Consider the following 121,896-nt stretch of genomic DNA (forward strand, 5'->3'; position numbering starts at 1 on the left):
AGTCTGTTGTAGCGTGTGGTGAGTTCATTGATCCAATTCTACACATGGAGAAAATGTCTCCACTGTTTGTCATCTGCATTGTCTCTGCAATGTAAGACAGAAGTTCTGCACGTGATAAAATGGTTCTAAGGAGAATGTTTGAAGCTCTACAGCGGGATTTCAACGTTTGCATGAAATGTTGAGCATGAATATTTTTGCATTTTTATCACTGATACATCTGGTATGCGTTTTGGCAATGATATGCCAAAATCACAGGTGCAGGGTGCCGCCATCTGCAGACTAGACACTTTTATTCATATGAGGGAACTTTAGCCATTAAGGGACACCAGGGACCTGACTGTCATTCCCCATCATCCACATTCAAGTTCCAGAGTCCATGTACTTTAATGTTTACAGCTAGACAGCGGCACAATTTTTTGTAATTATACCTTTGCAGATAGACGCAGAGCCTTTAAATCAGATGTACAAGATGTGACTGGTGACTTATCAAGAGTTTAAACGATAAGGGTCATAGATGGTAAGGCCTGTCCTTTTATTATACCATGACAAATTAAGCAGAAAGCGCTGTACAAGATACCAAAGGGAAAGTGTCGAACTGTTAACACAAGTGAATCAGCCCATTATTGGGCTTAAAAAGCCAAATAAACTTTAGACATGCTAGGTGTGGCCTAATCTACAATCTTTCACATCCTCAAAGCTAATTCACTGGCCAGCTCAGCAACATCAAAAGGTGGGGAAAACCACAGAAAACAGCTACAGTAGACGACTGCAAAATTGTTTCCTTGGTTAAGAAAAACAACATCACAACTCAAGGATACTGTTAAGTAGATAGATGTGCAATGCCAAAGTCCATAACCAAGAGATGTTTTAATTTCTATATTAAAGGTTTGCATCAAGGTGCACTCAACTGGTTACACTGAAGAAGAGGAAGGCGACATTTCTGAAAAAAATGCAATATTAACTTGCACTAGAGTGATGGGAAGATAAAAGTATTGCAAAAGCATACCTCATCGTCTGTTAAACATGGTGGCATGTATCACCGCCATTTCGCTGGTGTCTACTGATGATGTCACAGCTAATAGAAGTATCAGAAGGAATTGTGAAGTGTACACATCTGTAGTCTCTGCTCAAATTCAGTCAAATGCTGCAAACCCGATCAGACAGTTCTTCGTCTTTGACTGCAAAAGATCTTCGTTCGAGTATTAAAAGTAACCCTTATATTTAAAAGGATGTCAGTTTGTCGCCTTACTTTTGAAACTTTGAAAATGTGTGAGCTGTGTATAAAAATGGCTGTAATTCCTAAACAGTTAATGAGATAATTTTGCGATACCATTTTCAATTAAAGCTGAAAGTCTGCGCTTCGATCACATCTTGACTGTCTTATTTAAAATCCTCTGTGATGGCTTACAGAGGCTTACAAAAATGTGCCAGAAAAAATGAACTGACTTCACTCTGTCACGAAACAAAAAAGACAAATTGAGATTTTATTGCAGAAAATAAGAAATATTCTGTGAAGAATAGAGATACATATTTAACGCTCTTATTTTAAAAATCTCACGCCTAAGGCTGGCAGTAAAGAATTGGATTTTCTATTTTTATCTCTCTCTGGTGTCCCGTGTTTGGGTCCTCTTCCGCTGAACCATCACACATCAAGGCAGTTAGGTTTACACATTTATTCAGTGCAAGCACCGAGAGGGAATTCACAAACCAGCTTCTCTGATTTCAGCCTGTCCAACTGAGCCGATTAAAAATGAGATCCGAGAGGACTGCGCCACTCAGCAATATGGAGGTCAAAACAAAGCACAGCAAGAACTATACTGTAAAAGAAACAGACACAAGAGAGACAACGTGGCAGCTAAATAAGCTTGGTACATGAGCAAAGTATCACCAGGATTTAAGAAAAGCATATCTGCAGAGTAAACATCATCACTACCTGTCGTTTAGGTCACCTGAAGACTGAGAATTTTGCCTTAAATACAAAACAGCTCGGTCTCTTCTCAGTGAAACTGTCAGCATAAACTGGAGAAGGCATGCAAAAAGTCAGTAAAAGTGATGCTGTGAAAATATTTGACCAGGGTAACATATATGCTTCCACTGTTTTAATGCAGTATTTTTTGTTTGCTTATTTCTTTATTTTTCTTTAACCTGTGGGTGTTAAATACTATATTAAATCTTGAGTGCACATTGCCCTCCTGTATCTCTTCAAGAAAAGACTCCTTTTTTCAATGTATTTGTTTTCTTTCCATTTTTAACAGTTTTTGAAAGGACGTCCCAAGTTGCCCTGCTTTTGTTGAACACTCTGTTAGGAAATATATTTCCATCCCTTTTGCGGTCTCTGCTCTTGCGTGCCTCTCTCAAACGCTCCTCTCACAGTCATCCCATTCTTGGAGCTTCTTCATGGATGGCAGAGCACTGTGTCAGCTACTGTCACACGTCTAAATGATCAAATGAAAGCTTCAGATGTGCATTTACTGTATACTGATGGGGAAAAAAGAAATACGTTTCTAAAATAAGAAAACAATAGTTGCAGGTTTTCAAAGTCCACACTGCTGTGCAGGAATAAACATGTGACTTGGATTTGAATTTGGCATTGGCGAAGCTGCTGTTATTTGACTTTACAGGAGACTTATATGTAAATTTCATGGTAATCCATCCCATACTTCTCAAGAGATTTCACTATGAAGACACAAATCCTTCTAATAATATATGAGAGTTTTCAGTCCAAATCAAAGAGAGGAGGTGTGCTAATTGGGACCCATTATAATCCATAGAACAACCCCAAAAATGAGGAAACTAAGCAATCACAGTCATTTTCACTCTGCTAATGAGTTAACTTACAAGCCTTACTTTTATTTAGCCTTTCATCTGCATTTTTATTTTTGGCGTCTTAGAGCTCGCGTCACCACTGAACTCTCTAAATATCAAGACTGAAGAGGTTAGGAAAAGAAACGGAGGGACTTTAAAAATTCTGAGTAGTTCAACAACTTTTCAGTGTTGCTAAAGAGATGCAAAGCCTTGAGGAGATCTGCTATATACCTCTTTTAGATGTAAAGTCTAGCTTTAATGAGATCTGCCAAAAGCACTTTATCACAAGAAAGAGAGAGATGAAGTCAATAAGGTCAATTTAAAAAGAGCAAGAAAGGCAGCCTGTTCAGCGTCTCCCTGCAGACCTAGGAACCCGAACTCAGAACTAACACCAGGGAGTGCAATTATCTGTCGCGCGACCGGTTATCAACATCTTTGGATTTTACATAAAACTCTGCTTGTGTTTAAAATAGCTCTTCAGAAAAATCAACATAATTCAAAAATGTAAGATTTTCAATCTTGAGGATATGAGAAAATACTAATACACTCATCTGTGTGTCAAGCTTTTAAAATGTACTGCATACTGCTAGAATTTTGTTTTCTTTTTGCAGCATGCTGCGGCATATGTTTTGCAGATCTGATTTTAGCACGTTCAAAACAATTAGGGAAAGCAAGACTTCATTCACAACTGCTGTAAATCCACTGCATATCCACCGCTCTCAACACAAGAAAAAAAGAAAGAAAGAAAGACTGAGCTTTATGAAGAATCTGCCAGATACCCAAAGAGCATATCAGTGATATTTGTACAGGCGAGGACCTAACGAAGGTGTTTGGTCAGCGTGTCTGAAGCGGAAGCAGAACATAACAGTGTTTTCTTGTGTAATGTGTGTGTCCTGCCAGCAGGCAGCCTCTGGGGCGCCTAAGTGTACCATCTGTGACCAGGTCTGCCATGCCATCATATGCTGTACCACTGCCATTGACGATGGCGACGTACTGGAGCACATGACTTGTGCTTTCACAGCAGGAGAGCTGCAGATAAGAGCCAACAGGAAATAGCGTCATTTGTTTTTCTTTCTTTAAACACCCTGGTGGCCATGAGAAATGCTGTTTTCACACATATTGCTCTGCACACTTAAAATGTTTTTTGTTTTTGTTTTGTTTTTTTACCAAAATTCAGTGGCCCAAATTTAGTAAAGTGACATTTATTTTAGGAGCATTCTAGTTTTAGACCAGTGCCTATTAAGTCATTTGTTTCCTTTTTCTTATTACCCAGCTCTGACAAAGGTAAGATAACAAATAAATAAATAAAGTCCTCTGTAAAACTGCAAGATATGCCGCAAAAACCCGATGTTGTACCTGCTGTTTAAAATGAACATTTACAACTGCTTGCACACCGTTATCAGATGGATTGAAGTGTTGCAAACTGGAAGCATTTCCTTAATGCATTTATAGAGCAGCAGTGCTCCATGCAGTTCTATACTGTTAAACCATTACTAATAGAAACTTTTTGACTTGTCAAAAAAGGAGTAACTAATCCTAGATAATGGCTCATTTAAAAATAATCATTATCATCACCATCCTCATTATTATCATATCTTTACTGTTGCTGCTTTGAATGTAAACACCTTAAAATGCTTAAAAATATGCCCATAAAAATATCAAAGTCTGTAAATATTACCATAAAAATTTCTAAAAAAAAATTATACATCATACTACACATACAAAAGTTCCTGCCAACACATGTAACAGTGTTATTGTTACGAGGTTAAATTTTGTAAACACAATAGCTTGAAAATGTTTTGATAAAACTTTGTAGGGGTGTAGAGTGTGCTCATGTTAACAGTCCGCAGCCAAGGTCAACGTAATCACTTATTGGTCAAAAATTGATAAAAAGCCTTACACCTTTGAAATTGTGGTGTAAGTACTGTATAAAGATTTAAAATATCATGTCATATTTGACATCAAGTTCAAGGTCAGGAGACTGAGATGTAGGTCAAAGCAGTAATAATAATACATAGATCTATATACACACACATTATATATATATATATTTACAAGAGTCAGACTGAAGCATAACAGAGCAACATTTATCTTACTAGCACTCTATTTCTGTTTTTTTAGGCTTTGCTGCGATTCTCCTTTAATCCCTCCTTCCAATAACTACCTTGTATTGAGCCTTGCGCTTGACCTCAAACTAGGGAATCGATAAATGTGTTGATTCAAATGACGATTTGATGTACAAAGGCAAATCCTCGAGGATAAACTGCTGCTCTGATTTTCACGGTGGAAAATTATTAATTGCTGGCCTGCTGCTGTTAAAAATAAATAAACAAATAACTAGAGCTTGCCTAAAAGCTGCACACCCTGTGGTGTTTGAAAATTTAACGAGATTCAGGAAACATTCAGAAACGTTGCAGTGGTGAAGGGTGTCGATACGGGCAAATATTCATGATGCTGTCAGAAAGCTCAAGAAATCAGAAAAGCATGTGAACTAAGCTCCCCGCAGCTCTCAGATGGATCTCTGCTGTCCATCACTGCACACTTTGTGACACGTACCATCAGTTAAACACAAAGCATGACAAGGAGCTTCTCAGGAATAACTTACTGTTTAACTCAGTGCAGTATTCAGAAGTACTGCAGTGAAAAACAACAAAACCGAGCCACCAAATCACACGCGCAGAAAATTCATGTCACTGTTTTAGTAAATTCATACGCCAATGCATGAAAAATACTATGGATGATGAGAACGTAAGAAATATGGACGTCAATAGAGTTCAGCTTCTTTTCCACAACTGGATATCCGGACATGCAACGGCCAGCCCCAGTCGTGCAGGTGACAGGGATCCCAGGACCTGCCCAACCGGGCTACAGCACTGCTTGGCTGCAACGAGACATTTTTTTGGAGAGGCAACAGTCAGTGCTACACTTCACAAATCTGGACTGTGTGGGAGAGTGGCCAGATGGCAGAAGACAGGAGTTTACAAAAAGGCACTGAAAGATTCTAAGTGCATGATGCAAAAGACTGTGGTCTGATAAAATGAGTGCCGGAGACTTGTAAACTGAGATTTTGGGGTATTTTTAGGGTATTGGCGGCATTGCCCTTAAAGTTGAGTAATCACACAGGCAGCATTCTGTTCAGGTTAACCTGCAAAGATCATGGCAAAAACCAAAAATGAGAACATTAGATTGCACAAAACTTTAACTTGAACCAAAGATTTGTCATATTTTAGATGTGAGACTGAAATCATCATAATAATTTTACATCTAGTAAAGTCCAGTGCTCACTATCTTGAAGCCTTCATCAGTTTGATTGGGCTGTTGAGTCGTTTAACATTACAAAGCCTATCTGAGTGATTCCTGTAAACAGTGGAAAACATAGGAGATGGATATAGGCAAAAAGTCTTGTTATATTTGAGTTATAAAGGACAAATCTGCCATGAGAGAGAAGAGAAAAACAAATCTGATGCATTCATTTATGGTTATTATATTACAATTTCCATTAATTTTTCTTTCTTGTGTATTACTGGATAGTGATTCACCTGCTGCTCCACATACAAATTACACAAATATAGCAGTTCAAATTTTTCCTGAATTGGATTACGCCAATTCTTGTCTTTGATTGGTTTTCACTCAAACTCCCTCGAAGACAACTTTTGTATCAGAGTGCTGTAGCAGCCCATCTACGGTACAGGATGATAATAAGAAGCTATAATGGGAAGCGTCAACATCCCTGTTAAGACACAACAGAAGTATGAACAGGTGACAACACACATAACCACAAGAAGGCTCAAAAGCTATTCTTTCAGACTGTGAGGATTATGAAGATGCGGGAGGAATGCAGACAGATCCTGGCTGTAATCCTGAGCCTGATGTCTGCCTGATAACCTAATAGGAAAGGTGCTTAGAGTTTAAGAATTCACAAGGAGTACACACATCCAATGAGCACAAAAAAAGCTTAGTTTTACTTTAAATATAAATGTATATATTTCAAAAGTCAACATAGGATTAGCGACATGTAAAGAAGAAGGAAAGGTGTTTGGTCCATATGCCATATTTGTCAAGAACCGAAGTTCAACACACAAGCTGGACCCAGGAGCAGAACACACACACAGCGGTACGAGAGAAAAACAGACAGGAGCGACAGATGGGTTCAAAGTAGGGGTGGGACTACATCAAGGATCAGCTCTGACAGAGGTCAGGCAGGTGTCTCCATCGATGAGATGTTCATAGATGACAGTGTGATCTGTAGTGAGCAGTGTTGGTCAAGTTACTTGAAAAAAGTAATCAGTAACTAATTACCGATTACTTCCCCAAAAAAAGTAATCCTGTTACTTTACTGATTACTTATTTTCAAAAGTAATTAATTACTTAGTTACTAAGTTACTTACTTTTTAAAAACACGATTTACAACCTGAATAGGTGATAAAGCGATAGATCTTTCAGCCCAATTCAACTTTTTCTACATAATCCATCATACAAAATGTAATCAAATGGAAAAGTCTCTTTTTAAAACTTGTTTTATTAGTTTTAATCTTTTAACTTTATGCATCAAGCAAAAATTTAATTAAATGCAACATTCTCTGACTGGAAGAAATTTGTTTAACATTTAAACCTATTTTCTACACATTCCAGCACATAAAATATTTTTTTTGTGTGTGTGTTTACACTCACTCTTTCCAATAGATGCAAGTAAAACACAGAAGAAAATAAATAACATCAAAGACTAGCGGTCCTGTTGCTCTATTTTCACCTGTAAAGCAGGAGTGTGGTAGGCGGAGGTTTACCCTGGTGCAGGTGTGCCGCAGCGGTCAGTGGAAGAATCCGCGAGTTTCTCTGTGAGTTTCCCATTACGTGGTAGTGCACTCGTTTTTTTCGCTGTGAAAAGAAGTTTTCTTCCCACATACAACGGACACTAATGTTTTTGTCACTTTTTATGGAATCAAACTCAAAATGAGGTCAGTACTTCCACGCTTTAAACGCTGCACGCTCATACTCTCTCCCGCACTCGATATATGATCCATTGTTGATCTGCACACAGCTGTTGTCACGAAGGTCGCACTCGCTTACGTCACTGTCATGAGACATTCTCGCAAAAAAAATCACGGTTTTAGTAACGCAGCGTTCCTACGGGAAAGTAACGGTAATCTAATTACCGTTTTTGCAGTAGTAATCCCTTACTTTACTCGTTACCTGAAAAAAGTAATCAGATTACAGTAACGCGTTTCAAGTAACGCGTTACTGCCCATCTCTGGTAGTGAGCGTAGGGAACAAGCAAGCCTGAAGAGGTGGAGGTATGCTCTAGAGAGAAGAGGACTGACCGGCTAAAATGTGTGGTTTGCTGAGCTGGAGGTGGCAGAGCTGACAATTTTAACATTTTTATTGGGATTAGAAAAGATTAGAAATGGGTACAGTTAGGGAAGCGAGGCTGATATGGTTTAATTTCAACAACAGCCTTATAATTGTAGAAAGATATGTCTGTCTGTCTCCTCCTTAACAGGTGAGCCGATCTTGGTGAAACTGTGAATTAAGATTGGCCATACACAGTAATTATTAACATTTATATGTTTGTTTGTTTTTTAAAAACAAACATTTATTATATATTTAATATTTTTTCCAAGGACAGTCTGTAGCCAACGAAGGACCACAAACCTACTTATTTGTGGGCAAACTTCTCTACCTCCTGAGCCAAGAATGGCTGTAACCTATTTATGTAGAGTAACCACGTCCTTGCTGTGTCTGTATGAGTTTCCTTGGGTAACTTCAGCTTCCTCCCAAAGTCCAAGCACATGCGTGTTTACTTAGCTTAGACCTTCCCAAGGTGTGGGGCCTGCCCCCTAGGGGAGGCGCAGAGCCATTGCAGGGGGGGCGCGGTATGAAAAGGGAAAAAAAAAAAAAAACAATGCTTGTACACTGCAACCACGGGGCGCCCACACAAACGCAAAGCAGGAGATGAAGCATTGCTGAACATGTTACCAAACCAACTTCATTCTAAGCCAAAGACTAGAAAATATGGTGAAGCATATCTTCCCTTTGGTTTCACCTGCACAAGTGCAAAGGTAGGTCTCCCCTGCAGAATTACAGGGAGTGCAGAATTATTAGGCAAATGAGATTTTGTCCACATCATTCTCTTCATGCATGCTGTCTTACTCCAAGCTGTATAGGCTCGAAAGCCTACTACCAATTAAGCATATTAGGTGATGTGCATCTCTGTAATGAGAAGGGGTGTGGTCTAATGACATCAACACCCTATATCAGGTGTGCATAATTATTAGGCAACGTCCTTTCCTTTGGCAAAATGGGTCAAAAGAAGGACTTGACAGGCTCAGAAAAGTCAAAAACAGTGAGATATCTTGCAGAGGGATGCAGCAGTCTCAAAATTGCAAAGCTTCTGAAGCGTGATCATCGAACAATCAAGCGTTTCATTCAAAATAGTCAACAATAAATCACGGACAAACAGTATCCCACAGCTGTTTATGTTTTTAAACCCATTTTGCACAGAGAGGCTTTTTTTTTTTGAAAAATGTATTGATAGCAATGTTGAATATTATTACACAGGAAAAATCCAACTACATGTAAAATAATTACACTGTGACGCCTCTGCCTTTCTAAATAGTGGGACAGTAACTGCGTGTGTATATGTAAGCCTGTAAAACCTGAAGATAGAGACAAAATACTGTTAATCTGACTATCTGCCATTCATCTCATGTAAACAATAACGTGGCGCACAGCGTGACGTGAAAAAAGGCACATACCTTTGACCTCTGTGTCCACAAGTAAACAAAAAAAAAGGAGTTTTAAAAAAATCTCCGTTTTCAGTGATTCGAAACGCCGTTTACGTGTGGATGAAACAACTGCGTTTTCAAAAATACCTGTGTAGGTGCGGACGTTGCTTAAAAGAGTTAGTAGTCTATTTCCTTACTACCTGTAATTTATTGCAGATTACTTGTATTTGCTTAATTGTTTACTAAATGTTTGAGATGTGAAATAAACCGCAATGGAGCAACATATGGGTGTGTGTGGTTGGAGGATGTGTTTGTGCATGTGCGTGCGTGCGTGCATGTGCGCGGAACCACTGACTTAGCTGGTGATTTGGCATTGGCTGTGAGCCAAATGTGGGATAGAAGTGTAAAGATTAAAAGCACTTTATGAATACATGCTTAAATGTCGCTTTCAGTCTAAAGCTTTCAGCGATCAGTAGGACTAGAAAAGTGCCATATAAATTCTGGTCTACAAAAACTGACCTTTAAAAAAGGGTGCAAAACAGTGTAGGGGAACCCATTTATTTATATTATATTTTTGTTATTATTCATAAAATCTAGAGGAGACAGTGAAAGTGTGTAGATTTTACTATTTGGGAACATATATGTGCCAGTTTTGGCGCTCTAAAAAGTACACACAGTTACCTTTATGTTATTTAATAGCCCCAGGGGATACATTCATCTTCCTGTAAGGACAGAAAGGAGCTTTTACTGTACCCTTATTTCTTATTTCTGAAAGTGTGTGAATATAATACAAAGAAGCAAAAGCTCAAGAAAAGCACAAACACAACGAGGTCAATACTGGCACAGTTTTACTCGCAGATTCAACTTAACTGAGTTCAGTCTCATGTATAAACCATTTAATAATGCACAGGTCATGGTCTTGCAATCTGTTATTTATCATGTTAGTTTACTTTAAAGCGATGTGAATTAGCAAAGACATTTTGTTGTTTGGTTCCTTTAACATCTTCTTTGTGCCCTGAAGTCAAAAGTAAGGGGAATTTTGAAAGAAATCGGCCTTCACCTGAATCAGTTCGTGGCTGCTGTGTTAACCGTACAAGCAACTGCAGCACAAGGAAGAAGGCAGTACAAAAAAAGGTCCGGCTGTGAAATGGAAAAGGTATCAATAGGAAGTGAAGACTGAAAAGACATAAAAGGCTAGGTAGTAAGGCAAAGTGATGATCTGGAGTCGTGAAGAGGTTAAGTGTTGCTGTAAAAGAAAACAGGTGAAAAGATGTAGAAAGGAAGATGGGAGGGGGGCACAGAGAGAAAGGACAAAGGAGGCGAAAGTGTGATGGCGAACGTAAGATGGAGAGGGGGTCAGGAATAAAGAGTGGGCAGACCAGTGAGCTAAATGACCAGGATCAAATTTCGTAGTGCAAAGCAAATTACGAGTCACAGTTATATTATGGCAAGTAAGCGATAAGCTGTTGTACTTCTCGCTGCGCTCTCTTTGTAAAGACCAACAGCATGTTTTTGGGGGTTTTTTGGAAGTCAAAGCCCAGTTTGCGCTTTAGTAAACACATTAGTAAATCTGGACCATAGTGTATATCACTGAGGTGCGGGCAGCTTTGATAAAGCAGCACTGTAAGGGCTTTACATAAACACCATATGCTATCAGCCTCTTGCAGATATCAGATGTTAGTTCTAACATGTGGTTTTGAAAACCAGTGTAAAAGGCTGTATATTAACCCAAACTACACTGTATTTGCTCATTTGTCTGTATAAGAACGTCAGTAACATCCAATTCCTAATCCACAGGGTTTAATCTAATGGCAGCTATAACACCTTCAACTCTTCTGGGAAGGCTTTCTACAAGGTTTAGGCGCGTTTATGGGAATTCTTGACCATTCTTCCAGAAGCATATTTGTAAAGTCAGTTTGGGGATGTCCTGGTATGCTGAAGTATTAAGAACTAAGGGGGCCCAGCTCCTGTAAAGCAACCCCACACCATAATCCCCCTACTCCAAACTTTACGCTTGGCACAATACAGACTACGTCCACACTAGCCCGGATAGATTTGAAAACGGCGTTTTCGTCTGAAAACGCTCCGCGTCCACACTAGCGTTTTCAGTCGTTTTTACAGAGTTGCACATCCACATTGAAACGGCCGAAAACACTCACGTTCCAGTACTGCAGTAAACGCAAGAAGATTCGACCTGCCTCATTTCTGTCTGCCGCTTATTCACTTTCTGGCTCTTTCTAAATGGACTAACAATGAGGTGGAGTTGTTGCTGCGAGTAACACAAAAGTACTAAGTTGCAAAAGCAATTGAGAATTTGAAGAAAAGCTATCTGGAGCATGTACAAACTGATATTAAGCTTCAATGGGGCTGTCAAAATTGAGAGCAAACAAAACAACTGCTGTATAATCCCCTCTGCTATCTTAGTTTAATTGTTCACATGACTGCATCATATGACTAACGTGCGTCATCGTTTTCAAAAGTCTGCATTTTCGCTGTGGACGGGAGGCCAAGACAGAGAGATCAGTGTGGACGTGGCCACAGTCACAACTGCTTCCCCATATTGCCAGACGGGGAGGCGTGATTCGTTACTGAAGAAAACACATTTCTAGTGCTCTAGAGCAGTGGTCCCCAACCCCTGGGCCGGTCCGTGAGTCGTTTTGGTACCGGGTTGAGGCTCGGTTGTGAAATTTATGGTTTTCAGGATTTTTATGAGTTTTGAGCGTTATTTCTTTTCCCTTGTGTTGTGAATAATTTTTTTTTGTACCGGTACTGGTTTTATTTTGTTGTATTTATCTACAACACCTTAAAGGCTGGTCCGTGAAATTATTGTCGGACATAAACCGACAATAAACCGGCGTAACAATGGTCCAGTAGCGATGTGCTTATACCACTGCATTCAACACTTTGCATTGAGTATGGCAAGTTAAGTCTTGGATGCAGCTGCTTGGCCATGGAAAACTGCTCCATGAAGCTCTACGCTGTGTTCTTGAGCTAATGTGAAGATGACATGAAGTTTGTAGGTCTGGAGAGATTGACTTGGCAGAAAGTTGGCAACCTCTGCTAACTATGAATCTCAGCTTCCACAGACCCCATTCTGTGATTTTACATGGTCTACCACTTTGTGCCCGAGTTGCTGTTGTTCCCAATCACTTCCACTTTGTTAAAATAGCACTAGCAGTTGACTATGGAATATTTAATAGCAAGTAATTCCCTGAGCTCTTGAGAACGACTCATTCTTAAACAAATGCTTGTAGAAGAAGTCTGCATGCCTCTGTGTTTTTTTGTTTTGTTTACACCTGTGACCATGTAAGTGATTGAAACATATCAATTTCAATGATTTGGATGTTTGAGTGAATACTTGTGGCAATATAATGCATTTTTTTATCAGTAATCTAAACAAGCAGAATAGGTACTCAGAGCTAATTGATAAAAAAGCAAAACAGTCAAAAACAGCTGCTTACAATGCGACATAATGCTACCTTTATGCTACAGGGTTTCCCAGTGCTTTAAAATTTGACACCCAAGGTTTCCGAACAAGCATCACTATGTGATGCCTTGGGAATAAGAATGTGTTGGGGTTTCACAAAAGCAGCTGTAGGCTACATAAACAGATGTTTCACGCACACCAATATCTGGTATAAATAGTGCCAGACCACAGCTTGAGAACTGTACCACTGCTCTGTTTGTTCCATCCTCGAGAATATTAAAATTGCAACATGAGCTTGATATTGTGTAAAAATAGAAGTACACGTTTAGAAACTGGCCCAGGAGCGGGACCTGTCGGAGACTCTTGTCTCTTTCCCTCAGTGTTCTCTCTCTGTGTCTAAATAAAGAATAAAACTGCTGGAGGTGAGAGGACAGGTCTAAAAAAGAAATCTCAGCAATCAAAGCTTTTACAAAGTCTTTCACTTCTTAAGTCTACCAGCCATTTGTTAGATGTGTAGTGAAACTAATAGTAGACTTCAGTAACATTTAATGACGATATCAATTACCTTAGTTTTTTGTCCTTTAAATAGCGGTTTTGTCCTTGAACCAAACAACCCGTGCAGGTGAGTGTTTGTTGCCCCCAAGTGGAAAGCCTATGTAAAGACAGGGAGAGAGGTCTGGCCATTAAAAGTATTTACACGAAAATTATGTTTACTTACATAAATGATATTTACTGAAGCGCATCAGACTTTTTAATATTTGTACTTCCATTTTATGGTAATTCATCCTATTACTACACTACATTTAAGATGGGAATGTATTTTTATTCCAGTTACTCTTCTTCCATTTACCACGAAAGCTTCCATCAGTTACTTCAGTTTCTATTCAAACAAAACAAAATGAGATGCATTTAATTACTTTATCAATTCATTTATATCTTGATTTAAATCCCTATTGTATTGCATGTAAAAAAAATGCATTAGAGCTGTAAAACATTCTCTCCGGTATTTAATTGCAAATCAGTTATCATAATTTTAGTGCAGCAACATGCCATAGTCTATCTTCTTAGAAATAACTCCCCAGCCTGCTTAAATCACATTTAATTAAAGCAGGCTGAATAGCCAGCGATGCATATGACAGATGATTTTGACTGCACGAAATGAAGTTTTTACAGCTCTATTTAACAGGTAGAGCTAACAGCTAGAGAAATTTCTTTAATAAATACACTCGTGTGAAAATGAAATTTCTCCCTGGACCCTGTGTGGTCCTGTGGAAAAAACAGAGTACATCCTTACTGCCTCCATAGGAATTAAGTATTTACATTTTGTATGTAATTTTAAGATTCTCTTAGATTAAGGTCCCCCATTCACCACACAGGGACCTCTGCCCACTTAAATGGGGAACAAATGAATATATGAATAAAGTCATTCATGTGATATTTTCTGAATGTATTTTTTACAAATAAATAAATAAGCCAAGTTCATTTACATCAGATTGAGTTGAGCTCAATTACTTTGTTACACTTTTGAGATGATGTGACTTACAGCAATCTGATACCAGTGTTATCCTTGATATAAAACTAATTATATCCCGACTGCTTCCATACAAAATAAGAAGGTTAGTAGCAGCCAGGTACTGCTAATCTAATTATTTGATTAATTCATCATCAATAAGTACGAGCAGCTCTGTAAAAGCAAAGGTTTTTGCAGTTTGCTGGCTTGATGCATTCAGATGTGTGTTAACCCAAATACCACAATCTTCCCAGGAGTGGACATTCCCAGAAACTCATTCCAAGATCAGACTGTCTGCAACAGAATTGCTGAAAAAGACAAGAATCAAGATCTTACAATCCCCCAGACTCCAATCTGATTGAAATGCTGTGGTGGAACCTTAGGACGGCTGTATTTAAATGAATGCCTTCACCTCCGTGAACTGAAATTTCTACACAATAATGAAAAATACTCATAAAGTCATACAGAAAACAAATACTGCATGCTATTGCTGCTAAAGATGGTTCAAGATGCTGTTGAATCTTCATTTTTCGCTTTCTTTTTACCAACTAACTTTTTTAACACTAACTTTCTTTTTCATTCAGCTATAGAAGAATTTGCACCACTAGACACTAAAATGCCCAGTAAGTCAAAATTAGCTCCAGTTTGATCAGTTAGACTGGTCAAATAGTTCTCCAACAACATTAAAGCTGCTGAAAGTGGAAAGAATAACATTGTTTATCTGCTCATATCCTACCTATCAAGGACTTGGACCAAACAGGCAGGAAGTGAACAGTTCAATGTGCCGGAAGCAGAAAAATAGGCAAAATGTGAAAATCATATTGTGAGGGCTGGACACCAGGATGCTCAAAACAGCAGGTTGTTGGGAGTTTCCTGTATCCAGTGATGCACAGTGGTTTTGGTTGTATTATGTGTTCCAGTGCTCCACAAGTGTTGTGTCTGCCCATAGCTTCTCGGTGTGCAGTACAGCAAGAATTTATACACCTGCAAGATCTTCTGTTTGAAAAATAAAACAGAGAGTTGTGTTGTTGTCATCCACAAACTGGAAACAAAATCAGGATAATCAAATCAAACCAACGTGAGGGTGAACTTTCGCCATATTTTCTCATACTGTATTTCTCATGCACTGGCTGTATATCAACTGACTTATGACTTAATCAATGAACCCAGTGAGCTAGGATTAAGACAGTCGCTCCCAACATATTAAACACTATTGAACAAGAAAAGGAGAAAAAGAAATCCGTGTGAGGAAACGAGCAAGTATACTGCCAAAGTATTTTGTGAAACACTTAGATTTTTTAAGGTGATATCAGTCTTGTTGTGGTATCTGGACTATATATCAAAGATGGACAGAGCCATCACCCAGTGATTTTGGAATTCCATTTTTCTTTAGCATTTTGGAGGATGCTGTGTTAGTATTTGGGAGCTACAAGTTACCATATTTAGATGAGAGGCTGGAGTTCTTATCAGCTATTGTTAGCAAATATAGTTTACAAGCAAATTTCAGAACTGTGCAAGTGCAATGCACAGAGACAGAGTATTAAATGGGATTTCACTCAACAAATCTGAAGCATAAAATACAGTGGCCCTGAAAGGTCATATCCACTGCATTTTTTTTTTTCAAAAAACATCAGCAAATGAAAAATGCGTCAAAAGCACACAAAAAACAACAACTTGGAAAACACAGTGGGAGTGGTTTTTGGAAGACAATAACGTGACAAGCTAATAGTAAATGGCTAATGTCAAACGTACATACAGTATTATATGAATCACATGATTAAAACACACATTAACTTGCAGCTTTTTCTCTGTCACAACACCAATGAATCCTTTGCTTCTTTTAAGTGTGTAAGTGCAATTCTTCACAGCTGTTCTGTCACATCAACCTCTCCCAAAAACACTTCCACTGTCCTTTTTGTTGTATTTTGTTTTGGGGGGTTTTCTTTTTCCATTGTGTTTTATTTAATTTAACTGTGCCACACAGCAGGTGCAAATTGGTGCAGTGTTTGTGTTTTGATTGGTGGTGAGTTCCAATAAACCTGTACTATCTTTGTGTGTGTGACGGCAACCTGCTCACTGCCAATGTGCGCTGGGTGCCATCTAGTGGTACTCATTCAACAGTAAAGTCAAATATAAAGCATACAGAATACATAGGTTTGTTCCATCATAGCATGTAGACTGAATTATAGTTGTAGTTAGAGCATATGTTATCTAAATGCTGAAAATTACCTTCATTAGGTATGCAAATAGAGGAAAACATACAAAATATACTAAAAATCATTATTTCCATTTTTCCTAGAGACTGAATCCTGTTTTTAATATCCTTAAACCCGAGCTCCTGTTTGCAATCCATTTTTAATTTCTCCTAGCCATTTGTGATTTGCTGAACCTAATAAGTATATATACTAAGCTTCTTCTATGAGCAGGAAGTTATTACTTTGTTCCATAGCAGTCACACATCTCTAAGTAATGGGGGTCCACATATGCAGTCATCGGGTTCTTTCACAGCATAACACAATAAAGTCAACATTTCCCAATATGAGGATACAAAGTTTCAATACAATGAGACACACTAACTTCAATAACTGAATTTAATTTATTTGGCAATCAGACATCTAAGCAAATGATTTTACTTTTTTTAAAGGAAGATACCACACTGTTCTAAACCAAAAATATCCAGCAACAAGATGTATTTGGGATTGATGTTCAAGATGAAGATAAAGTATTTGGCTTCAATAAATATTGCAGTTTGAGTGTCTAATAATTATAATATATATATATATATATAAAATTTTGCTGCTAATTCATTCTTCCTATAACTATAATATGAATATAGGGTTAAAGTGTTGCTATGATTCTTTGCATGAACATCATTATTTATTCCTTGTTGATCATAAAACTGTGAGTACATTAGGTTTTAGTAGGACATTTTGTTCATCTCCAAAGCGGTCTTTCATGCTTCACTCAGATTGTGCTCCAATCTGCTGTTGGTATTTCTGGGTATGCCTGTTTTCAGTCCTTGACAATATTCCCATCTGTGGAGGATAGAAAAAGTTTTTTCTTTTTGTTTTTTTGCTGACAAAGAGAGTAGCCTTCTCTGTGTTTGACCTTTTCTCTGAGCATACTTCACTTGTCTTTGCCATTTTTTGCAGTTTCATTCTACTATCCAGTTCCAAGATCGTCCAATTCTCAGTAGATATGTTCTTCTAAATTTATGCTGTTGCCTTTCAGAAAGTTGTCTTTCTGTGACAAATTCACTTACCTTTATTTATTATTTAAAAATGTAAACTCACTGCATGCCTCGAGAGAGAAAAAATAACATTAACTTAAACATAATATCTACATTTTGTATATAATGTAAAGATTTTCTTGTATTTGGGTGCCCCACACCACACAGGGACAGGAACACTGATTTAACTACCATTTAATAAACTCATTTTGACGTTCATTTAACTTGTAATTAAGTAGAGCTTCTTTGCCTCGTTACACTCTTGGGTTCATACCAGTGATACCAGTGCTACAGCTGATACAAAACTAATTACATCCTGATTGCTTTCATCAGAACTAAGAGGGTAAGTAGCAACTAGGCGCTGCTAATCAAATGCACCTGATCAGGAAGTGTAAGCTCTGCTATAAAAGCAGAATCCAGGTCTGGAGCATTCAAGTGTGTGTTCACACAATGCCATAATCTTACCAGGAGTGGATGTCCCAGCAAATTCACCCCATGTTCAGACTGTGCAATGTCGAGAAGCTGGCAAAAAGCCTAAAAGCTTACATCTCAGGCTCTATAATGCTGAGTCGGCATGTTAAAGTTCACTGACAGTGCAGCATACAAATGAGACCAAAGTGAAGATGTTTGGGGATGATGCTCAGCACTACATTTGGAGACAACCGAACATCTCAACTTAGCACCAGCACTTCAAACCAACTATCGAGCACAGTGGTACAAAGCAAATCTACAACAGAACTGCTGAAAAAGAAAAGAATCGAGGTGCTGCAATGGCAGAGTCAAAGTCCAGACATAGACCTGACTGAAATGCCGTAGAAGGACCCTAAGAGAGCTGTGCATCAACAAGCCAACGCAATATTTTAAGGAAGAGTGGTCCAAAATCCCTCCATAACAATGTAAGTGACTGATAAATTCATACAGAAAACAAACACTGCACGTTTATTGCTGTTTATGGTGATTTTACAAGCTTTTTTAAGCCCTGTGAAAACTTTTTTTCAAATGACTGCATCAACCTTAAGTAATTCTTACTAAAAACAAATAAGTTAATCTAACTTGCCTCACTTTCTGGGGCAGCTGTGGCTCAGTAGGTACAGCAGGTCTTCTACTAATTGGAAAGCTGACTGCTCCAGCCAAAGTATCCTTGGGAAGGATACTAAACCCTGAGTTGCTCTCAGTGTGTTCATTGCAGTGTGAATGTTAGCTAGAAAGCACTTAGTTTAGGGTATTGACATCACCCCACCAGATGGGCGGCGTTGGACATACTTTTTTTTTTTTTAAGTGTTACGTGCTTAAATTGACAGAAGAAAGTCAGAAATCTACTCTGTCATGAACAAAATTGTGTATTTTTCACCAAAAATGTAAACCTCATTTTGATTTATTGGGTTAATAACACTTATCCTTGTGCCATTTTGAAGTTTCGAGTAAACCATTTTTCAAAGAAGGGGAGTTACAATATGTATATATTCAGTTTTAGAAATCATATTCAGTGTTAATTGTAGCGTTAAGTGTTAACGCTAGCTTATATTCATAAACAACACTGCCATATGCAAAATTAGGGTGGCACTAGGGGTGGCCACCTCATGCCACCACAGTAAATCCGCCCTGATGGGATCTACAGTGACCTTGACCTCAAGTTCAAGGTCGGAGGTCAAGAGGATTTTGAAATTGATTCCATAGGCACGTTTACGAGGAGGCTGAGGGGTAGCACTGGTGGTCGCCGGTATTTTAAAGGGGCGATTTATTTCAGTAGGACATCACTTATGTAGACTGGTTGTAAATGCTTGTTTTACACAGTTTATGTAGCAAATTAAGGATAATAATAAGCCTTGTGGACTTCACTGAAATTTGCTGATAATTTAACTGTCTGAAGACTCTTTGGAATCACTGTGTCAAATCATGGTACGACTCTTACCATGTAAATACTGCAGAAAGGGAAAGGAGCCTTTATAAGCTTCTTGATTTCTTTAAATCTGAACAGAGATGTTGAACAGCTTCCATTGCCAAGACAGAACACACTCAAAGTTGCTGCCAACCTCCAGTGAGATTACACACTGTAATTCTTGCCAGTGTCTGCTGGCACAAATGTAACTTGTCTGAAAGTAAAAATCTTACAGAAATGTCAACTTAGAAAGATAGCCATTGTGTTTGTTGTAATAAATGTTGAGGCAGCCCTTTATTCACAGAAGCCTGGTTAGCTTTTAAAGGAGAAAGAAACCAAATCAGGGGACAAATACAAATAAGCTTGTAAAATACAACCAGTAAACTTGATTTATTCTCTGTCCCCCCTTTTTTTTTTATCATGTTCAGATTGTGCATACAAATAATATTTATGCTTCCGAGCACGCCACCATGTGATTACGTCATTTGTACAGGAATGAGGAGCTTGACATTTTGTTTGTCTCGGTTTCGCACAGCCACAGGTTGGCACAACTCACATGTGTCATTAGCTGCCATTACAAAAGCAAAATGCCAGGCTAACACGACACAATACAAAGCCTCGCTGAAATCGGTACGTACCATTTATACATATCAGCCAGCCGTTAAGCGATTAACATGGCACACAAGATCCCAACAAATCATTCCACTGTGGAGGAGCTGAATTACACAGCTGCTTACTAATCTAACTGGGGCTGCTGTTTGATTAGCAATTTAATTTGTTCTCCGGGGAACTAATTAAAGCGCACATCAGTAGGTGCGCAGAATCCACCCCCCGCACCCCCAAAAAACAAACAAACAAAAAGGCTGGAAATGCATTAGTCTGAAGCCATTTGTTCTCCATGAATATGCTGGGCATTGTAGTTTTTAGCAGGACTAAATAATGCATTTGTTTGGGACTATTTTCATCTGTGGACTGATACATTTTTGGCGATGCAAGTATTCACAGCGGCAGGATGCTGTATGTAGGATTTACAACAATGTTCATGTTTAGGCTGATGAACACGTCAACCGATGTGACAGTGGTGCATAATGGTTTTGCAACGTCAGAGGGAACAACAGAGGATATTTACAGAGTGGTCTATAGAAGAAATTTCATGTTGATTATTGTCTGCACAAAGAGCAGAAGCCTTCTTAAGAGCTCTTAAAACATGTTTTAATATAAAAACAAATGTCAAATTTAAGAAGTATCAAAACAAGCTGTCGCAAATGGTTGATACACGGAGTATCCTATTACTTCGGGGTCAACTTTAAGATTCTGGTTTTGACTTTTAGAGCTCTGGATGGACAAGCACTGACATACATCAGTGAACTTTTTCATCAATGCATCCCCAACAGGTCCCTGAGGTGATGTAATCAGGGCCTGCTGGCTGTACGTCATACAAGGATGAGAACGAAAGCCTTTGCATAACCCCCCAAACTCTGGAACTCCCTCCCACTGAGTTTGAGATCCGTGGACTTGGAAACATCTCATCTCTTTTAGCTTTTTTTGTTTTTTGGCAAGGTTGTTTTGTGGGGAAATCCCAGCAGATCAGCACTTTCTGAAAAACTCACACCAGCTGGTCGGGTTTGAACAACCACTTAAATCACCTTTCTTGTCCATTTTGATGTTCTGTTTGAACTTCAGCAGGTTGGCTGGACAAATATGAACTCAATAGAAGGGTTTAGTAGGATGAAAAAAGTTTAAAACTCAATCATTACTTTCAATGTGGTTTAATAAACAGTTTGATGATCCTGTCAGTACAAAGGCAGGGCATCTGACAAGAAGTAGTTGTGGTAAAAAAGTGAACATGTAGACTAAATACGCAAAGGTGGGAGTGCTGGAAAAGTACACAAGGGCAGGAATTGGAGATGGTGAGTTTTTAAAAGCAAAACAGGAAACAAACTTAAACTTAAGATGAATAATTATTTTGCATCATCTCATTTCCCCTTTAATAAATAGGCCCAACCAGCTTTTTCTTCCTAAAAGAAACTATTTTATCTTTCTCCTGTTTGAGATAGCTGGTCACACGTTTAACATTATTAACCGCTTAAAAAACAGAAGTCTGGCTGAGTTGATAACAATAGTGCCGAGAGGTTTCTGTTTTGATTTACATTTCTTTAAGTTCAAGATACCTCTGTGACTCTTAATTCAAGAGTTTGATGCCTTCATTTTTTGATGAACTATGAAGAACCAGAATTAAACATCTGACATATTTGGAGTGGAGACTGACCAAACAGCTCTGAGCCATTCCTCTGAATCACATCCAAAGAGTTTTTCTTCAGGAGTGCTTGCTGCTTAACTGAACAGTGCAACACAGAAGTAATAGCTTGAAGGAACAGAAATAGACTGCAGTCTTCATAATTTAGGCTATTCTTGTTCCCGATGGGTGTTTGGGGATAGCCTGAGGTAGGACCTGAAAAGTGAATCAAAAATGGAATGGGTCGTTTAAATAGGGCAGACGTTTCTTTTGAGCCGTGCAAGTCGTGAGGATATGCCTGAAGTATTTTCTCAGCAGTGTTCAGCAGTCACTTTGGGGAATAGAGGAAGAGAAGTGCATGAAGTTCCCTTAACAAGACAGAGAGCTTGTTCGTTGTTTCAACTAAACAGACGGATGCATGGATTTGTCACCAACACTGGGTCATATCGTGTTAACATACGGTGCATGTTTAAATTCCCCAGTCTCTGGCAAATGAAGCAAAAAACTGAATTTTAACATATTTTCCACAACAACGTTTCACTGTCATTTTACAGCAGAGTAAGGGGGACTGGGGAAACAAGTGATTCGTTTGAACATGTTAGAGTGATGACACTGATGATAGTGTCAAGGATGCTTTCAAAACTGATCGACTCATAAATAAATATATCAGTACTGTCAGATTTTAATCTATCCAGCAATAAAATCTGAGAAGCATGTCATCAGGACTGGCTTCATTTTACAGCATGACAATGATCCCAAGCACACTGCTAAAACAGTAACAGAATAGCTGGATAGAAGCGACACAATGGACCACCACTGGTCACAGATTGGCCTCCCCAGAGCATGGACCCCAACATTATTAAAGCAATGCAGGACCATCTTAACAGAGAAAAGAACAAAAGGTAGACAAAATCAAAAGAAAAGCTTTGAATGTCCAACAAGAAACCTGGAAAACTATTCCTTAAGACGAAACAAAGCTGAAAAAAAGTTGCCCAAGAGAGCTCAGGCTATGTTGGAGAATAAAGACGGTCGTACCAAATATTGACTTTCAGACTTGCTGGAAATGTGCAAACTGTTTTTGCCTTGTTTGCTGCATTTCCATGTATGTTTGCAAATTTCAATAAATCACTGCACATTTAACATTTTCCTAGCAAAATTTGCAATGACACGTACTGTGTGTGTCATTGCTTGTAATAGCTTCAGCCAAGGTTATGCCTTTGGCATCATTTGCATGTGTGTCATTATGTCTGCAAACACAATAGCTTGAAAAGTTTTGAGTAAATTCTGGTAAAACTTTGTAGGCTACAGAAGAGGTTCAGGGCCACTGGAAAAAGTGAGGATGTTTTTTTTTTTGTTTTTTTTCTGAGAATGCTGGAAAAGATGTAGCAGTCCAAATTGTAAATTATAACCAAGCTGAACTTTTTTTTTTTTAATGCATTTTTTTTTCTTTTAAACAGAGTAGTGTTTGTCTTATTGTTTAAGTGCCGTATTGGCTCAATAAATATGCTACAAAGTAAAATTTTATATGTAAGCAATGAAACCATTTTCCACTGATCCATGGTCACAGTGGGGTCACTACAGCAGGTAGCTGTTCATGTTTGATTTGGCAACTTCACACTGGCCTTGCCCTTCCTAACTCAACCCCAAAGGGCTGGAATCAAACCAGCAACCTTTTGCTAGTCAAGTGAATGTGTTAGCCATTACAAGGTGTCACTATATTTCAAAGTAAGACATTTGACCATCACTTGTACATAAACACATTTTTATTCAGCCTGATATAGGTTACACATGGAAAAAAAACCAAGATACGAGAAAAAAAACAAAAAAAAAAAAACCCAAAACAAACTATAGATCTACTTCCCTTTGTGGAGCTAATGGTGACACTTAAAAATCAGCTTCGGCGCTCACTTGACAGCTTCCAACATCAGCTGCCGCAGGCTTTGAGGAATAAGCATAATCACATGCTGCTACTGACCTGAGGATTTTTTCCTGTCTTGAGAGAAGAAAAAAAAAAAAAAAAAAGTCCACCCTCAGCACTCATTTTCTCACTATCTGATATGGAATGTTGTGTTGGGAAAAGTGGGGAGAAGGAAAATTTTAAAAAGGGTCTCCGCAACTGCAGAAAAGACCTGAAACTTGCTGAAAAAAAAAAAAAAAGAAAAAAAAATTACAAATCCCAGAATTCTGTTCCCAGGCTGCTACTATGCAAGAGGCATTAACAAAACACCTCGGTCCAAAGTGTGTTCAACAACAAAAGAATAACTCAAACCCACTGCTGTGCCACTTAAAGGTTGATATGAACAGAAACCATAACTTATAGCTTGTTAGTTCAGAAGGTTCATTAAATTTACACTGCTTACAGATCAGCTTTGGAGTCTAATATCATTATTATGAGGACTGGCAGAGACACAAAGCAAAACCCAATGAGGGAAAAAGACAGGGAAGGTCATTCATGATACTTAACTAGTGTTAGTCCTATTTTAACTTGTAAATTTAACAAAGTGCAATTTCATATTTATACTACATCATAACCAATTTTAGAAACTGTTCATTCTCTAGTCTATAACAATGAAAAATGGTCGACTCCACATCACCCCTAACAAAGCCATAATCAACCCACCCACCCCACCAGCTATAGTATCCATCAGAATATTTCTTTTAAAGGGAAGAAAAAAAAAAAAAAAAAAAAAAAAAAAAAGGAATCACTAAGTACATGCTGCAATGACGCCCATCAATCTGTTTGAAACTTGAGCAAAGGCTCCTGTAATTGGCCCCTTGAAGCTCTTGCAACACACCGTTACTGTCAGCGCGAGTTTATAGTTAAAATATATATATTAATCTATCATTAAATAGTATGCCTCTTACACAGTCTTGCATGCACTGAAGAGCATTTTTAGGCAAGCTGTACAAGGAGGAGAGGCGTGGGGACGGACTTGCTCAGGCTGTAGGCTCCGGGCCAGGTCCAGGCACTCCTGCCACCTGTAAATATTTTTTTTGTGTTTGTTTGTTTTTTTGCCCTTTACTCCTTTGCAACCACGTCAGTCCAGATGATGGTTCTCCAGTGTCGTTTTTGTGTTTACTTTTTATGCCATTTTTTGGTGGGGGGGGGGGGGGGGGGGTGAACATTTGTTTGCGTCTGTAAATGGGAATGTATCTGTGTGCACGTGTGGTCCTAAACTCAGTTTCACAAATGAACTTTGTAGATCACTGAACTTTTGTTCCAAGCTTTCGTTGTCTGTTCCTGGAAGGAAAAAAGAAAAAAAAAAGAAAAAGAAAATTAGCAAACTCAAAATATTAGGAGACCCAGTCATATTTAAAGCACCAAACATTTCAATGGATCAACGGTCTTGCTAAGCAGGGAGCTACGTGACATGAATATTTTTGTCTCAAGCTCTCAGCGCTACTGAAGCTGAACTTAGCTTTGAAAGTGCTGAACAACACTCCTGTCAAATTTTCATTCAGTTAACGGCACAGTAGAAAGAAAACAGGAAGACGTCTAAATGTGTCACGTCTAATTAGCAACGAATTATTCCTGGCTTGCCAACATGTTAGCTGCTACCATCACCAAGTGTTTTAGTCAGGCCTCGATAATCACAGATGTAGAAAAGCGAGTGAAATGCCATTACCACCACCACAGTATCTTACCGTGCCTCTGATCTGGTCACTGTGTACTCAAACCACAAGATGTTTGGGATCAGGCTTGTGTCTCGTACCAGGAAGTACTCTGATATTGGCCTGTGAATTGTTTAAAAGAAAGAAAAATATGAACATTAGACAATAGATACTAGACCATTTTCATGCAACTCAGGCAGAGGATGAGTTGCCCTCCCCTGTGACACATGAAGGAAGCAGAAAATGAGAGAACTACTTACCATGCAGCTATTTTGGGGAATATTGGTGTCAGCACCTCTTGTGTAATAAAGAACCAGATTATGCCAATCGTACTACCGGCCACTCCACCGTAGAAAACCTGGCTCCAGGTGTGATACAACAAATAGACTCTGAAGAATGAGTAAGTAAGTAAGAGAAAAGAAGAAAAAAAAAATCAAAATGCATTTTAAACCATTTCAAAGTGTTATCGGCTCAGCAAAAGTGATGCTGTTACAAAGGAAATCAAGTTCTTTGCAAAGTGTGAGCAGCCTGGTCAAATGTCATCTCTGAGTTTTACACCCACTACTGACATTCATGCTTCACAAGTTGAGACAGTTAACTTAAGTCCTTCATTTCATCAAATAATTGCCACCATCTAATTAAAAAAATAATAATAATAAAAAAAAAAAAAAAGGTCAATATCTCAATTATTTATAGAAAAGAGAACATAAAAAGCACTATAAGAATATACAAGTATATCGAGTGTTGCTTATGCAATTTCTGGCAGAAATGCCAATACAGAACCACTGAGCTCTGCGTCCCCATCACATCAGTAATGGTTGCCAATTCAGGTCAAAACTTCCTTGACTTTAAATCGACTTCTGTTGAAATAACGCGTTTCTCCCTCCCCCCCAAAGATCACCTGCGAGGGAAGCAGCTTCACTCTGTAACACTACTGAACAGTCATGAATGGACTAAAGTCCTAAACATACTCAACAAATAAAGATGGCTCATGAAAGTGCAGACTTGAATGGGCATCTGTAAACAGAGTACAGGCATGTAGTCTAGTGTCACAAATGATCACATAACATGCTGGGAACCTCCTGAACCAGCAAAAATAAATAAATAAATAAAACAACCTTCCTGTTTATCATAACAAGGGCCAAGAAAACAGTTAATAAGAAAAAGGGCAAGGATGTGGTGTACAGTGCATGCATAAGACCTATATAATGAGGGTCAACTTTAGTAAAACAAGTACTAATATTACTGTTTGTTAGAGTACTCTTCTATGAACTTCAGATTTTAGCAATGATCTGGGATATGTGCAGAGGATAGGGATTGGATTTTACCTGCTGTATGACACTGATAAGGCTATGCCCAAGAGGATAATGGACAGTATGTGTCTCCACAGAAGGTCCACACATCGAGCATTGTTCGTTTGATGCATTCTGACGGGGAAAAAGAATAAATAATAATATACAGCAGTTTGGCACATTTTAAAGTTAAGGTGGAATAATTACTGATAGCCCAAACCATTCTTGTAATGACCTCAAATAACCAAACTGAGCACCAGATGAAAACTAGAAATGAAATGCTTGTTTGAGATGCACACAATACACATTGCATGTTTGCATTAGTCCTACTGCTAGACTAAATTCACTTTGTCAAGTAGCTGCTGCAATTTGAATTATTTCACAACTATGTTTCTATCATTAAACTTCCCCACACAACAACAAAATAACTCACCTTAAATAAAGGAAAAGAAAGAAGTAAACAACAAAGAACCAGATAAGCTGGGAATGACTGGAGGGCATCCCATACTCTGTGTGCACGGTTGTGTGAGCCCCTGCAGAGAGACAACAGAATCTTATAAACATTAATTTACAATATTGGTTTTATTTACAACAGTTCGGCTATGACAAACAAAACCCAAAAATTATTCAGTTTTTTTTTAATCATGCATAAAGAAAACAATTAAATGCTCTTGTCCAAAAACCTGGAAGAAGAGGGAAAAAAAACAAAAGAAAACAAAAGCCATTATTATCAGCCAATAAAACGTTTCTCCCCTTCAATGAAGTATTCATCAACCAAAAGTATAATACCATGTGTCTAACAATGTGTACGTCCCACTCTTAAACAGATGGAGCATTGGCACAGGATTTCTGGGTCAATGGCAGATGATCCCCTGGGTGCTGTGGGGTGGGGTCTTTTAGTGAGCTTTTTCCAGTTATTCCAGCAAATGATGATGATAGAATCCTGGGACATTTGGAGGCTGGATATGGCCTATTATTATGTTCCTGAGGAGTTTTTGTCAAGTAGTGAGGTTAGGACAAAATAAAAGATGGGTGTAGCCACTGGGCCACATCTATTATGTAGCCTCAAACTGAGTACTTTCACCAAGAGGATAAGGCAGGAGTGGCATGTTAGGTGGACTGCAACTACAAACTAAAGAGAAACGCCATCAGCCCAATATTCTCCATTTAATGAGGTGACCAGTGGTTTTTGTGTTGTGGCTGATCAGCGTATCCAGTGCAGGCACTGTTTTGGGTTTAGTAAAAGAATAAAACTACTCATAAAGCTGAAGTGGATATCGGCATTTTCTACAGGTACTTCTATTTAGCTCTAATTCAATATTTGACAAAACAAAAAAAATTTTGGACGAAAAAAAAAATAGATGCTATAAGCCAATTTTTATATTAAATTGGGGCTCTCGAATCATCTTGATGCCATCATCACACAGTTCGGAGATAAAGAGATAATAGCAAGATAAATTTGTAGTCTCAGGTTTCAGTGCTGTGCGCCTGAATAGATTTTGTGGTTGATAGCAGAAGATGAACTCTAGCTACCGTTACATTTTTGTAATGCTTGCCCAACCCAACCTGCTATACATAAAAAAGAAAAAAGAAAAAACTTGTTCCTTCACCCACCTGCGCATGGGCGCGGCTCTCTGAGAATGTGCTTCAGCAGCCAGTTCACTCCTTCATTCAGGAGAAGCCCTCCAAAGAAGGAAATCTAGTTTTATGAGAAAAAAAAAGGCAATGCATGAGTGTTTGCATACTTCTGCCCTGTCTGACAATGCTGATCAAGTTCCTGTGAGACAATTGACAGTTTCACAGGCGGACTTTTAAATATTGTGCCCTTTCTAAAACCACAACTTTGTCAAGTACATGTGCAGGACTCACCGTGTGCAGTTCCCGTTTAAACACTATGAGTGTAACAAAGCCCACAAGAATTGCTATAGGGATGAGGCTGATGTAGGCCAGCAAGTGTCCCGTCAGATCATCTAAAACACATTAACAGATTACAGATATTAAATGGCACATAAACAGTAGAAGTCACTGGTGGGAGTGACAAGTTGTGTCTCTCAGTGAACCCGGATGACCAAGACACTGTGGCTACAAGAAGGAAGCTGGTGTGGTTAAGTAGCTAAGCCATATTTAAACTAACAGAGCACATTATTGGGTGCAACTCAAACATATACGTGCAATGAGATTCAGTCACACTGATCAGTATCAGGCCATGGGACTAGCTAGTATGTTAGCTACAATGCTGGCTACAATGCTTTCCGAGGAGTACCAATTTATTTCTACTGTAGTCATACCTTTTTTTTCCTATTTTTTAAATACTTGAGTTTGGCCAAATAACCGTTACAGTACACGGCGTATTAGCAGAGAGCGGAAAGAAAATACCGAAGACGATATAAAGACAGCTAGCAGGCTAACTAGCCTTCATTGTGGACATTGTGACAAACTGCGCATGCGACGCTGTCTCACAATTTTGCAGTCCGGGTTACATTTCCCGCTGTGTTGCTGGTTCTACAGCAGCTCACAATTTGGCAGCAACACCGACGGCCGTGTTCATTCAGCAGCAACAAAACACGCACTGCCCGAAAAATTACACAACAGCCAGTGTCGACAGAGCTTCAGCAGACACATAAAGACGCTAAGTGTACGTACCCTCGGGGAACTCTACGTGTGTCAAAGATATGGACCGCCATCGAGGTGGTGCCGAGCACTGCTCTTCCAACGCCATCTTACCCGGACACAACCGGGCAGTCCCACAGTGAAACGCCCAGACACGTGTCCAGCCAATGGAGAGCGGAGCTCAGCACTTAAACGTCCCCTGACAGTGGAAGCGACGACCAATCCCAGCTGCAATCTGCAGACGAGCTATTTTGTCCATAGAGAAGAATTATTGAATGAACAAAAAAAAAACAAAAAAAAAAACGGGCCGCCTACATTAAAATACCAAAAATGCACTCATTCAAAAACATGTATGATCTACAATTGTCTTAATTAATTTAAGGCATGAAATTAATAATAATAATTAATTTAAGGCATGAACCCAGACTATTGCTTACCCCTTGAATAACTGACCTAATTTGCATCTGAGATTTCTTTGTGTGTTAAAATATGAATTAATTTGAGCCAAATTGTCAAATGTCAAAACATAATTTAGTACTCTTAAGCTAACCTTTACAAAGGCTAAGGTATAAATTATCCTTACAGGAGACTTGATAAACTGTGACTAATACTGTATAGATCCATTATAAGCCACTTAAAAAGTGGAACTGTCATTCAAAACTAATTATAGGGATACACTGACTTTAAGATTTTAAGGTAAACACAAATGCAAGTGGTCTGTGGATTTGTTTGTTTTTTAATATTTACTTGTGTTATTTTACTTGTTTTATTTGGAATAGATGCCTACTCCACCTTGTGTCCAAGAAGCAGATTATTTAATTTTTTTTTAAAAAACTGAAGTGTTTTGAAATATTTGTACATTTAGCCTTCACACAACACATAAATGTCATCTTAATTGCTAATAGGTGAATGGCAGGGCCAATATGGGGGTATCAGTGCATTTTGAATTAATTTCATTACTGATTAAGATTAATTTGAGCCTTTTCACTATCCTACACTTTACTGGCCCGCCATCATTCCTGAACAATGTTCAAAGCCAGAAGGGTTTATTTGAGAATATTAAACAACTAAACATGGGCGTAGCTTTCTATTTCTTGACCACAAGGGGCAAATCGCTGTGGTTGCAAAAAGACTTTAGTCCTACAGAAGTCTGTGGGAAAACTGCCTTCAGCTCTAACCCCTGTAAACACTTTCCTGATGATTTTATGGGCTCAGTCATTCCTTTTGTGTCATATTTGTGTCCATTTTGCAAATTTTTATCATTCTAAATGTCAGGAAGCCAGAAGCTCAGTGACTTATGCCTTGGAATTAACCAGCTGTTAGCCAATGAAGAGTGCAGCGGTCTTTACAAACCAGTCAGTGGTGCCAAGGTGCTGGGTAATGCTACTCCAGCACATAGGTTCCCACATTAACTACAGATGACCAGTCTCTTTCAGGTTATACGTGTGCAATATACAATAATGCCACACTTGCAGGGGACGTGCTCATGCCAAGGTTATTATAGTTAAATAAAGCTGAACTGAAAATGAAAACTAGATGTGAAAAATATTTTCCTTAACTAAAATAAAAACTAGATTTTCAAGAAAAGCTAAAAGTCACTGAAACAATTTTGCAAACAAACTAAAATAAAAATACTAATACAGAGGGAAAATTTGTTATCATAATTGAGCTGATGAGGCTTTAATAGACATGTTTATTGAAATTTTGGATGTCTAAAAGACAGAGTCAACTGCTTTCAAAAAAGTTCAGTTTTTTATTGCAATGATACTTCTACTGAGAATTCTAAATCTTGCATCTGGCATATGCACTCTATACAAAAGGGACTAAACCTAACACTGACACTAATAAAAACAAAAGTAAAACTAAACATTGTCAAGCAATGAAAAGTAAAAACTAAACTAAACTGAATTAAAAACCAAAATACAAAACAAAATATAAACTAATTAGTAAATCCAAAACTATAAAACTCTGGCACAACCTGCTTTCTGTTTATTCTTTATAATATCTATGGTTAAATACTATAACTTGGAGCTATACAGTTTGGGGTTTTTTTGTTTGTTTTTTTAGGTATTTTGTACACCTTATTTATATCAAAGACATTATATAAAATAATCAGAACACCTGTATATTATACCACAATTTGCCAGTCAGTTTAACATAATTTAAATAAACTAAATTGCTTATAAAGTTCACACACAAACATCAATACTTCTCTAAAAGAGCTTTAACAATTAGTGATCATATAACCTTTGTCTGGCTGTTGTATTAGCCAAATGTATTTACAAACTCCGCTTGGTGTACCTCACCCATCCACAGGCGTAACTCTCATTTTATACAGGGGAGGGAAACAAATATTGCACAGAGGTTAATATCAAGATCATGGCTTATCTCTTAAAATTAGATGATTCAAATATTATAATTTTATTTTAAATTGGTTGCATGAGTTCATATTGGAAACAGCCTTAACTTTGAATACAAACTTTCAGGCTGTAAGACAAACCTGATCATAAATGCAGTGTAAGGAATTTTTGATTCCCATTTATGTCCTTTTTTTCAAAAATTAAAATGTCTTTCTTTTGGGATAAAAAGTAACAAGTTATCCAGACTTGTTATACAAAGTTATTGTAAGATTTGTGGCTTACTATTGAATCACTACAGAGCTTTTACCTCTTGTGTGCCGCCATCTCTTTCTTATTACTTTAAATAGTTTAAAAGGAGCAGCAAATGATGAAACAAAAACATTTTTGACTTTAAACTATGCCTGTATCCACCCGAGCAGTGCTATAATCGAGCTAAATGTTAGTAGATTTGTAATTTTGTGGTAGGTGCTAGTGTGTTAGCATGCTAGCTAATAATCGCTTGCACGTGAGGCCGATAAAAAAAAAAATAACATCAGTCTTGAAGGTTTTTAAAGGGTGGTAGCACCACGGACGCATATATCATCTTTTGACAAAATAAAGATAAAGTATGTAAGAACTGTACTTTTTAAATTCAGGACTTTTATAGGGGACAGTTACATGATGACAATAATCACCTGAACAATTGGGAATACTGATGATATTTGCCCTCTTTTGATGCTACTACTACTACTACTAATAATAATAATAATGATTTAAAATTCCTGACCAATATTTTAGTCACATTAGATTTTTTTCCTCTTATTATCTACTATGATCATGTACTTCCTTAAAAACCATCCATCCATCCATTCGCTGCCGCTTATCCTTTTCAGGGTCGCGGGGGGCACTGGAGCCTATCCCAGCTGTCATAGGGCGAGAGGCAGGGTACACCCTGGACAGGTCGCCAGTCTGTCGCAGGGCCAACACAAAGGGACAGACAACCATTCACACTCACATTCACTCGCACATTCACACCTAGTGACAATTTGGATTTTCCAATTAACCTATCCCCACAAGCTGCATGTCTTTGGACGGTGGGAGGAAGCCGGAGTACCCGGAGGGAACCCACGCAAAATTAAGCCAGTGTTTTTTGATATACCTATTCTAACAATATTCTTTTAAAACTCTCAATTAGAATGTTTGACTTTTGTGAAGTAAAATAAATAACTCAATATCATTTAACAAAAAAATAACATTTAATATGGAAAATTAAAATCAGATTAGTTTCTGCTGTTGATTAACAATAGAAAAGACAAAAGGCATGAGTAGGACACTTGAAACATAGCAGTGACTTTCAAAACAAAACCAATCTTTCTCTATAGTTTGGCCACCTGAAATTCTTGCATCAAATATATGTTAAGAAGACTCCATGCATAATTTTTTTTAAAATTAGAAATTCCTAAATATTGGTAATCTGGGATCTTTAAAACTTACAGCTAAAGGCTAAGCCTGGGTCTACAAGTAGCATTATACACTGATGTATTTCTGAGAAAAAGCAGACCAATCTATGGACACAAGACTAAACAGAAGCATTTTTCCATAACAGCATTTACCTGCATGACAAATAATGGTATAAAAATGACTAGAACAGTTAAAAGGGGAGAATTTGAACAAGATGGACACATAAACAAAACCTAGATAGCAGATTAACAATAATCATATGTATAGTGATCTGGGAAAGATAATTTCTCTACTGTACAACATTTATGTTCTTTATTATCAATAATATGTCAGTTTTTTGATGCAACAAATAAATCAACAGCTATTAAAAAAGGGTTATTGGACATTCTTGGATTTTTCTGCTAAAGTGCAAAATGCTCATCTGTCACAATGAGGAACCAAATGATTTTCTGTAAAAGCTCAATTTACAGTTTTGGTTCATGTTAGACAGAAACACCAAATAACCCTGCAAATACTGAATCAAAATAAAAGAAAATAAAAGCTCTTAATTTAAGAGACTTTGATTTGGATTATCACTGCCACAAGAAATACACTTGTATGGACTCATAAGATAAACTACTGACACTAAAATGGCCCAAAGTATTCAGAGAAATTTTTTTTCCTCCCCTCAGACAACTGTGCTTCTCTGTAAATAAATAATCTTTAAATTCAATTTCATGAAGACGATTTACTTTGTATATATCTGCGTATCAGAAATGCGCCTGTGCAGTAGTGGTGTAATCGATGCGATAATTGCGGAATAAATGCCATTCAATAACAAGTTCACAGTACTTTGGATAGCAAAGCAGACTCAGACGTTATCATCAGTGCACTTATGTGGATGACAGTCCAGCTGTACAATGCCCTGTTCTTCATTACAGATCTTTATAACATCAGAAATATCCTTCCTAAGAATACTAAATGGCAATGTTTCATTTAGAGGTTGTGTCACTGTTTACATATATTTTTTCTAAGCAAGATCTCCACAGGTGTCCACCTTCTTACACAAAAAAACCCCCAAAACAACCCCACAGCGAGCTTTTATCACTGAAAGTATAGATGTAAACAAAAACATAAATGATTCAGTAGGTGTGCTGTTAAGGTGTGATAGTGAGTGAGTGAGCAAACATGCACAGTGCTCGGGCCCCAACACTGGCTCACCTACTTTAAAGCCATTTTTAATGTTAACCAGTGAAACTGCCACGGAAAGACTCTACTGTTCATGTCGTGTGAACAACACAGCGCTACTGGTACCATTAGTAACACGTACTTTCCCTGCTAGGACAAGTGAGTAGTATCCACTTTGTTAAAGGCTTATTTGGTACAACTTGCGACTGGACACTTTTAGACCCAAATGTTTTTAAGCAATTAAACTGGGAGAATGTCTCAGATTCAGACTTTAGAATTAGCAAATACAAATCAAGAGAACTCAAGTCTTACATTGTTTATTGTCTTTAGCGTCTTCTAAACTGTTGTGTTTTATGTAATAGTTTTCAGACAGGTATTTCACATCTCACACTCTTTTGTGTTTGGAGTGTTGTTTTGTTTTGTTTTTTGTTGCCATTTAAATCTGAATATTTGCGTTGTAATTTATAGAAAGTAAACCTTCATAATCCCTTAGCACATGCTTCTTCAAACACTCATGTTTACTGCAACTGTGAACACTGGTGTCAAACATGAGTAACATGCCAGAACCCTACACTATTTCAAGTCTTTTTGCATTCAACAGACTTTCTTGGTTTCACCACATTTTAAGCTCGATTGACCAAAAGTGGAGAAAATAAATAAAGACATTAAAGAGGATTTAAGGACAAGTGTGGAGACAAACCCACCCCATTTTGCATTAACCAGCAGCACTAATAATCAGTTGGCCAAAGTGCTCAAGAACTCTCAGGAAATCTCATCATTTTAAACATTTAAGCTTACTTAATTTAAAATAAAACACAAAATGCTGTTTCCCACACCATGATTCCCCTTAATTCCAGAGGTGATGAAGAGTTCTCTGAAAGCCCTCAATCCATGTGGAGTAAAAGTGTAGCGGGCACAGTTACAGTTTTCATGGGTTGGTAATGCTTCCCGTCAGGCCTGTTTTCAAGAACTCACCCAACAAGGCAAAGACAAGTCCTTGCACGTCTGTCATTACATGACTGCAGTCTGTATTCTCGATGACTACACAGCAGCAACATAAAAGAAGTGGGATCGTTACACTCACTCCTTAGTACAAGGACCAATGACTTTGTAGAACTAGTGAAAGTATGTCCTACTTAAGCCGTCATGTTTAATGAAACACGGATGAATAAATGAATAATGCTGATTCTCAGTGTATCACAGGAGGATGATTCTTTCCAGTCTTAATATCGACACACTGTTCAGCTGTGACTTCTTGCTGTTCCCAACTCGTCAGCCTCTTTGCTGTTGGCTGGTACAAGGCCCAGTGAAGCTCTTTGTTACCCTACTCCTCCTAGTTGGTCCCTGAAGAGCCCTCTTGGTCACTGGGCAGGGCACCGTTGATCTCAAGAAGGCTATCGATTCCCAGATACCCAAGTAAAATATCACTTCGGCGGTGAGAAAGGTTCAGGATGTCCTCGGCCAAACACTGTGGAGAGGTGAAGCGGACCTTGTCGTGGTCAAACATATCCTTAAGGTACTGCACGATTTGTTGCTGCAGGTGAAAGGAGAGAAAACAAAATGAAAAGATGGTATGATAATGTGTGTGTTGTTAAGCCACGTGAAGACAACTTCATGTGGCTTAGTTAGCTCTGAGCCACATGAATGCAAGTTCCCCCATCATTGTTACTGCAGCTACTACTACTTTGACTGTAAAGGCTCTTGCATGTAATGATGTCTGTGGCTCAGGAGCTGCTACTTAAATCTAAAAAATATTGAAATTAGGTTTGGCACAAACTGTATATAAATGTGCTCTAACAAAGCAGCAGGCAAAGAACCTTTAGAGTTGCATTAAAGGAAATGTAGGTTTAAGAGTTTCACTCTGACTCTTTTCTTCCAACACTGCACTTCTATAAAGTTTTATAACCCGATTAAAGAAAGTATCTCGCAGCATCTTGCATCCTCTGCTGTACATCTCACTATACAATTGTATAAATTATACATTTAGTGTCATGTGCTGTAAGAATTGTAGAGTTGTACATTATGCTAGTGGTTTTCCTGCACAGAGGATAGTGTCTGCTTGCACTGAAATATTTTTCAACCATATACTCTGTATGGCCTCACCTTAAAAATTGTGCACACTTCACTCAGGTGCTGCCGGGGTCCTAAAAAGCCAAAAGCTAAAACTGGGCTTACATGCTCAGATATGGCATAGAAGTGGGAGATAAATCCATCAGGAACCTGGAGAGAGCAGAAGAACAAGCTATCAGAATAAACAAATTTTTTTAGGTTTAAATAAAGCTGTTAAAAAGTATTAATTTCTAAAACTAGTATAAACTCACCATAAGAAGACGCCTTTTGGCTTTTAGGACAGACCAGCAAGCAGTCGCCAAAGCCTGCCAGAAAATTAAAAACTATTATTAGAGAAACCGTTATAAGCATGTTGGTGGAATATGGAGTAAGTGTCTGTGCTGATGCATGTGCATCATATTAACCGTTTCTTTAAAGCTGTCAGAGAGCCAGCGATTCCTCAGCACAGCCACCACAGAGGCAGGAGGACTCTCCAGGTCTTCGAATGCATCCATCAGGATGAAGTCCAACACTATGTCGAAAAAGTTCATACAAACCACCTGCAATGTTCAGGAAATGTGGACCATGAGGAATGGTGAAGGCATTATTTATTTATTTTTAGCAGCAGTAATGTTTTGAACTGCTGTGGCATCAGGCATACCTGACTTGGAACACATAAAGGACTAGATAGTGTTGTGCAACTGTTGTACAAGAAAAAAAACTTCTGTATTTTTTTCTTATCTACTGTGGTGACATGGAGGTTTGTAAGAGTGGGCTCCTGGTCGGTCTGTTTCAGATATACACACACCCAAGCATGTGTGAACATGTCCTATGGATAGTTTGAAGCTATACTACTGATGAACAGCTGGTGGCAGCAATGTGCAACATATTAAAATTATGTACATCTGACTCAAAGAGCTCAAAGAGCTGAGCACACTGTCATGTGTGTTGGTCATGAGTGGGTTATATCTGTCACAGAGAAACTAAAAAAATTAAGCAATCGGTCCCTTTAAATATTTTCACTAAAAAACCAAAAAGCAACAAACAAACAAAAAAAAAAAATACAAATGTTAACTGATGTTTGCAATTAATAGCTACTGATTGTATTCACTTGTCACATTCATGCTTACCGTAAACACACATACACTATCACATTGATGTGATGACTTGAATAACAGCATGATTACTCACTCCTCGACCCTCCAGCTCCATCTTAGTGATGGGCCACGTTTCCTCTCTCTGAGTGTACAGCAGCATGTCTTCATAGCTTTCTAGAAAAGCTTTGGGGCTCTGAGATGAAGCAAAAGATCAAATGAGATCAATTAAAATAAATAATTACAGTTCTTTAAAATTGTCCAAAAGGACATTCATAACTGAGGATCCAGTGAGGAGTATTTTACCTTGTTCGCCTTTATCATTAAACCAACAATCATTTGCTTTCCGGTCTCCATGAAAAACGTACGATGGGTTTCATCTAACAATAGGATCTGGAAAAGAAAAGCATCACTGGTTTAATTTCTGTAGTAATTTGGTTTTAAACATGTACATACGTATGAAGTGTGGGTTTGCTGAAACCAACCTGGAATGCTTGCCTCACACAGTGAAGCTTGGCAAGGAACTCTTGGTCACTATAACATTCAAGTAGTTCAGTCCTGGTAAACACAGAAAGATTTATTTAAGTCAACAAAGGCTCATGCTTCTCTTGGCTGCTGTGTATTGGAGTATAAGATGTTTTGTTTTTTAGCACCACTATTACCTTTTGTTAAAATGTGCATTTTCACATCCAAAAAGTAACACCAGCATTAATTTGGAGTCTAAAAAAAAATTCACTTTTTGCTCAGTTTTGGTCTCCACCAGTTTAACTGCTAAAGGCTTTTTGATGTTTGACAATTAAACTGCGTTTCTCAGTAGTTTTAGTTGAAAGTCTATGAGGGACCACAGATACAACAGACAGTGACTCATATGGCATTATCTACAGTAATATATACTATTTTTATAAAAGTATTTGTCAGTGCATCTTTAAGTATACAAATAAAAATGCCTCACATAACAGTTACCTCAGGGTCCTATAGGCCACTTTGTCTTCATGGACCAGAGACAGGGCTTCTTCATAAAGGGCTGCTGGCTGATAGACCTCCCCTAGAGACATGGGATCTAACAGCTGCACATAAACACAAATACCTCAGTGCACAGCCTGTATGTGTGTGTACACAGATGAATACACGAGTGAGGGGGAGGTTTTTTGAAGGGTCTGGAGTGTACTGTGTTTTCTGACGGTCGGTCTTTAGAGGGCAGGGGAAAGAAGCTCACCTCCGCAGCCGAAAAGAAGGAGTCATCAGAAGTGACAGTAGTAGCATCGTCCTCTTGCAGTCTATGGAAACTTTCCACTTGAGGCAAGATTAGCGTTCCTTCACTTTCTGCCAAACGAACAACACAAGCTAACTGCCAGAGCCAGACCGGAAGCACACATATATAGCTCTAAGCAGTGACAGAGGCCAAGAGCCAACAGTCGAAATGTATGATCTTTGATTAATAATATTTATATTGTCTGATAGGGTCACACAGAAATTCTTACCAAAGTCTGCCAGCACATTGTCTGCTGGGATACTGCTCCCAAAATCCTCCTGTAGGTGATACGCTCTGTGCAGTAGTGTCTCTAACTTCTCAGCAAACACTTTATTTTGGGCTTCACCCTGTAAAATAAAAATAATAAAGATACCACTTTAATATTATATAATAAATAACCCAAGAATTAGTTTATTTAGTTAAATTAAACTGGCACTGGGCTCTAATCCAGGAGGCAGACTAAGCGAAATTGATCAGCTTTTCTGGAACCGCATCACATTTTATAGTTAAATTTAATCATTTTATTTTATTGTTAATAAATAAAAGTCTTGCAACAGTTTATGACCAGTTCTTTTTTTCTATAATTATTAGGCAGTTGTTTAATGCACTGATGTGTTGCAACAACATCAGGTAAAGTATTTGATTATTTCTGCCTTTTGAGGGATAAAAATGCTTTATAAGATTAACAGGAAATCTCAGCTTTAATGTTCCCCAGTGTAACCATTTATATTCTGACCTCAGCCTTCACTGAAAGATGACAGCTCTCCGGCAGCTATAGCAGAGATGATTTACTGAGTTACTTTTCATAGTGAGAGTTCAGTCACAGTCCCACTGTGCAAGTGGACTCCAATGCATATCTGGTTTGGGAAACGACAAAGCTTATGATAGTTGATAAACTGAAGCCAACGATAGCTTCAGGTGGTTTGGAGTCACTCCCATCTTAGACCCACAGAGTGATTTGAGTGATCTTCAGTGGAAAATATGTTGAGGTTCAGACTTTGAATTTCAGACATTGTATCTTTCAAAATGTTGCTTGACATCATTTAATGACTAGCAATCCCACCACACACTGGTAATAACAGTTTAATAGTTACCGTGGTAACGTCTCCACATGTTGCTCCCTGCAGAGCCAGGCTGTTGTTGCTGGATGTTGAGTGGGGTTGATGGCGAATATTCAGTGCCTGTTCCCACTTTCGCAGAGCCTCATCAAACAGCTCCATGCCTAACAGGAAGCGAAAAATTAGATTCAAATCCCAACGTTGTCTGCAGTTTTGCCCCGTCTTAAATGTAGCACACAACAGTTCAATTCACACATGGGCTCAATCAGATTTTACATAGACTAAAACCAGTTGTATGTCGGTCCAATTCATTGAAAGATTTTATTACTCACATAAAGTTCCCCAGTTAATTAAAAGAGAAATTAAAGGCTGCAGTGCATGTGCAAAAACAGTTTTAAGTACATTACTCTTGAGTTGAAAAATAATGGTACTGCACTACAAGTACCAGTGGCACAGAGCTACAGGAACTGGCATTTTTGCATTAAATTGATACGGATTAATATTGGTTGCAATGTAATTATAGATAGCTTGTGCTCTAATGTCAGCATGAAATAGTAAAAAGACCCAAAAAAAAGTGGCTTTACGCTGTTTTTATATTAAACAATAAAAACAACAACAACAAACAAAAAAAACAAAACATGAGTTTTAGTGAATACTTACCCATTAAATAGAGATTCTCTGCATTAGCGTCCTCTACCGCCCCTGACTCTTCCACCACAGGCTCTGCCTCCCAAGGTGTGGATGGATTGGCAGACTGATTTGGAGAGCTTGGGACTCGCATCTAAGCCAGAAATGAGCATCCAGACACATATACACCCAAAGATGGTGAAAAAAATAAATAAATAAATAAGTCAAAGATAAAGCAAACATGACAAAAAAAAAGTATGAAACTTACAGATGCCAGGCTGTGTGATGAACTTGAGTGTTTACTGGGAGCCAGGGAGGAAATTCCACTCATCGTATCATTGCTTCGAGTGCTGGGACTCATCATCTGTCGACCAGTAAATGGGGCTGTCCCAAAGGAAAAACATTTCCTCACTGAATGTTTCACAGCAACCACTGCTGAAAGACACTAAACAGCGTCCCCCTCCCCTAAAAAAGAAACATAATATTCTGTCTTCACACCTCTCTTTAATGATGAGGGCCGTCCTGTCTTCATGAGCGACTCTGGTATTCCCACTGTCTTCTGGCCATCCTTTTCTTGTGTTCCCTGCTTCCTCTTTCTTCCTCGCCTTTTTAAATGATGAGCAGTGAGAGCTAGAGCCACACTGCCCAGTGCTGTGGCAAACAGCACCTTCTTCAGGCTAGGTGTAAGCCTCAGCTGGGAAAATATGGACTGACAGCAGAAGAAGCAGTGAGGATACGACCAAACATAGTGTACACTCTGTGTGTGCATTTGTATAAAGGTGTTTACCTGCCCAAATGTGGAATAGAGAAAGACGGGTATCTCTGCTACAGTCATGGCCAAAGCCTGAGCGATGGACATCCCTTCTCCTCGTCTCATTGACATCTCAGGAATTATAATGCCTTCAGGCCACAGCAAAAATTAAGTTTCCCCTCTGGTCTGAGATCAGCCAGCTCAGGACCTGCTGATGAACCATCCGTAATCAACCACTCTCTCATCCAGTGGCTAACTGCAGTCTTGTTGTTCTACAACAGATAGGGCACAAGGTTTGTACCTAAGTGTAGGTGCTTCTAACTGCACAGCCATTATAATACCAGCTATTAGTAGAAACTATTTTCACTGTACCACTCTCCAGACAAAAACTTAACTTGTACAGGTTTATGGTTTGACCTGGAAGGAGAGCAGACTGACACTCTGCCAGCTACTACTTAACCAGTCTGGAGTGTCTGGTATACAAATAGGCAACAAGCACGCCATTCAACATACTGTACGAGACAAAGCCTAACAAAAGATAGTAGTTGTGGCTTCAACATGAGAAACTGGTTGACTTTCTACGTCTCTGAAGCAAACTAGTGTACATAAAGCACAACTATGTTCCATGCAGACTTAAGTTATTGAAAACAAGGCTGCTAGTTGAAAGAACTTTGACAATATGTTAAAGCGAAAGCTAGCTGTTAGCCAGTCCAGGAAGCAGAAGACAGTAATTTCAGCTGACACAAATTATTTTAGAGCTTTCCCCATAAATTCAGCAGCAGGGTTTATGTCTTTCTTTAAAGCTCAAGTCAAGGACAGCTAAATATTAGCACTAGCAAAGATGAAACTATCTTTTTAGATGAGCATATGCTAACGTCAGCTAGCTTATTCGGCTAGCCTTATCTGTCAGTCTGCATCATAGCATCACCAGGTCAAGCTGGCTTCAGAGCAAAGTCTGTGAGCTGACAGCTCACACACTTCAAGGCGGCTTTGTGTGCAGCTTCCCCAGAGGCACAACTAATAACATAATCCCTGCGTAGGTACATACCGTGATCATCCGAGGCTTCAAGGAAGGACATCCCCGTGTCACAGTCAGTGAAAGTCGCACGGTGGATTCTTTTTTTTCCCAAGGCCCTACGTAGTTAACGCAAGAATACCGACGCGGACACGGGCCAGTCGGGTGAGGTGTGAAGACAGTTACCTATTTCTTGACGAATCAGATAAAAGAGTAGGCGGGGCAAAGACTTTTCTAATCCAATCAGATATTAGTTCTTGAAATATCGTCACTCTATCCTGATCAAACAGAGGGGAAATACTGCTAGAAAGTTCAAGGCGGTGTATATACTTTATAATTAAAAACAATGCTAAAGGGACATAAATGGGTTACGTTTATTGAATAATTATCAAATCAAATCACTTTTTTTTTTATTGTCACATCACATGTGCAGGCACACTGGCACAGCACATGCGAGTGAAATTCTTGTGTGCGAGCCCCACAAGCAACAGAGATGTGCAAACACAATTATTCTTAATCATATGCTAAAGGCCATAACATTGGAGTCAGGCTACCAGAATAGTATAACGAGAAAAAGTATTGAGACGGCGTAGTTTAACCATCTGAAATAATGTTTATAAATTACTTTCCTTCTATTGTGGGAAAGAAAATTTACGAGGGGTACTGGAACGTCGCATGGACGGCTACTTTAAAGTAACCAAAAGTATTGAGAAGACTGCTTCCGGTTTTGGCATGTTTCTTTCAGAATAAAGGCGTGACTGCCCTCCGCATGTCTAATGTCATTATATGAATTTAAATACTAACAATAAAAACGTATACCATCATTGTTTATATAGTTAAATTCATAGTTATTATAGTTATTGTTATTAAAGTTACAGTTATTTCTGGTAAGTAATGTTTTTTTAATCAAGTTTGTTCCGGTGATAGTTTGTTGCGAAATAGTGGCCCCGGAAGCCGTATTCTGTAAAGACGGGCTACGTTATAATTTACAAGGCGGGTCCTAGGAATTGTTTGTAGGGTACTGTGTCAACAAAGCTGGGGAAGAAACGGGCAGCTTGCAGATTTCGGATGGTAGTTGATGTAAACATGGTGCAAATAAGACTAGAATAATGTGGTCGGCTACGTGATGAAAATGAAAGTAACCGCACAAAGAAACGGATGCTGGAATTTGACAGAGCTGGAAAGGCAATTAAAAATCTTTTGATATGGAACCTTTGTGATCATGAATCGACGGTGGCTGACTGGGCATGTCTCTCTCGAGTCGGCGTGAAAAATGAGTGTCGTCCGGGCCATTGGAAGCAGGGGTTTGCCGAAGGCCTTGATATGAACGTTCTGGTAAGAGTCACTTGCTTATTTAACCCATCCGATCGCTAATAATGTGTGCGGAGCTGCACTACCCTAACATTTCCTACATCTTATCCGCCTGTGCAGATGCTTCGCTGGCTTTGCCTGCTCACCCTGAGCCTCCCTCTGTTGTTTTGGGTTGGACATGTGATGATACGGGACGGCCCATCACCTGCTGCGGCCAGGAAGGGACTCGAGGGCTACAAGAGGATCAAGCCCGACAGAATGGACCAGGTGAGACACAAGGAGGGTAGGATTACACAAAAAAAGCTTACAGAGGTCTGGTTCCCTAAGTTCATGGTGACCGTGAAAACTGATAGCCACTCATATTAATTATACAGTGCATTTCTTAACCTAAATAACAAAGGCATGCAACTGTCAGTCTCTGTTGATTGTATTTGTGTGTGTTAGGGTGAAAACCATTACTACAGATCTGTAGTATTTCTGTCAGACTGTGAATACATTTGCATCTCAACAAGACAAAAAGCTAGAGCGTACCACAAAAGAACACAGGAGTGGCTTTGGAAAAAGTCTGTGAAAGTCCTGAGTTGCACATCCAGAGTCTACAGCTGAACCCAGTAAATAATATAATCAATTCCGATTGTTCCCAGCAAGACATACTTGACCTAAAATTCTGATTTCGTCTATTTTAATTAGCCCAACACAAAACATTATGAAAGCACATTCTGTAATTACAATGGAATAACAGCTGAGCTATAACCATCCAATTACTGATTTATGTGCACAAACCACAGCCTAAAAAATTCTCATCTTTCCCCTTTTCTCTCCACAGATACTGGACATCAACTGTAGTCAGTGTGCCTTGGTCTCCAGCTCAGGTCAGATGCTCGGAGTTGGCGCCGGAGAGGAGATAGACAAAATCGGGTGTGTGATCCGGATGAATAACGCGCCCACTAAGGGGTTTGAGAAAGACGTTGGGAGGCGCACCACCGTTCGTGTTGTGTCTCACACCAGCGTTCCCCTGCTGGTAAAAAATGAGCAGTATTATTTCCAGCAGTCAGCAGAGACCACATATGTGTTTTGGGGTCCTGAAAGGAACATGAGGCAAGATGGCAAAGGACACATCTTCAATGCCCTCCTGAAAATGGCAAAAAAATATCCAAATGTCCGAATGTATGCTGTGACGAAAGACAAGATTGAGTACTGTGACGGGGTGTTTCAGAACGAAACGGGAAAAAACAGGTACGGTAGGAGTTTAACTCGTAAGTTGTACAAATAGAAAGTGTAGCCATTTACACACTGTATAACTTTGTTCTCTAATTCAAAATATTAAAGGTGAAAATATAATTTACCCATTTCAGCCTTAAATCAACTCAGTTAAATCTTGATACCTTACTTTAAAGGAAGTTATTGTGAATTCTTGTGTTCAAAGTTTAAGTTTTTCTTAAATGGATTACAGTTAGAATGTGAGGAAATAACTGCTATAACCTGAAATCCAAAAATGTGAGCGTCAAAGAGATATCAATTGAAGCTGCGCTTGGGCTGGGCTCTATGTAATACCATGTTTTTACCACAAGGGGGTGAAGCTACTCAGTGTTCCCATTGTTTAATCAGGTCAGTCATTTACTGAGGACGTTCTTTACACAATGACAGCCTGGCTAATGGCAAAACCTCTTGAGGAAATGAGGGTCTCTAAAAAGAAATACAGTGGAGGAAATAAAAATAAGTAATCCAGTCTGGGATTTGTGTAAACATGGTGACCAACTACACAAAACATCTTACCGCTGTGTTTGCCAACAAGGGTTTCTCCACCAAGTACTAATTCATGTTTTGCTTAGTGATCAAATACAGTTCACTCCATAACATGCAAATCAATTTCTAACTTTAATGTTATGTGTTTTTCTTTCTGGATTTGTGGTTGATATTCTGTCTCTCTCCATCAAAATGAAACTACCATAAAAATAGAGGCTGTTCTCTTTCATTTGGAAAATGAGCAAACCTACAAATTCTACAGGAAATTAAATAATTACATACCCTCTTCTGTACAGTGTATGATACAGTTATGATCTAATGTGTAGATTATGACTGGTGGCAGTTGTAGGATTTATTTTTGAATTTGTAAGAATTTGCAAAACTTTTTTTGGAAGAACAAATATTCTGTGTTTCTCACTCAGAATGAAAACTGGGGCGTTTCTCAGCACTGGATTCTTCACAATGATTCTGGCCATAGAAATGTGCGACAGCATCCATGTTTATGGAATGATTGATGACGGGTACTGCAGGTGAGATTATGATCCATAATCAAGCTCCATCTTTTTTTTCTATGTGTGTATATATTCTATGTACATACAGTGGCTTATTACTATCTTTAGTGACCTACTGTTTCCCTCCTGTCAACAGCCGAGCCAATCACAGTGTTGTTCCCTACCATTATTATGAACAAAACAGAATCAATGAGTGCAAGATGTACAAGGTCCATGAGCACACCCAACGTGGAGGCCATCGCTTCATCACTGAGAAAGCCATCTATGCCAAATGGGCAGCACGCCACAGGATAGAGTTTAAACACCCCTCCTGGAGCCTCTGAAGAATGAGATTAAGCTTTACTGGTAACAAATGATAATGGCCCCTCGGTATTGCAGAGATCAGTAGGACTACAAGAAAAAAACATATTAAAACACAACACCATAAATTAAAACCTGTCAATACCAAAGCTGGTTTTAGATTCTTTATAACTGTGCCTTGACTTTTGCTCTTTTCTGCACAGTTTTTTTTACTTCATGCTTCAATCTGGCCTGTGTAATATAAAGCTGCAATTATATACATTTCATTTGAGACAGAAAGTGCATTATAATTATATACACAGACTGTATATAAAAGATATACCTAGCTAAAAAAAGCTAATGTTCTTTAAAGGTGCTTCATTTCAAATGGCCAGCAGGGGGCGACCCATCTGGTTTCATCTGGTTTAATAGAAGTCTACACGAAAACAGCCCTTCAACCCTTGTTATGAGTTTGTGGTCTCAGTTTCAGGTTTTACTGAATATAACATGTTGATTTTATAAATTATATCCCTCAGAGTCAAAACAGACAGTAATTAGATTAAGCTTTACTTTGTGGTGGACGCTGTCCCTCAATTTCTCATTAAGAACCTCACTAACCAATGGGTGTCATGATGACTATGCCATCATGGCCATCTTTTATATACAGCCTATAGTTATGTAGGGTCACAATTAGGTTAATGCTGCTTTTGAATCGATAACAAATTGTCAGAAAATAACTGGCACTTACTTTACCATCACAGAAATCTAAACACGCATAAGATAGTGGCATTTTAGCATTTTTGTATGAAAGATAACTTATTATAAGAAAGTCAACCACCAGAAAATCCAGCTGATTAGAACAAATAATGACTAATCCCTTCAGCACTTCTATTATTGTTTTACACGCTCTTGGTCCATGATCGTGATCAAAAGATGACAATGCCGATTCAGCATTAAAGCACAGTTGAGGTAATAGTGTATTTATGGCCCCGGGACATTTTAAAAGGAAAGCTGTTTTCAGACAAGCCTTTGTGTTGCATTTCATTTGAACTTTTTCAACAAATAAGCATATTTGAGCAACTTGAAGTTGGTGTTTATTTCTGTAAAAACCTCTTGCTGTTATGCTGTAAGCTCTCTACTGAAAGCTTTATGCTTGCATTTGTTGCTAACACAGTAACTGTAACAATATGGGCGAGTTACAGTGTTAAAATGCTCGAAGTGGCAACATTTCATTGAATGTGCATTAACGTGTTCAGGTCTTTCTGTGGTGCCGTTGAACCCGTGATTCTGCAGTTTGCTGTTTTCACATCTGCTTTGGTGGCCACATACTCGCTCACACTCACGGAAACTGAAAAAACCCTTTAGGGTGTGTGACAAAATGTTACATTTGAATGAACAATTGTGAGCAAAGGAAGACTCATTGTCTTGTTTTAATACTGAATTTCATCTTTAAAGTTTTTTTACCATTTATATTTTGCTGCCTGTTACTATTAAAAACATAGCACCGCCTTTTCAGTTGCATAATGCTTATTTGGTGGCTTATTACAGAGACTGCATCAGTATTTGCACTAGTGAGGAAGCGTTTTACTATGATGTGTACTTCAGACATGAAGTGTTTAAATTTACTTGTGTTTTAGCAGCCAAAGTCCATGTATATGGTAAAAGGAAAAAAAAATAATAAACCTTTGAAGGCACAAACTTGAATGTAAACACTCATCACTGTGAGATAAGTGTTATCATGAATAAACCTGCTAAAGAACACTTTCTGTTTGTATGTGCGAGTTTGGATTTCAGAGTCTTGTTTACTTGAATATGTGCATCTGAATTCAGTTCAGTGCTTTGGACATTCTTTGTCTACCCTTGGTGCTTTCACCAATATCCGATTAGTCAGTGTGCGGATGTGAAAGATGATTGGCTCACTTCTGTTAGCTTTTGTTATTTTAAAATTGTATAAAATACCTCCATTTTGTTAATACAGGATTAAATAAAACATTACTTTTAAAGGGATGATAAAGTGCATAAATCCAAATGTGTTACTCATAGACTGCATGTCCTAAGTATATACTGTTGTTGTTTAAGTTTCCAGTATAACATACAGTGGGGCAAAAAAGTATTTAGTCAGCGACCGATTGTGCAAGTTCCCCCACTTAAAATGATGACAGAGGTCAGTAATTTGCACCAGAGGTACACTTCAACTGTGAGAGACAGAATGTGAAAAAAAAATCCATGAATTCACATGGTAGGATTTGTAAAGAATTTATTCATAAATCAGGGTGGAAAATAAGTATTTGGTCACCTCAAACATGGAAAATCTCTGGCTCTCACAGACCTGTAACGTCTTCTGTAAGAAGCTTTTCTGTCCCCCACTCGTTACCTGTATGAATGGCACCTGTTTGAACTCATCATCTGTATAAAAGACACCTGTCCACAGCCTCAAACAGTCAGACTCCAAACTCCGCCATGGCCAAGACCAAAGAGCTTTCGAAGGACACCAGGAAAAGTATTGTAGACCTCCACCAGACTGGGAAGAGTGAATCTACAATAGGCAAGCAGCTTGGTGTGAAAAAATCAACTGTGGGAGCAATCATCAGAAAATGGAAGACATACAAGACTAGAGATGGCACGATACCACTTTTTTATGTCCGATACCGATACCGATATCATAAATTTGGATATCTGCCGATACCGATATGAATCCGATATAGTGTTTTTTAATCAACAAAACTGTTTTTTAAAATATCTTGCTGCATTTTGCAAGTCTGCAAGTTCATGCTCAAGTTTAAAACAACAACTACACTAAAGCTATTCTGTTATACCTGTATACAAAAAAAAATATTTCATAGTTCAGCAATACTGATCAATCTAATAAACTTAGACCTACACCATCCTCCCTATTCTGGTATTTTAAAGAGTACTTAGCGTAAATATTAAGCAACCTAACTAATAGGGTTCCAACTCCCAGCAACAACAAAAATAAATAAATAAAAAATAAGGAACCACCCCTCACGCGCCACCTCATGATGCTTAATCGACGTAATCAACCTTAATTTGATGCAGTGTGAAAAAAAATGCACAGAAATCAATTATTTTTCAAGAAATATTAAATAGATTCAACATCTTTCTTCAACAAAATTGCAGACTGCACAGATGGTACCTTCCCAAAGGAAAAAGTATTATAGCTTACTAGGGTATATATTAGACTTAATAGTCACTATATACAGTAATTGACTTCTATTCATTTTACATCAAATTAAAACTTTGGGTGTCAGATAATTATTTATTAAAAGCTCGACATTTTAAATGAGAATAAGAAAGAAAAGTATGTCTTTGTGCCCCCTTTTCCCAGTTAATGCCCTATCGGCCCCCCTGGCTAAACTTTGCTAGATCCGCCCCTGCACAGTTACCAGCCTCAGCTACGTAGAAAAAGATCCTGGTGTAGAAAGAAATATTAAATAAATTCTAACAACAGCTTATCAAGGTTAAACGTGCTGCTGTTGTTCAGCCGCTGGTTTCCTCTTTCTGGTGCAAAGTGGGCCAAAAACAAACAAGAGAGACGGACTCGCGACAGAAAAGCCGATCAGCTGATCATTTAAGCAGTTTCATGATTGAAGTAGCAGCCGGAGAGCGAGAGGCAGTCGCTTGTTAAGCTTAACGTGGGAATGCTTTACAAACATTCAGAGATGGACTTACACACTTGCTTTACTTCTCTCGGGGATAACTTTGTCGGAGATGAAATGCCAGGTTGCTGGCGAAGCTCCACATGCTATCCAGACCATGCCACAGCTGCTCTATCACGTGATGCATACTGCTCCGACTGCTAACGTTCTGAGGTGAGTTACGGCGTGTTGCAAGTTTTGCGAGGTGCTTTCGTGATATTTAATGGATCGGATTACATTTTTTATTTTTCTCCGATATCCGATCCAGTAATTTAGGTCAGTATCGGACCGATACCGATACGTAATATCGGATCGGTCCATCTCTAGTATTATCTAAAACTAATGTGTTAAACATTTTGAAACTGAAATCAGGTAAGGAAGCATCTAAACTGAGGCACAACAGCACAGAGCTTTAAATAAAGGCAAACAACAATCTCACATCAACTGAGGGAGTTCTTCAGCCTTAAAAAACAGACAATAGTACAGAGATGAGTAACTGCTGACAGCCTCTAGGTGAGTGAGGCCACCTAGACACAGGAGGAATCCCACCTCTGAAACAGACAATCTGAGTCCACCCACTACAACACTGATTCAGATCAGATTTGTCACTGAAACCTACCTGAAGCTTTGCTGCATGTGTTTATTCAGACCTGGGATGTCTGCATAATTGTGAGTCATCTGCCTTTGCAGTGTAATGAGATGTATTGTAATATCGGTCCCAAATTTTCCAAATCTTACCTCTAACAAAAGGCCTTATAATAATAATAATAATTAACAAATTAAACTAATGAAAGCCAAACTAAAAGTAAATTCTTTATAAATAAAAACTGAACTGAAATAACTACTTCTACTCTGGGAACTAATGAAGTAAAATGAATTGAAAACACAAATCCAAGACAAAATAACAATAACATAAAATAAACTATAAATTGAGATTCAATTCAATTCTTTATTTATTGAATTGAATCGAATCTCAATTTATAGTTTATTTTATGTTATTGTTATTTTGTCTTGGATTTGTGTTTTCAATTCATTTTACTTCATTAGTTCCCAGAGTAGAAGTAAGTGATCTATGTGGAGTGTCAAATTTGTTTAGCGTTTCTTTTTGGGGTTTTATTTATTTTTTATATGAATCTTCATAACTTTTTCAATTCTGGGGGGAGCATAATGGCATGAAGTGACACAAATTTAGACACGAAATTAGTTGATTTCCAGCCAGACACAACTGCCCTCTGAGAGAAATACTAAATGGCCTTTGCCTTCTGCTAACTAGTCTTGTGCTGATTATTAAGCTAATTTTGAATCTGTGACAAAGTTCGGCACAAGTGAAGAGTCTCACTTTCCTCACTTTTCATTTCTTTAGTTTAGTTTCAGTTTAACACAGAAGGCTCCTCTTTGAAACATTTTCTGTTCCCCACAATCCCTATGCTACAGTGGGGCAAAAAAGTATTTAGTCAGCCACCGATTGTGCAAGTTCCCCCACTTAAAATGATGACAGAGGTCAGTAATTTGCACCAGAGGTACACTTCAACTGTGAGAGACAGAATGTGGAAAAAAAAAATCCATGAATCCACATGGTAGGATTTGTATAGAATTTATTTTCCACCCTGATTTACGAATAAGTATTTGGTCAATAACAAAAATACAACTCAGTACTTTGTAACATAACCTTTGTTGGCAATAACAGAGGTCAAACGTTTACTATAGGTCTTTACCAGGTTTGCACACACAGTAGCTGGTATTTTGGCCCATTCCTCCATGCAGATCTTCTCGAGAGCAGTGATGTTTTGGGGCTGTCGCCGAGCAACACGGACTTTCAACTCCCGCCACAGATTTTCTATGGGGTTGAGGTCTGGAGACTGGCTAGGCCACTCCAGGACTTTCAAATGCTTCTTACGGAGCCACTCCTTTGTTGCTCGGGCGGTGTGTTTTGGATCATTGTCATGTTGGAAGACCCAGCCTCGTTTCATCTTCAAAGTTCTCACTGATGGAAGGAGGTTTTGGCTCAAAATCTCACGATACATGGCCCCATTCATTCTGTCCTTAACACGGATCAGTCGTCCTGTCCCCTTGGCAGAAAAACAGCCCCATAGCATGATGTTTCCACCCCCATGCTTCACAGTAGGTATGGTGTTCTTGGGATGCAACTCAGTATTCTTCTTCCTCCAAACACGACGAGCTGAGTTTATACCAAAAAGTTCTACTTTGGTTTCATCTGACCACATGACATTCTCCCAATCCTCTGCTGTATCATCCATGTGCTCTCTGGCAAACTTCAGACGGGCCTGGACATGCACTGGCTTCAGCAGCGGAACACGTCTGGCACTGCGGGATTTGATTCCCTGCCGTTGTAGTGTGTTACTGATGGTGACCTTTGTTACTTTGGTCCCAGCTCTCTGCAGGTCATTCACCAGGTCCCCCCGTGTGGTTCTGGGATCTTTGCTCACCGTTCTCATGATCATTTTGACCCCACGGGATGAGATCTTGCGTGGAGCCCCAGATCGAGGGAGATTATCAGTGGTCTTGTATAGAGATGGACCGATCCGATATTACGTATCGGTATCGGTCCGATACTGACCTAAATTACTGGATCGGATATCGGAGAAAAATAAAAAATGTAATCCGATCCATTAAATATCACGAAAGCACCTCGCAAAACTTGCAACACGCCGTAACTCACCTCAGAACGTTAGCAGTCGGAGCAGTATGCATCACGTGATAGAGCAGCTGTGGCATGGTCTGGATAGCATGTGGAGCTTCGCCAGCAACCTGGCATTTCATCTCCGACAAAGTTATCCCCGAGAGAAGTAAAGCAAGTGTGTAAGTCCATCTCTGAATGTTTGTAAAGCATTCCCACGTTAAGCTTAACAAGCGACTGCCTCTCGCTCTCCGGCTGCTACTTCAATCATGAAACTGCTTAAATGATCAGCTGATCGGCTTTTCTGTCGCGAGTCCGTCTCTCTTGTTTGTTTTTGGCCCACTTTGCACCAGAAAGAGGAAACCAGCGGCTGAACAACAGCAGCACGTTTAACCTTGATAAGCTGTTGTTAGAATTTATTTAATATTTCTTTCTACACCAGGATCTTTTTCTACGTAGCTGAGGCTGGTAACTGTGCAGGGGCGGATCTAGCAAAGTTTAGCCAGGGGGGCCGATAGGGCATTAACTGGGAAAAGGGGGCACAAAGACATACTTTTCTTTCTTATTCTCATTTAAAATGTCGAGCTTTTAATAAATAATTATCTGACACCCAAAGTTTTAATTTGATGTAAAATGAATAGAAGTCAATTACTGTATATAGTGACTATTAAGTCTAATATATACCCTAGTAAGCTATAATACTTTTTCCTTTGGGAAGGTACCATCTGTGCAGTCTGCAATTTTGTTGAAGAAAGATGTTGAATCTATTTAATATTTCTTGAAAAATAATTGATTTCTGTGCATTTTTTTTCACACTGCATCAAATTAAGGTTGATTACGTCGATTAAGCATCATGAGGTGGCGCGTGAGGGGTGGTTCCTTATTTTTTATTTATTTATTTTTGTTGTTGCTGGGAGTTGGAACCCTATTAGTTAGGTTGCTTAATATTTACGCTAAGTACTCTTTAAAATACCAGAATAGGGAGGATGGTGTAGGTCTAAGTTTATTAGATTGATCAGTATTGCTGAACTATGAAATATTTTTTTTTGTATACAGGTATAACAGAATAGCTTTAGTGTAGTTGTTGTTTTAAACTTGAGCATGAACTTGCAGACTTGCAAAATGCAGCAAGATATTTTAAAAAACAGTTTTGTTGATTAAAAAACACTATATCGGATTCATATCGGTATCGGCAGATATCCAAATTTATGATATCGGTATCGGTATCGGACATAAAAAAGTGGTATCGTGCCATCTCTAGATAATACTGGCAACCTGGGTTGTGTTCTCTACTTTCCTGTTAATCAACTGTCTTCACAAAGCTTTGTGTAGACTTTGTGCAATGCATATTATCTGTTACTTAATTTATGGAATATGGAGCAGCATTTAAAAGACTAAAACTAAAATGAACTGAAAACAATAACAGAAACAGACATAAAATAAAACCTGATTACAAAGGACATATCTGTGACGATGTCAGGCTACATCCTGGAAACTACCGTAGCAACGTTTGTTTATGAGCTCCGGAGTCCGCAGCTGTGCTCACTGCTCTGCAGGCACACAGAGAGGACGGGGGCAATGACGTCAGAAAGTGGTGCAGGAAGATAGGCACGAGAGAAACGAGGGAGAGCGTTAACGGAGGCTAAACAGACCATGAAAAGGTAAAAAACCCGGACCATTACGGGCCCCCGTTAACCCATTATCACCCGTCAACTTCATTGATATGCTAGCACCGTTAGCCGGACGCTGCTCTTAAGAATAACCAGTAAAGAAAAGCGTAACCCCGCGGAAAGCGGCCGGTTGCGCATTTAAGATGGTGTTTTTGTATCAAAATGTGTAATATTTGGCTTTAACATTTGTCAGGTGTACCTAGCAGCTGTATGACGGCTGCTAGGTACACCAGCACATAGCCTGTAAATACTTACGTGTCTAAACATGCTATTAGACTAATTACAGCTAACTAGATAATATCACTACGAGTGGCGCCATTTAAATGAAGTGGGATGAATTTGTGTGCATGTCTGTTTTAGTCTACCTTTTCCTGTTTAGGTATGATGACAGACAATTACAGTCCGTGTGCTGGAACTGATCAGGAAGCATGGGGCTCAGGCTGGGTGGCAAGGTAAGACCTTTAGAGGGTGTGGTGGCACCATACCTCTTGCCCTTAGTATCTTTGTTAGTACTGTTAAAAAGTGCAGGCACTTGTTGTGACTTTCGACTGATGGCTAGAAGGTTGCTGGTCATCAAGAGCATTTCTGTCCCTGGCACTTTTTGGCACAAAGACCTGAGAGATGCATATGGAGCTTCAGTTGACGGGAAACCATGAGCGGCGGCAGCAGGGGTGGGAAACTTCCAGGCCTCAAGGGCCAGTGTCCTGCAGGTTTTAGATGTGTCCAACACAGCTGATTTAAATGGCTAAATTACCTCCTCAACATGTCTTGAGGTTGTCCAGAGGCCTGGTAATGATCTAATCATTTGATTCAGGTGTGTTGACACAGGGTGGTATCTAAAACCTGCAGGGCCCTTGAGGCCTGGAGTTGCCCACCCCTTTTCTACAGCCATCTGTGTAACACAGTGGTGGTTCTGTCATGGTTTGGGGCTGTTTTTCAGCCAGTGGAGTTTGGGATTTTAACAAAATTGATAAAAAACTGATTAGTAATACAGAAAACTACGATCAGAGTGTGTTCGACGAAGCAGTACTATTTGGAAAGCATTTGATTGACTGTGGCTTCATTTTTATTAACATGACAATGATCCCAATCACATTGACAGTGTAGTAAAAGCATACCTGGATAGAAAGAGAAAAAAAACCTCATAAGTGGTCAGTGGTATGTCACTCTGGGAGATGTGACATATGATAATGCTGCAATGATCAGCCGGTCGATCAGCCTGTGAGCCAGCAGCTTTATGATGATGATGCTGCAGCAGCTGGTGCTAAAAAGCAGGCACTTGTGGCTGTATGTGTTTTTCTTATCTAATATCTTTGTTTATATTAGTAAAAAGGATGTAGTCAACAGGATTTACGAAAGGGTTATACATGAAGCAAAGAGATGACCTGTTTTGGTAGTGCCTAAAGAGTTGAGAGGCATGCCTCAAGATGTTTGACATATTATAGTTCAGCAAGTGATTTCCGCCAGTTTTAATATTGGCGGCCATTTTTTGGGAAACAACCACTTTCTTGGCATGTCACAGGCTGCTATTTTCATGCTGTCAGTCAGCTGCATCATGCAGACACTCAGTGGTCAGCCGGTGGTGAGTGGCTCAGACAGTGAGCATGTGCGTTTTGAGGGTTAGCCTCATTAGCTGCTGCCTCTCCATTAACAGTTTGTTTGTACACAGGAAACAACTTTATGTCAGCTTTTGTCTCACTCTGCATGTATGCAAGTATGCCAGATGGGGCCACTAAAACATCTTTTTGTTACACTGTGTATGATTTAGGCCTACACTAAGTCACTCATAGCAAGAATCAGGGCCAGTTAGAGCTTGCCTTTTTGTGTATTAAAATCTAAAATAACGTGGTTGTGTGCAGTTTCACTTTTTTTTAAAACATTTAATTTTGCTGCTGCATTCTCACACACTGTGGTTTTCATGGTCCTTTCTTAATCCAATAAAAAGTAAAAGTATTGCCTCTAGTTTCCATGTTAGTAAATGTTTTTCTGTATATTGCACCATTGTGTTTTACTCTGCAGGGACAACAGAGCCACAAGATGGTGATCTTTGCTGCCATCCTCATCCTGATGACGCTCTTCATCCTGTACAGCTCCAACAATAACAGCAGCATCGATGCTGTCTACGCTTCTTTCCATGTGGCTACCAACCATGCCACCAAGACCACAGACCTGAGGAAATGGACAGGAAAAGACGGCTATGTGCCAGTTTATGGGAACAAAGTAGGTTGTGCACAAACACTCAAAGTTAAAGCTGGAACTATAAGTGAACTTTGAACCAGAAATCAATATAGAGTCAGTTTCCCGATTGGTAATGCGAGTGAAATTAATTTAGTTTTAGAGACTGACTGCGACACTCATTTGGATATATAATCTTGTGTTTTATTCTAAATACCTGTGAAGGTATGGAGACAAAATGGAGTGCATCAAATGCTGCTGAAGTAATTTACTAATATGTATTTTGGAAGAAGCTGTAACAGGATGTCATTAAACTGGGCCCAGCTCAGGCTGTCCTGTGAACGCTATATCCAAGTTGAGTTTTATCTGTGCATAGGGGTGGCTTCCTGAACCAGCCAATAGTAAAGAAAAAATGTTGCTTTTTTCCTCTTCAGGAAAAAACTGCATTGACTGGGATGTCAACCCAATCTGAAGTTAGAGACTTGGGATAAGGTGCACTGCCTCCAAATTGTCCCACTGCCAACCGTTATAATGTGATCAGAGCTAAAAACACCCGGAAACTCCCTGAAAGAAACCCTTATTGTTTTTTTCTTATACTGCATGTCAATAAAGTTTATTATTTTAATCAGGTAGCGAGAATCTGATATAGTGATAACCCTGCCTAACACACTGGGCTGTAGTTGTTAAGACTGGGCAGATACATGGACGTTATCATAGACTATGTGTGGCTAAACCCACACACATTTGCATGACCCGTGTTGCTGAAAACGTCTATATTAACTTATTATCATTGTTATGAGCATTGTCAGCTGGATTTAGCATTTAGTTTTAGTGTTTTTAGGTTTTTTAAAAATTAAATCAGCACTTAAACTGGTAAAATACAGACACCACACCACTGTTGCGGACAGCTATTGTTTTAATATGTTATCTTAAAAAGCTCCATCTTGTGCTTCTTTTCAGAGTATGACCATGCACTGTCATGAGTGTGCACTGGTGACGAGCTCCAGCCACGTCTTGGGTAGTCGAGCGGGAGACGAGATTGACCGCACCGAGTGTGTGATCCGCATGAACGACGCCCCTACGACGGGGTATGAATCTGACGTCGGGAACCGGACCACTCTGAGGGTCGTAGCCCACTCCAGTGTTTTCAGGGTGGTCCGGAGACCTAATGAATTCCTACGACATACAGACAGCCACCCAGTGATCATTTTCTGGGGACCCCCAAACAAGATTGGGAAAGATGCCAAAGGAACCCTGTACAGATTGATCCAGAGAGTCAGCATGACCTACAGAGACTTCTCTTGTTTCACTGTCACACCGAGCAAAATGCGCAGATTTGACAGCCTGTTCCAAAGAGAGACAGGACGTGACCGGTGAGTGTTAAGGGTGGTTATAAAATGTTTTGATAAATGTAACCAAATGCTGTTTTCCTATATGTTTATTTTTTCTTCTCAGACAAAAATCTCACTCGTGGTTGAGCACAGGTTGGTTCACAATGGTCATAGCCATTGAAATATGTGATAATATCAAAGTATATGGGATGGTTCCACCCAATCACTGTGGGTAAGTATAACATTTGACTTCAACCCATTACAGGGAATTTAAACCAGTTAACCAATAAAGAAATCAATTTGTTTTTCCAGAAGAAAATCTGGATCCAAGAAGATGCCATACCACTACTACAAGCCCAGGGGCGGTGATGAATGTGTAACATACATCCAGCACGAGAGCAGCCGAAGAGGAAACCACCATCGCTTTATTACAGAGAAACAGGTGTTTGCACGCTGGGGAAAGCAGTACAACATCAGCTTCACTCATCCCAAATGGTAAAAAGCACTTTTCTGAAGACTTTTCTCTGGAGTTAACAGGTGCACAAATGAGCTTTATCGGTTTGATTTCATTGGAACTTCCCCCCGGATGAGACCTCTTTAAAAAAACAAAAAAAAACCCAGACTAAGTATGAATGATGGATATTTTCAGAAACCGATGAAAAGCCTAATATTGGACCACATCTCGGAATAGAGGCATGGGATTTTTTTATTTTTTTTTATTATTTTTGTTTTGTTTTTTACAAAAGCTCAGTTTCAAGCCTTTTTCCCGAAACCTGGTGTATATTCCACACTGACTTGTGTCTTTTGTAAATAGAAAATGAATTTACAAAGATTTTTTACATGTTTATTTTTTTTGTTAAATATTGAAAAATGCAGTTTCTCATGTTGAAAGGGGATCAGCAATCATGTCTAATCAACTATAACTAAGTGGCCTATAAAGTACTCTTCATAGCTATAGTTTTCTGTTTCATACACAGGAATCGTATTCTGCCATCACTGCAGCCATAGCCAGTATATCCCTAATCCAGTGTACAAATAATCTATATTATAATCTATATTGGGGCCTTATGATACAGTGTAAGAGCACAAGTTCAAGAAACCATTGACAATACATTGTCAGTATCTTAGCTGGATGAATCCAATTTGTCTACATACAGTACACTTTTCAGCTCTTGACACAAAGCATCCTAACAGTAGCTTAGTAAGTCTGAATTCGGCACTTTGTATGTAAATAATAAGACAATCTGACCTAAGATTTAGTGTCAATTAAAATAACTATAATATAGTGTTTATGCTCCTTAGAAATAAGAGTACCACCTTTTTAGTTATAGGTACTAACTGTGCGCTGACTTTCAAACAAAGATGCAGAAGGTTAATTTCCAAAAATGACCAATATTCTGAGACCAGGGCATATTAGAGGGTCAAAAATAAGGGAGCTACTTATGTACAGTGTAAAATTCACACGTTTCCTCTCTGAAAGGAGCAATATGTTTTCTACAGTATAGTGCCAGTTGAAGATTACTAGTGAACTGTCTGCCTGAATCTGACCTTAAACAGTTTCACCTCAGTGGTGTCGTGGTGCATGTGGCTGTAATTCAGATCGTGCTCTTGCTGTGAAATCTCAGTTTGAAGCAGAGAAGCTTCCTAAATGGTGACAAGAATTTTGCAATTATCTTTAAGAATTTGAACTGTCATCACTGTGCATGAAATGCGATTTTAAGGTCCAGAAGCCTGAGCCTTTTTTCTTTTAAAATTAGTAAAAAATAAATAAATTTTTATAGACTATGAAGATACACAAATTGTACTGACTTGCTGACAACTAGGTTGCCTGCTATATATACTGAGATAACAGCCTGAAGTAGATTTATACAACCCAGATTTTCAGGCGTTCAATAACCACAGTTTTAGGCATATCAGAATGTGTATATAACAGAATGCAGTACAACAATGTCAAGTGTTGCTTCAACAGCTATAACCAACATGACTGAATTAATGCAGGATTACGATAAATGCGAAGATGTACCAAAAAACTTTAGTCAGTTTAAGTTTGGAACCTGAGACAGTGACATTCAAAACACATACAAAAAGTTTGAGAGCTGAAAGGTCTTGTAATCTTACAAGAAAAGCTTCCAGCTTGAAGAAAGGCAGCAACATGTTTTGGGTTTTTTGTAAATGCAAATGTATGTTTAACTGACTGGTTTAGAAACTCAGACTCAGAGGGACATTCATTTGTCCATTCTGCTCTCCACGTGTGTGTGTTTTCTTTTGTTTGTTTGTTTCTTTAATGAAAAAACAAACGTTTAAGTGCCAGTTCAAGCATGTGAATTGTTTTTGTGTTTTAATAAACATTTGTTGCCATTTAGAAATGAATGGAGACTAGGTTACATCATTAACAGATACGTTATTGACTTCCTGCAGGAGATAATGCAAAAAATCCCAGTTATGGATAATAAACAACATGTGTTAAATGCCATTTGTATGATTTGTCTGCTAATATTTGACTGACTATTTAATGAACCACTGGTGTTGTGCTGGTTAAATATCCACTGTTAGCTTACCACAGTTAGCTCCTTCATATTGTTAATTTGTTAAAATTAAGTTGCAACTTTAAAGTTACAGTGTGTTAAATCTCATCACTGGATGTCAGTAGATTGCAGTCAGGGGAGTACAAACACTTGAACTAGGTTAAGTTCAAGTGCATAAACCTAGCTAAGAGTACCAGCAAATCTGTGGCCAAAGACAAAGAACAAGCACCTCTGGCCATCGTTCATCTTTTGTGACTGTAAGCTGTCAGTCTGATGTCTACCTCGGGTGTAAATGGTAAATGGCCTGCATTTGTATAGCGCTTTTCTAGTCCTTAAGGACCCCAAAGCGCTTTACACTACATTCAGTCATTCACACATTCACACACTGGTGATGGCAAGCTACATTGTAGCCACAGCTGCCCTGGGGCGCACTGACAGAGGCGAGGCTGCCGGACACTGGCGCCACCGGGCCCTCTGACCACCAGTGTCAATATCTATTTACTCCAGAGGAAGCTATAAAACTTTGTGAAAGGACTCCATGAGCCGTGAAGCTGACTTCTGTCCAATGACAGTGATAATGAGGTGAGTTGTTGGGGATATCCTGAAATTTTCTGTGCATTATTTTTTTGTCATTGTTAGCTGCTGTTAGCCATATTTTCTTTGAAATGGCTCTAACATTTTTGTTGGAAACTTGGGATACTTGGAGGAGAATGTAATCAAACTGTTTGTCAGAGGGAAAGTGTGATTTTTCTGTCTTTTAGACACTCAAGCCTGACATCAGCAGGCATAATCTTAGCTCCTGACCAGCTGTTGTTTAGCTGGCTTGTCAGCTGTCTGGAGATGGGACGGTTGTATGTCTAGTCTGCTGGCAATAAGTAACTGACAATACTGAAAACGATTAAGTAGGTTTTTCTGCGCTAGAGCGCTGACTGCAGTTCAGGAAATGAGGCTTGAGGTGAGGAAAAAGAGAATGAGGTAGAAATGGGGGGGAGAAGAAGGAGATGAGAAAGATTAAGAAAATACACATACAAATGCTAAAGGGTCAAATATAATTTGAAAACCTATTTGTGGTCTCTAAATTAAAAATAACTTCTAAGACATATGTTTGTGGCCAGTCTCTAGCTACATACACATCTGACACACTGACATCTCAAATAACTGCGACAGGTTTCGTTTTTTACTTGGTACCATTACCACTGTTATCAGTCACTAACCTACCACTTCTCTTCCAGAGACTCCAGCTATATGTGAAAATTTTATCGGTAATGACTCCAGCTGCCTATGATCCCTCGGTTCCCCCAAAATCCTTGGTTGTTTGGTTTTGTTTTTTTTATCACTTTGAGCCTGTTTCTCTGTCTAAATTGGCTGAAATGATTACCCATCTTAAGCTCTCTGTGTGTCTCCCTAGACATTATTCCCACTCATTTATTCAAGAAGACACAGTCAGGCCTAGGGTGCTATCCATTATTGATGTCTGTCTTCTAAAAGGGACAGGTCTTTCTCCCTGCCATCTTCAAACATGTGGTAGTGCAGCCAGCTCTCTCTCACAAAAAAACAAAAACAGAAAAACTGAATGAGTTCTAAATTTCCTTTCCTGTCCAAGGTGCTGGAAAAAGATGTCAAATGGTTTCAATGGTGAGAAGTCTGGTTTCAAAGCACACAATAGCACAGAATAAGCACTTTTAGATGTTTTTTATTCATCTTCTATTAATCTCAGACTCGAATGATTATGCTATTTGGCACAGTGGATCATAGTATCCTAGTCTCTGGACTGAGAATTGTGTGGGCATTAAAGGAACCTTTTCTCTTAAATGGTTTAGATCAGTGATTCCCAGAGTGTGGTCCTGGGCCCCCTGGTGGGCTTTGAAAGTACTGCAGGGGAGCCACAGTAAGAGGAGAAATTCAAAGTATGTACAGTTGCATATTTATATGCATTTATTTATTTATTTTAATAAAAGGTGAAGCAAAACTGTTAATACAGATTTGAGTCCCAGGGGCAGGTGGGTCACACATTTGACTCAAGCGTTTCTACTAGAGATGGCACAATACCACTTTTTTATGTCTGATACCAATATTATAAATTTGGATATCTGCCGATACCGATATGAATCCGATATAGTGTTTTTTAATCAATAAAACGTTTTTTTAATATCTTGCTGCATTTTGTATAAGTTTATACTCAAGTTTAAATAAATAACAACACTAACGCTATTCTGTTATACCTGTATGTAAAAAATACACTGCGCCCAAAATATTCATAGTTCAGCAACACTGATCAATCTAATAAACTTAAACCTACTCCATCCTCTCTATTCTGGTATTTAAAGAGTACCTAGAAGAAATATTAAGCAACCTAACTAATAGGGTTGCAAACTCCCAGCAAAATAAAATAGGGAACCACCCCCCACCCTCCACCTCATGATGCTTAATCGATGTAATCAAATTTAATTTGATGCAGGGGGGGAAATGCACAGAAATAAATTATTTTTCAAGAATAATTAAATAGATTCAACATCTTTCTTCAACAGAATTGCAGAATTCACAGATGGTACCTTCACAAAGGAAAAAGTACTATAGCTTACTAGGGTATATTAGACTTAACAGTTACTATATACAGTAATGGACTTCTATATATTTTACATCAGATTAAAACTTTGGGTGTAAGATTCGGATGATCATTCATTGAAAGCTGGACATTTTAAATGAGAATAAGAAAGAAAAGTATGTCTTTGTGCCCCCTTTTCCCTGTTCATGCCCTATCGCCCCCCTGGCTAAACTTTGCTAGATCCGCCCCTGCACAGTTACCAGCTACATAGAAAAGGATCCTGGTCTAGAAAGTAATGTTAAATAAATTCTAACAACAGCTTATCAAGGTTAAACGTGCTGCTGTTGTTCAGCCGCTGGTTTCCTCTTTCTGGTGCAAAGTGGGCCAAAAACAAAGAAGAGAGACGGACTTACGACAGAAAAGCCGATCAGCTGATCATTAAGCAGTTTCAGGATTGAAGTAGCAGCAGGAGAGGGAGAGAGAGAGAAGAGGCAGTCGCACCATATATCGGTTGTTAAGCTTAATGTGGGAATGCTTTACAAACATTCAGAGATGAACTTACACACTTGCTTTCTCTCTGGGAAAACTTCCTCGGAGATGAAATGCTGGTTTGGTAGCTACCCTACAAATACACACAGCCATGATGCATACTGCTCCAACGTGCTACGGTTATGAGCAGAGTTACACCGTGTAGCAAGTTTTGTGAGGTGCTTTTTTGATATTTAATGGATCGATTACATTTTTTATTTCTCGCCGATAGCCGATCCAGTACCGATATGTAATATCGGATCGGTCCATGTCTAGTTTCTACAAGGTGAGTGGGTGAGTTGCATTAAATACTGTCGTACTGTAGAATTGTCCTGTAGAATTGTCTGCTGAAATTTTGTCCTCATACATAAGAGAAATATAACTCTGTGTTTTTTGTCTATGCATTTCTTTATTGGGTGAGTCAAACCAGCAGATCACGACAGATACTGCTAAAATATAAAACATAAATATGCCGCCCCACCAACATACACAGCTATTACCTGTTTGCTGCTTTTATTCATAAGATGAACTATTCTTGAATGAAGAGACATTGATTTGACACGAGTAAAAATATGGTTGATTGTGTTTATTGTTAGTTAAGAATAAGTTGGGGGGGGGGGGAGAAAAGAAAGGATGAAGATTGGAGGGGAGAAAGAAAAATGGAGAGTGGTGGAGAGAGGTGGTACGAGAGAAAGGGAGAAGAGGGGAGGTGAAAAGAAAGGGATAGAAAGGAGAGAAAACCCCAACAATCCCCTCTGAGCAAGCACTCGGTGATGGTGGATAGGAAAAACTCCCTTTAAAGGAAGAAACCTATTGCAGAACCAGGCTCAGAGAGGGTCGTCTGCCTTGACTAGTTGGGGGGGGTGAGGGGGAAAAAAGAAAAGAAAAAGGATGAAGAAGGGAGGGGAGAAAGAAAAAATGGAGAATGGTGGAGAGGTGGAAGGAGAGAAAGGGCAAGAGGGGGAGGTATAGGGGTGAGGAGATGAGAAAAGCGGTGGAGGAAGACCAGGCTATGCCGCCTTATGATCCAGTGAGGAAGCAGGAGGGTCCCTCCTCCTGAAAAACCAGAAGTGTTTCTTCTTCTTTTTCAGGCACTGTTCCTGGAGCTCTTTTTTTCTGTAGGATGAGGGTTTTCAGTTCTTCGGTTGTTACTGTAATTTCCTCCTCAAGTTTCTTGCATTTTTTTCTCCAGTTCTTCTAATTGTGCTTGTTTTTCTTCTCCTGTATTTTTTCCAGTTGCTCTTTTTCCTGAAGAAGCTCTTGGTTTTTCTCCAGGGCTTCATCAAGCTGTACTTGCAGCTGCTGTTTCAAGTTGACAGCGTCTTGGAGTTTCCCATAGATCTCCAGACTAACAGCTTGTGCTTGTTGAAGCTGGTAGCTGTTCTGCTTCTTTTCTGTAATCAGTCTTACAATGCGCTGCTGAGCTTGATTAAACATTATTCCCCAGCCCTCATTTATGATGTCCACGTTGGGCTGCTTCTGTTGGTTCACCAGCATTTCCTTGTGCCTTTCTTCCAAGTCTTTATTTCGGCCTTCCAGTTCTCTGTATTCAGTGTCCAGTTGTTTCTTCGCATGAAGCACTTGTGCATTTCTGTGCAGGGCTTCATCAATCTTTACTTGCAAGACATCATTTTGTTTCTTCATGTTGTGAAGTTTGCATTCCATATCTTTCTCCTTTATGTCCTGCTGTTTCTTCTCTTGAAGAAGCTCTTGGTTTTTCTCCAGGGCTTCATCAAGCTGTACTTGCATCTCCTGCTTCTTTTTCTCAGCATCTTGGAGATTCCCATGGAGCTCCTGAGTAACAGCTTGTGCTTGTTGAAGCTGGCAGGACATTGTTCTTAACTTATGGCTGTTCTGCTTCTTTTCTGTCATCAGGCTTGCAATGCGCTGCTGAGCTTGATTAAACATTATTTCCCAGCCCTCATTTATGATGTCCACGTTGGGCTGCTTCTGTTGGTTCATGAGACTTTCCTTGTGCCTTTCTTCCAAGTCTTTATTTCGGCCTTCCAGTTCTCTGTATTTAGTGTCTAATTGTTTATTCTCATGAACCATTTCTGCATTTCTGTGCAGTGTTTCATTAAGCTTTACTTGCAAGACTTGTTGGTTCTTTTGCACATTTTCAGCTGCTGAAATGCGCTGGCCTGAAGTGATTGAGGCAATAACAAGGCAGCAAGGTGAACAAGTCAATTTTGAAGGACTCGACTGGTCAGCAAAGTGTGACATCCTGAGAAGCAATCCTGTCACAACAATGCGCATGTTTGACAAGAGAGTTGAAGCATTATTCAGAGATTTACTCTTATCTCCTGCAGAGCCACTTGGCAAAGTCATTGACTACTTTTACAGAGTTGAGTTTCAGCGCAGAGGAAGCCCACACATACACTGCCTCCTGTGGGTAGAAGGTGCTCCTGTGTTTGAGGAGGATGATGATCAAACTGTTGTGGATTTTATAAACAAATACATCACAGCTCAGCTGCCTGATCCACCTAAACAACCTGAACTGTACAAGAAAGTAACAGAAGTGCAAAAACACAGTAAGAACCACACAAAGACGTGCTTTAGGAGTATAAGCTCCAGGTGCCGTTTTGGTTTTCCCAAACCACCCTGCTATGAGACAATGATCACAAGACCCAGTGAGGATGATGAACTGGAGGTAGAAACGGCAAAGAACAAGCTCAGACCACTGAACCAGCTGCTGAATGAACCTGAAACTGCTTCCAAAAAAAGAGAGCGGGCTATCTGAGTACCTGAAAACTGTCATTGAGAACTCCCATAAGGACAGTGTAAATGAGTGCGATGAAATGAGAGCCGTCATGCAGGCATACTCAAAGAAACGAGAGATCAGTGCACAGGAGTGTGTTGCTCGTGCATGTGGTCTTCACATGAAGCAATGCTCACGTGCTGTAATCTTCATACCAACTGATGATAATCCTGTGAAAATGAGTCGTCCCCTGTCAGTTCTGGACAACACAACACCTGAGTCTTCCAATGTTTGGATGACATCTTTGAATGACAAATACAAAGCCAGACCTGAAACACCAGAGTATGAGGAGATGTGCATGGCAGACTTTGCTGCTACTTGCAGGATTGTCTATGGCCAACAGAAAAAAGGTAAAGATGTTTTGCCCCTTCTCAATGAGATGGGATTTGTGCAAAGGCGCAAAAACGATAAGCCTGCTATCATCAGATTTCACCGCTGCTCACAAGAAAAACATCCAGAGCAATATTCCGGAAGACTGCTTAAACTGTACCTTCCTCATCGTTCAGACCACGAACTGAAAACGCCATCTTTGCCAACCTATCAGGCTTTCTATGGTGCTGGCTGTGTACAGCTGCCAGGTACTGACCGTCTTGAGTACGTGCAACACATTGTCAAAAGAAACAGAAAAATATGAGAAAAACAGTGAGGAGATCGAGAGCGCTGTTGAGTAATATGAGCAGAACAGAGGTGTGACTGACGAATGGTGTAATCTGGCACCTGAATCAGATCTCGTAAGTTTGCCACTTGTTGAACAAGAAAGAGAGCGAGACAATGAAAATGAACAGGAAGATGTGCCCGACTACAGTCGTCAGGCTGATGCTTCAACAGAAGTCAGAGCCATCAGGGAACCCCCTGCTATTGATCCCACATTGTTACGTCAGATGTTTCAGAATCTGAATAAGAAGCAAGCCTGCATATTTTATGCAGTTAGAGACTGGTGCACTAAAAGAGTCTGTGCTCTAAATCCAGAGCAGCTTTTCTTTTATATTAATGGTGGTGCTGGAACAGGAAAAACACATCTCATCAAATGCATCTACTCAGAAGCATCTAAGATACTGAGCAAAGTGCCCAGATATGCAGACGACGTTGACATATCAAAACCCACTGTCCTGTTAACTGCTTTCACTGGGACTGCAGCATTTAACATTTCTGGAACAACACTGCATTCTCTTCTCAAGCTCCCTAGAAGCTTAAAACCTCCCATTTGGGGACTTGGCAATCAGCTGGATGAAGTCAGATCAGAACTTTTGAATGCTGAAATAATCGTCATTGACGAAGTGTCTATGGTGTCAAGACATCTCTTTGCATATGTAGATGCAAGACTCAAACAGATCAAAGGGACTCTGAGACCCTTTGGAGGCATGTCAGTCATTGCTGTTGGAGACTTCTATCAGCTACCCCCAGTGCGACAGTCTAAACCTCTCTGTGTGCACGGCCCGTCCGAGATCGACCTGTGGCGGGAGCATTTTCAAATGATCACTCTGACTGAGATTATGCGTCAGAAAGATGATGTTGTCTTTGCTAAGATGCTGAACAGAATTCGTGTGAAAGGAAAGTTGGATGAGCTTTGCGAAGCGGATAGAAATTTGTTGTCATAGGCCATAATTGAACCAGCCCTTTGTCCGACTGATGCGTTGCACATCTTTGCAACTAATAAAGAAGTGGATGCACACAACTCTTCAAAACTGGCTCTGCTCCATACTCATGTCATTGACATCCATGCAGATGATTTTAGAAAGGATCCTAGAACTGGCAGAATGGCACTTCAAGACAGACCATTTAAAGGAGGTAAAAACGAGTTACCAGACACACTGAAAGTTGCAGAAGGAGCTTGTGTCATGCTCACCAGAAACATTGACATACAAAATGGTTTGGTTAATGGAGCTTTTGGAAAACTACTTAGAGTAGTTTACTCTGAAAACGACCAACACATCATCAAGCTTGGACTTAAAATGGATAATGAGACATCTGGAAAGAATAACCGCACACCAGCAGATGACATGGTGTACATTGAGAGAGCAGAGGAGAATCTGAAGCAGAAAGGAGTGGTACAAAGACAGTTCCCAGTGAAGCTGGCCTTTGCATGTACAATACATAAGGTACAGGGTATGACAACTACATCAGCTGTTGTCTCTCTTAAGAGCATTTTTGAGCCCGGCATGGCCTACGTAGCTGTCAGTAGAGTGACGTCTCTCAGTGGACTGTATCTTCTTGATATGGAGGAGAAAAAAATATTCACCAACCCAGAAATCACTGCAGCGCTTGAGAACATGAGACAAGCCAACCTTGATGACATGATGCCTCTTCTACACGTGAGACAAACACTCAGCAGGTCAGAAGTTTTCACCATTGTTGATCATAACACAGAGGGACTGCCAGCTCACGTTAATGACATCAAGAGTCACCATGAATTGTGTCTAGCAGATGTTTTGTGCCTAACAGAAACACACCTGCGGGGCTCTTTTGTCGCAGAGAGTCTCCACTTGGAAAATTACAATTTGTTCAAATGCAACAGACACCTGTCCTACACAAACTTTCCCCAGATGGCAAACAGAAGTGGTGGTGGAGTTGCTGTTTATGTGAAAAGTGACATTCAAGTGCATGAAAAACAGTACATCCATAATGTAACTGACCTTGAATTTCTGGCTTTAAAGGTTGAAGCACCAGTCAGTGCTCTGATTGCAGTTGTGTACAGACCTCCAGACTACACTCTGAGGCCATTCCTGAAAAACCTGATAAGCCTATTAGACTCATTAGAGATCATGGACTGTCATCCCATTATAGTTTGTGGTGATTTTAATGAGAATGTTTTATCCAGCGCAAACAAACCAATCCTGGAGCTGTTTGAGTCTAGGGGATACGTACAGGTCATCACTGCCCCTACCACAGAGAAGAACACACTGCTTGACCTAATTTTCATTTCTCAGCCAGAGCGATGTCTCCATTCTGGAGTCATGAAGACCTACCATAGTTACCATGACCCTGTATACTGTGTTTTGTCCTGTGATGATTCTTGATCTAGATCTTTGAATACAGTAAGTAATTTCTATATTTTTGAATGACATAAGATAGTAGAGCGATATTTAAAAGTTGGCTTAAGAAAAAACACCCTGCATTGCAGGATAATGTTTGAATTCTTTACATAAAATACAATTAAATGAAGTAAGTAATGATATCAGTAAAAGATGACAATTTTATTTATTACAGAAAATCTAAAAATCACCTACAGTAATCTATGAATGTCAGAAAAAATCAAATATAGCAGTTTAAAACGAACAGTGTAGGCATATCCTCTCTGCAGCCAGGCTTCAAAATCCTGCCAGGCTGCCCCAGTCTCACTGTGGCTGGGAGGGAGGGAGGGTGGACCAGAGGATTGCCCACACAACAAATAAATGTTCAACAGCTTCTTCGTTGTTTCTGGGAGAACAACACAGACTAAAGGTTTAAAATACCTAATTACAGCAATAATGACAGTTAAGCCGCTTTATGTGTGCCTTTATTTTAAAATACTATTTACAAAAATGTTATTGATTTTGGTTTGTTATAATCTTTAAACTTTATCAAAAGTATATGATTATATTTTTGGACAAATCTTACAATGAAACACACATTTTTATGAGCTTTTATCATGTTTCAGCCAGTGCATTTATCAGGGTGGGTCTGGGTTGATAACTGCACACTTCTGGCCAGAAGTGTTTCAGCAGTGTCACATATGTACTACATATGTGACAACTTGCTTTCGGTTACCAGCTGATACCCTACATTTGTATAGACATTGGATCTTGTGAGGCTGGGGAGTTGAGTGGAGTGGGTAGGTGGGAGTTGAGTGGGGGGGTGCGGTGGGAGGTTTTTAGGGGGGGGGGGGTTTGTTTGTTTTTTTAAGAGAGACACAGTCCTCCTGTGTCTTCTTCAAGCTTAAAAGCGTAAAATCCAACAGTGTGAAGCACACAGCAGCCAGAAACTGTAATGCCACAGATCAGAGAGGCTTCATCATCACCATCTTCACCATACGATCAGAGCGTGAGACTTCACATCTGGAGCACAGGAGAGATTCTGTGATAAGTCTTCCTTCTAGCTTGTTCCCACAAGCAGTCGGTGAAATAAAGGGTTAATGACATTATTTCCATGAAAACATGTATTCATTCTTGTGTTTAAATTGTGTTTTCACTTGACCTTAGGAGTGTTATTTTGAGTGTATTTTAATGTCTGTACTCAGGTGTTTCCCTCTGTGATCCATCCCCTTCAGAGCTGAGACACTCAGGACTGAACAGACTGCACAGTTTCTGTGACTGAGCCTTCTTTGAAACCACACGTGATAGAAGGGCTTTATATTTGCAGCAGCACTACTACAGGTATTCAGTTTATTACAGGGTGTGTTTGTTTCTTAGGACCAGCTCTAAGTGCACACTACCTAACATATACACCTTTCTGTTTATTACAAACCAACTACTCTGGATCATATGGCCAGTTGTCAGGAATGTTGCTGCAGGAAAACATCCCTGGAGATCACCATCATTGTCAGACTGACTGTGCCTCCTCTGTGCAGTGTCAAGATTCTCCCTAAATGATTCTGTAAGTTAACATTTTCATTATTGTATTCCCTTTGACAAGACAACTATCACTGATATTCACATTTACAACTACATATGTTCCTGTTTTCTGCTCTTCTTTTAAATGGACATAATGACTGCCTCACTCTGATCAACAGGCTAAAGGATTGTTTTCATTGTTAGAGCTCTGTACAATGTATGCTTATTTAATATTTCATCACAGAGCAAACCTTTATTTATTTATTTAACATATTTTTATTTTGTTTTAATGTTGAATTAACTGTGGGGATTTTTTTAAGTGGACACTCGGGATGTCATATGACCAGAAATGTGATAACTGGAATTCAACAGTATGGGAAAAAAAATCTGCTAAGAACAAAACACACACAAAACCCCCGAGAGAACTCAAATTCATTCCATGTAATCCAATCTAAAACATTTTAAACTGCTGAACAGCAACACAAACAGTGTTAAAAAACAGTGTAAACAGAATGATTATGATGAGTTTGTACCAAAGTTTCAGGTCACATGGCACACCTAGTGTTTAGTGTGGGGTATCAGCTGGTAAGTATAGGTTTTTTCATATTTGTGTCCTTAGAGTTCAGATAGATAAAGCCTTGTGTATAATAATTAGTCATAAACACAACTCAAAGTCAGGGACTAACTAAATTTGGGACTTGTCTGAGCCCAGGTTAAAACAATGTGTAAAAAAAGCATTTAGTGGCATGGCTGAACAATGCTGTAAACTAATGATACTTATTTATCCATGTTCACAAAAAGGACTAATGTGCTTATTTGATTATTTGTATGTGTTAAACTGTGTCACCACCTTAGGCTTTCATTTGAATTTACTCAAAAATCTCTATACAGTTCTCTTTTACAACTGTGTGGACTCTGTTTACATTAAAACACAAAAAAGAATGAGTAATAAAAAGATGTGTAGACAGATCAGTAGACCAATAGAAACAGCTGTTCAGCCATGTTCTAAGAAACCAACACAATTTAAAGGTTCAGGATTGTGGTTTTAAAAGTTGAATTTTCATGTATTTCATATGTGGCTTAACATTTTTTATTTAGTTATTTAATTTAGTTATTTTTATTTATTCTACTAGTCCTTTTCAGAAAGAAGCTGTAAAATATGACTTAAGATTTTTATGTTATGACATACAAAACAAATTGATGTATATAATACTATTAAACATAATATACACAATATGTCTGAAAAACATTATGCTGTATATTAAAGTTTGTATTTTCTCCAGAATGTTTGTTCATCTTTTAAGTTCATTTCAACAAATTTGTTTTTACATTTATTTTTAATAAGTTATTATTTTATGAATTGGAGATTTATAATACATAATTCCACTCTTTAAGTGATTAGAAGAATATAAACTTTTAATATTAATTCAGAAGTTTTCTGACTCTAAATTTTCTTTTGTCAATACTCATCTTTTTCTAATTTACATTTTAAACATGTTCAGCTATTTTCCAAATTCTTCCTTTGTGTAAACGTCAGCTTTTAGCAGTTCAGCACTTTTGTTTTCAGGTTAAAAATTCAGTTTTTTTTTTTCATTTTTAACTTAATTTCATCAATTAATTCATTTCAGCGCATACATTCAGATTTGAGCATTCACACTGCAGTTTCTTCAGAAAATGCACTTTCTAGTTATTATTATATTTTATATATATATTTAAACTCTTATCTGTCCGTCTATCTCCTTCAACACCATTCAACTTAGAAAAACCATTCAGCTACCGTTAGATTCCTCTTCTTTTGGACATTACTGCTTCTATTTTTGTCATTTTTAACTTTTGTATTTTTTAAATTATTCAACTTTATTCAACAAAAATTTATAACGTATTTCAATGGGGAGACCCTTCAAAATCTCATTCAACTTACTCTTATTTCAACTACTTCCACATACGTTGACCTAGAGCCACCATTTAAACTTTAAAATGAAGCCAAGACATTCAACTTGTATTTATCTTTTCAATATCTATTATACTTTTTCTTCAGCCCTCAGTTTAAGTTTCATGCTTTTTTTCACCCGTTTCAGAGTTTATAATGGGTGTGTATGGGACGGAATGTTGGAGGTTAGAGTGAGACAGCTCAACTGCTAGAGTGGGAGCAGGGGGAATTTTTATCTTGAAATCTTCTCTTTAAACTGCTGCTGTGTCCACATTGTTGGCTCTACAGGTATGATTTTGCCCTCAAAACGTAGCCACTGCTGTCCTCTTTCATCCAATGTTGTTATTATTGTAGTATATATTATGGTTCTTTCATAAATGTCACCAATGCACAGCCACCTCCCTCCAACTCTTCCATAGAGTCCAATGCTAAAATAGATCCCAAAATTTTTCTGAAAATCAGAAGTACAGGCTGTCTTTACACTGTCACCACATCCATATAATAAACTCCAAAGGCATGAAAATCTTAAAATCTTATGTTTCAACTGCTGCTGTGTGCACAGTGTTTGCTCTACAGCCACCATTTTACCCTCAAAACGTAGCCATCGTTGTTGTCTTTCCAACAGTGTGTATTTCAAAGCTCAGCGATGTAAACTTTTTGAACTGTGTGGATCCAAGTGGAGAGATAACCCTCTAACTGACCCATAGACATACATTGTATGTTCAGTCAGGAGTTTGTTTCAACAGCAGGAAAGACCCCACTTTTTTAATTGCTCCTGTAGCCAAATGTTTGACAGCAGGAACATGAAGAACACACTGTTGTATGGAACAAATCCTCAGGACACCATTTGAAAATGATTTTGATGGGAGTTAGGGTCTTGGATTTAGAAGCAGTTGTTCAACAGGTGCACCGAAGCAGATTTGACAGGGTTTTGCCACAGAGTAATAGTAAGTCAGTAGTTAGACCTGGACAACTGATTGGTGGATTTGTTTTCAGCAAACAGGTGGTTCAGATCTGGGCATTTGGAGTCAGTTGATGACTTTTAGAATCATCTTTTCTGACTAGATCATTAAAACCTACAGCTAGTGATGGCCAAATGAAGTTTTCTGAAGCACTGAAGCTTGTATTGAAAAACGGTTCATTACTCAACACAGTGCTCTCTGGTGGCATCTGGTGGCCAAAAATATGAAGAGCAGCTTGAATCCCCACCAAGAAATTTTGTTCCACTCTGCCATGGCCAAACCTGTTCCTTTTCGTGGAGATAATTTCTCCTGCCTTAAGGAAAATCCCTTCACATGGAACAGAAGAGCCTGGAGTGCATAAAAACTGGTAGTTATATAGTCTACCTGGGCCCCACAAACTATCAGCTAGAGAATAAATCAATTAAATTGCTGCACATTTTGCAAACTAACAGTTTAAGATTATTTAAAAAATAAAATATATCTTTTTATAACATTAAATGTAAAGAGTCATTTTAAGTTTTCCCCGTTTCCAGATAAAATAAACACTCACAAAACAAAGGCAAACAACAAGAACACAAAGCTGGAAAACCCACCCGATTGACCAAAATCAACTCAATATACTCCCACACGACAGAAACTCCTCTAGTCCTCGCTGGCTCCAAATCTCTCAGTAGAAATATCAGTGGTTTGCTATCTGCCACCATCAAAACACTCCACAAATCCCGCGAATGATTCACTTCCTTATAAACCGAAGCACTTGGGTTCTAAATGAAGCTTCGGACATCACTGATCTCGTGACTCTGGCCAAACGAATCAAGCTTCGACACAGTGCTTCTAGCAGTGTGTTGATTTTTTTGACACACGCACCGGAGCATCAGCTTCAAGAGGGCCATCACTACCTACAGCATTGATCTTTCTGTAGTGGATTCTCATACATTTCAGTGATTTGGTGATTAAAAGAATATGAACTTTTAATATTCATTCAGATGTTTTCTGACTCTAAATTTTCTTTTGCCATTTCTCAGGTTAAAAAAAGTTGAACTGAATCTGATGTCGGGAGCCACTCCAGTGTGTCCTGTGTGTTCTGAAACCCCAATGAGTTCCTACGGCGTACAGACAGCCGCTCTGTGATCATCTTCTGGGGACCTCCGTACACGATAAGAAAAGATCCCAAAGCAGCCTTTTATGGATCGAGAGTCAACATGACCTACAGAGACATCTCCTAATTTACTGTCACCCCGAGCAAGATGCTCACATTTGATGATCTTTTCCTAAGAGAGACAGGATGTGACCGGTGAGTATCAAGTGTGTTGACAAAATGTCTTTTCTTATTCTTCTTGTTGGCGACTTTCAAGCCTTTCTATTGCTGACTGCATTCAATGCAAAAATTGGGTGAAATATTCTTACAGAAGGCAATGCTAAATGCTCCAGATCTGGACATTAAAACATTTTTGTGTTATTGTATCCTCAACTCTCTAATGAAGCACTACTGCTGGAAACGGCAGCTGTGATCTTCGGCCGCAGGGCCGCCATGGAAATTAAGATGGCCTCCTGGTGACAGGAAGAAGGAAACAAATAAAAACACAGTCAAGCTGCAAAAGTGTTTATTATGGTTTATAATTTGAAAAATGCTTTTCAAACAAATTTTGAATAACTGGTCTCACCTCGGTACGAATGGTCCTGCTGCCCTGACCGGGGCAAGTGTTGAGGTAAAGGTCAAATAAAACACTGGGGTCAGTTACATCCAGCTTTTGGTCGGCATCTAAACTGGCCTCCAATCCCTGAAGACCTCCAAAAACGACCAAGAGATGTCTGCACAGTTAAAAAATAAATAAATAAATAAAACAACCTCCGAGAGGATGTATTCAGAGACACTTGTTCTACCGCCCTAATGCTTACCAAATTTAACATATTCTGAATGTTAAGTTTGCACGCTAACGGTTAAAGGCCGCTTCAAGCAACTTACTTGAATGGCGTCAGTGATGCCTGGTCCGCATTGCTGCCTCTTTCTGATGTACCAATAGTCAAATCATATCCTCCTTTAAAGGGGCTTTCAGTAAAAACTGCACCTGCAGGAACGGGAAATAGACAAGAGTGTGGATAAAGCAGTGGTTGGCAGTAGTCGTTGACACAGACTGCAAATGAATGCAAAGCACAATGTTGAGAGTTAAATGGGAAACCTACTGAGACAAGATGCCAGACGAACACTGTAGCCCCAATAATAACCACCTTCAGTCCTGGGCACGTGAGGAGCCACGACAACACCTTTATATGCTTTGCCTTCTGCAGACAGTTTCACAGATAGATGGACCCAAACTTAACTGATGTGCTAAAAAAAAAATAAAAAAGAACCTTGAGATTCTGGTGAAGAAAAGTACCTGGATTTTGTGTCTTGCTGAGCCGTACTGTGACTCGTAGTCCAGGCTGCAGCTGCTTATCAATCTGAACTTCCTGTGGGACCAGGAAAGTGAACATCGTTCAGTTTATATTCTTAGATAATTACCAATAAATAAAGAGTACACTAACAACAGCTGTGCTCCCAGTGCAGAATAGCTCACCTTTCTCATTCCACAGTCGACAAACGACCCTTTATTGTGTTTGGTAGGCCTGTCGACCACGACGCCTTCCCTGTAGTCAGATTCCTCGTCTATCCTCATGTGGTGAGGACTGTCTAGAGGGTTAAGCAAACCTACCAGAGAGAGAGGGAGAAAAAGATTCCTGATTGATGATCATGAAAATCATGAAATATTTCACACCGTATTTAATTTCAGACTCATCACAAGAACAGCTGTTTATCAGGTTGTTGTTTTTCTTCCATTTGTTACTAAGTTACCTGCGTACTGTAAATCTTGATGCTTTGGGAAGAAGGCCTTGCGCAGATATCTGATGGAGAAGAAAAGCTGGACTATCAAAAGAGATAAAATGTACTGATCAAATCAATAATGGTGATCTGATTTTCTCCAAACTTACTGTGGACATTCTAGATACTGAAGTATTCTGGCAAGTTGAATGCAACCGTGTCCCCTCTTCCCAACACCGCTAAACTCGCCCTCCACACTCCTGTGAAACACAAACAAAAAGCAAACTCCTTTCCATTAGCTGTCATGTGGGTCAAGGCATATTTAATCTGCAAGTGGGCACTCTATGAAAACGTACTTGACATCTTCCCCTCGTTCATCAAACACTACGATCTCATCAACAGAGAAAACAACGCAGGCGCGGGCGATCTGTCCGGCCAGGTACGTGCGAAGTTCAGGAGACTGAGCATTATCCAGGATAGACCCCGGCAGAGCCAGACTCACCGTGTAAGCCCGACCTGAGAGAAAAACAGATTAGTAATTATAGCACTCATCACCTATTACATAGGAAAAATCAACAGTATAATGTTGTTACCTTTTTTGCTCTGGCTCAGTTCAGTTTCTGCTTTCTCAGGAGCCTCTTGCTGTTTCTGTTTTTCTAGTCGATTGATCAGCTTGGCCTCTTTCCTTTGCTTCTTAGCCTCCTTTACTGGTATTCAGGAAGAATCATTGACATTTACAAAAAAAAAAAGAGCTCATTTCTAAATAATCACTGTGAATACCTAAATCTTAATTATCTGGACAGAAGTACTGGGCCACCTATAGGTTACATTTACATGACCTACTTGGTCATGGAAGCTCCCAGCACAGTGCTTACGCTGATGTTAATGGTTTGAAACTTTACAGTTACTTGGTCAGTGGTGTTGTTTTACACAGTATGCACCTCAGCACCTGGTGACCCCACTCTGTAGCTTTAAAAGTGAGTTGCTGTGGTTCCTAAATGCTCCCACTTTGCAATAACACCACTCACAGCTGACCCTCTAGGAGGGAAGAGATCTAGGAAGTCTTTAAAACATCCTGTTCTTTCACAAATGTTTGCAAAAACGGGTTGGTTATTTACACTTTTGGCAATGGTGCTGAATAAATGGCCCAACAGTTTTGTCCATAATGTATATATAAATACAGAATATATGTTTCCACTATAATTGTATATTGTAAAACAAAGTATTTTGATTAATAGTTAAGACGAACATGCTACATTTTATATTGTGTTTTAATAAACTCCCTCTTCCGGTTTTCGACTGCTGAGCAGACTTACATTGTTATGTGCTTTTTTTATCAATAAAGAAATCTGCATTAAGCATGTTGTCAATACATGACAAACCTTAAAATGGATATGCACATTAATTCTCACAAAAATAAAGTTTTTTCTTTCTTTCTTTTTCTGTTTTAATGTCCAAAACAGCCGTATAGTATTGGCAGGGATGCAGCTAAAAAAATGCAGCAACCCCGGTTCGAATCCGGGTCACGGCATTGTGAAACAATGTCACGGCAGATGAGTTTCTTTTCGACTATGTAAGAAAAATATGTGGCTAAAAACCTGTTAGCTACATGCAGCTAGTTAGCTGTTTACTCACTTTCCGCTTTCCTTTTCTTCCAGTCCACCTTCTCGACTGGCTGCAAACACGAACAAAGGACAGAAAAGGGGTGTAAATAAAGACACGCATCAGTGGTTTTGTTTGTTTTAAGTGTCAAACAGTAACAATACCTGAGAAGACCCAAGATTGGGTCGCTTCACTGCAAAGCTAGAAGACATATTCAAGCGTCGATGTACCAACACGTGAACAGTCTTTACTTCCAGGTCATGTTCTGCGTTGCCCGCAAAGCACTTCCGGGAAGTTAACCACGTGACGATCCAGTTGTGCTTCTCATGCTACAGTCACTGCCTACAACCGCCTTAATTTTGACCTTATATAAATTATTATAAAACACCACTCTCTGTACAAATAATATATATTTAAAAAATATATAAAACATTTAAAATGATAAAATATTAGATCATTTCCCGTGGGGGTAAAAAAGTAAAAATTTACATCCATAAATTTGTAATTCTTAGCAACTAATGGTGTCTTAAATTTGACTGATTCTAGCTATTTAAATAAGCTGTTATTAAAACTGCTATTAAATATAAACTGGATCAAAAAGCATCTCAGAAATCTCATATCTTCATTTGGAGCTACATTATTCAGAAATTCCCAATTAACATCTCCACTTTCCATAAACAAGTACTTTTCCCCCTTTATAAGTCAGCTGTTCAACAATGTTAGTTAATTTTGCAGGTACAGAGCGTTCCGAAACAGATACAACATACCGATAATCCCAGAGGAGATCCGTATTGATTTTGATGCCAAGTCATCTGGTTTGTCACTGTTTGTTGGAAACAACCATAGCTCAGATGCTATTTTCTTCATTTATACATGTGTGTAAACTTGCTTGTAATAAATAGAAGCCACGGTATTAAAAACACTTATTTCTGTAACGGCAAGGTGCAGCCCAAATTACTGTGGCATGTGCAAAGTCCAGCATGATGCCGTGTCTTTGAAGAAACAATTTAAGAATGTGTCTTTAGGCACAAAATCAGCATAAATACCAAAGGTAACACAGTGCATACAAACCTTATTGAAGATGACAAACACTTTACAGTGCAAAAACATGTATATTATAAAATTGTAAGTGCTTTATGCTGATATTAATATAAAGTTCAAAAATGGGTAGATAACTGGTTTTATGGCTTTACATTCAGGAGGCACCCTTAACCACAAAACAAGAAGTGAGACACTGATATCTTTGAAATACATTTTTAATGAACTGACAAATTAATAGCCGTGTCACAGTATGCCACCATTATTATTTTGAATTAATACTGCTCTATGTGCTACCCCTCCTGACATCATTATTATTATTAGTAGTAATAGTAGTGGTATTATCATCATCATCATCTGAAAGCACACATACAACTCTTTCTACCCTTATCTAGCACTTCTTGTTTCTTGTGCTAATGTCAGATTTTCACACCAAAGTCCTTTGATGTAAAATGAATAACAGCCTTTAAAATGATGGCAGTTACATCCAATCAATAGAAAAATCTACTCGCAGAAAACAGAATTCCCATTTTTAGTGCAACACTCATACGCCTCAATTCTTAATGCAAAAAATGAGACCTTCTATTAGTGAATGTATTTCATTGTATAAATCCTTACCAACAGTTGTTGGTTTAATTCCAGCCAGAGACAGAAAATGGATGGTTTTATTCATCCAGTATAAAGCACTGCCAAATGAAGCAAGTGGAAGTACCAGCTTTGGTGCCCACTTGTGGTGGGAGAGTGGCTGTTACAGAGTGAATGGGTGGCTCATGTTCCCAGTCTTCCTCAGCCAATGGCTCATGTGAGAACAATTAATATTAGCAATCATAAAGTGATCAGGAATATATTGACTCTTCTCATCACTGATGATTAAATTAGGCTGATTATTTGTGACTAATACATTAAGCCTGGTTCAGCAATACTCACATCCATCTAGAAATGACTACAAAATAAAAATTCTCTCTAAACAAATTCCTTTATCTGGCAGGAGTGCAACATAAGTGTTGATGAGGTTACTGAGCACAGAGCACTTATTTTACCAGTTTAATGGATGCTTTTATTCAGTGATTTCATTACTTCAAAGTAAGGGCAAATATCCCTGGAGGTAAACTGTGATGTAGAGGTATATTGTTAACTTAAAAATATTTACTGAAAAATACTTCCTCAGTGATTGCTCAAGTGCAAGTGGATGCTCTGTTCGTGCACCTTTAACTGGATCAGGTCAACACCTGAGTTTAAGCAGACTGGAAGAATCTGGGTGGACGGATAAAGCCTCACATCAGTGGTAAGTTTACTCTTTCTGACTCCACTTTCTCAAGATGGCCTCTGCAGCATCCAGCGTGGAGTCCTCCTGTGAGGAGAAAGCAGAGACAGAAAGACTGACAAACAGGAAGTTGTTTCTTGAGATGTACCACTTCAGTAAGAAAGGTCAGGTTTACCTTAACAAAACAGAATCGGATGTACTTGTCAAACTCCTTGCTGTGCTCTGGACTGTAGAACGCAGAGACGGGGATTGTTGCTAAACCCTGCAGATAGAAAAGGCAGGAAAAAACAACAAAGAAAACTCAAAATCTGTGGCAATGGATCAGATTTTGACCACTTAGCATCAATTGTCTCCAATCGATGCTGAAAGTTTGTCCTGTTCATCATCAGTTTCCTTACATGGGGGCATCTATCCCCAACAGTTTTCTAGAATTCGCCAAGCTCAGGGAGCATTCATCAAAAAGTATGCAACTCTTTATGTCTCTGTTACCCACCCTTCAGATATGTACCACGCACTTTAATCGCTGGTCTAAGCAGAAGGACTTGATTGGTTATGTCTCATTAATGTGGTGTAGGTTTACATTTGAGAGTTTGAATCTTCAGTACTGTTTTTCACCTTTCAGGATTTTTTTTTTTTTACCTCGATCTTCGCTCCATCTTCTCTATCCACCCTCCACCCTTGATCATCTTAAGGATGACCTTACAACATGTGCCCAGATCAATCATTTTATATCCCCACATTTACTCCAAACAAACGTCAATAAAACCTTACATTTTTACCTTTTCTTTAATGAGCCATTTAACAAATCTGAAGTCATACAATTCATCCTTTGTGCTCAGGTCATTCAGGTCCACCTCTGTTTGAGGAAAAAAGACAAAAAGGTAAATACTGATTTCAGATGATGAAAGATGTATAAAACAAAGATGACTGTTCATCACTCACTGACTGAGGAGATGTCTGTGACCATGAAGTAGCCTCCCTCTGGCATGATAGGCTGCAGCCCCACGCTCTCCAGACACGAGGCCAGCTTCTTTCTTTTGTGGTGCAGCATCGTGGGAAGCTGCTGGAAGTAGCTCTCAGGAGTCCCAAACAGCTCATATTCCCGTTCAAATCCATGAGCGACTGCCTCCTGGTGGTAAGGAAGAAGGATGGAGAGAGTTTTAAAATTTAACCTGATCAAGCAATTCTGATTAGATAAAGCACAAGAAGAAAGAAACAAAACAAAATTGATCTGCTCAAATAGCTATAATTTCACAGCCCTACTAAAGTAGTACTAATATTAATTTAGAAAGTATGCATTTACTTGAGCGGCTGTTGCGCAGTGATAAACAGAGTTCTGATGGATGGTTTTCATGTATTTGATGATATTTCCAGAGCCGATGGCCCAGCCAACCTGAAAAATATGAGTAAAAAAACAAATCAGATCACACTAACAACGTGTTGCAAAGACAATGACCCTACAGACTGTGTGTTACCTTCCAGCCAGTAGCACTAAATGTCTTTCCGGCACTGCCGACAGTTACAGTTCTTTCCCACATGCCAGGAAGGCTGGCTGCCAAAGAATAGGAAAAACAAACATTAGATGACACGTCGGCACTGTCGCTAGCTAGTTTGTGTGTAATCTGCTATCCCACCTATCTTTATGTGCTTGGCTCCATCATACGTGAGCCATTCATACACCTCGTCACTGAAGCACAGCAGATTGTGCTTAATACACAGATCGGCAATCATTTGGAGCTCTTCTATCTTGTAAACCTGTAACACACACGGATGCATGTTTGTATCCGAGAGTAAAGTCGATATATTAAATGAAAACATAGAAAATGGCAAGAAAATAAAATCCCATTAGTTGAAAATTCCACAACCCAAATCAGACTTATGTGCACGGTAACGGCCTCGTGAGGGCATAATTAATCTTACCTTGCCTAATGGGTTGTTGGGAGTGTTGATAACAATGGCTTTAGTGCGAGGAGTAATTTTACTGGCCAGCTCGTCAGCAGAAAGAACCCAGTCTCCACTTGATAGGATAGCACTGCCCTCTCTCTGTTGCAAATGGGAAAACACAAAAGAGAAGAAATATGTACAGGATCCATACATTGAGGATCCTAAATTGAAAAGAAAATGTGAAATTATCAGTTTCTATTCTATTTTTTAGAAACATGAACCACTCACTGGTCTCAGAGGAACATAAACTGCCTTTCCTCCAGCCATCACCACCATGGGCTGGTAGCAGTCAAAGAACGGTTCGATAATGATGACCTGAAACGTAAATTACTTTTTTAAGAGAGAGAAAAAACCCAACTCTCAGTTCTTTATATTTTCACTTGAACGTTGATCACTAGTTTCTTGTTTTTTGACAGCACTACTTATCACTTTGTTGATTTCTGTACCTCATCCCCTTCATCAATCAGACCCTGGAAAGCGCAGAAGAGGGCCTGATAAGCACCAACGGTCACCAGGATATCTTCGAGAGGGTCGATGTCCTGTACAACAATCCTACTAAAGAATTTAGCCAAACTTTTAACAAGAGGGGGGTGACCCTGAGGAAAGAATATAATAAAAAAGCCATTCATTATTTGCTCTGCAACTATTTCAATTTCATCTGTCCTTTTAATCCCTCAGAAAAATGACTGAAATCGGGTCCCCCTTTGGGATGCCTTTGTGCTTACAAAAGCTCGGGTGTACTGGTGCATTTGAGGTCCTCCGTTGATGGCCTTGCAGAAGGCCTCCTGGATAAACTGCGGAGGGGAGAAGTCGGGAAATCCCTGGCCGAGGTTCACTGCTTTGTAATCTGCTGCGAGCTGTGTGAACTCAACCCTGTGGGCGTGAGGTGAGTGAGACAAAGCAATGATGTTACGAGATGTGTCAGTAAGAATGAAACAATCAGAGGGTTTGTTCCATTTCAATTCATCTCAGTTAAGAAGATTGTTGATTTCAAGCATCCATCATTCTATTTTAGCTTGAGTTACACTTCTGAGAATCTATATTTTAGAGTGGTAGCATCTTTACCCTAAAATATTTGAAGGACCAAGTTTAATTAGTTTTCTAGACTTGTGAATCAAAAAATGACTCCTTAAAAATGACAGGGATCTGACATTTTTTTTAATAAGTCCTATTAAAACGTGTATCATACATAAGTATTTAATGCACATTCTTTTTGTGATAGTTGCCATTATATTCTGCAGAAATCTGCTTGGCTTGTGACAGACACATTTGCACTTGACCCACGATGACAGACTTGGGTAAAAGTTAAACACTAAACTATGAAAGTGTTCAATGCTGACCTTTGTAAACAAGACGCAATCAAAATGTGGAAGTGTCTCAGTATTTGAGACGGAGTCCAAGGGTTAAAAATGCAGTGCAGTCCTTCATGAAGTCACACATCTGATCACTCGGGGCCCATCTGAGCAAACTGTAATTTACTAGCTCAACCATTAAGCCTAGGGCTGGGGACAACTACATTTATCCAAGGGCCAGAATTTTTCTCAGGAGACACTGTGAGTAGCTCTCATAAAATAAAATAAAAATAGTATCATAGGTAATATATTATTTAATTATGCTAATTATCTATTTCTAAATTTACGTTATTCCTTATCCCTTGTCACTGTTAATACTTGCATTACTTGAACTGGAGCAAGCCACTAAAGGGCGATTGTGATACACTATTTTAGGTTTCATATTTGTGAAGCTTTCAAGATAATCATCACCTACACATGCAATGTACTTGTACATTGTGGAGTCTGGGAATCTGCAATTTGTGTTTGCATCTTTTCACTGAATTTGTTTACCCGCTCTTTAATTGTTTGTCGTTTTAGCTGTGTTTGGTGGTCATAGAAATGGTTTTATAGCTTGGTGACATAAAACGTGCACATGAAACACTACAAGAAATGTTAAATGAGAGATACTACTTATTAGGCTATTCCTGTATTCAGTCATATTCTAGGGGCTGGGTGAACAGCTCTGGTGGGCTAAATGTGGCAATATTTCAATAATTAAAAATATGCAAAACCTTAATTAAATAAAACACCTGACTTTTTCTGCTGTCTATAATGACATATATGGATTCCACTATGAAGCACATTTTTATTAGTTTGTGACACTTTAAAAAAAAAGAAAAAAAGAAAGTGGCTCAGCTCCAAACTGTGCGACCTTGCTCTCAACCAATCAGATGTAGGTGATACATCCGATTGGTGGAGGCAGGAGGCAGGTCATAAGCAACAAACTGGTAGAGTTTTATTTTTATTTTTCTTCTTTTTTCAGTTAAACAATTTGTTTAGGAGAAGGCAGAAAGCAGGTCAGCTTAATTCAGTTCAGTGAAATATGCTGACAAAAACATTTCTCTTTCTGTTTCTGTTCTTCTTCTTCTTTTAACCATAAATCGCCCAATGAGCAGGTACCTGAATGCAACTTTAAACGTGCTCAGCAACTGCAGACTCTGTTGTGAAATATTACTTTGCTGTTATAGTTAAAATATTACACATATGATACTTTACCTTTGGTTGAGTAATCATCCCCCCAAAAACACGGACATTTCAGTGTATTTACTCACCAAACATTCTTATCCACCCCGTCTGTCCTGCGTGCGTGAAGTCGCCTGGACATTATGACCTGAAGCAACAAAACAAGCTTTAAAATACGCGGTCATGCTGGAGACCTCTGTCTTCAGTTTAACGGAGCTGTGCCTACCTTATGATTGTTTTTAACTGAACTCTGCCGAAGTAGGACCAAACTTGCTGCAATGTTCCTGATTATTCCCATTAATAAATGATCACAGCCTCACAGGAGCAGACGACATTTAATGTTGTCACTGAGTCCCTGCAGAAGGAAAAAAAATATCTGTAGACGTTTCTGTTCACCTGAAAGTCCAGGGTTGCTGTTGTTTGGGACCAGTGCGAGTTGATAACGAAGGTCCCAGCAACTCCCCTTCAGCCTCCTTGTGTTTTGATATCTACTTCCTGTGTGGGCGTGGCGAGATATTACAATTAGAAACGTCACGGACAACAGACAAACACGGGCCCAAAACTCAAGCCGCGGTTCAGCTCTGTTGACGTATATGTCATCAACTAACCATATGCTAGTTTTTATTTTTTTAAATACTGTTTTAAAAAGTAGCCGTGAATTTAGGAGAAATATTCCTGAACGTTTCATTTCCTGCAGTTGCTTTTTTTTTTTTTTTTCCGGAGAGGACTCAGGTAATCCTCCAGCAGCCTCAGGACTGACTTTTATCACTGCCAGTGACAAAGTAGTCCGAAAAAAAAGTTAAACCACAGTCATTAATCTTTTTATAGTTCAAATTAAAAAAATTACATCGATAAAATTAAATAATATATTTAATGAGTTGGCGCTCATTGGCGTTTGGCCTGAGAGAAAACCAGGCTTACTTGGCTGTATTTGTGCTATGCAAATGTTTTGCTAACCAGCGTCTTTTTGGTCAACAGGCACACACACAAACACACACACAGAGCCTGTTAATTTGAATTATATTCATTATCATGTTCATAATACCATTTTATTGACCATGAAACAAGGTATTTCTCCTGGGCATTAGGGTCAGGCAATATCTGCACAAGGAGAACATTTATTATCATGTGAATATCACAGTGCCATACAGAAACTGAAACAAGATGCAAGTTGTCTTTCCTTCGACTAAACTGTGGCTTTTTTCAAGTCCTCAGGCAGCACCCGGCCCTTCTTCCGCGCCCTGTCCTTCTTCTTCTCTGCCCTGACTTGCTTGCGTTTCCGCAGGTTCTTTTGCCTCTTGTCCTGCCGCTGCTGCATCTTTTCTAGGACGTGCTCGCTCCGCTGCTCCCATTTCTTCTTTTTCTGAGTGCGCCTCTTCTCCTTCTTCTTCAGCGACTCGCGCAGCATCTCCTCGTTGTCCTTGATTTTGATGCCCTCTGCCTTGTAGAGCATGTTGGTCCACATGATCTTCTTTTCCATCTCGCAGGCCTTCTCCTCGTCTTTCTCTCTCAGCTGTTCCAGCTTGGCTTTGCGAGCCTCCACGCGGCTGAGCAGCTGCTTGTAGTTCTTCCCCGTCAGAGGAGTTATCTGGCCTTTTATCCCCTGTTTCTTGATCTTCTTTTTTTGTTTCTTGTCTATATAACCCTCGTCCACCGTCTCAACCTTGTTGAAGACCAGAGCAGTCTCATTTCTTTTGCTCGAGGCAGGGACGTGCTCCTCTTCCTGTTTTACCTCTAACGGCTGTTCTTTCCCACTTTTTTCAGCCAGTTTCTTCATCAGAAATTCTTTTCTTTTCCTTTTCTTGCGCTCCCGCTCCAGCTTTCGCTTTGCTCGCTTCGCCTGGACAGCTTCTGATAATGCATCCTTTGGAGTTCCCTGATAAAAGACAGGTTAACATGGTTAAGCTTCAACAATAATTCTAGGGCACCCAGCGGTGACATCACTTCCTGTTTTAGATGATCCTCAGTACCCCTCCCCCCCTACAGTCTCTGTCTTTCATACTGTGCCATCTCTGAAAACTGCATACCTGTCCTCTGGACTCTTCAATCTTTTCATGGAGCCTTTTGCGTAATACATCGACTGTAGTGAAGCTGGAGTCTACACTTCCTCCTTAAAGAAAAAGAAAATAAGCATTAAATGAGACCCAGTTATATAAAGAGAAAAACCTCCACACAGGACCAGCGTAGGCTTGGTATACCTTGATGCTTCTGGTGTGCAGCTCCATTTGCGGCCTCAGTGTTGGACCCGTTTGGTTTCACGGCAGCTTTGATTTTCTGTGCTGCTGGAGAGGGTGAAGGCTTCTGTTGGGGTTTGGGAGTCTTGCCATCTGTGGCCTCATCTTTCTTTTTGCATTTTTTCTTCTTCTTTGGAGGACCAGTGTCACTTTTAGCTTTGAAATGAACTGTACACACACAAACACAATGCACATATTGACGATTGCATGTATATAATGTGTCACTGCAGTTCTACAACATTGCTATTACAGTTACTAGCCTAGGGCCTGCAACATGTTCAGATAACGTCAGCTAACTGGAGAAAAGAGGATTTGAAATTTTCTGTTGGTAAACTCATGATCAGCTTGTTTCCTCATTTTTCATGAGAAAAAAAAACCCAGTCACAGCTGATTTGGTGGGTGACTCTTCTCTTATAAAAGCAATCCTATTAGCAGTAAAACACCTACCAGTCAGTTTATCTCATGACTTCTTAATATGAATAAAACCTGTCCTGGCATAATGTGATCAAAGGATGTATGTCTACAAGTTATGAGCTCTTTGGTTTAAAAGTAGTCCACCTGGAGGTCTAGTGTGCACATACTTGTACAATGAGACATTTTTAAGCCATTTTGCCATATTGTCACTTTTATTGCATAGATTTTTCTCTATAATTTTAAATCTGAGTCCTAGACAACAACCATGCATTAGCCCCAGCTGATGGACTTGAAGAGGACATTAAAGAAGTGTAATGGGAACTACTGTTGAATCTCAGTTGTCTGCGTCTGCAATGGAATATAACCAAGTCTTTAAGTTGGGTGCACAGCCTGTCAGAGCATCTCAAGGGAGGAAACACAACACTAGGTTGCAGACTTAAGAAATCTACTGCTTAGGAAGACTGCAGAAGTATTTAAGACTTTATTTATATTTTAAATTAAGTTTATGTGTCTATTTACTTTGAGCATTTAAAAGGGGGATTTGTGTAAAACTTCTGTGGCACCTAAATAGTTACTGCATTACTTTTCTTAAAGCCCTTGAATAAAAGTTGAGCCTCTGCACTTGCCTGATTGATTTAAAGTCAACAGTGTACAGAGGAAAAACTACAAAAACAACAAAAAAGTAGCATTGTCCAAAAACCTATGGAGCCAACTTTAAAAGACATAAAAAGGTCATTTACAATATTAGTTCCCACCGAGTTATAAATTAATCTTGTTATCTACAACTTCCCACATAAATGAAATCAGTGAAAAGGAGAAAATTGATACCTTTAGAAATTTAGATAAATAAATGACAAAAAACTCATTTTTTAAATCAGTTTTGGGGACAAAAAAAGTATTTTAAGAGAAATAGCAGATTATTTTTCTGACATGCTATCAGTTTGGTAACTTTAATGAACAAGGGGCGCATAAAGCCATCAGATTAAACACTGTAGCGCCTCCTGTGGTACAAAGTAGGTAAAACGTGAAACCGTGGCACAAGGTTTGATGACACTTGCTGAGTTTTACGTAGTTTTTCCACAATAAATAACACCTAAATGTTAAAGTCTGCACTACAGCTTCAATTTTACCATGTAAACAAACCCAAGCATTTAGCTAACATTACCGAACGGTCTCTTCCTGGACTCCTGGTCTCGTTGAGAAAACACTTTACTTGCAAGTTTCTGAATGTACGAATCCTTTGAGGCGAGATCCATGTCGACAAGTGAAACGGGCTCCCACCTTTAATCCGGATAAAACACACACACGATATTTACCGATAAAAACATCAACACGTTCACATACGCACGTGTGTAAAAATTTAAAGGGGCGGGGCGTCCCCAATCCGGAAGTAGTAACACCAGAAGTGGTCCCCCTCCAAGCAGAAACTTGTCAGTTATGTAGTTGTAATGTAGCCGGTTGTCTCGTCCATTTTTATCCATTTCCACGTTGTTTTGATTCAGAATGGTCTCTCTGACATCTCTGCTGACTTACTCCCGGAGGCTGCTGCCGACACTAAAAACACAGGTGCGTTAGTTTTCGCAGTTTTTCGTCTCAAACAAAAAAAAAAACGTCAAAGTCATTTTCATCGCCGAGTGAACGACTTGCAAAAATGCTGAGTTTATTTTATACATTTGTATTTCAGAATCATGCATTTTACACCAAGAGGTCTTTCTTCTTGCCAGGAGCCTTCAAACGTGTAGACGGTACAAACTAAACTTGTCAACAATTACACCACCTTTAGATAATTAGCGAATAAAGTCACTGTTACATATTTTTTCCACTTAAAAAAAAAGACTAGAAAATAAATCTGTTTTGTATCTGTTATATGGTATTTTGTCTTTAATGGTGAAATTAGGTAAAAAAGTAATTACTACGTAATAATATAAGAAAATCAACAAAACCTGTTCGGTTTACATTAATGTCTGTCTCCATGGCTGCTGAAATAATCTTTGTGTATAATTTTTTTGGGTAGCATATATACGTTATTCCATTATATTATTTGTAACTGTTATGTCAATATGCTGTTCGATTCTCCAAGGAATCCACCTTTCACTATTATTCTTTACATATCCAGGCAGGTTCCTTGGCTTTGGACGACAGTCCAGCTCCACAGCAGCCACAGCTGCAGAGAAAGACTCTTTTCTTAAATGGTTCCTGCTGCTCATCCCTGCCACCACCTTTGGCCTCGGCACATGGCAGGTACCACTTATTTGTTGATTGTTATTGCTTTTTTAAATACACACAATGCAGTTACGTCTTTCTGGTTGTTGTTGGGTGTACTCCAGTGTCTTCATTGCCTTCATCTGTAGGTGAAAAGGCGTCAGTGGAAATTGAAGCTGATTGATGACCTGACTCGACTCACTACGGCAGAACCCATTCCTCTTCCTCTTGAGTAAGTGGCAGAGAGTGGCTAGGTCCTGTATCTATGACAGAAAATATGAAAAAGTATAACAGGTGCTCTTTAACACTTCATGTAATATCTTAATGTGCAGAAGTTGAATAAGCTGCGTTTTTTACATATGTGAATCATTAAGGCACAGATTTACATACCATTTTCCCGCCTTGCATTCTAGTCCTTATGAGGTTAATAACCTCGAGTACAGAAGAGTCAAGGTACGTGGACGTTACGATCACTCCCAAGAGCTATACATTATGCCCCGCTCACCAGTCGACCCAGAGAGAGAGGCCAGAGAAGCAGGAAGGCTCTCTTCAAGTGCAGAGACCGGCGCTAATGTCATCACCCCATTCCACTGTACCGACCTCGGGTAAGGAGCCAGATAAAACATCTCACCATAGCAATATCTGTACATTGATTGATACATCGCTGCTCTCAACACTGATTTATACCGTCTGTGTCACTGAAGCATCACAATCCTGGTGAACAGAGGATTCGTGCCAAGGCAGAAAATAAGACCAGAGACCAGGATGAAGGGACAGGTGAGGGGAAGACATCAGATGCTGGGTAAACACAGAGGTTTTACACCAGGCTGGAGTGTTAAGTCTTTGAGATTTGTTAATTGCACAAAGACTAACTTATTCTTCAAGACTAATAAGACTAACTTATAAGTCTAATAGGTTTGTCACAAGCTATGTTAGAACTAAGACTACAGTTCAGTTCTTAGGTTTTACATACCACGACATAATAAAAAGTCATCTTGTTGACAGCAAGTCTTAACGGCTAAATACAACTTCAGATGAACAACAACATGACACATCACACCATGTAATTATTTACTGAACAAAAACTAAGCCAAAATGCAGAAGCAGCATGTGTAAAAATGATCTACACCCTGATAAATAAGTGCACTTGATTCATTGATCATAAGCAAGTATGAGCACCTCAGTAAAAGTAGAGGTTTTGGTAGTTCGTTGGTCTGGAGCATTTATGTGTGTGTTAACAGAATACCAAAGAGATAACAGCAATGATCCCTTGCCTATCTGGGAAGGGTTAAAGGACCATTTCCAAACAATTTGAAATCCATCATTGTACGTTGAGAAAGATTATTTACAAATGGAAAACACTGAAGAGTTTCCAGTCTTCCCAGGAGTGGAAGTCCTGGCAAAACACCTCAAGGCCAGACTGTGCAATGCTTAGAGAAATTGCAAAAAACCCAGTAGCTACATGCCAGACTTTGCAGGCCCCAGTTAGCGTGTTAATGTTAAACATGTTAAACAGCACAAAGAAAAATAATGAACAAGTATGGCTTACTTTGTTCACACATAACCTATTTTGGAGCACAAGTTACTATGTTGATCCACCTTGGTAAGAAGCGAACCATCCCTGAAGTTACCTGGTCAAGACAAATCCCACGTCCTGGTATAGGCCTGGGGTGTTTCCAGTTTTGAAAACCTCTTTATGCACTGAGAATTCATCTTCAATTAGGCCCCAACTCCCTTTAGTAATTGAATAGTTTAAATATGCCTGTGAAAGTGCCTCGAAGACCCATTTATTGTCATGTTACTCCTACAGAACTGACTTACACCGCTTGACTGTTCGCTAAACTACTAACACCACCTTTGTGTTGTTGTAAACACTTGAATCACTGAAATGCTGCCTTTATGCAGGTGGAGGATGAGGTGGAGTTGGTGGGAGTGGTCAGACTGACAGAGAATCGTAAACCCTTTGTACCAAACAATGACGTGGAGAGAAACCGCTGGCATTACCGTGACCTGGAAGCGATGGCACAAGTCACTGGAGCCGCACCCATCTTCATTGATGCCGACTTTGGTATGTTTAGTGCTCTTTGACGTAGTGACTTTACATTAAGATTAAACCTCTGCAATCCTCCATGTATGCTGTTTATCTCACTCACATCAACAGAAACACTTCAATTTGAAAGTAATTAAAAGTTTTGTGTCTCACGCAGGTAGCACTATTCCTGGTGGGCCAATAGGTGGACAGACCAGGGTCACACTGAGGAATGAACACATGCAGTACATAATAACATGGTGAGTGTTTTGTTTTGGACTGCTGTACATCTGTTACACTCATGTGTCAAGGTGCATTTGATTGATAAAATGCAGAATTACTTTTTTCTTCTAGGTATGGTTTGTGTGCAGCTACTTCCTACATGTGGTATGCAAAGTTCATCAAGAGGATTTAAAGCAATAAAATTATTTTACTTGGTACTTGAATGATGGGTTTGTGCTTAACTTGTAGCTCCAGCCTGGTACATATATTATGTAAATAGCTTCATGTGTAAATAAAGTACTCAAGATCGGGGATTCTGTCATTTACCTTGTTGTATGTACTATGTGCCAATAATAACCGTTGGGGGGGGGGGGGGGAAAAAAAAAAAAGAAAAAAAAAAAAAAAAAAAAGCGCCTCGTGTCCTGTAAATTGTGGTTTTGACAAAGCATCTTATGTTAAATTTAAGCCAGTTTTTCTGTTTTTTTTTTTTTTTTTTAAAAACAGGTTAACTTTACTGCTGGATGATACTAAATATAAGTAATTTCAGTGCGATCAGATTCAGTAACTCCAGTTACAGAAACTTAGACCATCAATACGTCTTCACTTACAGGAATTGAAAGGCAGAGTTCATGATATTTTTCACCTTTCAAGTTGTGGTTTTTTTCTTTAATAACTGAGAAAACTATCCCGATTTCAAGCAATTTGTCAGATAATGCCCAAGATTATCATCTTGATTTAAACTGTGACACTTCAGGATTCGGCATGGGAAACCTAAAAATGTCAGTTCCACCCTTATTATAACAATCAGAATTTAAAATGCTCCCATGTTTACGTTTCCTGCTGTCACTGTGTTGACACCTGCAATCTGATTCTAACATTTCTATCATTTTAGTTTGAAAATTAAACAACAGAAGTCTTCTTCTTTTAGGGCATACATTTTTTTATTCCAAACAATTTAACCAAGCTTGGTTGCAAGTTCCTTGGCCTTTGCCTTCTCCAGCTTAGTGATGCGGGCTGTGGATTTGGGACCCATGATGTTACCTCCCCAGTGACGGCGGATCTGGAAAATGAGATTGCGAACAGTTAAAATTTGTACAATTTGTTTTAGGATTTGTGAAATGTAAACACTGCTAACTGAGTAATGGCTATTCACCTCCTCGTATCTGTCATTGTAGTTGGTCTTGATGGCTTCCACGAGCTTAGCAAGTGCACCTTTGTCCTCACTAGGAGTAGGGGGAAAAAGAAAAAAAAAGAGAGAAAAGATGGTCAATGCAGTACCGACACTTGTATTCAGATGACTAAATTTTCCTGTCTGAAAAGTCACTTCAAATTTATACATATTGTGGTCCCTGATTAAAAAGTCAACTGCTGTAGAAAATAATCCAAGCAAATTTGAAGATGTGAACTAAGATCTCACTCCAGAGGAAGTATCGAATCTTTTCTCCAGCCAGTTATTGAACACGTACTAAAAATCATTTGCCAAACTTCACTGTCACACTTGGGCACAGTTCAGTGTATGTTCATACTCACGGGTTAATCTGTGTGAAGGCAAATGAAGTGCATGTCTTTCTGTGCACCAGTCTGCCCAGTCTAGCCTTCCCCTTCACGATGCAGTAAGGGACACCCATCTTGCGGCACAGAGCAGGCAGGAAGACCACGAGCTAGAAATTCAGGGGAGCCACAGGAAGTATTAACATTTCAGGAAGCAAAAAATTTTGAGTTTATCCATGGAGTGTGGCAACCATATTGCCTTTTACAAAAATTAATAAATGATAACTTGTTTTTCATTTGTGGTCTGTGCTCAGGGTTAAAAAGCTCGTATGTTTTGATCCACACAGAGGATTCAGGTGAAGAAATTCAGACATCATTGCCAGAGACCACTTTTTACACTAAACTGAACCCAACATGCATTCACATATTACACCAATCTCACCTCAATAGGATCCACATCATGGGCAATGACGACCAGCTGGGCCTTCTTGCTCTCCACCAGAGAGGTGACGGTGTTCACACCTGCAGAGAGCGAAAACCAAAAGGCAGAAATTAAAATGTTTGATCCACCAACTTAATCCAGAAAAACTTTTCATTATTTTTTGGCCAACGCTCAGGGTTAAAAAGCTCAAAAACCATCACAGCAAGTTTCAGGTGAAGAAATTCTGGTCATCACTGCATTGAGGCCAAGTCAGATGAGGCTGAACTAACAAGAACACAAAATAGGTTCTAATGCACAGTTTAAGACTGTTTAGGAGCAAACCTACAATTCCAGCAGCACTCCTGAAATACATAAGACCGAGCTGCCAACTAGGCCAGCACAAGTCTTAAACTTTAATACATTTTTACTAAACTGTGGAGCTTAACAAAGACAGGACTTTGTTCAATCAAACTCACCTGCACGGATAATGGGAGGCCTCTTTGTTGGGGCATCTCCCTTTCCAGCAGCCTTCTGCTCAGCACGAGCCAGCAGCCTCTGCTTCTTCTCCTGCTTGGTCTCGGGCCTGTACTTGTGAGCCAGCTTGAACAGCTGAGTGGCTGCGGAAGAAACCAATTAAAATTAAAAATGTAAACACTGAAATTTGGGCAACAAGTTTGGCTTACTACAAAGCTACCATGATTACAAACACATGCATCAGTGATCTTGGTGGAAATCGTCCGCATAACTGGTCAGATAGCAAATACTCTTTCACATCACTTGCACAGTGAAACAGTCCTTCTTAGAACCCACATGACAACTCTGACATACTGCCATACAGAAGAAAACCACTTGCTTGTACTTACCAGTCTGGCGGTCCAGAGCCTGGGTGAACTGGTTGATCGCAGGGGGAACCTTCAGACGCTTGTAGAGGATGGAGCGCTGCCTCTGCAGGCGGACGTAACGAGGCCATTTCACAAAGCGTGTCAAATCACGCTTGGGCTGAATATCCTGGCCTGTGGTAAAGCACAACAAATTCATCATTATCTACCATTAAACAGAAACTTTCTCTTAATTTAATGTTAATATAATGTGCATCAGCGATCTTGGTGGGAATATTGTCATCAGTGGTATTAAGATAGCAAATATTCTTTTACATCATCTGCACCTGTATGACCACTAGCTTATGCCCCCAATAAAGTGGCACCTGCAGATACTCACCGATGCCAAAGTTCTTGGGCCTCTTCTCGAACAGGGGGTTGACTACTTTCTTGGCCTCATGCTTCTTGGCCACTGAAGGGGCTGGTGCCACCTTCTTCCCCTTAGCCTTCTTTCCCTTAGGCTGTGGAAAAGGGAACAGTGTGTTACAGAAGCATAAACACAAGCAACTTTAACCTAACATGACTATTAACTTGTAAACATGTTACTCCGCATGTAAACTTACAACACTGCTCTACCTTTCCCAACCGTGTCAGGGAGTTGCTTAGCCTAGCTTTAGCAACTACCCTTGTCAATTTCCTACAAAATAATTTTTAAATCTAGCAAAAATACAATCAAAAGACCACTTTAGTTCTTTTTAGAGCTGTAATGCAAAAAGCAAGAAATAAACCCCAAAAGCCAGAGAATGACTTCAGAGCTCAACTAATCTCCATGCTGCTACACCAACACCTAAGGGACGTCATACACACTGCACTAAAGACCGATTCAGGATGATAACGTATCAATGAAAACGTAGGTAAAACTTGCGTGTTTGTGAATACATTCAATAAACGACAGAAACACAACTAATGTGAGGCCAAAAGGAAGGTTAATACCGACCCACGCTCAGGCCCATTCCCTAATGCTAGTCAGTAAACTAGCAGGGCACACAAACTTGTACCCCGGTAGTATTGTACTTCTACTTTACAAAATACATACAACCGTCTGGAAAATTAAAAAGAAAAACACAAAAATTTAATAAAAACAAAACAAAAACGAGCTTCTAAAACAAGCATGTTCATCGCCTTTAGCTTCAGCACTCCACAGGCAGCCACAGCACTGTTAGCACCGGTTACACATCGACCAACATAACCTACGTTTTTCGCAAAAACAACACAGCATCAAAGCACAATATTAACATCACGGCCCTACACAAAGTTCAAAGACTTAATTGGCACTTTCTACAGTATAAAAATATAAATGTATGAAAGGATGCAAACAGATACAACAGATAACATATTTCCCCCAGAAGGAACAGCTATGTACCCACCATGTCGGTTCAGGCAGAAAGGAAGACCGGGGCATGCTGGGTAGCGTAAATACCGCGAGGCTTGCTGCGTGTTACGTGGCTTCCAAAAGTGCCGATCTGAAGTCAGATTTTACAGCTACCTGCCAGTTCAAGCTTTGTTTCTTAAAAAACGGAATACTGACTCGGAATCTGTGTTACACTGACGTATCAATGATTGGGATTTATTTTAATTTTCTTTGCCGCACTGATAAAACATATTATTCTAAACATTTATATGAATGAAAAATTAACATTAACGTTTTGTTTTAAAAGCATAGGATTTTTTATGACGTAGTAACGTCATACCACACATTTCTAGTTTAGTTTCACTTTATTTTAAAAACGAAAACTTAAAAAGTAGAAGAAAATAAACAGTAATAATTGATTTAACTTTATTTTATTGATCATAGTAATTCTGTACTGCAGTTTATGACCATTTAGTTTGTTTAATACTATTTGACAAGCATAAAATAGTATTTTGCCAACAATATGATTCCCAAAACTTGGCATGGTGTGCAAAAACTGAGGAAATCAGACCAGTAGTTGTGTTCTGTGTATTTACCGATATCTAAAAGTTTTCCTTTGAACTTAGCAGCCAGGGTTTTAGATTAAACCCTGAGGGTGTGCCATGTCTGTCCAGCATCCTGCCACCTGATCCAACTGACCACCACACAGCTTGTTGCTGTTCAACCGCCTGTGGCTGGCACGCCACCACCTGTTCAACCGCCTGCGGCTGCCATGCCACCACCTACTCAACCGCCTGCAGCTGCCACACCACCAACTACCTACGGCTGCCACGCTGCCATCTGCTCATGCCTGCAGCTGCCATGCTGCCACCTGCTCAACCGCCTGTGGCCTCTACACTGCTTTCAGGCCCAGTCGCATCTCTGCCTGAGCCAGAGGTCAGCATGCCGGAAGGACCTGCTCTGCCCAAGCCAGAGGTTCTGTGGGCTGTCTGGACTTGCCATGCCCACGCCAGAGGTCTGTTCTTTGTGGGGACCTATTCGACCTACCATAGCCTGAGCTGCTCAGCCACAGTTGGCAGCTCCATCATATCGCTGGTCATCTGCCATGCCACGCCGCCACTGGACCTGTGGTCGGCATCAGAACTTTTTCTCTGCCACTGCCAGATCTGCAGCAGGCCACCAGAACAATTTCTCCACCGCTGCAGGACCCGGGTCTCATGTGTTGCTTTGGGTTTAATGAATATTGTGATTCAATAAAAGGACTAGCTGTTACAATCCCTGATATTGCATTGCTTCTAATGGAGAAAGTCTTGAGGGATGGCTACTATGAGGAAAGGCAGCCTGGAAGCTTTACCAGCAGGACACATCATCAGTTGTGTGCTTTAACTTCACAGGGTGTTTCGGCCTTTTATCACAAGACACCATCGGCTCAGGCAGGCCCACCACAGGGCATGTGTCTTACATCCTCCCACAGTACCATCAGCTCAATGACATAAGCAAGTTTTTGAGAGTTAGGCCAAAAGACAAGGTCTGGTCACAAATGAGGTGTAACAATTTCTGTGGGGAAAATTAGTCTCTCATCCAAGTCAGCTTGCATCTGCCAATCCCTGGCGACCTTCAGCGGTCCCAGATCCGGGGGTTGAAGAGCTAGTTCTTAGCTTGTCCTACTCCCGGACAAATACCGATGCTCCTCTTGGTTTGTGAAAGGTTGGGTGTTAATGGATTCCCTTTTGTACTCAACTTTTTCAGCTAGACACCCGAGGACCTGGTTGTGTCTCCATGTGTACCTGCCTTGAGTAAGGCTAGTCCTACAACAAACCAAAATGTTCTTGGTGTTGCTGGGTGTGCACACAGGGGGCAGGATGGGTCCTTTCCAAACCAAAGCTGCAGATTTATGGGGAAAGGCAGCACATCATATGATGAAACTTAGCCTATTACACTCCATTCTGCAGATTTCACTCCAATGAGTTTCCTCTTTTCAAGACACTCCCAATTCATCCAGCGACCCTGCTTGGCCAGCGCTACAGCTCTGGCATTTCTTTTTTATTCAAAATATTGAGTATTTGTGGATATAGTTTACAAAGAAAAAAAGAAGATGGAAAAACACAAACTGTTTACAATGAATACAAAACAGAACTCATGTTGGAACATTGTTTTCTTCTCTTATTATTTACCAAACAAGCAACGAGAAAAAAACCCAAAAACAGACAAAAAACAAAAAGAGAGAAGAAAAAACGAAAACACCCTGCTCTTTGCTCTGGGAATATACTTATCATCCTCTCCCGCTGTACCAAATACAGTTTCAGGCTGGTAGCCTTGTTCAAAGTGCAGAAAACCTCCTCCCAAAAATTTGCCAGGGCAGGGCAGGTCCAAAACACGTGGGTTAGATTGGCATCATTAGACCCGCACCTGTTACATTGAGGGTCTAAACTGGGATGAAGCTTAACTAGTTTGGATTTAGATAAGTGGGCCCTGTGGACTACTTTGAATTGTAGCAGGGAATGACGGGCGCAGAGTGATGTAGAATTTACCAGAGAGAAGACTGAGTCCCAGACGTCATCTGACATAGATATACCCAACTCCTTCTCCCATGTGGACTTGAGGCCCACAACGGGAGCTGGGGTTACACTGCACAGTTTGTTATAGATGCGAGACATTACAGCTTTGCCTGATAGTTGCAAATTAAGGAGCTCGTTCAGTAACTTAGCAGCTGGAGCTTCTTGAAAATTGGAGAGGTGGGACTGCAAAAAATGTCTGAGGTGTAAATATCTAAAAAAGTGAGTTTTGGGAAGACTGTATTTTCCTGCCAGCTGATCAAATGATGCTAGTTTATTGTGTATAAAGAGATCTTTAAAGCAAATAATACCTGCTCTAAACCAGACCTGGAACAAGTTGTCCAAAGTTGGTGGGAGGAATAGGTGGTTTGAAAGGATGGGGCTTTGAAGTGAAAAATTATTCAAATTGAAATGTCTCCTGAACTGCGCCCACACCTTCCCCAGACTGTAACCAGTAGGTCAGGGACCGAATATTGGCAGCCCAATAGTAAAAGCGGAAGTTAGGGAGTGCCAGACCCCCTTCAGTCTTAGGTTTCTGTAAGTGCACCTTAGTTACTCGAGGTCGTTTACCCTTCCAAATATAAGAGGAGATTATAGAATCTAGAGTTGTAAAGAAAGACTTGGGAATGAAGACCGGTAAAAATTGAAATAAGTATAAGAATTTAGGAAGGATATTCATTTTAATTGAATTAATTCGTCCAACCAGAGTTGTGTTCAGGGGTGACCACTGTTGAAGGCTTTGTTTGACATTCTTCAATAGTGTAAAAAAGTTGGCTTTGAGAAGTTGTTTATACTTTCTTGTAATTGTGATACCCAGGTAGGTGAACTGCTCTTTGAACACTTTAAAGGGGAAACCTGACAAATCTATTGGAAACGCTTCTTCATTTAATAGACAAAGTTCGCTCTTGGACAGATTTAATTTATAACCAGAGACTTGACTGAAATGCATGAGTAGTGACAATATAGACGGTAGGGAAGTATTTGGATTTGAAATAGAAAGCAATAAATCGTCAGCATAGAGAGAGCCTTTGTGTTCAGTTTGACCTCTTTGTATAACCTGGACAAGTTTACTGCTTTGAAAAAGCATTGCTAAGGGTTCAATAGCTAGATCAAATAACAATGGGCTAAGGGGGCAACCCTGACGTGTGCCTCGTTTAAGTTGAAATGGTTTTGATTTCTGGCTATTAGTGCAAACAGACGCAACAGGGGACAAGTATAGGTACTTGATCCATGAGATGAAGTTGGGACCGAACCCAAATCTTTCCAGCACAGCAAATAGATAGTTCCATTCTACACGGTCAAATGCTTTTTCCACATCAAGGGAAAGAACACATTCTGGAGTGTCCTTGGACGGCGTGTGCAGGATATTAAAAAGGCGTTGGATGTTGAAAAAGGGGTGGCACCTTTAACAAAGCCAGACTGATCTTCAGGTATGACTGCTGGCAGGACCCTTTCCAACCTGTGGGCCAGCGCTTTAGCTAGGATCTTAAAGTCGACGTTCAAAAGCGAAATTGGCCTGTATGACGCACACTGAGTTGGATCTTTCCCCTGTTTTGCAATTAAAGTTATGGAAGCATCGTGCCAGGAGGTTGGCAGTTTGCCCTGTGTGAATGCTTCAGGTAGAACTGAGTGGAGTAGAGGTACGAGCTGTGGGGCAAATGATTTGGAAAAATTCTACCGAAAAGCCGTCTGGGCCAGGGGACTTCCCTGACTGTAGAGAGAAAATTGCAGCGCAAATCTCTTTTTTGGAAAATGGCGCATCCAAGATCTCTCTGTGGGTGTCTGCCAGCTCAGGAAAGTCCAAGCTTTTAAGAAAATGTGTGATTGGTGAGTGATCGGTGGGAGATAGCTCTGGCATTTCTGGCTGCATCCTCCTGTCGACGCACCTCCTCCACCATCATATTTCAACATTCGGTTACAGATGCCTGTTACCAGAAAGGTGTTATTGCTCCAAGACCAACCCTCCTCTGCCCTGTTGGACGTTGCCCACGATAGAGAAGAGCAGATTTGGCCTGTAGCACAGCCATGGCTGGGGTTCACTTCCTCCCCGTTGCTAGGGTGGGAGCAGCGCCTCTCAGTCCCAGGAGTCTGTGAGTGATATCTCCAGCCGCACATTTGAACTCCTCTGCTAGGTTAGGGATAGGCAATGACAGTATCCTGTCGCTGTAGAGTCCAACACTGCTTAGGCATTTCGGAAGTCCAAGCCACTTCCTCATGTAGGTGCTCACTAGCCTCTCCATTCGATTGGCATGATTAAGCGAGACCCTGTACATCATCAGTGGCCACAGTAGTCTGGGTAACAACCCAAACTGTAAGCACCAGAGCTTCAGTTTCTCTGGGAGTGTGGTGTTGTTAATCTGCCTGAGGTCATTAGCCATGTCATGCCGTATTTGGCCCATGTCAGTTGTTAGTTTTGACCAGCCACAAATGCAGTTCTGCAGCTTCTTTCCTACCAGCATTGATGGTCCAATAGTTGCAATGCTGGTTAATCTATTCATCGTTGATACCGTTCCAAGGTCCATTGCCATAAAATCTGTCTCAAAATGGTCTTCTTCCGTCCCCACTCTCACAGACCCAAGACGTGTCTTCTACTTTGAAGTTTTTGTAGCAATATTGGGTTTACCAAAAAACGGTCTATCAGATTCTCAGGATTGTCTATTGTTGTTTGTTTGGTATTGTCTGCTCCTGGTCCCTCGTTTCCCTGTGTACATGTAAGGGTGTGTGTGCTGTGATGTTCGGGTTTTGCTGCCACACCAGGCCTTGAGAGTCTTCCCGCCTTAGAGCCAGCCACACCTGGAGTAATCACATTCAAATCAAATCAAATCAAATTCAAATTTTATTTGTCACATACACAGTCATACACAGTACGATATGCAGTAAAATGCTTACACAACTGCTCATGACCTAAAGAAAAAAAGAAAAGGCTATGAATAAGATAGGAAATAAATACGAAAATTAAAAAGGATAAATTTAACTAGGAAGGAATAAAATAAAATAAAATATAAAAATTAAAGTTAAAAATGAAATAACTGTACAACACAAATTAGAATGAAGGGTAAATTTAACTGGGAAAGAATAAGATAAAATATATAAGTTAAAATTGAAAAGAAAATAACTGTACAACAAAATACACAATACACAGTATAGAAATATATGAGAATGTATGAAGAAATATAAATATATATATACAATAACAGCAGCCGTACAAGTATTAAATGGAAATGAAGAAATATAATGTCCAGTGTTGTGCAATCCACATTTGTAAGTGTCTTGTGCAGTGGAAATATCACCTATTACTGATCAGCCTTGTCAAGGAAGCACTACTTAAGAGAGTAGCGGAGCAGTGCTAGGCGCAGGTTGGTTGTATTAGGAACACAGTTCTCCTGCTCATAAGGTGAAGATGTACTAACTGAAGTGTCTCTTGTTTCCAGGAGGATTGCAGAAACGTGTGGCGGGAGCTGGGCACCTATGTACATAGACTCAGAGGATAGAGGAACATTTACCGTGGACCACGGAGGAAAATCACTGCATGGGAATTGAGGAACTGTCGCACAGAGAACTCACACACTGTGAATTATTAGTACTTTTGTTGGTATTCTTTGCTGTAAATAAACACATTGTCTACATTCAGAAAGTCCTGCATTTGGGTCCTACTTCTGCCAAACCGTGACACTGTTGTTGGGACTGCTGTCCCCTTCCCCAGACTCACTTTTAAAACATCATTTAAGTACTACATTTTATATTTATTTTGGGATTTCACTGCATAACATTAACATTTGCTTGATAATTTCGGCTAAGATGCCCTGATGAATATATATTTGGTGTCCTGACAGCTGCATAGAAAAAAGCACTCACGTGACATTTATACTATGGAAAGGACTACTTTCTTTCTCTTAAGAAAAATGATTTTGATTAAAACTGTGGGATAAGTGGGTCAAATATGGTAAACCTGTAAAATTATATTTTGTGCAGGTCCTAGGTGAATTTCATGTATGTTATTTTAATCTACTTATTTGTTTATTTTTTTGTATCTATACAAAAAATATTGTATATATGTTCATATATTACTTAGTGCCTGAACCTATCTCCACTCATAATCTGTGTAAAGAAATCTTTGAATGCCAGAGGCCAAACATTACTCTAGCTTCATTTAAATTGTCTGAAATTGTGAAAAGAAAATGTGACAAATATGAGCCCCGTACAAAAAACAAAAGAACAAAACAAAACCAAACAATCAAACAAGAAAAAGTAAACTAAACAAGAAAAGACAAATGGGGAAGGAGACACACTCGTTTTTTCACGGCACTGTAAACAGTCAACCGATGGACTCGAGGGACCCATTTAACTTACGTACCTCTGACATACGTACAGTATTATGTCACTTCCGTAAATAGGGACTTTTACGATATCGAAGCGCACTTTGCGGTTTATGAATCTGAATGTATCTATATATACAAATAAAATAGTTATGAATCAAATGTTAATCAGGAAACAGATCTATTATTAAAAAAGAAGAGAGCCTTCATTTTCATCAGCGGAACTGAATTTGCATGTGCTGACCTAACGGTGGCCGGGGCTGACGTCTCCTCCTTCAGCCTGACGTCGTCCCCAGTGGTCGTGCGTGCCGTGCCGGGCCTCTCTGCAGATGGAGGTGGCGCGGGGGGGGGAGGTTGTTTGGGGATGGTTTGCCGGGATATCGCGTCACCTCCTCGGTGTCTTGCTAGCATACTGTCACCTGCTCGCATTCAGCACGAGCTGTTTGCACGGACATGAAAAGTAAGATTTCGGGTCGCGGTAGCCGCTCCTGTTTGTGAGCCCTTTGTAAAGCACGTCGCTGCGGGCCAGGAGATGTTTCGTGAGCTTTGGTGGGTAAACAGAAGGCCTTTACCTTTGCAGGGTTGACAGCTTCTGTTTAGGGGCTTGTTGTCTTCGCGGTAATGACAGACTACAGCTGCTGCTGCATCTGCTTTTGAGCTATCAGCCAGAGACGAGGTGAGTGCGATGTCTGTCTGTGTATTTGGTGTTGAGGTGATGGAGCTAGCGTTAGCTTACAGCAGCCCCTTTCTGAAGACTTTATTGCTATTAATGGCCTGTCACGTTTGCAGACGTCCACCAGAAGAAGATAGTTGGTAACTATGGCTGAACAAGACGTTTGCCTCCACCTCGATTCAATAGGCGAGGTGACAAAGGAGGACCTTCTGCAGAAGTCTAAGGTGCGCTTTTCATACAGTGAAGCTGCTGTCAGATGTAAAATATACCCTGTTGTGGATGGCGACTGAAATAAGCACTTCAGCTGTGTTGTGCTCATGTAATATCCATGCATATAAACTTCTTCTTCTTTACTATGTTGTGTTAATATTGCCTGTAGGGAACTTGTCAGTCATGTGGAGCTGGTGGTCCAAACCTGTGGGCCTGTCTACAGGTAAGGTTAGGACTTAGATCCTGTTAAATACCTTACGTTATTATCTCAAATAGTTAGCTATAAAGCTAAAAGGTGGCTTAACTTCTAAGCCAACACTGCGCTTAGCATATATCATCAGAGACTGGAGGGCCAGGTGAATGCTGTATAATTAATGTTAGCGTGGAGTATAAATGTGCTTAAAAATGCAGTTCCTCTTCAGTTCAGGAAAGCGATAAAGGGTGTTGATTGATTTTTGGATTCTGAACAGAGAAGCAAAAAGGAAGGAGATCCTATCTTACATTGTGTCTGATTTGCAGAATGACTGCCCGTATGTCGGGTGCGGAGAGTCCTACTCTGATCACAGCACCCTGCATGCACAGGTACGGCCCTTTCATACAAAATTTATTTGCAAGCCCCTTTTTTTAAATTAGTAGTCTATAAGCAGATTGTGTGCTTCCTTTTTAGGCTAAGAAGCACAACCTTACCGTGAATCTGACAACGTTCAGGATCTGGTGTTATGTGTGTGAGCGAGAGGTGTTTCTGGAGCACAGGCCGGCCCTGGTGCCTGTAGCTGCTGCAGCACACCTCTGTAAAGCTACAGAGCAGGTATGAGTTCAACCCAGCTCATGTTTTTATGTTAAGTGTCTTACTAGTGGAATTTACATTTTAACATAAGAACAAGAAATACACACACACACACACAAGATGCTTATAATATTTGTTTATTCTCTTTCTAGGAAACCTCTCCCCAGACAGTTGGTCACCCACTCAAAGCGGTACCGATTGCTGTGGCCGAAGAAGAAGGCTCAGAGTCAGAAGAGGATGAGCTTAAACCCAGAGGTATATATGCATGCATGCTTGATCAGCTTCAAACATTTCTAGACTGGTGGTCAAAGTTGCCCTGGTTTCTTTTTATTCAGGCCTTGAAGGTTTTTCTTTTCTCTCTGACTTGTACAGCAGTCTTTATGTCTAAGATGTTTAGTTTGAACGCTTTCTGAGAGGATAAAGTGTTTCATGATTGGTGATCTTTTTTTGGATCTTTGTTTGTAGGGTTGACAGGAATGAAAAACATTGGAAATTCCTGCTACATGAACGCAGCTCTTCAAGCCCTGTCCAACTGGTGCGTGCTTTTCCTCCTAAAATGTAGAACAACTTTAATGTTTGTTTTGGTTTTAATCAGGTTAATCATTGGACATATTTCAGTCAAACAATAAAGCTTCTCTTTTGTTTTACATCTACTACTAATGTTAGAGGTGCTTTAACCTCAGCTGTCCCTCTGCCCCCTCATTAGCCCTCCTCTCACTCAGTTTTTTCTGGACTGCGGTGGATTGGTAAGGACTGACAAGAAGCCTGCTTTGTGTAAGAGCTACCAGAAACTCATCTCAGAACTCTGGCATAAAAAACGGTAATTAAAGCATCACAGTGATTGTATGTAAACTGGACAACAAACTAGTGTTTAGTCATTAAAATGAAAACATAATTGCATGTCTCTTATTACTGCTCCCCTCTCAGGCCCAGCTATGTTGTCCCTACCAGCCTGTCCCACGGCATCAAACTGGTGAACCCCATGTTTCGTGGTTACGCTCAGCAGGTAGGGCTGTCCGCCCGGCATGCTTCAACAGCATCTTGACACTGTCCTTTTATTGGATTTTATATCATTAAACCCTTGGATTTGCAAAAAATGCTTTTCACAAGATTACTCGGTTGTGTATTTTAAAGTGCAGTCCATTATTTTTGACTCAGTTTTAAATCTGCAGTTTGTCTCCCCCTTGTGGCAGTTAAAGCAAGTACACAAACATGGTTGATTGGCCTTTGACAAAGAGAAATCCACATTAGTGTTAATTCCTGTTTTCCTTTATCTTTAATCACTTTCATTGTTAGACTACAAGCCTTCCGTCAAATGCCATTTGTCTGGAGGGGGAACTAGACAAAGTAATAGGAAATGGATTTTTTTTCTTTTAACATAAAGACAGGAATTGAATTTCCCTTTCCCTTCTGAGAGGCTGCTTAATCTGAAAGATAACTGCTCCTTGGAATAACACAGGCTTTACTTCTGTTCTTCTGTATCCTTCATATTTGAATACTGAAAAGACCGAGGGCTTCATTTTTACCCAGTTATGTTTCATGGCACGTCTAAGGATAAACTTCAAGTCAGACTTAGTATTTTAGTTTGTCTGATCCTAAAAGAGAAAATGCAGACAGTCACACAGTATCGAGATATCTCCAATCCAGTTTCTTGTTATTTTTTCCATATTTTCTCGGTGGCTTAGTTAATGTTTGATTTGTCTGTTTACGCAGTGGCTGTGATCGGCACATGGTATCTCGCTAATGTGCAAACCGATTTCTTGTTACTCCAATGTTTCTGTCTTTTTGCTTGCAATATTTGTGTTTATCTATTGTCCATTTACAAATGTTCTCTGTGAATGCGGCCCTATCCATGCAGTTAATATAAGGTTTCTGTGTTGTCCAGGACACTCAGGAGTTCTTGCGCTGTCTGATGGACCAGCTACACGAAGAGCTGAAGGAGCCTCTGTCGGAGTGTAGCGTGGGCTACGACGGGAGCGACAGGGAGGACAGAAGAGACGGAGACCGCTCCCCCTCTGAGGATGAGTTCCTCTCCTGTGACTCTGGCTCCAGTAGTGACCGAGGGGAGGGAGGAGGGGTGGGTGACAGCGAGCTGCTCATCCAGGATGAGTGTGATGGGATACGGTCACCGGCAGGTGGAATGGGGGACGTCAGTAGTGGTACAGTGATCTCTGAGAAGGAGAGGCTTAAAGAAAGGAGGTTACCCGGCTCCCCGCTCCATGGAGGCTCACAAGAGATGGATGAAGATGCTGATGTGGACACAGCAGTTGAGGAAGGGTTTCCAGAAAGGAGGGCGGAGGATGAAGAGGAGCCTGCAGCCCCAAACACAGAGGTCCAAAGTCAGGAAAACCATCAGACGTCTAACACAGGGCAAAGTCAAGTCCCGAGCAACAACAGCTCAGGTACAAGACCAGCAGGAATACAGTGATTTTATATATTTATATATCTATATATTTATATATTGGATTATTCAGTTATGTATTGTAGAATATCATCAGTTATCATTAAGTTTGTGTTTCCACTGTGATGTTTTCTAGAGCCAGACAATGAAGCATCGATGACCCAGCCCCAGTCCACTCCCTGCAGTCCTGTGCGCACCCTTCAAGAGCTGCATCCCAAACTGTCCTCCAGTCCCCCCCGGTCCAGCCCTCTCCGCTCTTCAGGACCTGCATACTCCTTCAAAAAAGGTGAGAAAATTTCTCATAGACTGCTCAAGATGCTTCACAATTTTAACAGAGTCCCCAGGTTGAGAAACATTTGCCTCGGTAAAACACATTTTTACCGCACTACCGTGGTAGTCGCATGTACAGAACTGTAAGTAAACAACATAGGATGCTTCTTAATGTTTCACATATGAAGCAGGCGAGTCTTTGCCTGTAGAATCACACTGTCCAAAGTGGAGTTCTTGAGTCTTTCTAAGTTTTTTTATTTTTGGAGATGTTGGCTGCTTTTACACTCATTTTCACTCCAAGGTTTAGGTCAGGTGACTGTGGAGGCTCACGTGACTCGTGTATCATTCAAACCGTCAGTCGGTTGAAAAAAACCCACATAATTTATTCCCATTTCTTTGGCTGAATTTAAAATGTCAATGATAACACAGTTTGATAGGCATAAAGTAGTACTTTGACACATATTAGCTGAAAACTTGGGATGTCTCATCATGGTGTGCAGTGTGGCCTTTAAAAAATGAGAAAACTGGACAAGTGAAGGATGAATGAATTAGTGGCAGGCATTAAAAGGTATGTGTAGCTGATGAATAGTATCTGAAAGTCATTTTCAGTTTGAGTATACACAGTTACAAAGATGTTAGTTAAGGTGGCACTCTTTGAGATGCTCTCTGCCTTTGTCTTCTGAAGCCAGCCCTCCCTCCCATCATGTGTCTTCCAGCTCAGCTGCTGCTCAGTGCCAGGAAGAAAAAACAGTCTCACTATCGCAGTGTGATCTCGGACATCTTTGATGGTTCGATCCTCAGTCTAGTCCAGTGTTTGACCTGTGACAGGGTAAGATGCACTTCACATATTTGAACACAAGGGGGAGGTAGAGTATACGCTTGATAAAATATGTTTATTTGTTAAATTATATTACATTTCCTATCAAAGCAGGTTTAAATGAAATGAAGTGACTTGTGCAATTATTTCATTTCAGTATTATACAGACTTTTTTGTGTAATTAGAGTGATTAAAACACATTCATAATTGCTCTTTTACTGCTAGAGGTATGCTGTTTAAACTGGTTCTCTGAATTTGGTACAGGTCTCAACTACAGTGGAAACCTTCCAGGACTTATCCCTCCCTATTCCTGGTAAAGAAGACCTAGCAAAGCTCCATTCATCCATCCATCAGAACCTGCCGGTGAAGACTGGTGTGTGCCCTGACACTTACGGCTCGCAGGGGTGGATCTCCTACATCATGGACTCCATACGGCGGTCAGTGAATGAAATATAATTGAAAAAGGCTGAGACGACGTTTGCATGTTTGAACCTTAGTTGTGCATAATTTTGACTGCTGATGTTACCGATATACTTTTAATCTGGTATGTTTCTGACTTTAGTTTCCTGTAACTTCAGATGTAGTTAGATAAGCTTTCTATATGCCTGCAAGGTAACATTTTTACAGAATTAACAGCGAGTAGAAACTTGCTTGGCCTGTCGGTTTTTTTCAAAGTCTTTGTGTATTTCCTGAAAACGAATCATAAAACTACAAAAGCTTCTTATTTAGCTAGTCTTTTCAGTAGGTGCTGCAACACGTGTCTGTGTGTTCGATGATGAAGATGAACGCATGTGCTATGCCAGATCTATAAACTAAATAGATCTAAAAAATGAATAGTTTATTTCCTCTAACTAGCAATCACTTTGCTAGTTAGAGGAAGTGTATTGCAGGTGATGCCTCATAGATAACTTCCTTCAATGATTTATCACATTTTTTTCTGAAAATGTGCTGATAAACAGATAAAGTTTGTGTGTAGGACATGTAGAGAGGCCATCTAGAGTCACTCAGTTACTCATTGGTTGGACAGATTTGGTAAACTTAAGGTGGCTCTGAAAAGCACTACACTTACACTTTTCAGCAAAAATACTCTGGATAGTGACGTCACACGGTTGCACCGCATCGAGTTAACAGTTAGCAGTCCCCTGGAAATGGGTTCTGTTCAACCTTTCCAGTTTGAACCAGAACAATCTGAGAGAGGATGAAAATAGTCAACCAGTACTTAGTTTAGATGAAGATGAAAACAATCCGTCACACGAGGATGTGAAAGTGAGGGAAAACTACTGGTGTCTATGCAGCTACTGCTTGCCAATGGCAATGGTGTCGTGCCAAATTATGCATCCCCGACAGAGACCCAGAGTGCACTGAGAAGTAAATAACAATGGCGGCCTACTGGTAAATCGGTTTTGTATAAAATGTGCCTAAAAGGAAAACATTTGGCGTATTTTAATACCACATATATGTTATTGGAAGCACAGTGCATATTTTAGCGCAAACATGTGTTAATAGCCGGGGTTCCCTTTAAAAGCTACTCCTTTGATTTCATAATAACACTCAAGCAATGGTGGAAGAGGGCTTTTATTGTTTAACCCAGATTTATTCTCTTTTTAAAAAATTCTGCTGACTTAGAGCATCTTTGAACTCATTACTGTTTTTGTTTTTTGGCTTAAAACATTACTGTATTTCCCGGACTACAAAGCGCACCTGAATATCAGAATCAGAATCAGAATACTTTATTGATCCCTGGGGGAAATTATTTTTTGTTACAGTGCTCCATTATAAACCAACATTAAGACAAGACAGACAATACACTAACTAAGAATAGTACAATATATACATATATATATATACATACATACATACATACATACATAAGTCACTCATAAATAAATAGCTGAAAAAGAAACATTTGTAGTTATAGCAGCAAACAGTGTGTTAAGTATTAGCCGCACAAGCTAAAATCAGGGGAAAATCCTGGTTTGTACATACATTAGCTGCACCTGACTAAAAGCCGCAGGTGTTTCAATGTTGACTTATCATATGTAAGAGAATATACACAAAGGGAATTGTCAGGAAAGAGATGGCTGTTTGGAGACACACCCCTTTTATTAATATTTTGAAAAACAAGTTACGGGTACATATTTGCATAACTTTTTAGGTATATGTACAAGTACCGGTAAGTACAAGTACGAAACATGTACTGTGCTTCATAAACGAGTAACAAATGTAGTACATAACAGTAACCTACAGCACACCAGAAAAATAGATTCGGACTACCTTTTAGGCTCAGGTGCAGTGACACGGCTTTAACAAGAAGAAAAGTCAGTCATTCACCACCATCTTTCTCTTCTTCCTGCGCTCTAAAACCACCAAAGTCCTCTTCTCCAGTGTCGGATATGAACAGGCTCAGGATGGCTTCGTCATCCACTCTCCGCTTCTCTCCTTTGTTGTCACTTTCAAAACCAAAGAAATCCTCGTTGTCAGTGTCAGAGTCGAACACCCTCTGAAGGGCCGTGGCGGTGTCCTCCTCTCCATCATGCAGCAGTCCAGCCCTTCAAATCCGTTGGTGATCGTGGATGTTTTCACACTTTTCCACGCTGTCAGAATCCACCGGTGGAGTTGAGCATAACTTGCTTTTCGCAAGTTTATCGCCGCTCATCATCCACGACTCCCGCTGAACGCGTAGCGCTACTTTGAATTTTGTTTTTCGCGCTACTTCGTACGGCACTACGTTGCCTGGCGGATGGACATGTGACCAACATACCACTCTTGAACCCCGATACTGTGTGTCTGATCATATGCCCTTCCGCCAGGCAACGTAGTGCCGTACAACAGCGGAACAAACAAAAAAATCGTCTTATGATATGACAAAACTCATGGATAATCCATAGAAAAGCCGCACCTGACTAAAAGCGGCAGGGTTCAACGCTTGTGCAAAAAGTAGCGGCTTATAGCCCGACAATTACGGTACTCTTTTGGTTCGGTCTCATTGGTAAGTGTATTTTTCCAAAAATCACCATCAAACTACCTGTGCACGTATGTTGGCACTATACAGGCAGAGCATCCGGAGACTAAAGAGCCAGATATCTCCCTCAGGAAGGAGTGCAGATAAGATCTGACCTATAAGGTCATACTCCTACGCTTTGTTTGCGTCATCATAGCTCAAAAATTCATGTTCACATTACTACTCTGCTGTGATGGCACAGACTAGTTTATGAAGTCTTGTTTCAAAGCTTTGACTTTTACCTTCACGGCTGTTGCAATCTTGATATTATGGAAACAGAAGTGGCCGTGTTTTGACAATGCTGTTATCAGCTAACACAGGGGTCAGCTTTTTCCCCATGAGAAACCGGGACTGTTGTGGAGCGCTGCAGGTAGAAATATGAAGGACAGCAGACAGGTGATCATCACTGAGAGGGGATTTGTTAAACTTAGTCACTAAGCATATTTATTGACATATGAAGGTAGAGCCAAAGAGCGTCTTCTGATACACGGAAATCTCTCCTCTATGAGAGAGCAATAAAGATCCAGCAGTGATGATGATGTGAAATACTAATGATTCGGTGCTTTTGCTCTTGCAACATGGTTCATTTTTAGCAATGACTTACACAACACTTCCTGGTGTATAATTCAGTGCAAAAACATCAATTTCAGTTCTGTGTTCATTTCAGTCACTTTATCTTTCTTCAGATTTAGACAGCCATTCGTTGTAACACCTGCCAGTTTGTGCCGTTTCAGCTCCAGCCTATCCAAGCATGCGGTTACCGTCATGGACGAATCACTCCAGCTCCTCCATGATGTCAAACTCTCTTGTTTCACGTGTACATAGACTTATATTGGGCTGTGTTGCAGATATCACATTTCTCATCCGGTGGCAAGGAGAAAAAGTCAAAATTGTCCGCTTTGTTTTCAGCCGAAGCTTTAGATTTCCCCGAAATGTCCTCGTTCCTTCCTGTTAACAGTTTGCACATTTTCAAATGCTGTTTTATCAAGTCTACGTGTTTCATCTTGTATTCATCTTTTCATCGTGGTGATTCAGTGGTGAATCACACTAATCTGCTCTACACAAACTAAACATACAACTTTACCTCCAACTTCAGTAAATAAATTCTTAGAAGTCAAAGTCATTTTTAAAAACTACTTAAAAAACAGACATCCGCCTTCAAAATAAAAGCAACAAAATTACATTATGATTTGAAGCTATTCTCCAATGGAAATTTGGTGGTTACAATGGAAAACACTTGAGTGATTTATAATTATTTATATGAGTGCTTTTGGATGAATTGTTACTCCATTTTTTAGTTATTGGCAGGTAATTCTTATCAAATTAACCCAAAGTCGCCTCAGAAAGGGCGAGTGACTTCAGTTAGCTTTAATTAGCTCTGGTGGAGTCTTTGCAAAGACTCTAGTGATTATAGCGGACATCTGTAACCTTAAGATTTCCAGTTATTAAGTCACGCCCCCAATAACCTTAATTCTTAATACAATAAATATAATTTTGACTCGCTTTTGGAGCCAGCCCCAAACGGCCATTTCAAGGAATTGCAGTTTTCCAGATGTTCTAACTTTCACATCAGTCCATCCTCTAACTCACTTTGTTTTGTCTGAGAATCAAGCTTAAAGAATATTCAGGCTTATTAGTAAGAATGATTAAAAATGACTAATTGAAAAAGGGGAAACATTTTCACTATGTGATCAACTGCGCTGAAGTTTAGAGTTGCCTTTTAAAGCTAATATTTCTCCAGCTTGCTTTGGGTTTTTTTTGTTATGAGTATTTGTGTTTGTGTTGTGCAGGTTTGTAGTCTCATGTATCCCCAGTTGGTTTTGGGGGCCCATGGTAACACTAGAGGACTGCCTTGCTGCTTTTTTTGCTGCAGATGAACTCAAAGGTAATTGGTGCTCTAATAATGCTCCAATACTAGCATAGTTTATATGTCAGAATTTCAATTTCCATTCATTTTCTTTGTTTTTTCCCAGGGGATAACATGTACAGCTGTGAGAGATGTAAAAAGTGCGTCAAATTAAATGCTTGAAATATATATCCTTGATTTAAAAGGAGAGTACTTGTATGCATTTATTCACACAGTGTTTTCTTTTCTACAGGTTGAGAAATGGTGTCAAATACTGCAAAGTGCTTAGACTTCCAGAGGTGCGGTTTTCTTTTCTTTTTTCTTTTTACTTTTTTTTTTTTTTTTTTAGCTCAGCACTTTCTTTCAGTAGATAACACATCGGTTTCATTTGCAATCTGCTGCATAATGCCATCTTTAATTTCCTTGTTTTGTCCTGTATTTGCTGCATAGATTCTGTGCATTCACCTGAAACGTTTTCGGCACGAGGTCATGTATTCGTTCAAGATAAGCAGCCACGTGTCCTTCCCGCTCGAGGGCCTCGACATGCGACCTTTCCTGGCTAAAGAGAGTCCATCGCAAGTTACCACTTACGACTTGCTGTCAGTCATTTGCCACCATGGCACTGCAGGAAGTATGAGACCACAAAGTTTCCTGTTGATATATTATTTCCCCCGTGGGCAATATTTCTCACAGAGCGAGCAAAACACATATCCGATTAGCATCTGTCTCTAATATGTTTTGTCATGCTGTTTATGGGTGCAGGTGGGCACTACATAGCTTACTGTCAGAATGTAATCAACGGCCAGTGGTATGAGTTTGATGACCAGTATGTTACCGAAGTCCATGAGACGGTGGTGCAGAACGCAGAGGCTTATGTGTTGTTCTATAGGTGAGCAAAGGCGTCATTTACATAGACTCTACGCTAATTCGTCCAAGATGTGTTAAGTGATTTATTTCTATTGTACTCGTGCAGGAAAAGTAGCGAGGAGGCTGTGAGAGAGAGGCAGAAGGTGGTGGCTCTGGCCAATATGAAGGAGCCCAGCCTGCTGCAGTTTTACATCTCCAGAGAATGGCTCAACAAGTTCAACACCTTCGCTGAGCCAGGCCCCATCAGCAACCACACGTTTCTTTGTCAACATGGCGGTATGTGTGGTTAATAAGTCTCTTCTTTAAAATCAGAATTGCTCGCTTTACTTTCATGGCTCAGCCTGCAGCTTGGTATAAATATTTTTATTAAGTCGTCCACTGACTTGTCTTGATTAGAAAAACATGCCTGCACTGTCTTTATTAACGTGTTTCATCTCTGTGCAGGGATCCCTCCTAATAAATACCACTACATAGATGATCTGGTTGTGATTGTTCCCCAGAACGTGTGGGAATACCTTTACAACAGGTAAACGTGCTCCATGCTGCCAAACAAACCTCAGTATGACTATGTTACGACCTTGGCCTGGGATAACCTGGGCGTAACAAGAAATGTGATTTCCCCACTCCAACTCCACCCAAGAAAGAGGCACAAAACACAGAGCAATTGCAAATGCTATGCAGCTATTTATTGACTTCAGCAGTGAGCTATGGCAATGAAACAAACAAAAGATCTCCAAAGGTCCCTAATCTTCCCTGACCAAATTAAGAGTCAAACAAAAGACAATTTGCTCACCTAAACCCCTATCCAGTAAACAAGAGAAAAGAGGTTTTAATGATTAAAGGCTTCTCACTCCTGTAGTGTTCAGTATATACAGTGAAACAGAACAAGTTGTCTGATTTACAAAACTATTTACACAGATCTCGACCAGCACTCTTGAAATCAGACACACAAAAGTGACAGTCACTTTGTGGCTGAGTTGCTTTGGTGCCAAGCACTTCTGCTTTGCAGTAATAGCACTTAGAACAAGGAGGTTGAGCTAGGAGGAAGGAAATGTCGCAAACTGACTTGTTCCAACGGTGGCATTGTATTACAGCACCACACTTGAATTCACTGAGCGCTTTAGAATGACCCACTCTTTCACCAACGTGTGTAAAGTCAAGCTGCGTGGTTAGGTGCTTGATTTTTATACCTGAAAAAGGTTGAAGAGGTGTCACTCAGTACTTTTGTCTGTATTAAAAAAGAAACCAGACGCTGCTGCTGTTTAGAATCAAAATGACCAAAACTGTCACTCGGCATAAGAGCTGAATGGTTATGTCATGTAGCAACATTGTTGACCACTTTGATTATATTAGGCAGCAGCACCCATTTAAAGATGACATGCATCTCAGCATTGATGTAAAGACCAACAAAAAGGCCTTATACTTCCTGATCAAATCATGTGTTAATCTCTCTGTTACGGATTTTTTCTGCTTTCAGCTTCGGAGGTGGCCCAGCAGTCAACCACCTCTACATGTGTGCAATCTGTCAGGTGGAGATTGAAGCTCTAGCTAAACGCAGAAAAACAGAAATTGACACCTTCATCAAGGTAAACGTGTGTGTTATGCAAAAGTTTACCTTTGTGCTAAAGTGTCTTTGTGTTGAATGAACTTTTTTTTTCTCTTGTGTGTAGCTGAACAAAGAGTTTCAAGCTGAGGAGGCTCCAACAGTGATCCTGTGTATCAGCATGCAGTGGTTCAGAGAGTGGGAGAGCTTTGTGAAGGGCAAAGACAATGGTACGATGAGTAGCAGCGCATTCGAGTTCCCATCTTTCGCTCTTTACCAAATACTTTTATACTTTCCTTTTCCCAGAGCCACCCGGTCCCATCGACAACAGTAAAATCGGTGTTATGAAAGGAGGACATATACAGCTAAAGCAAGGTAAGTCTGAGGAGGTTGAAAAGGACATAAAGGTAGAAAATCAATGTACTGTTTTTAGACATTGCGTGTTTTTTCACCACAGGTGCAGACTATGGTCAGATCTCAGAGGAGACTTGGCAGTACTTGTTGGGAATTTATGGCGGAGGCCCTGAGATTGCAGTGAGACAGACGGTGGCCCCGGCTGACCCCGACACCCTTCACGGAGAGAGGAAGATTGAGGCAGAGACGAGAGCACTTTGAGATAAAGAGAGGTTGGAATCTTTACACTTTGCTTCATTACTGTGCAAAACTTTTGAGACTGATGTTTTTGAATTTTTTAAAAGTGATCTTTAGCAATAGTTCTCTGGCCTCATTTTGAGTCCAGTCCTCGTACCTGACCATTTTCAGAGGAAATTTGTTTAATGTTTGTTGTTTAATTTTAAATCGTATCTTTAGGCACTTTGTTATTAGGAGCCTGTCACGAAGATTATTTGTTCCCATTTCCTTGAGTTGAATCTATAAAAAAACACCCCAAATCCAAACATAAGACAGTTACACAACACAGAGCTATTAGCTTTAAATTTGGCACATCTCCACATGGTGTGCAGTGTGTCCTAAAAAAAAATTAAGGAACCTGGATAAAGACGACCTGGCAGGCCTCAAAAACGTGAAAAAATGGACCTAAAAGTTGCATCTGGACTTCATCTCCTGTTATCTGAAGTGGCTGAGGTGTGTGTAATTACACAGGAGCTGGAGTGAAAATCAGTGGCAACAGGTCTTATAAACAAAGGAATTCAGATTCTGTATTTTTGGTGTAAATTCTGATCACAGAGCAGGGGATCCACATTTAAAACTTATTATCAACATGTATGGTGGCGGTCAGAAGAGGTCCAACAGTGAGTGTCTACAGCCATCTGTAAAACACGGGGGAGTTGCTGCCTTGGTTTGTGGGATTTGTGATGAAACAAATATAATAAGTATTGTCAGATATTGATTCACCATGATATGCCATCTAGAAAGTGTCTGATTGGTAACAGCTTCATCTTTTAGCAATAAGTGATTCAAAAATCGCAATAAAATGCCTCCTCAGAGCCCAGACCTCAACATTATTGAAGCAGCGTGGGATCATCTTGACAGAGAAGAGAACAAAAGGCCTGAAGCTCTGTTGCTGAACTTGTTAGAACTGTACAAACTCTGTATTTCCGTGTATGTTTGCAGGATTCAATAAATGTCTGGAATTTTTTTGGAAAATATATAGCAGTGAGAGGTGGCTCAAGACATTTGCACAACACTGTACTTATAAACATACATATCCCTATATATGCTGTATATACACAGAGTGGATTCAGGTATGCCTTTTAGTGTATTTGGGTAAATCAGCAGAAAGAAGGATATCTGGTCTCTTAACTGCTATAAATCCAAAATATAGAGTTGGAGATGATGCCTCACTAAGGGTCTGCTCATTCTCAAACTGTTTCTCAACTTTTATCATCCCCAGGTCTTCTGAGCCCTTTTTCCACTCTTGTCCTCACAGGAAGCTGAGGAATTTGCACCACGGTGAAGAAGCCCCATCTTGAGCACTTTGTAAATGTAGCAGCATGTTATTCTGAAGCCATGTTGCAGCAAGAGAAAACGCTACCTAAAAACAACACGGTTTATTTGTTGGATAACTTTGATCCTTAATGTTGAGGTGTACAAATAAGATGTTGTCACATCCCTGGAGCTGTTTTTGGTAGCTGTGGTGTCTCAGTGGCCGCTGTAGTGACATGGTGTTGTATAATGCTAAACGGGCAGATGGCTGCAAGTATTACAAGACGAAATGCTGCGGAGAATAGAATTACAGTGTGTTGCTTTTGAGGACTTCTCTTCTTCCCTGGAAGCAAACCCAGAGACATTAACAGTGCTTTTTGTTATTTAGTTACATATCAGCAGGTACGGCCATGACGAGAGGGATGTCAGATAAATCACAGTCGGACACTTTGATCTTTAAAGGGGACATATTATGCATATCTACTTTGTTTTTCCACAAAAGATGGCAAAAGAGCATCTCTAGAGATATTGCATGTAGTTACATACAGGCCCCACTGGTGAATAGATGCACCTGAATACAACAGACCTGCCCCGGTGTACATTTCTGTGTTTTCATGTCACCTTTACTGCTTTGGTCCAAGCTCAGCTCGGTCCTTTACGTCTCTTTGCATCTCTCCTCATCGCACCCTGTACTGCATTTCAGCACGTTTAAAATCCCACTACAGCTGACCTCATTTACATAATCTTCAGTTTTTGTTTACAGACAATGAAATGAGTGTGAAATGTGAAGACACAAACTACAACCTGGCTTGTAACCTGTCGCCAGTTATGAGCCAGTTTTTAAAGCTGCATTGCTAAAGTTTCAGTTTTTGAATTGATCCATGGTTCATAATCATGAGCTCAAATCAGTGGTTGTTTGTGATTGCTTTGTGTTGCATGTAAAATGATCACACTGAGAATGATAGAAACATCAGAGTCTCTCATTCACGTCTATGTGGCACACTGTGCTGTACTGCTCTCACTGGGTGGTGCTTTCGGCTGCTCCTGTGTGTGTCTTACAGACCACTTCCTGAAAAGGAGATTGGGCACCAGCAGCACTTTTAATTTAAAGCTACAGGCACTGAAAGCGTCTGTTGAAAACTGGGGGTATAAGCTGAACCTTAAACATTTCGGGGACATGTAAAGCCTGCATCAACATGTTAAAGTGGTATATAATATGTCCTCTTTAAAAGCACTCAGGACTGTGGGTCTTTTCAGGTTTGAATTTGTTTAAAAGGGTTTACAGACTACAAAAATGCATGTTCCAAAAGACTTTGGGTATAAATGCATGAAAAAAAGTTGTTGTTTTTTTTGTTCTTCTTTGCTCAAGTGAGGACATTTCACTGACAGGTTGAGTTTTTTTTTATTTTTTATTTTTATACCCCAAACAGACAACCCGTTATCTTTTTGTGTGCTCAAAATGATCGAAGTGTTGACTCGCTTCTGTTTAGTTTACGCAAGCAGCTATCAATACTTAGGAGTTTATGAATATTAACAGATGGAAATTTGGAAATGGGAATTTTCATGGGGCATAAACAGAAAGTTGAGCGTGAGAGAGGATTAATGAAGAGAATCTTGTGCAACAAAACATCAGAGCTGGTTTTTATGACGAGAAGAGACAGAAGCTTTTGATTTCTAAGTGTAAATTAACTTTGAGATGCCTGTTATTACAATAGACCATTATGCAGTATTTGTTTAAAGGGCAGTATTAAGTACAAAGTGCTTTTTCCCACCATCTTCTAAAAATTTAGCAGAAATAACACAACAGCTTCACAAACAGATATCACATATGCAAAAAAAAAAAGAAGAAAAGAAACATGTCGCACCAATAAGGTTACTCCTTATACTGATTCGGTGTATGTATACTTTTTTTATTATTATTATTTTGTTTTATACTACTGTGCAATGTTTGGACTCCAATCTGAAGGTGGTAAATAAAAAAAAAACCTTGTAAAAATTTAGCATAAGTATAAAATGTTAGATATTTTCCTGAAGTGTGCAATTCATGTTGCAGAAATGCAAGAGAGATAATTCGATAACAAATCTGTAAGAAGCTTAGCTAAGTGAACTTAGTCATCCTCTTTCTCATTTCAGATAAACCACACGCTTGCCTTTTTTGTTCTTTTTAAAAAATAAATAAATAATGGAACCCTAACCCTTGCCAAACGTCGCCCCCACATTTTAAGTAGTTAATGCTTGGCATTATTTTAATAAGCTAATTCTTTCCCTTTAATATATTAGACTACATTACATTATATTAGTCTAGTCTACTGTCAGTTAATAATAATCAGGTTTAGAAATGGTGTTAATGAGCTATTACATGCTTCTTCTTTTTTGTCAATTTACATGACATGAAGTCTCCATAGGTGTTTTTCATAAAGTGTCAGTGCATATACATTGCTTTTAAATCTCTATTTTATCAGTAATCATTAAGGGAGAAATTATATGTATTAGACTGGCAGTGAAAAACCTCCAGAAGTAGACTGTGGGTAAATGTTGCAACTCAGCTGATGCCGGTTTAAAAGTAGCTAGAAGTACTTTGATAACGAAATTTTCAGGGCCAAATGACTGAAAATAATAGTGAGGGCTTATTTAATCTTTTATGTAAGATGAAGGTGCAAAGTGGTGTTTGTTCCAGAGTGTTCCCCGTTCTGTGTCATTTGCTTTTTTTTTAAAAAATAAAAAATTCCTCTAAGTGAAATTACTATTTTTCCCTGATGACGAGTTCACCCACACATATTTGGGAGTAATCGTCTGAATTTCTTCACATTTGTATCAAGGAATCATTTTTGGCTATAATTTGAGGCATAACAGATGGGTCTCAATAATAGAGTATGATCATTCACCCCGGTTGCGTTTGCCAAATAGAAGAGCCAAAATAGAGGCACAGGACAAATTGACAGTGAATTCAACCATAAAGCCAAAACTGGCTCACCTCTGTACATGTAGTTATATATCTAGGTTTCCAATAAAATCAAAGTTAATGTTTGTTTGTTTTTTTGGGGGGTGGAGAATTAATGGTCAACCAGGGCTCCACCAGAGTCCAGGTACAGAAGTGGTAGATTGTTTCTGGCTGGGTGGGCCCAGATCACTTCTATCGCTTGGTAGATCATATGGTCCTTCTGACTTCATTAGGTGGTGACCTTCTGCTAGGATGGTTCTCAGTTCATCCAAATTATTGTAGTTAAAGGAGCTTGGAAAGAAAACCGTCTGGACTTCTTTAAGTTTCCTTAAAAACATCTCACCTCTTATCCGAGAAGCTTCTCTAGTTCTAAGAGCAATTGGTGAAGAGTGAAGAGTAGAAGAGCCACCTCGACAAGACAAGACTCAGCTATTCATCTGCATTTAAAGGACACAGGTCTCTCTTTCGAAGATGCCAATGTTCACATTTCGGACAGAGAAGACCGATGGTTTGAAAGAAGAGCGAAGGAAGCATCTATGTCCACTGTGAACGACCATCTTTGAACAGAGGCGGTGGTTTAAGACACCAACTGTCTGCCATCTATAATCCAGTTTTGAGAACCCTTCCCAGACGCCTTAACGACCACTCACATCCTGAGCCATTTGACCTCAGTAAATCACCTGATAGGGTGGGGCTTAGTCTCACAATGGGTTCACCTGAAACATTGACTGATTGTGCCTCACACCCGCTTTCAAAGGTGTGGGGCAGAGGATCAACAGGGGGTCCACGACCCTCTTGGGGACACTCCCAATAGGGCTTAAAATCTGGAACTCTCCACCATTTGCTCTTACAACTGAAGAAGCTTCTTGGATGAGAGGTGAAAAGTCTTCAAGGAAACTTAAAGAAGTCCAGACACTTTGTTTTCAAGTGCCATACATTGCGCTAGGACGATTTGGAGCTGGGATGACATTTGGCACTTCCAAGTTTGAGGCCACAATTCCCAACCGAAAAAGGGTGCAGGTCTCTTTCCACTTTGGAAAGTAGTTTCTCCCATAGGGGAGTTCAAGTATCTTTAGATCTAGAGAATGGGACTAGCATATTGTCTGAAGAGATGCAGGTGCTGTACCGGTCTGTTGTGGTGAAGAAAGAAATGAGTGTAAAGGTGAAGCTGTAGATTTACTAGTCATGCTACATTTCTGTCCTCACCTATGGTTAGAGCTGGGCGTGAAGACCGAAAGAACGAGATTGTGGATACAAGCAGTGGAAATGAGCTTCCTCTGAAGGGTGTCTTGGCTTGCCATGGCTATTGAGTGGACTCACTACTGTGCATGTTCAGCTCTAAATTTTCCAGATTTCTAATATCTCATTCTGTGACATATCTACTTTAACCTTTTGGTTCCCGTGGCATTCTTGCCTTCCAGCTAAGTGAGGCGCCCCTTATCCAAAACAACTTCACATTTGGCACTGTGCTTGTATAGTCAGCAATACACCCATCCAATGTGAAACTTGATTGCGGAAATAGGCGACAGTAGTTCAGATAGACACAGATTCATCAATTATTTAAATTTTTTTATATTTAAAAAGACCTTGGACATTTTTACTCTCTAACAAGAAAGTAGAAATAGGGTTTCCCTTTAATGTGTTCGAGTCATCTTAGCAGAATAAAACAAAACTTTGACAAATACCGATCAAAAATTAAGTGTTTGATGTGTGCTTTTTCCCTTAATAATAGCTGGGGTAACTCTATCTGCACTATAGTCATCCTACTTTTGAATACAGTGCCTTCAATCCCCTACACACTGTTTGTTAAGGTGGGAAATTTCCCAACATTCATCCACCTTTACATTAGTCATGTATGTCTAGCAGTGTACTATTAACTCTAACAGCTTTATTTGTTTGGAAGCTCAATCGAGAAAGCTCTCATTCATGCAGAGATATTAAGGAAAGCGATGAGAACTCAGGAGGTAATCATTCCTTTGTTCTCCAGCTTTATATGAAAAACAACAGGAACCTTTGAAACACATGATAGGCAGAATTACTTTTTTCCATTGTTTTGTTTACACCACTGATTTGTTCATTGTTTTCTAATGTGTTTTCTTTTAGCACATTTCCATGTTGTATCCACGAGAGGTGTTATTGGCGATATGTG

The 121,896-nt window shown here is 39.6% G+C and overlaps 10 protein-coding genes and 4 non-coding genes across 18 annotated transcripts; 4 read left to right on the plus strand and 10 right to left on the minus strand.

The window, feature by feature from the left end:
• Positions 1 to 23,551: 23,551 nt before the first annotated feature.
• Positions 23,552 to 29,462, minus strand: dolpp1 (dolichyldiphosphatase 1). The gene is made up of 8 exons (XM_085464098.1): positions 29,356 to 29,462; positions 28,582 to 28,682; positions 28,327 to 28,411; positions 27,146 to 27,245; positions 26,749 to 26,847; positions 25,681 to 25,809; positions 25,454 to 25,543; positions 23,552 to 25,049 (listed from the first exon to the last, which is right to left on the minus strand). The coding sequence occupies exons 1-8, from the start codon at positions 29,429 to 29,431 to the stop codon at positions 25,013 to 25,015; spliced, it is 717 nt and encodes a 238-aa protein (XP_085320224.1). The 5' UTR covers positions 29,432 to 29,462; the 3' UTR covers positions 23,552 to 25,012.
• Positions 29,463 to 32,895: 3,433 nt separating this feature from the next.
• miga2 (mitoguardin 2) lies at positions 32,896 to 42,311 on the minus strand. 2 transcript variants are annotated; one of them, XM_085464100.1, is made up of 16 exons: positions 42,169 to 42,311; positions 41,157 to 41,328; positions 40,868 to 41,078; positions 40,638 to 40,753; positions 40,403 to 40,523; positions 39,779 to 39,906; positions 38,914 to 39,031; positions 38,649 to 38,755; positions 38,396 to 38,499; positions 37,918 to 37,990; positions 37,739 to 37,825; positions 37,530 to 37,628; positions 36,764 to 36,898; positions 36,611 to 36,664; positions 36,393 to 36,509; positions 32,896 to 35,823 (listed from the first exon to the last, which is right to left on the minus strand). In XM_085464100.1, exons 2-16 carry the CDS (start codon positions 41,250 to 41,252, stop codon positions 35,623 to 35,625), a joined length of 1,767 nt encoding a protein of 588 aa, XP_085320226.1. In that variant the 5' UTR covers positions 41,253 to 41,328; positions 42,169 to 42,311; the 3' UTR covers positions 32,896 to 35,622. The 2 variants fall into 2 exon arrangements, with proteins under 2 accessions (XP_085320226.1, XP_085320225.1); XM_085464099.1 differs by having other exon boundaries at positions 41,157 to 41,392.
• Positions 42,312 to 43,114: 803 nt separating this feature from the next.
• On the plus strand, positions 43,115 to 47,747 carry st6galnac4 (ST6 (alpha-N-acetyl-neuraminyl-2,3-beta-galactosyl-1,3)-N-acetylgalactosaminide alpha-2,6-sialyltransferase 4). Its single transcript, XM_085464101.1, has 5 exons — positions 43,115 to 43,470; positions 43,567 to 43,713; positions 44,273 to 44,682; positions 45,615 to 45,722; positions 45,841 to 47,747. Exons 1-5 carry the CDS (start codon positions 43,294 to 43,296, stop codon positions 46,025 to 46,027), a joined length of 1,029 nt encoding a protein of 342 aa, XP_085320227.1. The 5' UTR covers positions 43,115 to 43,293; the 3' UTR covers positions 46,028 to 47,747.
• A 6,069-nt stretch (positions 47,748 to 53,816) lies between these two features.
• st6galnac6 (ST6 (alpha-N-acetyl-neuraminyl-2,3-beta-galactosyl-1,3)-N-acetylgalactosaminide alpha-2,6-sialyltransferase 6) lies at positions 53,817 to 58,286 on the plus strand. Of its 2 annotated transcripts, none has more exons than XM_085464104.1 (6): positions 53,817 to 53,938; positions 54,308 to 54,399; positions 55,967 to 56,167; positions 57,083 to 57,495; positions 57,578 to 57,685; positions 57,766 to 58,286. In XM_085464104.1, the coding sequence occupies exons 2-6, from the start codon at positions 54,376 to 54,378 to the stop codon at positions 57,950 to 57,952; spliced, it is 933 nt and encodes a 310-aa protein (XP_085320230.1). In that variant the 5' UTR covers positions 53,817 to 53,938; positions 54,308 to 54,375; the 3' UTR covers positions 57,953 to 58,286. The 2 variants fall into 2 exon arrangements, with proteins under 2 accessions (XP_085320230.1, XP_085320229.1); XM_085464103.1 differs by having other exon boundaries at positions 54,327 to 54,399.
• Positions 58,287 to 74,595: 16,309 nt separating this feature from the next.
• Positions 74,596 to 77,904, minus strand: spout1 (SPOUT domain containing methyltransferase 1). The gene is made up of 12 exons (XM_085465243.1): positions 77,797 to 77,904; positions 77,666 to 77,705; positions 76,624 to 76,737; positions 76,387 to 76,546; positions 76,201 to 76,290; positions 76,064 to 76,113; positions 75,789 to 75,919; positions 75,609 to 75,681; positions 75,415 to 75,513; positions 75,197 to 75,299; positions 74,895 to 75,042; positions 74,596 to 74,781 (listed from the first exon to the last, which is right to left on the minus strand). Exons 1-12 carry the CDS (start codon positions 77,842 to 77,844, stop codon positions 74,698 to 74,700), a joined length of 1,140 nt encoding a protein of 379 aa, XP_085321369.1. The 5' UTR covers positions 77,845 to 77,904; the 3' UTR covers positions 74,596 to 74,697.
• A 966-nt stretch (positions 77,905 to 78,870) lies between these two features.
• Positions 78,871 to 84,894, minus strand: kyat1 (kynurenine aminotransferase 1). Its single transcript, XM_085464105.1, has 13 exons — positions 84,621 to 84,894; positions 84,484 to 84,542; positions 82,604 to 82,751; positions 82,325 to 82,474; positions 82,107 to 82,193; positions 81,855 to 81,977; positions 81,569 to 81,689; positions 81,410 to 81,486; positions 81,238 to 81,327; positions 80,877 to 81,063; positions 80,714 to 80,790; positions 80,110 to 80,196; positions 78,871 to 80,021 (listed from the first exon to the last, which is right to left on the minus strand). Exons 1-13 carry the CDS (start codon positions 84,690 to 84,692, stop codon positions 79,962 to 79,964), a joined length of 1,338 nt encoding a protein of 445 aa, XP_085320231.1. The 5' UTR covers positions 84,693 to 84,894; the 3' UTR covers positions 78,871 to 79,961.
• Positions 84,895 to 85,402: 508 nt separating this feature from the next.
• Positions 85,403 to 88,420, minus strand: surf6 (surfeit 6). The gene is made up of 4 exons (XM_085464106.1): positions 88,208 to 88,420; positions 86,593 to 86,796; positions 86,422 to 86,504; positions 85,403 to 86,270 (listed from the first exon to the last, which is right to left on the minus strand). The coding sequence occupies exons 1-4, from the start codon at positions 88,296 to 88,298 to the stop codon at positions 85,581 to 85,583; spliced, it is 1,068 nt and encodes a 355-aa protein (XP_085320232.1). The 5' UTR covers positions 88,299 to 88,420; the 3' UTR covers positions 85,403 to 85,580.
• A 34-nt stretch (positions 88,421 to 88,454) lies between these two features.
• surf1 (SURF1 cytochrome c oxidase assembly factor) lies at positions 88,455 to 91,719 on the plus strand. 2 transcript variants are annotated; one of them, XM_085464108.1, is made up of 9 exons: positions 88,455 to 88,608; positions 88,727 to 88,787; positions 89,159 to 89,283; positions 89,394 to 89,476; positions 89,658 to 89,849; positions 89,949 to 90,021; positions 91,150 to 91,312; positions 91,452 to 91,533; positions 91,609 to 91,719. In XM_085464108.1, coding segments are annotated over exons 1-9 (843 nt in total). In that variant the 5' UTR covers positions 88,455 to 88,545; the 3' UTR covers positions 91,610 to 91,719. The 2 variants fall into 2 exon arrangements, with proteins under 2 accessions (XP_085320234.1, XP_085320233.1); XM_085464107.1 differs by having other exon boundaries at positions 88,456 to 88,608; positions 91,628 to 91,719.
• A 692-nt stretch (positions 91,720 to 92,411) lies between these two features.
• On the minus strand, positions 92,412 to 95,726 carry rpl7a (ribosomal protein L7a). The gene is made up of 8 exons (XM_085464109.1): positions 95,653 to 95,726; positions 94,626 to 94,746; positions 94,271 to 94,420; positions 93,884 to 94,024; positions 93,429 to 93,508; positions 93,026 to 93,156; positions 92,649 to 92,718; positions 92,412 to 92,555 (listed from the first exon to the last, which is right to left on the minus strand). The coding sequence occupies exons 1-8, from the start codon at positions 95,653 to 95,655 to the stop codon at positions 92,451 to 92,453; spliced, it is 801 nt and encodes a 266-aa protein (XP_085320235.1). The 5' UTR covers positions 95,656 to 95,726; the 3' UTR covers positions 92,412 to 92,450.
• Positions 93,292 to 93,368, minus strand: LOC146706089 (small nucleolar RNA SNORD36). The gene has a single exon (XR_014921784.1). It is a non-coding gene; the product is annotated as a small nucleolar RNA SNORD36 (small nucleolar RNA).
• On the minus strand, positions 93,595 to 93,667 carry LOC146706090 (small nucleolar RNA SNORD36). The gene has a single exon (XR_014921795.1). It is a non-coding gene; the product is annotated as a small nucleolar RNA SNORD36 (small nucleolar RNA).
• On the minus strand, positions 94,118 to 94,189 carry LOC146706091 (small nucleolar RNA SNORD24). The gene has a single exon (XR_014921805.1). It is a non-coding gene; the product is annotated as a small nucleolar RNA SNORD24 (small nucleolar RNA).
• Positions 94,498 to 94,571, minus strand: LOC146706092 (small nucleolar RNA SNORD24). Its single transcript, XR_014921804.1, has one exon. It is a non-coding gene; the product is annotated as a small nucleolar RNA SNORD24 (small nucleolar RNA).
• Positions 95,727 to 102,590: 6,864 nt separating the features above from the next.
• usp20 (ubiquitin specific peptidase 20) lies at positions 102,591 to 118,833 on the plus strand. 2 transcript variants are annotated; one of them, XM_085464110.1, is made up of 26 exons: positions 102,591 to 102,967; positions 103,088 to 103,183; positions 103,297 to 103,404; positions 103,560 to 103,613; positions 103,910 to 103,972; positions 104,058 to 104,198; positions 104,330 to 104,432; positions 104,643 to 104,712; positions 104,884 to 104,997; positions 105,105 to 105,183; positions 106,063 to 106,579; positions 106,715 to 106,864; positions 107,565 to 107,677; positions 107,930 to 108,102; positions 112,457 to 112,551; positions 112,640 to 112,673; positions 112,766 to 112,811; positions 112,963 to 113,143; positions 113,275 to 113,401; positions 113,486 to 113,655; positions 113,824 to 113,905; positions 114,857 to 114,965; positions 115,050 to 115,152; positions 115,229 to 115,297; positions 115,380 to 115,548; positions 116,775 to 118,833. In XM_085464110.1, exons 3-25 carry the CDS (start codon positions 103,327 to 103,329, stop codon positions 115,535 to 115,537), a joined length of 2,829 nt encoding a protein of 942 aa, XP_085320236.1. In that variant the 5' UTR covers positions 102,591 to 102,967; positions 103,088 to 103,183; positions 103,297 to 103,326; the 3' UTR covers positions 115,538 to 115,548; positions 116,775 to 118,833. The 2 variants fall into 2 exon arrangements, with proteins under 2 accessions (XP_085320236.1, XP_085320238.1); XM_085464112.1 differs by lacking the exon at positions 116,775 to 118,833 and adding an exon at positions 116,367 to 116,768 and having other exon boundaries at positions 102,591 to 103,183.
• The last annotated feature ends 3,063 nt before the right edge of the window (positions 118,834 to 121,896 follow it).

Source organism: Copadichromis virginalis, linkage group LG7 (assembly GCF_057382275.1).
Source record: "Copadichromis virginalis isolate Kocher_CV1m ecotype Utaka linkage group LG7, C_Virginalis_male_GT1.1, whole genome shotgun sequence".
Classification (NCBI taxonomy): Eukaryota; Metazoa; Chordata; class Actinopteri; order Cichliformes; family Cichlidae; genus Copadichromis; species Copadichromis virginalis.

Coding starts and splice junctions, on each gene's coding strand:
- miga2 (XM_085464100.1), bottom strand. CDS start 41,252: ATGTCAATGAGACGAGGAGAAGGGATGTCCATCGCTCAGGCTTTGGCC. Junction 37,629..37,738: donor TAATGATAAAGGCGAACAAG/GTAAAATACTCC, acceptor GCTTCATCTCAG/AGCCCCAAAGCTTTTCTAGA. Junction 36,899..37,529: donor TGGAGCTGGAGGGTCGAGGA/GTGAGTAATCAT, acceptor TGAACATTGCAG/GTGGTTTGTATGAACTTTTT.
- surf6 (XM_085464106.1), bottom strand. CDS start 88,298: ATGGATCTCGCCTCAAAGGATTCGTACATTCAGAAACTTGCAAGTAAA. Junction 86,797..88,207: donor GTCCAGGAAGAGACCGTTCG/GTAATGTTAGCT, acceptor GTGTGTGTACAG/TTCATTTCAAAGCTAAAAGT. Junction 86,271..86,421: donor TTGAAGAGTCCAGAGGACAG/GTATGCAGTTTT, acceptor GTCTTTTATCAG/GGAACTCCAAAGGATGCATT.
- kyat1 (XM_085464105.1), bottom strand. CDS start 84,692: ATGGGAATAATCAGGAACATTGCAGCAAGTTTGGTCCTACTTCGGCAG. Junction 82,752..84,483: donor GGGGTGGATAAGAATGTTTG/GTGAGTAAATAC, acceptor TCACGCCCACAG/GGTTGAGTTCACACAGCTCG. Junction 81,487..81,568: donor AGCCAAGCACATAAAGATAG/GTGGGATAGCAG, acceptor ATTCTTTGGCAG/CCAGCCTTCCTGGCATGTGG.
- st6galnac6 (XM_085464104.1), top strand. CDS start 54,376: ATGGGGCTCAGGCTGGGTGGCAAG. Junction 56,168..57,082: donor TGCCAGTTTATGGGAACAAA/GTAGGTTGTGCA, acceptor GCTTCTTTTCAG/AGTATGACCATGCACTGTCA. Junction 57,496..57,577: donor AGAGAGACAGGACGTGACCG/GTGAGTGTTAAG, acceptor TTTTCTTCTCAG/ACAAAAATCTCACTCGTGGT.
- rpl7a (XM_085464109.1), bottom strand. Junction 94,421..94,625: donor GCCCAAGAACTTTGGCATCG/GTGAGTATCTGC, acceptor GCTTTACCACAG/GCCAGGATATTCAGCCCAAG. Junction 93,509..93,883: donor GCCTCCCATTATCCGTGCAG/GTGAGTTTGATT, acceptor CGCTCTCTGCAG/GTGTGAACACCGTCACCTCT.
- dolpp1 (XM_085464098.1), bottom strand. CDS start 29,431: ATGGCGTTGGAAGAGCAGTGCTCGGCACCACCTCGATGGCGGTCCATA. Junction 28,412..28,581: donor TTAAACGGGAACTGCACACG/GTGAGTCCTGCA, acceptor TCATAAAACTAG/ATTTCCTTCTTTGGAGGGCT. Junction 27,246..28,326: donor AGAGCCGCGCCCATGCGCAG/GTGGGTGAAGGA, acceptor GTCTCTCTGCAG/GGGCTCACACAACCGTGCAC.
- surf1 (XM_085464107.1), top strand. CDS start 88,546: ATGGTCTCTCTGACATCTCTGCTGACTTACTCCCGGAGGCTGCTGCCG. Junction 89,850..89,948: donor TTCCACTGTACCGACCTCGG/GTAAGGAGCCAG, acceptor GTGTCACTGAAG/CATCACAATCCTGGTGAACA. Junction 91,313..91,451: donor CTTCATTGATGCCGACTTTG/GTATGTTTAGTG, acceptor TGTCTCACGCAG/GTAGCACTATTCCTGGTGGG.
- spout1 (XM_085465243.1), bottom strand. CDS start 77,844: ATGTCTTCTAGCTTTGCAGTGAAGCGACCCAATCTTGGGTCTTCTCAG. Junction 76,547..76,623: donor ACTGAGCCAGAGCAAAAAAG/GTAACAACATTA, acceptor TTTTTCTCTCAG/GTCGGGCTTACACGGTGAGT. Junction 75,514..75,608: donor CAGCAAGACACAAAATCCAG/GTACTTTTCTTC, acceptor AACTGTCTGCAG/AAGGCAAAGCATATAAAGGT.
- usp20 (XM_085464110.1), top strand. CDS start 103,327: ATGGCTGAACAAGACGTTTGCCTCCACCTCGATTCAATAGGCGAGGTG. Junction 103,405..103,559: donor ACCTTCTGCAGAAGTCTAAG/GTGCGCTTTTCA, acceptor TATTGCCTGTAG/GGAACTTGTCAGTCATGTGG. Junction 106,865..107,564: donor TGCATACTCCTTCAAAAAAG/GTGAGAAAATTT, acceptor TGTGTCTTCCAG/CTCAGCTGCTGCTCAGTGCC.
- st6galnac4 (XM_085464101.1), top strand. CDS start 43,294: ATGCTGGAATTTGACAGAGCTGGAAAGGCAATTAAAAATCTTTTGATA. Junction 43,714..44,272: donor AGCCCGACAGAATGGACCAG/GTGAGACACAAG, acceptor TTCTCTCCACAG/ATACTGGACATCAACTGTAG. Junction 45,723..45,840: donor ATTGATGACGGGTACTGCAG/GTGAGATTATGA, acceptor TCCTGTCAACAG/CCGAGCCAATCACAGTGTTG.